This window comes from Pristiophorus japonicus, chromosome 14 (genome assembly GCF_044704955.1).
Source record: "Pristiophorus japonicus isolate sPriJap1 chromosome 14, sPriJap1.hap1, whole genome shotgun sequence".
Lineage (NCBI taxonomy): Eukaryota > Metazoa > Chordata > Chondrichthyes > Pristiophoridae > Pristiophorus > Pristiophorus japonicus.
This window is the reverse complement of record NC_091990.1, coordinates 61,518,265-61,662,443: the sequence shown is the minus strand read 5'-3', so window position 1 is coordinate 61,662,443 and position 144,179 is coordinate 61,518,265. Positions and strand designations below refer to the sequence as shown.

The 144,179-nt window shown below is 52.5% G+C and overlaps 1 long non-coding RNA gene across 1 annotated transcript; it reads right to left on the bottom strand.

Annotated features, from left to right (window-relative positions):
- Positions 1–35,197: 35,197 nt before the first annotated feature.
- On the bottom strand, positions 35,198–138,074 carry LOC139279926 (uncharacterized). The gene is made up of 2 exons (XR_011596552.1): positions 137,906–138,074; positions 35,198–35,952 (listed from the first exon to the last, which is right to left on the bottom strand). It is a non-coding gene; the product is annotated as an uncharacterized lncRNA (long non-coding RNA).
- Between the last annotated feature and the right edge of the window lie 6,105 nt (positions 138,075–144,179).

Below are 144,179 nucleotides of genomic sequence, written 5' to 3'. Positions count from 1 at the left end.
TATGTAACCTGTGTGCCAGTTGACAGCTCTGGCTGTCTGTCCTTTCATTTCATTTCAAATCCTTCCATGGTTTCAACCCTCCCAGTCTCTGTAATCTGCTCCAGCCCCAAGGGCCTCCGAGAACACAGCATTCCCCCAACGTTGGCCCCTGGTGCTTCCCACATCTGCTCCACCCTGCCATTGGTGGCCATGCCATCAGCCTCCCAGGCCTGAAGCTCTGAAATCCCTCCCCAAACCTCTCTGCCTCTTCACCCTGTTTAAGACGCTCCTTAAAACCGACCTCTTTGACCAAGCTGTTGGGCACCTGTCCTGATCGCTGCTTCTTCAGCTCTGTGCCAATATTTGTCTGATTACTCTCCTGCAATGTGCTCTGGGATGTTTTACTACGTCAAAGGCGCTTTATAAATGCAGATTGTTGCTGATTGAATGAAATACCCAAAATGGTGAGAGTTCGCTGTCTTGAAGGTCAATTATGCAGCACTCGAGTTGTCATTACTGACAACGTTTGTTATTGTATTCAATTTGCATTGACAGGCTAAACAATCACACTGGCATTGTGATGGAAAGCACCCTGAATATAAATGCACTGCGTACAGAACGAGTCACTGATTATAGAGTTTTTAATTGCCCTGTCAGAATCTCGCACAGGTTTCAGTCAACAGTAATCGTCTGGATGCTCAGCATTGGCTCAACAGAAAGAAACAATGCATGACATGTGTGAGCAACAGTTCTGAGAGACTTGTGAATTAACAAGGCAAATTCATTACCAAGGATGAGAAAGTACATTAATTCAGGCTGCAGTATGGGAGCACCGCTGCGTCTGAACAGGAACTGAATTTCTGAACCCACAGCTGATTTGCAGCCCCACAGTCCTCTTTGATTAAAAGAGCTGAATTTGAAATCAGCTCCTTTCTGAGACGCTGGCCTGTCCATTGCTGACAGACCATGAAGAGGTGGGACTGGGAGCCAGAGCTTCTTGCAGCATGGAATAATAATTACTAACCAGAGTTCTTCACTCACTGTGCTGCACAAGATTGCGTGTACTTGTTGACAAAGTTGCTGTTTTATATTGTTCTGCTTTCTGCCTTCCTCTCCTAAAGATGCTAACAATTGCTCGGGTACTGTAGCACAGGTTACATCAGCCCTCCCTACCCAAGTAAATGATCCCACGGCACTATTCGAAGTTAAGGAGTGATTTGGCCACAGTGGACTGGAAACAGCTACTTGTGGCTAAATCAGTGTCGGCACAGTGGGAGGCATTCAAGGAGGAGATTCGGAATGCTCAGGCCAAACATGTGCCCTTAAAGAAAAAGGCTGGGAAAAATAATTCTAGAGCCCGCTGGATGTCTAGGGACTTACAGGGGAGGATTAACAAAAAAAGAGACGCTTATGTCATATATCAATGGCGAAATACTACAGAATCTTTAGAAGAATATAGAAAATTAAGTGGAAAAATTAAAAAGGATATTAGGAATGCTAAGAGAGACCATGAGAAATTCTTGGCCAGTAAAATTAAGGAAAACCCTAAGATGTTCTATAAATATATTAAGAGTAAGAGGGTAACTAAAGAAAGGGTAGGGCCTATTAGAGACTATGAGGGTAATCTTTGTGTGGAGACGGAAGATGTTGGTAGAGTTCTTAACGAATACTTTACATCTGTTTTCACAAAGGAAAGGGGTAATGCAGATACTGCTATCGAGGAGTATGATATTCTGGATGAAATAAATATAGTGAGAGAGGAAGTATTAAGGGGTTTAGCAGCTTTGAAAATAGATAAGTCCCCAGGCCTGGATGAAATGCATCCCAGGCGAAGTAAAAGAGGAAATAGCAGAGGCCTTGACCATCATTCTCCAGTCCTCTTTGGATCTGGGCATGGTGTCGGAGGATTGGAGGTGTTAGATCTCTTAATTTCCAATGAAATACGAACTCCGATTGTAGTTTTAATGTAACTTTATTCTGGCAGCAGCAACAAGCTCTTGGCTTTAAGCCAGGCCTTTGTCCTTCTGAGACCACATGGCCAAAATGGCTGTTTTTATACCTGGTTCAACTTACAGAAAAGAACTCGCCTTCTTTGACCTTATTGGCTCAATTGATAGTCTGTTAACCTTTAATTGGCTCACTACCTAAGATCCTAAAATGTCAAGTTGATTGATGACTTAATGCAATGTGGTCTGTGTTTTCTCAAAACTGCAGCCAGGCTGCAGAGCTTGAATTCTCTATCAGGAGAACTGCGAATGTAGTACCCTTGTTTAAGAAGGGAGAAAGGGATAGGCCGAGTAATTACAGGCCTGTCAGCCTAACTTCAGTGGTGGGAAAATTATTGGAAAAAATCCTGAAAGACAGGATAAATCTACATTTGTAAAGGCAAGGATTAATTAGGGACAGTCAGCACGGATTTGTTAAGGGAAGATTGTGTTTGACTAACCTGATTGAATTTTTTGAGGAGGTAACCAAGAGGGGTCGATGAGGGTAGTGCATACGATGTGGTATATATGGGGCTAGACTTTCCACTTCACATCGCCCATCTAAGGCCCATCTATGGCCCAAAACAGACCTCTATCGCCCATTTTAAGCAAAAAGTGGAGACTAGGCCCAAAATATCGCCGGAAAAATAGGCCCCCAAGTTTTCACTTTGATCGCTGAGATGATCGCCCAAATGATCACCCACACAAGGCCCATCCCAAGTTTCAGCACTTAGATGCACTTCGCTGGGCCGATGCAAGGCCCAAAAGAGTGCTCAAAAATAGTTGCTTTTTTAGGGCCTTAGAGAGGGAAATGGGCACTACGGACACCATTTTTAGCCTCTGAGGAAGGGTGGAGAATTGTTCCGAGTTATTTAGAGAGTAAAATTGATGCAAATTGTACTCAGAAATTTGGGACAGGGAATATAAATAGGTATTATCACCTTATTTATGCATATATTGGAATTATCTATTAAATAGCTTTTACAAAATGAAGTTATTTAATGATATTCCGTGGGGAAACAGAATAAACAAACAAATCTGCATGAAGAACTGTACGTTGTAAAACTTATGTAAGTAAGGGAGAAGGTTCAAAAGTTGTATAACATTTTTTTTTAATTAACAAACAAAGAACTAATGAACAACACCCTCCCTCCAACCCCCAACCCCCCGCACCAACCCACCCTTCCCTCAAAATCCCCAAAACGTTACAAGAAGAAGAAATGAACATTTACAGAAAAAGTGGCCATTTCAGTGATGATAACAAGTGACCATTTCATTCATGACAACAAGTGACCATTTCAGTCACGCTAACAAGTGACCATTTCAGTGATGATAACAAGTAACCATTTCAGTCATAACAACAAGTGACCATCTCAGTGATGACAACAAGTGACCATCTCAGTGATGGCAACAAGTGACCATTTCAGAAAGAATGGAAAGGGAACAGTTAAGTAATGATAACAAGTGAACAAGTTAACATTTAACTTTATGCTGGGTTGCGTAAAATTTAGTTATGTTTAAATGTAACCCAATAACAGTGCAGATTCTAGTTACTATTTAGATCATTAAATAATACATAAATATAAATTTCAACTACTCTCTCAGCTGCCAGTAGGCTATTCCACCGTTTGCAGCACTGGTCCGGTGTGCGCGTTTCATTGGAGGCCGATGTGACTACGTCGCCAATTTCGGACCAGTTCCTGTGATATGCACGGGGTGAAGGTTTCTCCTGCCCACCCAGTGTCAGATCCTCCCACCTGGAGCTGACAGCATTTACGAGGGCCTCATTTGCCTCTTCGCTGAAGGGTTTGGCCCTTCTCTTTCCTGCACCTCCCTCCATTCTTTAAATTTATCTGTAATTTGGATAAGACTTTCTGACCTGCTTCCTTTCTCCTCTCTCTCTCTCTCTCTCTCTCTCCCAGACCCACCCAGAGCTTCTGAGCATGTGTGAAGACCCTTGACCTCTCAAAATGTGGGAAGAAGCATCAACCTGAAAAAAAAAATCAACCTGCACATGGGCAGTAATGCTTTGCTAGGGAAGCTTTTTTTTTCATTCACTTCTGTTTTCTTTGGGCGATCAGGAGATCGCCGAGAAATCACATCGCCCATTTGACATCGCTGGGCTAAGGCCGAGTGGAAAATCGCAAAAAAAAAAATGGGCCTTGAGCTGGCGATCAGCACGGGCAATAGATCCCGCATCACTGGAACAAGGCCCATTTTTTTCGGCCTTAGCCTGAAAGTGGAAAGTCTAGCCCATGGACTTTAGCAAGGCTTTTGATAAGGTCCCACATGGTAAACTGGTCATGAAGGTTAAAGCACATTAGATACAGGGCAAAATGGCAAGTTGGATCCAAAATTGGCTTGGAGTAGGAAGCAAAGGATAATGATTGATGGAAGTTTTTGTGACTGGAAGGATGTTTCCAGTGGGGTTCTGCAGGGCTCAGTACTGGGTCCCTTGCTTTTTGTGGTTATGTATCAATGATTTAGATTTGAATATAGGGAGTATGATTAAGAAGTTTGCAGACAACACTAAAATTGGTTGTGTGGTTGATAATGAAGAGAAAAGTCATGGGCTGCAGGAGGATATAAATCTGCTGGTCAGGTGGGCAGAGCAGTGGCAAATGGAATTTAATTCAGAGAAGTGTGAGGTGATGCACTTTGGGAGGGCTAATAAGGAAAGGGTATACACATTAAGCGGTAGGCCACTTAATAGATGAACAAAGGGACCTTGGAGTGCTTGTTCACAGATCCATGAAAGTAGCCGGCCAGGTGGATAAGGTGGTTAATTTAAGAAGGCATACGGAATGCTTGCCTTTATTGGCCGAGGCATAGAATATAAGAGCAGAGAGATTATGCTTAAATGGTATAATACTTTGGTTAGGCCACAGCTGGAGTACTGCGTGCAGTTCTGGTCACCGTATTATACGAAGGACGTGATTGCACTAGAGAGGGTGCAGAGGAGATTTACTAGGATGCTGCTGAAATGGAGAATCTTAGTTATGAGGACAGATTGGTTAGGCTGGGTTTGTTCTCCTTGGAACAAAGGAGGTTGAGAGGAGACCTCATTGAGGTGTACAAAATATTGAGGGGCCTGGACACAGTAGATAGTAAGGGCCTATTTCCATTGGTGGATGTGTCAATTACGAGGGGGCATAGTTTTAAGGTGGTTGGTGGAAGGTTTAGAGGGGATTTGAGGGGGGGCTTCTTTACGCAGAGGGTTGTGCGGATCTGGAACTCGCTGCCTGGAAGAGTGGTGGATGCAGAAACCCTCACCACTTTTAAGAGATTGTTGGATGGGCGCTTAAAGTGCAGTAACCTGCAGGGTTACGGACTTAGAGCTGGTAATTGGGATAAGACTGGAAGACTTTTTGTTGGCTGATGCAGTATTAATGGTAAGTACTGCAGGGAATAGAATACAGCCAGGGTGATCTCCTGGACTAGTTTAGATCGCCTGAATGGGTTGGAGAGGAATTTTCCCAGATTATTTCACCCTAAATTGGCCTGGGTTTTTATCTGGTTTTTGCCTCTCCCAGGAGATCACATGGCTTTGGTTGGGGTGGAGTGTAGAATGTTTCAGTATAAGGGGTGCCGCAGTTGTTTGAGGTGGACTGGTTGGGCTAGGTGCTCTTTGCCTTTCCGTCATTGTTCATAGGTTTATATGTAATCTTTAGGGCTGCTGACCGAGGGCCATGTGGCTTTTTGTCGGCCGGCGTGGACACGGTGGGCCAAAATGGCCTTCTTCTGCGCTGTAAATTTCTATGTTTCTATGTTTCTATGTTTCTAAGAGCAGGCGCGTTCTCCTGGTATCCTGGCCAATATTTATCCCTCAACCATCACCTGAAACAGATAATCTGGGCAGGTATTTGACTGATGTGGATAATTGCTGTGTGGAAATTGGTTGCTGTGTTTCCTACATTACACCTGTAACGACCTCAAACAGACATTACAGTTGTAAAGTTCTTCAGTCTGTCCTGAGCCCTTGAAAGATGCTATATAAATGCAGGTCTGTCTGGCTGTCAAGTGACTATAAGAACAGAAGAAATAGGAGCAGGAGTAGGCCATACGGCCCCTCGAGCCTGCTCCGCCATTCAATAAGATCATGGCTGATCTGATCATGGACTCAGCTCCCCTTCCCTGCCCGCTCCCCATAACCCTTTATTCCCTTATCGTTCAAAAATCTGTTTGTCTCCACCTTAAATATATTCAATGACCCAGCCTCCACAGCTCTCTGGGATAGAGAATTCCACAGATTTAAAACACTCTGAGAGATGAAATTTCTTCTCATCTCAGTTCTAAATGGGTGACCCCTTATTCTTAAACAATACCCCCAGTTCCAGATTCCCCCACAAGTGGAAACATCCTCTCTGCATTTACCTTTTTGAGCCTCTCAGTATCTTATATGTTCCCAATAAGATCACCTCTCATTCTTCTAAACTCCAATGAGTATAGGCCCAACCTGCTCAACCTTTCTTCATAAGTCAATCCATTCATCTCAGGAAACAACCTAGTGAACCTTTGCTGAACAGCCTCCAATGCAAGTATATCCTTCACGAAATAAGGAGATCAAAACTGTACGCAGTACTCTAGGTGTGGCCTCACCAATACCCTGTACAGTCGAGGAGGCGGGAGCTCGGAGCAGCGCGAGTCCGGGGTCGGCGAGAGGCCTATAAAGGCCAGCAGGAGTCGAGCAGTTCGAGCAGTCAGTCGAGGAGGCGGGAGCTCGGAGCAGCGCGAGTCCGGGGTCGGCGAGAGGCGTACCGGTGCAGCTACAGGGAGAAGGCAAAGATACAAAGGTGACGTCACAGCCTAGGGGGTAAGTGATTGGCTGGTGATTGGTGAGTAGTTTTTCTTTTTCTTCTTATATTGGTCAGTAACTTTTAACATTGTTATTACCAGTTTAAGTGTATCTAAGGGTTAAGACATGGCAGGAGAGCTCGGTCGGGTGTTATGCTCCTCCTGTACCATGTGGGAACTCAGGGAGGCTTCCGGTGTCCCTGACGACTACGTGTGCGGGAAGTGTGTCCACCTCCAGCTCCTGACGGCCCGCGTTGCGGAGTTGGAGCTGAGGGTGGATTCACTCTGGAGCATCCACGATGCTGAGAATGACGTGAGTATCACGTGTAGTGAGTTGGTCTTACCGCAGGGAAAGGGTCCACAGCCAGATAGGGAATGGAAGACCAGCAGGAAGAGTAGAGCAAGGAAGGTAGTGCAGGGGTCCCCTGTGGTCATCCCCCTGCAAAACAGATACACCGCTTTGGGTACTGTTGAGGGGAATGACTCATCAGGGGAGGGCAGCAGCAGCCAAGTTCATGGCACCGTGGCTGGCTCTGCTGCACAGGAGGGCAAGAAAAAGAGTGGGAGAGCAATAGTGATAGGGGATTCAATTGTGAGGGGAATAGATAGGCGTTTCTGCGGCCGCAACCGAGACTCCAGGATGGTATGTTGCCTCCCTGGTGCAAGGGTCAAGGATGTCTCGGAGCGGGTGCAGGACATTCTGAAATGGGAGGGAGAACAGCCAGTTGTCGTGGTGCACATTGGTACCAACGACATAGGCAAAAAAAGGGATGAGGTCCTACGAAACGAATTTAAGGAGCTAGGAGCTAAATTAAAAAGTAGGACCTCAAAAGTAGTAATCTCGGGATTGCTACCAGTGCCACGTGATAGTCAGAGTAGGAATCGCAGGATAGCGCAGATGAATACGTGGCTTGAGCAGTGGTGCAGCAGGGAGGGATTCAAATTCCTGGGGCATTGGGACCGGTTCTGGGGGAGGTGGGACCAGTACAAACCGGACGGTCTGCACCTGGGCAGGACTGGAACCAATGTCCTAGGGGGAGTGTTTGCTAGTGCTGTTGGGGAGGATTTAAACTAATATGGCAGGGGGATGGGAACCAATGCAGGGAGACAGAGGGAAACAAAAAGGAGACAAAAGCAAAAGACAGAAAGGAGATGAGGAAAAGTGGAGGGCAGAGAAACCCAAGGCAAAAAACAAAAAGGGCCACTGTACAGCAAAATTCTAAAAGGACAAAGGGTGTTAATAAAACAAGCCTGAAGGCTTTGTGTCTTAATGCAAGGAGTATCCGCAATAAGGTGGATGAATTAATTGTGCAAATAGATGTTAACAAATATGATGTGATTGGGATTACGGAGACGTGGCTCCAGGATGATCAGGGCTGGGAACTCAACATTCAGGGGTATTCAACATTCAGGAAGGATAGAATAAAAGGAAAAGGAGGTGGGGTAGCATTGCTGGTTAAAGAGGAGATTAATGCAATAGTTAGGAAAGACATTAGCTTGGATGATGTGGAATCTATATGGGTAGAGCTGCAGAACACCAAAGGGCAAAAAACGTTAGTAGGAGTTGTGTACAGACCTCCAAACAGTAATAGGGATGTTGGGGAGGGCATTAAACAGGAAATTAGGGGTGCATGCAATAAAGGTGTAGCAGTTATAATGGGTGACTTTAATATGCACATAGATTGGGCTAGCCAAACTGGAAGCAATACGGTGGAGGAGGATTTCCTGGAGTGCATAAGGGATGGTTTTCTAGACCAATATGTTGAGGAACCAACTAGGGGGGAGGCCATCTTAGACTGGGTGTTGTGTAATGAGAGAGGATTAATTAGCAATCTCATTGTGCGAGGCCCCTTGGGGAAGAGTGACCATAATATGGTGGAATTCTGCATTAGGATGGAGAATGAAACAGTAATTTCAGAGACCATGGTCCAGAACTTAAAGAAGGGTAACTTTGAAGGTATGAGGCGTGAATTGGCTAGGATAGATTGGCGAATGATACTTAGGGGGTTGACTGTGGATGGGCAATGGCAGACATTTAGAGACCGCATGGATGAAGTACAACAATTGTACATTCCTGTCTGGCGTAAAAATAAAAAGGGGAAGGTGGCTCAACCGTGGCTATCTAGGGAAATCAGGGATAGTATTAAAGCCAAGGAAGTGGCATACAAATTGGCCAGAAATAGCAGCGAACCTGGGGACTGGGAGAAATTTAGAACTCAGCAGAGGAGGACAAAGGGTTTGATTAGGACAGGGAAAATGGAGTACGAGAAGAAGCTTGCAGGGAACATTAAGGCGGATTGCAAAAGTTTCTATAGGTATGTAAAGAGAAAAAGGTTGGTGAAGACAAACGTAGGTCCACTGCAGTCAGAATCAGGGGAAGTCATAACGGGGAACAAAGAAATGGCGGACCAATTGAACAAGTACTTTGGTTCGGTATTCACTAAGGAGGATACAAACAACCTTCCGGATATAAAAGGGGTCAGAGGGTCTAGTAAGGAGGGGGAACTGAGGGAAATCTTTATTAGTCGGGAAATTGTGTTGGGGAAATTGATGGGATTGAAGGCCGATAAATCCCCAGGGCCTGATGGATTGCATCCTAGAGTACTTAAGGAGGTGGCCTTGGAAATAGCGGATGCATTGACAGTCATTTTCCAACATTCCATTGACTCTGGATCAGTTCCTATGGAGTGGAGGGTAGCCAATGTAACCCCACTTTTTAAAAAAGGAGGGAGAGAGAAAACAGGGAATTATAGACCGGTCAGCCTGACCTCAGTAGTGGGTAAAATGATGGAATCAATTATTAAGGATGTCATAGCAGTGCATCTGGAAAATGGTGACATGATAGGTCCAAGTCAGCATGGATTTGTGAAAGGGAAATCATGCTTGACAAATCTTCTGGAATTTTTTGAGGATGTTTCCAGTAGAGTGGACAAGGGAGAACCAGTTGATGTGGTATATTTGGACTTTCAGAAGGCTTTCGACAAGGTCCCACACAAGAGATTAATGTGCAAAGTTAAAGCACATGGGATTGGGGGTAGTGTGCTGATGTGGATTGAGAACTGGTTGTCAGACAGGAAGCAAAGAGTAGGAGTAAACGGGTACTTTTCAGAATGGCAGGCAGTGACTAGTGGAGTGCCGCAAGGTTCTGTGCTGGGGCCCCAGCTGTTTACATTGTACATTAATGATTTAGACGAGGGGATTAAATGCAGTATCTCCAAATTTGCAGATGATACTAAGTTGGGTGGCAGTGTGAGCTGCGAGGAGGATGCTATTAGGCTGCAGAGTGACTTGGATAGGTTAGGTGAGTGGGCAAATGCATGGCAGATGAAGTATAATGTGGATAAATGTGAGGTTATCCACTTTGGTGGTAAAAACAGAGAGACAGACTATTATCTGAATGGTGACAGATTAGGAAAAGGGAAGGTGCAACGAGACCTGGGTGTCATGGTACATCAGTCATTGAAGGTTGGCATGCAGGTACAGCAGGCGGTTAAGAAAGCAAATGGCATGTTGGCCTTCATAGCGAGGGGATTTGAATACAGGGGCAGGGAGGTGTTGCTGCAGTTGTACAGGGCCTTGGTGAGGCCACACCTGGAGTATTGTGTACAGTTTTGGTCTCCTAACTTGAGGAAGGACATTCTTGCTATTGAGGGAGTGCAGCGAAGGTTCACCAGACTGATTCCCGGGATGGCGGGACTGACCTATCAAGAAAGATTGGATCAACTGGGCTTGTATTCACTGGAGTTCAGAAGAATGAGAGGGGATCTCATAGAAACGTTTAAAATTCTGACGGGTTTAGACAGGTTAGATGCAGAAAGAATGTTCCCAATGTTGGGGAAGTCCAGAACCAGGGGTCACAGTCTGAGGATAAGGGGTAAGCCATTTAGGACCGAGATGAGGAGAAACTTCTTCACCCAGAGAGTGGTGAACCTGTGGAATTCTCTACCACAGAAAGTAGTTGAGGCCAATTCACTAAATATATTCAAAAGGGAGTTAGATGAAGTCCTTACTACTCGGTTGGATCAAGGGTTATGGCGAGAAAGCAGGAAGGGGGTACTGAAGTTTCATGTTCAGCCATGAACTCATTGAATGGCGGTGCAGGCTAGAAGGGCTGAATGGCCTACTCCTGCACCTATTTTCTATGTTTCTATGTTTCTATGTAGCAGGACTTCTCTGCTTTTATACTCTATCCCCCTTGCAATAAAGGCCAACATTGCATTTGCCTTCCGGATTACTTGCTGTACCTGCATACTAACTTTTTGTGTTTCATGCACAAGGAGCCCCAGGTTCCTCTGTACTGCAGCATTTTGTAATCTCTCTCCATTTAAATAATAATTTGCTTTTTTATTTTTCCTGCCAAAATGGATAACCTCAAATTTCTCACATTATACTCCATCTGCCAATTGTTTGCCCACTCACTTAGCTGTCTATATCCCTTTGCAGATTTTGTGTGGCCTCCTCACAACTTGCTTTCCCACCCATCTTTGTATCATCAGCAAACTTGACTACATTACACTCGGTCCCTTCATCCAAGTCATTCATATAGATTGTAAATAGTTGAGACCCAGCACCGATCCCTGTGGCACCCCACTAATTACTGTTTCCCAACCAGAAAGTGACCTATTTATCCCGACTCTCTGTTTTCTGTTAGTTAGCCAATCCTCTATCCATGCTAATATATTACCCCCAACTGTGTGAGCTCTTATCTTGTGCAGTAACCTTTTACATGGCACCTTATAGAATGCCTTCTTGAAATCCAAATACACCACACCCACTGGTTCCCCCTTATCCTCAAAGAACTCCAGCAATTTTGTCAAACATGATTTCCCTTTCATAAAACCAAGCTGACTGCTCGACTGTATTATGCTTTTCCAAATGTCCCGCTACTGCTTCCTTAATAATGGATTCCAGTCGTTTCCCAACGACAGATGCTAGGCTAACTGGTCGAAAGTTTCCTGCTTTCTGTCTCCTTCCTTTTTTAAATAGGGGCATTACATTTGCGGTTTTCCAATCCACTGAGACATAGAAACATAGAAACATAGAAAATAGGTGCAGGAGCAGGCCATTCGGCCCTTCTAGCCTGCACCGCCATTCAATGAGTTCATGGCTGAACATGCAACTTCAGTACCCCATTCCTGCTTTCTTGCCATACCCCTTGATCCCCTTAGTAGTAAGGACTACATCTAACTCCTTTTTGAATATATTTAGTGAATTGGCCTCAACAACTTTGTGTGGTAGAGAATTCCACAGGTTCACCACTCTCTGGGTGAAGAAGTTCCTCCTCATCTCGGTCCTAAATGGCCCACCCCTTATCCTTAGACTGTGACCCCTGGTTCTGGACTACCCCAATATTGGGAACATTCTTCCTGCATCAAACCTGTCTAAACCCATCAGAATTTTAAACGTCCCCTCTCATTCTTCTGAACTCCAGTGAATACAAGCCCAGTTGATCCAGTCTTTCTTGATAGGTCAGTCCCGCCATCCCGGGAATCAGTCTGGTGAACCTTCACTGCACTCCCTCAATAGCAAGAATGTCCTTCCTCAGGTTAGGAGACCAAAACTGTACACAATACTCCAGGTGTGGCCTCACCAATGCCCTGTACAACTGTAGCAACACCTTCCTGCCCCTGTACTCATATCCCCTCGCTATGAAGGCCAACATGCCATTTGCTTTCTTAACCGCCTGCTGTACCTGCATGCCAACCTTCAATGACTGATGTACCATGACACCCAGGTCTCGTTGCACCTCCCCTTTTCCTAATCTGTTACCATTCAGATAATAGTCTGTCTCTCTGTTTTTACCACCAAAGTGGATAACCTCACATTTATCCACATTATACTTCATCTGCCATGCATTTGCCCACTCACCTAACCTATCCAAGTCGCTCTGCAGCCTCATAGCATCCTCCTCGCAGCTCACACTGCCACCGAACTTAGTGTCATCCACAAATTTGGAGATACTACATTTAATCCCCTCGTCTAAATCATTAATGTACAGTGTAAACAGCTGGGGCCCCAGCACAGAACCTTGCGGTACTCCACTGACCGCCTGCCATTCTGAAAAGTCCCCATTTACTCCTACTCTTTGCTTTCTGTCTGACAACCAGTTCTCAACCCATGTCAGCACACTACCCCGAATCCCATGTGCTTTAACTTTGCACATTAATCTCTTGTGTGGGACCTTGTCGAAAGCTTTCTGAAAGTCTAAATATACCACATCAATTGGTTCTCCCTTGTCCACTCTACTGGAAACATCCTCAAACAATTCGAGAAGATTTGTCAAGCATGATTTCCCTTTCACAAATTCATGCTGACTTGGACCAATCATGTCACCTCTTTCCAAATGCGCTGCTATGACATCCTTAATCATTGATTCCATCATCTTACCCACTACCGATGTCAGGCTGACCGGTCTATAATTCCCTGTTTTCTCTCTCCCTCCTTTTTTAAAAAGTGGGGTTACATTGGCTACTCTCCACTCGATAGGAACTGATCCAGAGTCAATGGAATGTTGGAAAATGACTGTCAATGCATCCGCTATTTCCAAGGCCACCTCCTTAAGTACTCTGGGATGGAGTCCATCAGGCCCTTGGGATTTATCGGCCTTCAATCCCATCAATTTCCCCAACACAATTTTCCGACTAATAAGGATTTCCCTCAGTTCCTCCTCCTTACTAGACCCTGTGATCCCTCTTATATCCGGAAGGTTGTTAGTGTCCTCCTCAGTGAATACTGAACCGAAGTACTTGTTTAATTGGTCTGCCATTTCTTTGTTCCCCGTTATGACTTCCCCTGATTCTGACTGCAGGGGACCTACGTTTGTTTTTACTAACCTTTTTCTCTTTACATATCTATAGAAACTTTTGCAATCCGTCTTAATGTTCCCTGAAAGCTTCTTCTCGTACTCCATTTTCCCTGCCCTAATCAAACCTTTTGTCCTCCTCTGCTGAGTTCTGAATTTCTCCCAGTCTCCAGGTTCACTGATATTTCTGGCCAATTTGTATGCCACTTCCTTGGCTTTAATACTATCCTTGATTTCCCTTGATAGCCACGGTTGAGCCACCTTCCCTTTTTTATTTTTACAACAGACAGGAATGTACAATTGTTGTAGTTCATGCATGCGGCCTCTAAATGTCTGCCATTGCCCATCCACAGTCAACCCCTTAAGTATCATTCGCCAATCAATCCTAGCCAATTCACGCCTCATACCTTCAAAGTTACTCTTCTTTAAGTTCTGGACCTTGGTCTCTGAATTAACTGTTTCATTCTCCATCCTAATGCAGAATTTCACCATATTATGGTCACTCTTCCCCAAGGGGCCTCGCACAACGGGATTGCTAATTAATCCTCTCTCTTTACACAACACCCAGTCTAAGATGGCCTCCCCCCTAGTTGGTTCCTCGACATATTGGTCTAGAAAACCATCCCTTATGCACTCCAGAAAATCCTCCTCCGCCGTATTGCTTCCAGTTTGGTTAGCCCAATCTATGTGCATATTAAAGTCACCCATTATAACTGCTGCACCCTTATTGCATGCACCCTAATTTCCTGTTTGATGCCCTCCCCAACATCACTACTACTGTTTGGAGGTCTGTACACAACTCCCAATAACGTTTTTTGCCCTTTGGTGTTCTGCAGCTCTACCCATATAGATTCCACATCATCCAAGCTAATTTCCGTTCTAACTATTGCATTAATCTCCTCTTTAACCAGCAATGCTACCCCACGTTTTTTCCTTTTATTCTATCCTTCCTGAATGTTGAATACCCCTGGATGTTGAGTTCCCAGCCCTGATCATCCTGGAGCCACGTCTCTGTAATCCCAATCACATCATATTTGTTAACATCTATTTGCACAGTTAATTCATCCACCTTATTGCGGATACTCCTTGCATTAAGACACAAAGCCTTCAGGCTTGTTTTTTTAACACCCTTTGTCCTTTTAGAATTTTGCTGTACAGTGGCCCTTTTTCTTTTTTGTCTTGGGTTTCTCTGCCCTCTACTTTTCCTCATCTCCTTTCTGTCTTTTGTTTTTGTCTCCTTTTTGTTTCCCTCTCTCTCCCTGCATTGGTTCCCATCCCCCTGCCATATTAGTTTAACTCCTCCCCAACAGCACTAGCAAACACTCCCCCGAGGACATTGGTTCCGGTCCTGCCCAGGTGCAGACCGTCCAGTTTGTACTGGTCCCACCTCCCCCAGAACCGATTCCAATGCCCCAGGAAATTGAATCCCTCCCTGCTGCACCACTGTTCAAGCCACGTATTCATCTGCCCAATCCTGCGATTCTTACTCTGACTAGCACGTGGCACTGGTAGTAATCCTGAGATTACTACTTTTGAGGTCCTACTTTTTAATTTAGCTCCTTGCTCCTTAAATTCGTTTCGTAGGACCTCATCCCTTTTTTTTACCTATGTCGTTGGTACCAATGTGCACCACGACAACTGGCTGTTCTTCCCTTTTTAGAATGTCCTGCACCCACTCCGAGACATCCTTGACCCTTGCACCAGGGAGGCAACATACCATCCTGGAGTCTCGGTTGCGGCCGCAGAAACGCCTATCTATTCCCCTTACAATTGAATCCCCTATCACTATCGCTCTCCCACTCTTTTTCCCGCCCTCCTGTGCAACAGAGCCAGCCACGGTGCCATGAACCTGGCCGCTGCTGCCCTCCCCCGATGAATCATCCCCCACAACAGCACTCAAAGCAGTGTATCTGTTTTGCAGGGGGATGACCACAGGGGACCCCTGCACCACCCCCCTTGCACTACTCTTGCTGCTGGTCTTCCATTCCCTATCTGGCTGTGGACCCTTCACCTGCAGTAAGACCAACTCGCTACACGTGCTACTCACGTCATTCTCAGCATCGTGGATGCTCCAGAGTGAATCCACCCTCAGCTCCAACTCCGCAACGCGGTCCGTCAGGAGCTGGAGGCGGACACACTTCCCGCACACGTAGTCGTCAGGGACACTGGAGTCGTCCCTGATTTCCCACATGGTCCAGGAGGAGCATAACATGTGACCGAGCTGTCCTGCCATGACTTAACCCTTAGATAGGCAACAACAATGCTAAAGGTTACTCACTGTTATAGAAGAGAAAAAATATAAACTACTCACCAATCACCAGCCAATCACCCACCCCCTTGGCTGTGACGTCACCCTTCTGTTTCTTTCTACTTCTTTTTTGCCTTCTCCCTGTAGCTGCACAAGCCACGCCTCACCAGCCCCGGACTCGCTCTGCTCCAACTGCCGTCGCCTCACTCTCCCGCTGGGCCTTTTATAGGCCTCACCAACCCCGGACTCGCGCTGCTCCAACTACAACTTCTGGACCGCTCCAGAATCCAGGGAATTTTGGTAAATTACAACCAATGCATCGACTATCTTTGCAGCCACTTCTCTTAAGACCCTAGGATGCAGGCCATCAGATCCAGGAGACTTGTCCACCTTTAGTCCCATTATTTTATTGAGTACTTTTTCTTTCGTGATAGTTATTGTTTAAAGTTTCCCCCTCCCTATAGCCCCTTGATTATCCACTATTGGGATGTTTTTAGTGTCTTCTAAAGTGAAGACCGACACAAAATATTTGTTCAAAGTCTCTGCCATTTCCCTGTTCCCCATTATTAATTCCCCAGTCTCATCCTCCAAGGGACCAACGTTTACTTCAGCTATTCTCTTCCTTTTTATATACGTGTAGAAGCTCTTACTATCTGTTTTTATATTTCTTGCTAGTTTACTCTCATAATCCATCAGAGCAGAGGGAGGAGCGGCGAGGTTTGGAGTTCGGTGAGCAGTGAGGGCTGGAGGTCGGCGAGGAGCGGTGGTTGGGGCCGGCGAGGCCCAGAAGTGGGAAGTGGCGAGGAACGGAGGTCCAGGCCCAGGAGCGGTGCAGCATGGACCAGCAGCGAGGTCATGAGGCTCACACTGCACCCTATGACACCCAGGGAGAGAGGCCCTGTGGGAAGGAGGAAGGAGGAGAGAAGGAGTATGTTTGTGTTTGTGTATGTGCTAGACCCACGCAGCGGAGCCTGGTCTCCAGTCGTCTAGGACCCCCTTGCCACTGGACCAAGACCTTGCCCTTGCTCCAGATATTGTGAGGTCACACCTGGAATACTGCGTGCAGTTTTAGTTTCCATATTTACGAAAGGATATACTTGCTTTGGCGGCAGTTCAGAGAAGGTTCATTAGGTTGATTCCGGGGATGAGGAGGTTGACTTATGAGGAAAAGTTGAGTAGGTTGGGCCTCTACTCATTGGAATTCAGAAGAATGAGAGATGATCTTATTGAAATTTATAAGATTATGAGGGGGCTTGACAAGGTGGATGCAGAGAGGATGTTTCCACTGACGGGGGAGACTAGAACTAGAGGGCATGATCTTAGAATAAGGGGCCACCCATTTAAAACTGAGATGAGGAGAAATTTCTTCTCTCAGAGGGTTGTTATTCTGTGGAATTCACTGCCTCAGAGAGCTGTAGAAGTTGGGACATTGAATAAATTTAAGACAGAAATAGACAGTTTCTTAAACGATAAGGGACTAAGGGGTTATGGAGAGCGGGCAGGGAAGTGGACCTGAATCCATGATCAGATCAGCCATGATCTCATTATCGAGGGGCCGTATGGCCTACTCCTGTTCCTATTTCTTATGTTCTTATGTTTTTATGTTCTCTGCCAAGCCCGTGTGAAACGGCCACCTCACGTTAAAAGAATTCACGCACAGGCATCTTCCTTCCTCTAGAATGAAGTTTGGGACCTGGAACGTCAAGTCCCTAATGGACAACTCCAACAGCAACAGCCCGGAATGCCGCACCACTATCGTTGCCCGGGAGCTCAGACGCTTCGATGTAGACATCATCGCCCTAAGCGAGACATGACGAGCAGGGGAAGGCCAACTCAAAGAACAAAGTGGTGGTTACACCTTCTTCTGGAAAGGCAAACCAGAAGTAGAATGCTGCTTCCATGGGATAGGCTTCGCCGTATAAAACAAACAAGTTGGCCGTCTCAGAGACTCGCCTTGTGGGATAAATGAACGCCTCATGACCCTTTGGTTCACCTGATCATGGAGCCTGTGTGCTACTGTCTTCAGCGCGTACGCCCCAACACTGGAAGCTACCGAAGTGACCAAAGAGGAATTCTACTCCAGCCTCGAACAATCCCTGTCCCGGTTCCCAATGGGCGACAAGATGATCCTCCTGAGTGACTTTAACGACAGATTTGGAAAGGACAGAGACCTCTGGGGGGGTGTGATCGGCAGCAGGGGGCGGAGAGGTACAGGGAAAACCAATTCCAATGACACCCTCCTGCTGAAAAATGTTTAGAACATGGCGTCGTCATAACTAATACCCTGTTCCGTCAGAAGGACAAGTATAAGGCTTCATTGCAGCACCCTGGCATCTGTTAGACTACGTCATCGTCCGAGCGAGGGACCACAAGGACATGTGCATCACCTGCGCCATGACAGGAGCCGACAACTGCTGGACAGACCTCCGCCTAATCCGCTCCGTCATCACCATCAACGTAGCTCTAAAACAGCGATAGCAACAGAAACAATGCCACAGGAAAATCAACGCTAGAGCACTCAAAGACCCTGCTAAGAAAGCCCTATTCAGCCGGTGCCTCACTGCCATCCTGATGACTCCCAGTGACCCAGAGACGCAGAGTGGCCACAGTGTCTGGTCTGCCCTCAAGGTCTCCGTAATTAGCATCTGTGAAGAGACACTCGGTCACTCAACCAGGATACACCAAGATTTGTTCAACGAGAATGACCAGGAGATCCAGGAGCCGCAAGCGCAAGGAATTCTTGGACTGGAAGCAGCAACACAACTCACGGGCAAGAAAGCTGGTCTACAGATGTCTGAAGGCCGAGGTCCAACAGGAAACCCACAACCTAAAGAACAGATGGTGGGTGGAGAAAGCACAGGAGATCCAGCAACCAGACGACAACCATGACGTGCGAGGATTCTTCAGCGCAGTCAAGACCACCTATGGCCCAAGCACCAAAGGCACTACTCCACTGCTGGCCAAGAATGGTGAGGTGCTCATCAAGGACAGAGAGGCAGTCAGTGCCCATTGAAAAGAGCACTTTGAAGATCTCCTTAACCGAGACTCTGTCTTCGACGTGAGTGTCCTTGACTCCATCCCGCAGCTTGCCACCCATCACTATCACAGCACAACCCCAGCCCGGCACGAGGTAGAAAAGGCCATCCAACAACTGAAGAACAACAAGGCCTCAGGAGCAGATGGAATCCCGGCTGAAGCACTAAAGCATAGCGGAGAAACACTATTGGCGTGAATACACAATCTCATTTCTATCATCTGGAAGGAGGAGTTCATGCCAGGGGATCTCAGAGATGCCGTAATCGTGACCATCTTCAAGAAAGGTGACAAGTCCGATTGCGGTAATTACAGAGGAATCTCCCTGCTGTCGGCCACAGGGAAAGTCATCACAAGAATCCTCCTCAATTGCCTTCTCCCTGTGGCTGAAGAGCTCCTCTCACAGTCGCAATGTGTATTCCGCCCACTAAGGGGCACAATGAACATGATCTTCACCATGCGGTAAATCCAAGAGCAGGGAACAGCACCAACCCTTGTACATGGCCTTCTTTGACCTCACTAGGCCTTCGACACTGTCAACCATGAGGGACTATGGAGCGTCCTCCTCAAATTCGGCTGCCCTCAAAAGTTTGTCACTGTTGTGTTCCTAACACAGATGAGACTGCACACAGGGAGGTTAAAGTAACAGCGACCTCAGTCTTTATTAAGACACTCCAGAGTGAGTAACAGGCCTTAGGGGCCGGCTTATATACAGTGCTCCCAAGGGATGCTGGGATCCCTTGGGATTTCAGGGGATGCACTCTCTGGTGGCGGAACATGAGAGTGCATGCTTTACAGATACACAACATCACTCCCCCTCAAAGTGAAAACTATTTACAAGGTGAGGCGGTCGGGAGCCTTTCTTTCCCTGGTGGACCGCCTCGGTACAAATGTCTGTTCTGGTGTGTTGGCTGTGCCCTCGCTGTGCTGGCGTGTTGTTGGCCCTGCAGGGCTGCTGGGTGAGCCTGGCCTTGCTGGGCGAGCCTGGCCTTGCTGGGCTGTTGGACCTGATGGGTTCGATTTCCTGGTCCGGGGTGGTGTCGTTGATCCTTTGGGTGTGTATTGTGGGCTCAAAAAAGGTCGTGTCTGCTGTGGGTTGTTCAGGTCAGTCTGTGAACCGCAGCCTCGTTTGGTCCAGGTGCTTTCTGAAAATGTGTCCATTGTTTAGTTTGACTACAAACACCCTACTCCCTTCTTTAACTATCACCGTGCCCGCTATCCACTTGGGACCATGTCCATAGTTTAGCACATACACAGGGTCATTCAGATCAATTTCCCGTGACACAGTGGCGCGACCATCGTTTACATTTTGTTGCTGCCGCCTGCTCTCTACCTGATCATGCAAGTTGGGGTGAACCAACGAGCATCTGGTTTTAAGTGTCCTTTTCATGAGTAGCTCAGCCGGGGGCACCCCTGTGAGCGATTGGGGTCTTGTGCGGTAGCTGAGCAGTACTCGGGACAGGTGAGTTTGGAGTGAGCCTTCTGTGACTCGCTTGAGGCTCTGTTTGATTGTTTGTACTGCCCGCTCTGCCTGCCCATTGGAGGCTGGTTCAAACGGGGCCGAGGTGACATGTTTGATCCCATTGCGGGTCATGAATTCTTTAAATTCGGCACTGGTGAAACATGGCCTGTTGTCACTGACCAGTATGTCAGGCAGGCCGTGTGGCAACCATGGCCCTCAGGCTTTCAATGGTGGCGGTGGTGGTGCTTCCCGACATTATTTCACATTCAATCCATTTTGAAAAAGCATCTACCACCATCAGGAACTTTTTACCGAGAAACGGGCCCGCAGAGTCGACATGGATCCTCGGCCATGGTCTGGAGGGCCAGGATCACAAACTTAATGGTGCCTCTCTGGGCACGTTGCTCAACTGAGCACACACGCTGCATTGCTGTACACAGGACTCTAAGTCAGAGTCGATACCGGGCCACCACACGTGGGATCTGGCTATCGCTTGCATCATTACTATACTCGGGTGTGTGCTGTGGAGATCTGAGATGAATGACTCCCTGCCCTTTTTGGGTAGCACTAAGCGGTGACCCCAAACAGGCAGTCTGCCTGAATGCACAGCTCTGGAACAGCTTGATTAGCTCTTGCATTTCAATAGGGATGCTGGCCCAGCTCCCATGCAGTAAACAGTTTTTTACTCGGGACAGCAGAGGATCAAAAGGTGACGTCACAGCCAATGTGGTAAGTGATTGGCTGCTGATTGGTGAGTAGTTTTTCTTTTTCTTTATTAGTCAGTAACTTTTAACATTGTTTTCGGCAATTTAAGTGTATCTAAGGGTTAAGTCATGGCAGGACAGCTCGGTCACGTGATATGCTCCTCCTGTACCATGTGGGAACACGGGGACAACACCAGTGTCCCTGACGACTACATGTGCGGGAAGTGTGTCCACCTCCGGCTACTGACGGTCCGCGTTGCGGAGTTGGAGCTGAAGGTGGATTCACTCTGGAGCATCCACGATGCTGAGAATGACGTGAGTATCACGTGTAGCGAGTTGGTCTTACCGCAGGAGAAGGGTCCACAGCCAGCGAGGGAATGGAAGATCAGCAGGAAGAGTAGTGCAAGGAAGGTAGTGCAGGGGTCCCCTGTGGTCATCCCACTGCAAAACAGATACACTGCTTTGAGTGCTGTTGAGGGGGATGACTCATCAGGAGCGGGCAGCAGCAGCCAAGTTCATGGCACCGTGGCTGGCTCTGTTGCACAGGAGGGCAGGAAAAAGAGTGGGCGAGCGATAGTGATAGGGGATTCAATTGTAAGGGGAATAGATAGGCGTTTCTGCGGCCGCAACCGAGACTCCAGGATGGTATGTTGCCTCCCTGGTGCAAGGGTCAAGGATGTCTCGGAGCGGGTGCAGGACATTCTAAAAAGGGAGGGAGAACAGCCAGTTGTCGTGGTGCACGTTGGTACCAATGACATAGGTAAAAAAAGGGATGAGTTCCTATGAAATGAATTTAAGGAGCTAGGAGCTAAATTAAAAAGTAGGACCTCAAAAGTAGTAATCTCGGGATTGCTACCAGTGCCACGTGCTAGTCAGAGTAGGAATCGCAGGATAGCTCAGATGAATACATGGCTTGAGCAATGGTGCAGCAGGGAGGGATTCAAATTCCTGGGGCATTGGAACCGGTTCTGGGGGAGGTGGGACCGGTACAATCCGGACGGTCTGCACCTGGGCAGAATCGGAACCAATGTCCTCGGGGGAGTGTTTGCTAGTGCTGTTGGGGAGGAGTTAAACTAATATGGCAGGGGGATGGGAACCAATGCAGGGAGATAGAGGGAAACAAAAAGGAGGCAAAAACAAAAGACAGAAAGGAGATGAGGAAAAGTGGAGGGCAGAGAAACCCAAGGCAAAGAACAAAAAGGGCCATTGTACAGCAAAATTCTAAAAGGACAGAGGGTGTTAAAAAAACAAGCCTGAAGGCTTTGTGTCTTAATGCAAGGAGTATCCGCAATAAGGTGGATGAATTAACTGTGCAAATAGATGTTAACAAATATGATGTGATTGGGATTATGGAGACGTGGCTCCAGGATGATCAGGGCTGGGAACTCAACATCCAGGGGTATTCAACATTCAGGAAGGATAGAATAAAAGGAAAAGGAGGTGGGGTAGCATTGCTGGTTAAGGAGGAGATTAAGGCAATAGTTAGGAAGGACATTAGCTTGGATGATGTGGAATCTATATGGGTAGAGCTGCAGAACACCAAAGGGCAAAAAACGTTAGTGGGAATTGTGTACAGACCTCCAAACAGTAGTAGTGATGTTGGGGAGGGCATCAAACAGGAAATTAGGGGTGCGTGCAATAAAGGTGCAGCAGTTATAATGGGTGACTTTAATATGCACATAGATTGGGCTAACCAAACTGGAAGCAATACGGTGGAGGACGATTTTCTGGAGTGCATAAGGGATGGTTTTTTAGACCAATATGTCGAGGAACCAACTAGGGGGGAGGCCATCTTAGACTGGGTGTTATGTAATGAGAGAGGATTAATTAGCAATCTCGTTGTGCAAGGCCCCTTGGGGAAGAGTGACCATAATATGGTGGAATTCTGCATTGGGATGGAGAATGAAACAGTTAATTCAGAGACCATGGTCCAGAACTTAAAGAAGGCTAACTTTGAAGGTATGAGGCGTGAATTGGCTGGGATGGATTGGCGAATGATACTTAAGGGGTTGACTGTGGATGGGCAATGGCAGACATTTAGAGACCGCATGGATGAACTACAACATATTGTACATTCCTGTCTGGCATAAAAATAAAAAAGGGAAGGTGGCTCAACCGTGGCTATCAAGGGAAATCAGGGATAGTGTTAAAGCCAAGGAAGTGGCATACAAATTGGCCAGAAATAGCAGCGAACCTGGGGACTGGGAGAAATTTAGAACTCAGCAGAGGAGGACAAAGGGTTTGATTAGGGTTGGGAAAATGGAGTATGAGAAGAAGCTTGCAGGGAACATTAAGACGGATTGCAAAAGTTTCTATAGATATGTAAAGAGAAAAAGGTTAGTAAAGACAAATGTAGGTCCCCTGCAGTCAGAATCAGGGGAAGTCATAACGGGGAACAAAGAAATGGCGGACCAATTGAACAAGTACTTTGGTTCGGTATTCACGAAGGAGGACACGAACAACCTTCCGGTTATAAAAGGGGTCGGGGGGTCCAATAAGGAGGAGGAACTGAGGGAAATCCTTATTAGATGGGAAATTGTGTTGGTGAAATTGATGGGATTGAAGGCCGATAAATCCCCAGGGCCTGATGGACTGCATCCCAGAGTACTTAAGGAGGTGGCCTTGGAAATAGTGGATGCGTTGACAGTCATTTTCCAACATTCCATTGACTCTGGATCAGTTCCTATGGAGTGGAGGGTAGCCAATGTAACCCCACTTTTTAAAAAAGGAGGGAGAGAGAAAACAGGGAATTATAGACCGGTCAGCCTGACATCGGTAGTGGGTAAAATGATAGAATCAATTATTAAGGATGTCATAGCAGTGCATTTGGAAAGAGGTGACATGATAGGTCCAAGTCAGCATGGATTTGTGAAAGGGAGATCATGCTTGACAAATCTTCTGGAATTTTTTGAGGATGTTTCCAGTAAAGTGGATAAGGGAGAACCAGTTGATGTGGTATATTTGGACTTTCAGAATGCGTTCGACAAGGTCCCACACAAGAGATTGATGTGCAAAGTTAGAACACATGGGATTGGGGGTAGTGTACTGACATGGATTGAGAACTGGTTGTCAGACAGGAAGCAAAGAGTAGGAGTAAATGGGTACTTTTCAGAATGGCAGGCAGTGACTAATGGGGTACCGCAAGGTTCTGTGCTGGGGCCCCAGCTGTTTACACTGTACATTAATGATTTAGATGAGGGGATTAAATGTAGTATCTCCAAATTTGCGGATGACACTAAGTTGGGTGGCAGTGTGAGCTGCGAGGAGGATGCTGTGAGGCTGCAGAGCGACTTGGATAGGTTAGGTGAGTGGGCAAATGCATGGCAGATGAAGTATAATGTGGATAAATGTCAGGTTATCCACTTTGGTGGTAAAAACAGAGAGACAGACTATTATCTGAATGGTGACAGATTAGTAAAAGGGAGGTGCAAAGAGACCTGGGTGTCATGGTACATCAGTCATTGAAGGTTGGCATGCAGGTGCAGCAGGCGGTTAAGAAAGCAAATGGCATGTTGGCCTTCATAGCAAGGGGATTTGAGTACAGGGGCAGGGAGGTGTTGCTACAGTTGTACAGGGCATTGGTGAGGCCACACCTGGAGTATTGTGTACAGTTTTGGTCTCCTAACCTGAGGAAGGACATTCTTGCTATTGAGGGAATGCAGCGAAGGTTCACCAGACTGATTCCTGGGATGGCGGGACTGACCTATCAAGAAAGACTGGATCAACTGGGCTTGTATTCACTGGAGTTCAGAAGAATGAGAGGGGACCTCATAGAAACATTTAAAATTCTGACGGGGTTGGACAGGTTTGATGCAGGAAGAATGTTCCCAATGTTGGGGAAGTCCAGAACCAGAGGTCACAGTCTAAGGATAAGGGGTAAGCCATTTAGGACCGAGATGCGGAGAAACTTCTTCACCCAGAGAGTGGTGAACCTGTGGAATTCTCTACCACAGAAAGTTGTTGAGGCCAATTCACCAAATATATTCAAAAAGGAGTTAGATGAGGTCCTTACTACTAGGGGGATCAAGGGGTATGGCGAGAAAGCAGGAATGGGGTACTGCAGTTGAATGTTCAGCCATGAACTCATTGAATGGCGGTGCAGGCTAGAAGGGCCGAATGGCCTACTCCTGCACCTATTTTCTATGTTTCTATGTTTCTATGATCTTGGCTGGTCCAAGTCCTAATCTGGCGGGCCGTGACAGGTGATTTACCATTTTCAAACGATTCCATGACCATCAACAAGTCTGCAGGCTGTGCCACCATCAACAAATTTTCAGGCTGCGCCATTTCCACCCCCGTGGTGGGCAATGGTAGCCGACTGAGAGCATCCGCACAGTTTTCGGTGCCTGGCCTGTGGCGGATGGTATATTTATACGCTGATAGCGCGAGTGCCCACCTTTGTATGTGGGCTGAGGCATTAGTATTTATCCCCTTGCTTTCAGCGAACAGGGATATGAGGGGCTTGTGATCGGTTTCTAGCTCAAATTTGAGGCCGAACAGGTAATAATGTATTTTCTTTACCCCGAACACACACGCTAATGCCTCTTTCTCAATCATGCTGTAGGCCCTCTCAGCCTTCGACAAGCTCCCGGAAGCATAGGCGACAGGTTGCAACTTCCCCGCAACGTTAGCTTGTTGTAATACACACCTGACTCCATACGACGACGCATCACATGCTAGCACAAGTCTTTTACACGGGTTATACAATACAAGCAGCTTGTTGGAGCATTAAATGTTTCTGGCTTTCTCAAAAGCAATTACTTGGTTTTTTTCCCATACCCAGTTCTCACCTTTACGCAATAACACATGTAGGGGCTCTAAGAGGTTATTTAACCCCGATAGGAAGTTACCAAAATAGTTGAGGAGTCCCAGGAATGACCGCAGCTCCGTGAGTTTGTGTGACCTGGGCGCGTTCCTGATAGCCTCTGTCTTGGTGTCTGTGGGCCGAATGCCATCCGCCGCGATCTTTCTCCCCAAACTCTCCACTTCTGTTGCCATGAAGATGCATTTCGACCTCTTCAGCTGCAGCCCTACGCGATCCAGTCGCTGGAGGACCTCCTCCAGGTTTTGTACGTGCTCAACGGTGTCCCGACCTGTGACCAATATGTCGTCCTGAAAAACCACCGTGCGTGGTACCGACTTGAGTAGGGTCTCCATGTTTCTCTGGAAGATCGCTGCAGCCGACCGAATTCCAAACAGGCATCTGCTGTAGATGAACAGTCCCTTGTGCGTGTTGATGCAGGTGAGGCTCTTCGAAGACTCCTCCAGCTCCTGCATCATGTAGGCCGAAGTCAGATCAAGCTTGGTGAACGTCTTGCCTCCTGCCAGCGTCGCAAATAGGTCGTCTGCCTTAGGTAACGAGTATTGGTCCTGTAGTGAGAAACGATTAATAGTTACTTTACAATCGCCGCAAATCCTGACCGTGCCATCACTTTTGAGTACTGGAACAATCGGCTGGCCCACTCGCTGAATTCCACTGAGGAGATGATGCCCTCGCGTTGAAGCCTGTTCAGCTCGATTTCCACTCTCTCCCTCATAATGTGAGGTACCGCTCGCGTCTTGTGATGAATGGGTCGTGCCACTGGGACCAAGTGGATCCGCACCTTCGCCCTGGAAAAGTTTCCAATGCCTCGCTCAAAAAGGGAAGGAAATTTGTTAAGAACCTGGTTACATGAGGCCTCATCGACATGTGATAGTGCTCGGATGTCATCCCAGTTCCAGCGAATTTTGCCCAGCCAACTCCTTCCAAGCAGTGTGGGGCCATCGCCCGGGATAATCCAGAGTGGCAGTCGTGCACTGTGACCTCGTAGGTGACCTTGACCATGGCGCTGCCCGGGACATTGATAAGCTCTTTGGTGTCCGTTCTCAGTTTCGTGTGGATGGGGCTCAGGGCTGGTCTGAGTGCCTTGTTGCACCACAATCTCTCAAACATCTTTTTACTCATGAAGGATTGGCTAGCGCCAGTGTCCAGTTCCATGGCTATGGGTAAACCATTCATTTTTACGTTTAGCATTATAGGTGGACATTTCGTCAAAAATGTGTGCACCCCGTGTACTTCAGCGTCTGCCTCCTCTCTCTGAGGCTCGAAATTGCTTTGATCTACCATGGACCGATCGTCCTCTGCCACGTGGTGATTAGCAAGTTTTGCAGAGCTTGCAGCTCGTCTGCAAGCTCGTTGGAGGTGCCCCATTGTTCCACAGCTCTTCAAACATATCCTTTGAAGCAGCATGAATCGGCTGAATGGAAGCCTCCACAACGCCAACAAGGTGTGAATTGCCTTGCACTCAACCTTTGCTGTGGACTCTGAATCATCTGGGTCACCTGAGGCCTGCTGGCAGTTGCAGACTCATGGTTTCTGCCCTGTACATTTCTGCTCGCAAACACAGTTCCAGTTAATTTATGAACATTGCTAGCAATTGTGTGCTGAGAGATTTGTTTGGTGTTATCACTGGTGGACATAAATGCCTGTGCTATCGCAATGGCCTTGCTGAGGGTCGGTGTCTCTATCGTCAAAAATTTTCATACGATGGTCTCGTGGCCAATGCCCAGTACAAAAAAGTCTCTGAGCATTTGCTCCAGGTAGCCATCAAACTCACATTGTCCTGCAAGTCGCCTTAGCTCGGTGACGTAGCTCGCCACTTCCTGACCTTCAGATCGCTGGCACGTGTAGAACTGATACCTCACCATCAGCACGCTCTCCCTCAGGTTAAGGTGCTCCCGAACCAGTGTACACAGCTCCTCATACGACTTATCTGTGGGTTTCACCGGAGCCAGAAGATTTTTCATGAGGCTGTAGGTCGGTGCCCCGCAGACCGTGAGGAGGACCGCTCTCCTTTTTGCAGCGCTTCCTTCTCCGTCCAGCTCGTTGGCTACAAAGTACTGGTCTAACCGTTCGACATAGGCTTCCCAGTCCTCACCCTCCGAGAACTTCTCCAGAATGCCCACAGTTTGCTGCATCTTTGCGATGGATTCGTGTACTCGTCGCCAGTTATTGTGTTCCTAACACAGATGAGACTACACACAGGGAGGTTAAAGTAACAGTGACCTCAGTCTTTATTAAGACATTCCAGAGTGAGGAACAGGCCTTAGGGTCCGGCTTATATACAGTGCTCCCAAGGGATGCTGGGATTCCTTGGGACTTCAGGGGATGCGCTCCCTGGTGGCTGAACATGGGAGTGCATGATTTACATATACACAACCGTCACCATCCTCTGCCTGCTCCATGATGACATGTAAGCCATGATCCTGACCAATGGATCCACCACTGACCTAATTCACATCCCGACTACAAGTGATGTCCTAGCCTCCTGCAGAGTCAACCTGGACCTCTCCGCCTCCCCACCCCCGCTCCCCACCACCCCCTCGACGATCTCCTCTGACGTTGACGTCGTTCCAGCTACTCCACCCGATCCCCGACCCTCGACGCCTGGTGAGCTAGATGAGCCTCCGACCAGGCGATTGGGCTTCCAGCGGAGACCAGGCCTCTCCAGCGGCAGCAGCTGTGCCTCTCCTATACAATGGCGGTTGGCCTTTCCTCCTCCTTCAGAGACGACTGGGCCTCTACTTCCCCACTGGTGACCTGGCCTCTTCTGACTGGTGAGCATCATGGCTGCGACCTTCGACCCGGAACTCCAGCGGACAACTGACCCTCCCAATGTCTGCATCCAAGCAAGCCTCTGACCACCCACCATCAAGGGCGCTACTCGGAGCCGAGCTTGCGGCCAACACCTCGCCGTAGGCTATTAGGCTCGAGTCAAAGGCAGTGCCAGGTCTCCAGTCGTCTCGGACCCCCTTGCCATTGGACCAAAACCTTGCTCAGCTAAGCCCGTTAAAAGAACTCACGCACAGGCATCTTCCACTCCGTTAACATGAAGTTCAGGACCTGGAACGTCAGGATCCTCATGGACAACTCCAACAGTGACAGGTCAGAACGCTGCAATGCCATAGTTGCCCGGGAACTTAGACACTTTGACATCAACATTGCCGCCCTAAGCAAGACCCGGTAGGCAGGGGAAGGAACAAAGTGGAGCTTCTTCTGGAAAGGGAAACCAGAGGAAGAACGCTGCCTTCATGTAATCGGCTTCTTCATCAAAAACGAGCTGGTCGACCGTCTCAAAGACTCTCCCTGTGGGATTAACGAATGCCTCATGACTCTTCGACTCACCCTATCCCAGAACCAGTGCACCACAGTCATCAGTGCGTACGCCCCAACACTCAATGCAACAGATGAGACCAAAGAGGGTTTTTACTCTAACCTCGAAAAATCCCTGTCCTGCATCCCCGCGGAAGACAAACTGATCTTCCTTGGTAACTTCAATGCCAGGGTCGGCAAAGACATAGCCCTCTGGGGAGGCGTGATTGGCAGAGAGGGGGTAGGGAAAGCCAACTCCAGCGGTACCCTATTCCTGACAAAATGTCTAGAACATGAACTTTTCATCACCAACACCTTGTTCCGCCAGAGAGACAAATACAAGGCATCGTGGCAACATCCTCGCTCCAAGCACTAGCACCTGCTCAACTATGTCACCATTCGAGCCAGGGATCGCAAGGATGTGCGCATCACCCGTGCCATGACAGGAGCTGACAACTACTGGATGGACCACCGCCTAATCCGATCCATCATCGACATCAACATAGCCCCAAAGCGGAGGGGGCAGCAGAAGCAGTTCCGCACCTAAAGACCCAACTCAGAGAGCCCTTTACAGTCAGCACCTCACAGCTAACCTGATGACCTCGAGGCGCAGAATGCCCACAGTGCTTGGTCTGCCCTCCAGGCCTCCATAACCAGTGCCTGCAAAGAGACGCTCGGTCACTCAACCAGGAAACACCAGAAGTGGTTTGATGAGAATGATCAGGAGATCTAAGAGCGAATAGATCGCAAGCGCAGAGCATTTCTGAGCCTTAAACAACAACCCAACATGGGAGCAACAAAGCAGCATTACAGACGGCTCAAGGCTAAGGTCCAACAAAAAACGCGAGACCTAAAGAACAGGTAGTGGATGGAGAAAGCACAGGAGATACAGCAGCTGGCCGACTGCCATGATGGCGAGGATACTTCACCGCAGTCAAGACCACCTACGGTCCAAACACCCAAAGCCCCACCCCACTGCTGGCCAAGAACAGGGAAACACTCATCAAAGACACTGAGGCAGTCAGGGCCTGCTGGAAGGAGCACTTCGAAGATCTCCTCAATCGAGACTCTGACTTTGACACGAGTGTCCTCAACTCCATCCCGCAGCATGCTACCCACCACCACCTCAGTAAAACCCTAACTCCATAAGACAGCTTAAGAATAACAAGGCTACGGGAGCGGATGGAATCCCTGCTGAGGCGCTAAAGTATGGTGGAGAGGCGCTGTTGGCGCGGATACATGACCTCATCTCTCTCATCTGGAGGGAGGAGAGCATGCTGGGAGATCTCAGAGATGCAGTGATCGTGACCATCTTTAAAAAAGGGGACAAGTCCGACTGCGGCAACTACAGAGGAATCTCCCTGCTATCAGCCACTGGGAAAGTTGTCGCTAGCGTCCTCCTCAACCGTCTTCTCCCTGTGGCCGAGGAGCTCCTCCCGGAGTCACAGTGCGGATTTCATTCCCTACGGGGCACAACGGATATGATTTTTGCAGCGCGACAGCTGCAGGAAAAATGCAGGGAACAGGGCTAGCCCTTATACATGGGTTCTTCGACCTTACAAAGACCTTTGACAGTGTCAACCGTGAGGGTCTATGGAGCGTCCTCCTCCGTTTCGGTTGCCTCCAAAAGTTTGTCGCCATCCTCTGCCTGCTCCATGACAACATGCAGGCTGTGATCCTTACCAACGGATCCATTACAGACCCAATCCACATCCGGACCGGGGTCAAACAGGGCTGCGTCATCGCTCCAAACCTCTTCTCAATCTTCCTCGCTGCCATTATCAACCTCACAATCAACAAGCTCCCCGCTGGAGCGGAACAAAACTACAGAACCAGTGGGAAGCTGTTCAACCTTTGCCATCTCCAGGCCAGGTCCAAGACCATCCCAACCTCTGTCATCGAGCTACAGTACACGGACGACGCCTACGTCTGCGCACATACAGAGGCTGAACTCCAGAACATAGTCGATGTATTTACTGAGGCGTACGAAAGCATGGGCCTTACGCTAAACATCCGTAAGACAAAGGTCCTCCACCAGCTTGTCCTCACCGCACAGCACTGCCCCCCAGTCATCAAGATCCACGGCGTGGCCCTGGACAACGTGGACCATTTCCCATACCTTGGGAGCCTCTTATTAACAAAAGCAGACATTGATGATGAGATTCAACACTGCCTCCAGTGCGCCAGTGCAACCTTCGGCCGCCTGAAGAAAAGAGTGTTCGAAGACCAGGTCCTCAAATCTACCACCAAGCTCATGGTCTACAGGGCTGTAGTAATATCCGCCCTCCTGTATGGCTCAGAGACATGGACCATGTACAGTAGACACCTCAAGTCGCTGGAGAAATACCACCAACGATGTCTCCACAAGATCCTACAAATCCCCTGGGAGGACAGACGCACCAACGTCAGCGTACTCGACCAGACCACATCCCCAGCATTGAAGCACTGACCACACTTGATCAGCTCTGCTGGGCAGGCCACATTGTTCGCATGCCAGACACAAGACTCCTAAAGCATGCGTTCTACTCCGAACTCCTTCACGGCAAACGAGCCAACATTGGGCAGAGGAAACATTACAAGGACACCCTCAAAGCCTCGATGATAAAGTGCAATATCCCCACTGACACCTGGGAGTCCCTGGCCAAAGACAGCCCTACATGGAGGAAATGCATCAGGGAAGGCGCTGAGCACCTCGAGACTCATCGCCGGGAGCATGCAGAAATCAAGCGCAGGCAGCAGAAGGAGCGTGCGGAAAATCTGTCCCACCTGTGACAGGGACTCAATGACTATCTGTCCCACCTGTGACAGGGACTGTGGCTCTCGTATTGGACTGTTCAGCCATCTAAGGACTCATTTTAAGAGTTGAAGCAAGTTTTCCTCGATTCCGAGGGACTGCCTATGATGATGATTTCACGTTCTGACCTGGGTCAAGCAAGGCTGTGTCATCGCACCAGCGCTCTTCCCGATCTTCCTCGCTGCAATGCTCCAACTCACTCTCAACAGACTGGAGTGGAACTAAAGTATAGAATCAATGGGAACCTGTTCAACCTTTGTCACCTCCAGGCTAGATCCAAGGTTGTCCCATCCTCCATCATTGAATACAGTACTACTGCTGCTGTGCACATGCGGAGGCCGAACTCCAAGCCATCGTCAACACTTTCACCGAAGCATATGAGAGCATGGGCCTTACAATAAACATCCGTAAGACAAAGGTTCTCTACCAACCTGACCCTACCACACAGCACTGTCCCCCAGTTATCAAAATCCACGGTGCGGCCTTGGACAGCATGAACCATTTCCCATACCTCGGGAGCCTACTATCAGCAAGGGCAGACATCGATGACGAGGTCCAACACCGCCTCCAGTGCGCCAGTGCAGCCTTCGGTCACCTGAGGAAGAGAGTATTTGAAGACCAGGACCTCAAATCTGGCACCAAGCTTATGGTTTACAGAGCAGTAGTGATACCCGCCCTTCTATATGGCTCAGAGACATGGACTATATGCAGCAGGCACCTCAAAGCACTGGAGAAGTACCACCAATGTTGCCTCTGTAAGATCCTGCAAATCCATTGGCAGGATAGATGCAGCAATGTCAGTGTCCTTGCTCAGGCCAACATCCCCAGCATCGAAGCACTGACCACACTCGACCAGCTCCGTTGGGTGGGCCACATCGTCCGTATGCCCGATACGAGACTCCCAAAACAAGCGCTCTACTTGGAGCTCTGACACGGCAAGCGAGCCCCAGGTGGGCAGAGGAAATGTTTCAAGGACAACCTCAAAGCCTCCTTGATAAAATGCAACATCCCCACTGATACCTGGGAATCCCTGGCCCAAGACCACTCAAAGTGGAGGAAAAGCATCCGGGAAGGCACTGAACACCTTGTGTCTCATCACCGGGAACAAGTTGAAGCCAAGCGCAGGCAGTGGAAGAAGCGTGCGGCAAACCAGGCACTCCAACTTCCTGTTCCTTCAACCACTTGTGACAGAGATTGTAGGTCCCACATCGGATGTAAATATCATCATCATACTCCTTCCCTCGAAATCGAGGAAGACTTGCTTCCACTCTAAAAGTGAGTTCTCAGGTGACTGAACAGTTCAATGTGTCTCTGTCACAGGTGGGACAGACAGTCGTTGAGGGAAGGGGTGGGTGGGACTGGTTTGCCGCACGCTCCTTCTGCTGCCTGCGCTTGATTTCTGCATGCTCTCGGCGATGAGACTCTAGGTGCTCAGCGCCCTCCCGGATGTACTTCCTCCACTTAGGGTGGTCTTTGGCCAGGGACTTCCAGGTGTCGGTGGGGTTGTTGCATTTTATCAGAGAGGCTTTGAGGGTGTCCTTGAAATGTTTCTTCTGCCCGCCTTTGGCTCGTTTGCCGAGGAGTTCCGAGTAGACGCTTGCTTTGGGAGCCTCGTGTCTGCCATGTGAACTATGTGGCCTGCCCAGCGGAGCTGATCAAGTGTGGTCAGTGCTTCAATGCTCGGGGTGTTGGCCTGGTTGAGGACACTAACGTTGGTGGTCAAGGTCTCATCAGTCACCTGAGAACTCATCTTTAGTGTGGAAGCAAGTCACCCTCGACTCTGAGGGACTGCCGAAGAAGAAGAATTCTTTATAAATGGGTTTGCGTTTCTCCTCTCTGACATCATCCAGGCACACCCAACAGCAGAGCTTGCTGGATAGTGATGAGGAGAGTGAGTGGTGCTGGCTCATTTTTCCTCTCTAGTCCCAGAGCACTTGCATTAGTTGCAGTTCCACATGCTGCCCTGGTTGCAGTCAGCTAACTGAGCACAAACACAGGATCAAGCCTGAGACCTGATGTGTGACTTGGTATTGCAGCAGTCCCTGCTTTCCTCCATTCGACGATCGCGGACCTTCAATAAGCTCCCTATATGATCTGAGAGGGCATCACGTGGTATGAGTGACTGGAAAGTAGCAGGTATCAATGATCACTTGCTGATTTCCCGCATGGTCAATGGTGCAATGCATATTTAATACACGAGGGGACAACCATACAAAATAACAGGATCTGTGGCCTTGTGAATTGCATAAACTGGAAACCCTGAAATACACCAATCAATGTCCTTAATCATTCTTGGAATACAGGTGTGGTGGCAAGGCTGGCATTTATTGCCAGTCCCGAGCAGTCCCAGGTACTTGTTTGATACATCTGAGTTCCTTACTAGGCTACCTCAGAGGGCAGTTAAGAGTCAACCACAGTGGTGTGGGTCTGCAGTCACAAATAGCCCAGACCGGGTAAGGATGGCAGGTTCCCTTCTCTAAAGGACATTGGTGAACCAGTTGGAAATAAAAACGGAAAATGCTGAAAGCGACTCAGCGGGTCAGGCAGAATCTGTGGAGCGAGAAACAGGGTTAAGGTTTCGGGTTGATGACCTTTCATCAGAAGGTTAACACTGATTCTTTCTTTACAGATGTTTCTGACCTGCTACGTATTTTCAGCATTTTCTGTTTTTATTTCAGACTTCAAGCATCCAAGTATGTTGCTTTGTTTTAGTGAACCAGTTGGGTTTTTACAGCAATCCGATAGCCTCATGGTCACTTTTACTGATAACGGCTTTTCATTTCCAGATTTATTAACATTCAAATTCTCAAATTGCTATCGTGGGAATCGCACTCACCTTTCTGGAATAAGCTGGAAATAACAACCATGTGGTTGGACAAACTATTTGTATGTGCAGCCAAGACCCATTCCTACATCACCAAACAACAAAATACTTACATATGACCTAACATATGTCCCCAGTTTTGTTATGTACGAATACCCATATTTACAGAGGGTTCAGAGGACACACCGGGATAGATTTTCTGGACAGTGTTAATTTATTACCAGCGCTAAGCCATTTATATCTCACCACTCACCACTGGTGTTACAAGAACATTGATTGACAAGTCTAGGTGCTGGTTTGCTGGTGACGGTGGAGGTGTTTGATTCCATGTTCCTATCACTCTATGCTCAGGAAAATGGGGATGTACGGCCACCATTTTGTCTCATATACCATACCTAATATGTCCTTACTATACAATATAAATGCACATAAGGCCCATGCTTGAGAGAAGGTCACTCTGTGACAAGTAACCTTTATTCGCCAGCACTGACGTGGAGCTTCCCCTTTTATACCTGAAAGTCCAGGTTAGGAGTGTCTCCCACAAGTTCACCACCTAGTGGTCAGTGTTTTCACGGTGCACAACTTAGGTCAGTTTATACATGGATTACAATGACAGCAGAATACATGACATCACCTCCCCCCCCCGGCCAAAGTCTGATTGGGATCACAGGTTAAGTCTCTCTGGTGGTTTATGTTCCCTTGTAGAGCGCCTGAGTTGGGGCTCCGGTTGTTGGGCGCTGGCCTGAGTGTCTGCTGTTTGTGGTGCCTCAGGCCCAGAGTGACTGGGCTCTCCTCTACTTGGTTCCGGTGTTCGGTCACCTGTGGTGGAGTGAACTCTACATCGTGTTCTTCCTCTGCTTCTTCTATGGGATTGTTGAATCTCCTTTTTGTTTGATCCATGTGTTTGCGGCAGATTTGGCCATTGGTAAGTTTAACTTCCAGAATTCTCTTCCCCTCTTTTGCAATCAGTGCCTGTGAGCCATTTGAGCCCTGCAGCGTAGTTGAGGACAAAGACAGGGTCATTGACATCAATACATCTCGCCCTCGCATTCCCGTCGTGGTAGTCACATTGTGATCGGCGCCTGCTCTCAGCAATTTCTTTCATGGTGGGGTGTATGAGGGATAACCTGGTTTTGAGCGTCCTTTTCATTAGCAGCTCTGCGGGTGGAACCCCTGTGAGCGAGTGTGGTCGGGATCTATTGGACAACAGGAGGTGTGAGAAGCAGCTTTGTAGGGAAACCCCTTGAATTCCCCGACCCACACACACAAATATCCCCGACCCACACATACACTTCCCCGACACACACACACACTTCCATGACCCACACACACAAACTTCCCCGACCCACACACAAGCAAACTGCCCAGACCCACACGCACAAACTTCACCGACCCACACAGACACACACTTCCCCGACCCACACACACACACACTTCCCCGACCTACACACATACTTCCCCGATCCACACACAAACATCCCCGACACACATGCACAAACTTCCCCGAACCACACACACAAACTTCCCCGACCCACACACAGACACTTCCCCGACTCTCACACACACAAATTTCCCCGACCCACACAAACAAACTTCGCTGACCCACACAGACAAACTTCCCCGATCCACACAAACAAACTTCGCTGATCCACACACGCAAACTTCCCCGACCCACACAAACAAACTTCGCAGACCCACGCACACAAACTTCCCCGATCCACACAAACAAACTTCGCTGACCCACACACACAAACTTCCCCCACCCACACATACAAACTTCCCCGACCCACACACACATCCCCGACCCACACACACACACTTCCCCGACCCACACACACCAACTTCCAAGACGCACACACACACTTCCCCGACCCACACACGCACACTTCCCCCACCCAGACAACCACTTCCCCGACCCACACACACACTTCCCCGAACCACACACACATCCCCGACACATACACAAACTTTCCAGAGCCACACACAAACTTCCCCGACCAATGCACAAACTTCCCCGACCCACGCACAAACTCCCCTGACGCACACACACAAACTTCCCCGACCCACAGACACTCACTCACTTCCCCGACACACACATACAAACTTCCCCGACCCACACACACTTCCCCGACCCACACACACACTTCCCCGACCCACACACAACCACTTCCCCGACCCACACACACACTTCCCCGACCCACACAACCACTTCCCCGACCCACACACACACTTCCCCGACCCACACACACACTTCCCCGACCCACACACACACTTCCCCGACACATACACAAATTTTCCCGAGCCACACACAAACTTCCCCGACCAACGCATAAACTTCCCCGACCCACGCACAAACTCCCCTGACGCACACACACAAACTTCCCCGACCCACAGACACTCACTCACTTCCCCGACACACACACTTCCCGACCCACACACACGAAGTTGCCGACCCACACACACAAACACTTCCCCGACCGACACATAAACTTCCCGACACACACACACACACTTCCCCGACCCACACACACACACTTCCCCGACCCACACACACACTTCCCCACACACACACAGTAACTTCCCGACCCACACACACGAAGTTGCCGACCCACACACACAAACACTTCCCCGACCGACACATAAACTTCCCGACACACACACACAATCTTCCCCGACCCACACAAAAAATCCCTGACCCACACACACACACTTCCCCGACCGACACACACACTTCCCCGACCGACACAATAACTTTCCCGACCCACACACAAAGTTCCCCGACCCACACACACAAACTTCCCCGACCCACACAAAAAATTCACCAACCCACACACACACACACTTCCCCGACCCACATACACACTTCCCCGACCCACACACACACACTTCCCCGACCCACACACAAACTTCCCCGACCCACACACACTAACTTCCCTGAACCCCACACACACAAACTTCCCCAACCCACACACACACTTCGGTGACCCACACACACAAACTTCCCTGAGCCACACACACACTTCCCTGACCCACACAACCACTTCCGCGATGCACACAACCACTTCCCCGACCCACACACACACTTCCCTGACCCACACAACCACTTCCGCGATGCACACAACCACTTCCCCGACCCACACACACACTTCCCCGACCCACACACACATCCCCGACACATTCACAAACTTTCCCGAGCCACACATAAAGTTCCCCGACCAACGCACAAACTTCCCCGACCCACAAACACAAACTTTACTGAGCCACACACAAACTTCCCCGACCAACACACACAAACTTCTCCGACACCCACACACACACACTTCCGCAACCCACACACACACACTTCCTCGACCCACACACACACACTTCCCTGAACCCACACACAAACACTTACCCGACCAACACACAAATTTCCCGGCCCAACACACATAAACTCCCACGACCCAGACACACACAAACTTCCCCGATCCACACACATACAAACTTCCCCGACCCACACACAAACTTCCACGACCCACACACACAAACATTTCCGACCCACACACACACCTCCCCGACTCACACACACACATACACATTTCCCCGAAACCCACACACACACTTCCCCGAACCCCACACACACACTTCCCCGACCCACACTCAAACTTCCCCGACCCACACACACAAATTTCCCGAACCCCACACACACACACTTCCCCGAACCCCACACACACAAACTTCGACCCACACACATAAACTTCCCCGACCCACACACACAAACTTCCCAGACTCACACACACACACTTCCCCGACCCACACACACACACTTCCCGACCCACACACACACACACGTCGTCCGACCCACACACACACACTTCCCCGACCCACACACACACACAATCCCGACCCACACACACACACTACCCCGACCCACACACACACACTACCCCGACCCACACACACAATCTACCCCGACCCACACACCAACTTCCCCAACCCACACTCCAACTTCCCCGACCCACACACACACACACTTTCACGACCCACACACACAAACTTCCCCGACCCACACACACACACAATTACCCGACCCACACACAAAGTTCCCCGACCCGCACACATAAACTCCCCCGACCCAGACACACACAAACTTCCCCGACCCACACACACACAAACTTCCCCGACCCACACACACAAACTTCCCCGACCCACACACACACACACTTCCCCGACCCACACACACACTTCGGTGACCCACACACACAAACTTCCCTGAGCCACATATACAAACTTCCCCGACCCACACACACACTTCCCTGACCCATACACACACTTCCCCGACACACACAACCACTTCCGCGATGCTAACAACCACTTCCCCGACCCACACAACCACTTCCCCGACCCACACAACCACTTCCCCGACCCACACACACACTTCCCTGACCCACACACACACTTCCCTGACCCACACACACATCCCCGACACATTCACAAACTTTCCCGAGCCACACACAAACTTCCCCGACCAACGCACTAACTTCACTGACCCACAAACACAAACTTCCCCGACCCACACACACAAACTTCCCCGACCCACACACACAAACTTCCCCGACCCACACACAAACTTCCCAGACTCACACACACAAACTTCCCCGACCCACACACACAAACTTCCCCGACCCACACACACAAACTTCCCAGACTCACACACACTCACTTCCCCGACACACACAAACTTCCCCGACCCACACGTACAAACTTCCCCGAACCACACAAACAAACTTCCACGACCCACAAACACAAACTTCCCCGACCCACACACACACACTTCCCCTAAGCCACACACACACACACTTCCCCTAAGCCACACACACACACTTCCCCGACCCACACACACACAAACTTGCCCGACCCACACACACACACTTCCCCGACCCACACACACACACACACACTTTCACGACCCACACACACAAACTTCCCCGACCCACACACACACACAATTACCCGACCCACACACAAACTTCCCCGACCCCCACACACACAATCTTCCCCGACCCACACACACACAAAATTCCCGACACACACACACAAACTTCCCTGACACACACACACAAACTTCCCCGACCCACACAAACAAACTTCCACGACCCACAAACACAAACTTTCCCGACCCACACACATACTTCCCTGACCCACAAACACAAACTTCCCCGACCCACACACACACTTCCCCGACCCAGACACACACACTTCCCTGACCCATACACACACATCCCCGACCCACACACACACACTTAGCCGACACATACACAAACTTCCCTGATGCACACACACACTTCCCCGACCCACACACACACACACTTCCCCGACACACACACACACACACACTTCCCCGACCCACACACAAACTTCCAAGACCCACACACACAAACTTCCAAGACCCACACACACACAAACTTCCCCGACCCACACACACACACTTCCCCAAGCCACACACACACACTTCCCCGACCCACACACACAAACTTGCCCGACCCACACACACACACTTCCCCGACCCACACACACACACACACTTTCACGACCCACACACACAAACTTCCCCGACCCACACACAAAGTTCCCCGACCCGCACACATAAACTCCCCCGACCCAGACACACACAAACTTCCCCGACCCACACACACACAAACTTCCCCGACCCACACACACTTCCCCGACCCACACACACACACATCCCCGACCCACACACAAACTTCCCCGACCCACACACAAACTTCCCCGACCCACACACAAACTTCCCCGACCCACACACACACAATCTTCTCCGACCCACACACACACAATCTTCCCCGACCCACACACACACAAAATTCCCGACACACACACACAAACTTCCCTGACACACACATACAAACTTCCCGACCCACATACACACTCACTTCCCCCTCCCACACACACAAACTTCCCCGACCCACACAAACAAACTTCCACGACCCACAAACACAAACTTTCCCGACCCACACACATACTTCCCTGACCCACAAACACAAATTTCCCCGACCCACACACACACTTCCCCGACCCAGACACACACACTTCCCCGACCCATACACACACATCCCCGACCCACACACACACACTTACCCGACACATACACAAACTTCCCTGATGCACACACACACTTAACCGACCCACACACACACACTTCCCCGACACACACACACACACACTTCCCCGACCCACACACAAACTTCCTAGACCCACACACAAACTTCCCCGACCCACACGTACAAACTTTCCTGACCCATACAGGCAATCTTCCCCGACCCACACAGGCAATCTTCCCGGACGCCCACACACACACTTCCCCGACCCACACACAAACTTCCCAGACTCACACACACAAACTTCCCCGACCCACACATACAAACTTCCCCGACCCATACATACAAACTTCCCCGACCCACACACACACCCTTCCCCGACCCACACACATACATAATTCCCTGACCCACACACACACAAACTTCCCAGACCCATACAAATAATTCCCCTACCCACAAACACAAACTCCCCCGACCCACACACACACAAACTTCCCAGACCCACACACATACAAACTTCCCCGACCCACACACACACTTTCACGACCCACACCCACAAACTTCCCCGACCCACACACACAGTTCCCCGACCCGCACACATAAACTCCCCCGCCCCAGACACACACAAACTTCCCCGACCCACACACACAAACTTCCCCGACCCACACACACACACTTCCCCGACCCACACACACACTTCCCCGACCCACACACACACACATCCCCGATCCACACACAAACTTCCCCGACCCACACACACACAAACTTCCCCGACCCACACACACACAAACTTCCCTGACACACACATACAAACTTCCCGACCCACACACACACTCACTTCCCCCTCCCACACACACAAACTTCCCCGACCCACACAAACAAACTTCCACGACCCACAAACACAAACTTTCCCGACCCACACACATACTTCCCTGACCCACACACACAAACTTGCCCGACCCACACACACACTTCCCTGACCCACACACACAAATTTGCCCGACCCACACACACAAACTTGCCCGACCCACACACATACTTCCCTGACCCACACACACAAACTTGCCCGACCCACACACATACTTCCCTGACCCACACACACAAACTTCCCCGACCCACACACACACACACTTTCACGACCTACACACACAATTGCCCGACCCACACACAAAGTTCCCCGACCCGCACACATAAACTACCCCGCCCCAGACACACACAAACTTCCCCGACCCACACACACACAAACTTCCCCGACCCACACACACACACATCCCTGATCCACACACAAACTTCCCCGACCCACACACACACAATCTTCCCCGACCCACACACACACAAACTTCCCTGACACACACATACAAACTTCCCGACCCACACACACACTCACTTCCCCCTCCCACACACACAAACTTCCCCGACCCACACAAACAAACTTCCACGACCCACAAACACAAACTTTCCCTGACCCACACACACACTTCACCGACCCACACACACACACTTCCCCGACCCACACACACAAACTTCCCCGACCCACACACACACAATTCCCCGACCCACACACACACACTTCCCCGACCCACACACACACACTTCCCCGACCCACACACACACACACTTCCCCGAGCCACACACACACAAACTTCCCCGACCCACACACAAACTTGCCCGACCCACACACACACACTTCCCCGACCAACACACACACAAACTTCCCCGACCCACACACACAAACTTGCCCGACCCACACACACAAACTTCCCCGACCCACACACACACACAATTGCCCGACCCACACACACACTTCCCCGACCCACACACACACACATCCCCGATCCACACACAAACTTCCCCGACCCACACACACACAAACTTCCCTGACACACACATACAAACTTCCCGACCCACACACACACTCACTTCCCCCTCCCACACACACAAACTTCCCCGACCCACACACACAAACTTCCACGACCCACACGTACAAACTTTCCTGACCCATACACGCAATCTTCCCCGACCCACACAGGCAATCTTCCCGGACGCCCACACACACACTTCCCCGACCCAGACACACAAACTTCCCCGATCCACACACTCAAACTTCCCCGACCCACACACAAACTTCCCAGACTCACACACAGAAACTTCCCCGACCCACACATACAAACTTCCCCGACCCATACATACAAACTTCCCCGACCCACACACACACCCTTCCCCGACCCACACACATACATAATTCCCTGACCCACACACACACAAACTTCCCAGACCCATACAAATAATTCCCCTACCCACAAACACAAACTCCCCCGACCCACACACACACAAACTTCCCCGACCCACACACATACAAACTTCCCCGACCCACACACACACTTTCACGACCCACACACACAAACTTCCCCGACCCACACACACACACAATTGCCCGACCCACACACAAAGTTCCCCGACCCGCACACATAAACTCCCCCGCCCCAGACACACACAAACTTCCCCGACCCACACACACAAACTTCCCCGACCCACACACACACACTTCCCCGACCCACACACACACTTCCCCGACCCACACACACACACATCCACGATCCACACACAAACTTCCCCGACCCACACACACACAAACTTCCCCGACCCACACACACACAAACTTCCCTGACACACACATACAAACTTCCCGACCCACACACACACTCACTTCCCCCTCCCACACACACAAACTTCCCCGACCCACACAACCAAACTTCCACGACCCACAAACACAAACTTTCCCGACCCACACACATACTTCCCTGACCCACACACACAAACTTGCCCGACCCACACACATACTTCCCTGACCCACACACACAAACTTGCCCGACCCACACACACAAACTTGCCCGACCCACACACATACTTCCCTGACCCACACACACAAACTTGCCCGACCCACACACATACTTCCCTGACCCACACACACAAACTTCCCCGACCCACACACACACACACTTTCACGACCCACACACACAATTGCCTGACCCACACACAAAGTTTCCCGACCCGCACACATAAACTACCCCGCCCCAGACACACACAAACTTCCCCGACCCACACACACACAAACTTCCCCGACCCACACACACACACATCCCCGATCCACACACAAACTTCCCCGACCCACACACACACAATCTTCCCCGACCCACACACACACAAACTTCCCTGACACACACATACAAACTTCCCGACCCACACACACACTCACTTCCCCCTCCCACACACACAAACTTCCCCGACCCACACAAACAAACTTCCACGACCCACAAACACAAACTTTCCCTGACCCACACACACACTTCACCGACCCACACACACACACTTCCCCGACCCACACACACAAACTTCCCCGACCCACACACACACAATTCCCCGACCCACACACACACACTTCCCCGACCCACACACAAACTTCCCCGACCCACACACACACACACTTCCCCGAGCCATACACACACAAACTTCCCCGACCCACACACAAACTTGCCCGACCCACACACACACACTTCCAAGACCAACACACAGACAAACTTCCCCGACCCACACACACAAACTTGCCCGACCCACACACACAAACTTCCCCGACCCACACACACACAAACTTCCCCGACCCACACACACACAATTCCCCGACCCACACACACACACTTCCCCGACCCACACACAAACTTCCCCGACCCACACACACACTCACTTCCCCCTCCCACACACACAAACTTCCCCGACCCACACAAACAAACTTCCACGACCCACAAACACAAACTTTCCCTGACCCACACACACACTTCACCGACCCACACACACACACTTCCCCGACCCACACACACAAACTTCCCCGACCCACACACACACAATTCCCCGACCCACACACACACACTTCCCCGACCCACACACAAACTTCCCCGACCCACACACACACACACTTCCCCGAGCCATACACACACAAACTTCCCCGACCCACACACAAACTTGCCCGACCCACACACACACACTTCCCCGACCAACACACAGACAAACTTCCCCGACCCACACACACAAACTTGCCCGACCCACACACACAAACTTCCCCGACCCACACACACACACAATTGCCCGACCCACACACACACTTCCCCGACATCCACACACAAACTTCCCCGACCCACACACACACAAACTTCCCCGACCCACACACACACAAACTTCCCTGACACACACATACAAACTTCCCGACCCACACACACAAACTTCCCCGACCCACACAAACAAACTTCCACGACCCACAAACACAAACTTTCCCGACCCACACACATACTTCCCTGACCCACACACACAAACTTGCCCGACCCACACACACAAACTTGCCCGACCCACACACATACTTCCCTGACCCACACACACAAACTTGCCCGACCCACACACACAAACTTGCCCGACCTACACACATACTTCCCTGACCCACACACACAAACTTGCATGACCCACACACATACTTCCCTGACCCACACACACAAACTTCCCCGACCCACACACACACAAACTTCCCCGACCCACACACACACACTTCCCCGCCCCACACACAAACTTGCCCGACCCACACACACACACTTCCCCGACCCACACACACACACACTTTCACGACCCACACACACAAACTTCCCCGACCAACACACACACACAATTGCCCGACCCACACACAAAGTTCCCCGACCCGCACACATAAACTCCCCCGACCCACACACACACAAACTTCCCCGACCCACAGACACAAACTTCCCCGACCCACACACACAAACTTCCCCTACCCACACACACAAACTTCCCCGACCCACACACACAAACTTCCCCGACCCACACACACACACTTCCCCGAGCCACACACACACAAACTTCCCCGACCCACACACACAAACTTGCCCGACCCACACACACAAACTTCCCCGACCCACACACACACACTTCCCCGACCCACACACACAAACTTGCCCGACCCACACACACAAACTTCCCCGACCCACACACACTTTCACGACCCACACACACAAACTTCCCCGACCAACACACACACACAATTGCCCGACCCACACACAAAGTTCCCCGACCCGCACACATAAACTCCCCCGCCCCAGACACACACAAACTTCCCCGACCCACACACACACAAACTTCCCCGACCCCCACACACACACACTTCCCCGACCCACACACACACACACTTCCCCGACCCACACACACAAACTTGCCCGACCCACACACACACACTTCCCAGACCCACACACACACACTTCCCAGACCCACACACACACACACTTACGGACCCACACACAAAGTTCCACGACCAACACACATAAACTCCCCCGACCCAGACACGCACAAACTTCCCCGACCCACAGACACAAACTTCCCTGACGCACACACACAAACTACCCCGACCCACACTCACTCACTTCCCCGACACACACACACACAAACTTCCCTGACACACACATACAAACTTCCCGACCCACACACACACTCACTTCCCCCTCCCACACACACAAACTTCCCCGACCCACACAAACAAACTTCCACGACCCACAAACACAAACTTTCCCGACCCACACACATACTTCCCTGACCCACACACACACTTCACCGACCCACACACACACACTTCCCCGACCCACACATACACACTTCCCCGACCCACACGCAAACTTCCCGACACACACACACACAAACTTGCCCGACCTACACACACACACCTCTCCCTCCCACACACACACACTTCCCCGACCCACACACACACACTTCCCCGACCCCCACACACACAAACTTCCCCGACCCCCACACACACACACTTCCCCGACCCACACACACACACACACTTCCCCGACCCACACACACACAAACTTGCCCGACCCACACACACCCACACTTCCCCGACCCACACACACAAACTTCCCCGATCAACACACACACACAATTGCCCGACCCACACACACACACTTCCCCGACCCACACACAAACTTCCCCGACCCACACACACACAATCTTCCCTGACACACACACACACACTTCCCCGACCCACACACAAACTTCCCCGACCCACACACACACAAACTTCCCTGACACACACATACAAACTTCCCGACCCACACACACACTCACTTCCCCCTCCCACACACACAAACTTCCACGACCCACAAACACAAACTTTCCCGACCCACACACATACTTCCCTGACCCACACACACACACTTCCCCCTCCCACACACACAAACTTCCCCGACCCACACACACAAACTTCCCTGACGCACACACACAAACTACCCCGACCCACACTCACTCACTTCCCCGACACACACATACAAACTTCCCCGACCCACACACACCAACTTTCTCGACCCACACACACTCACTCATTTCCCCGACACACACATACAAACTTCCCCGACCCACACACACAAACATCCCCGACCCACACGCAAACTTCCCGACACACACACACACACAAACTTGCCCGACCTACACACACACACCTCTCCCTCCCACACACACACACTTCCCCGACCCACACACACACACTTCCCCGACCCACACGCAAACTTCCCGACACACACACACACAAACTTGCCCGACCTACACACACACACCTCTCCCTCCCACACACACACACTTCCCCGACCCACACACACACACTTCCCCGACCCACACACACACAAACTTCCCCGACCCCCACACACACACACTTCCCCGACCCACACACACACACACACTTCCCCGACCCACACACACACAAACTTGCCCGACCCACACACACCCACACTTCCCCGACCCACACACACACACTTTCACGACCCACACACACAAACTTCCCCGACCAACACACACACACAATTGCCCGACCCACACACACACACTTCCCCGACCCACACACAAACTTCCCCGACCCACACACACACAATCTTCCCCGACCCACACACACACAATCTTCCCTGACACACATATACAAACTTCCCGACCCACACACACACTCACTTCCCCCTCCCACACACACAAACTTCCCCGACCCACACACACAAACTTCCCCGACCCACACACACAAACTTCCCCGACCCACAAACACACACTTCCCCGACCCACACACACACACTTCCCCGACCCACACTCACTCACTTCCCCGACACACACATACAAACTTCCCCGACCCACACACACAAACATCCCCGATCAACACACACACACTCACTTCTCTGACCCACACACTCAAACTTCCCCGACCCACACACAAACTTCCCAGACCCACACACACTCGCTTCCCCGACACGCACATACAAACTTCCCTGACCCACACACACAAACATCCCCGATCAACACACACACACTCACTTCTCTGACCCACACACAAATTTCCCCGACCCACACATGCAAACTTCCCCGACCCACACACACACCCTTCCCCGACCCACACACACACATAATTCCCTGACCCACCCACACACAAACTTCCCGACACACACACACACAAACTACCCCGACCCACACACACAAACTTCCCCGACCCACACACACAAACTTCCCCGAAACACACACACATCCTTCCCCGACGCACACACCCTTCCCCGACCCACATACATACATAATTCCCCGACCCACACACACACAAACTTCCCGGACCCCCACACACAAACTTCCCAGACCCATATAAATAATTCCCCTACCCACAAACACAAACTTCCCCGACCCACACAGGCAATCTTCCCCGACCCACACACACAAACTTCCCCGACCCACACACACAAACTTCCCCGACCCACACACACAAACTTCCCCGACCCACAAACACACACTTCCCCGACCCACACACACACACTTCCCCGACCCACACACACACACTTCCCCGACCCACACACACACACACTTTCACGACCCACACACACACACTTCCCCGACCCACACACACACACTTCCCCGACCCACACACACACACACTTTCACGACCCACACAAACTTCCCCGACCAACACACACACATAATTTCCCGACCCACACACAAAGTTCCCCGACCCGCACACATAAACTCCCCCGACCCAGACACACAAACCTCCACCTCCCACACACACACACTTCCCCAACCCACACATACACAATTCCCCGACCCACACACAAACTTCCCGACACACACACAAACAAACTTGCCCGACTCACACACACACACTTCCCCCTCCCACGCACACACACTTCCCCGACCCACACACCCACTTCCCAGACCCACACACTTCCCCGACCCACACACAATCTTCCCCGACCCACACACACACAAACTTCCCTGACACACATATACAAACTTCACGACCCACACACACACTCACTTCCCCCTCCCACACACACAAACTTCCCCGACCCACTCAAACAAACTTCCACGACCCACAAACACAAACTTTCCCGACCCAGACACATACTTCCCTGACCCACACACACACACTTCCCCGACCCACACACACACACTTCCCCGACCCACACACAAAATTCCCGACACACACACACACAAATTTGCCCGACCCACACACACACACTTCCCCCTCCCACACACACAAACTTCCCTGACCCACACACCCACTTCCCAGACCCACACACACACACACTTACCCGACCCACACACAAAGTTCCCCGACCAACACACATAAACTCCCCCGACCCAGACACACACAAACTTCCCCGACCACACACACACAAACTTCCCCGACCCACACACAAACTTCCCCGACCCACACACACACAAACTTCCCTGACGCACACACACAAACTACCCCGACCCACACTCACTCACTTCCCCGACACACACATACAAACTTCCCCGACCCACACACACCAACTTTCTCGACCCACACACACATACAAACGTCCCCGACACACACATACAAACTTCCCTGACCCACACATACAAACTTCCCCGCCTCACACACACAAACTTCCCCGACTCACACACACAAACTTCCCCGACCCACACACACACACTTCCCCAAGCCACACACACACAAACTTCAGCCCACCACACACACAAACTTGCCCTACCCACACACACACACTTCCCCAACCCACACACACACACACTTTCACGACCCACACACACACATACTTCCCCGACCCACACACACACAATTACCCGACCCACACACACACTTCCCCGACCCACACACACGCACTTCCCCGAGCCACACACAAACTTCCCCGACCCACACACAATCTTCCCCGACCCACACACACAAACTTCCCTGACGCACACACACAAACTTCCCTGACCCACACATACAAACTTCCCTGACCCACACACACACACTTCCCCGACCCACACACACACACTTCCCCGTCCCACACACAAACTTCCTGACACACACACACACAAACTACCCCGACACACACACACTCACAAACTTCCCCGACCCACACACACAAACTTCCCCGACCCACACACACAAACTTCCCTGACCCACACACACAAACTTCCCCGACCCACACACAAACTTCCCAGACTCACACACAAACTTCCCAGACCCACACACACTCGCTTCCCCGACACGCACATACAAACTTCCCTGACCCACACACACAAACTACCCTGACCCACACACACAAACTTCCCCGACCCACACACACAAACTTCCCCGACCCACACACACAAATTTCCCCGACCCACCCACACACAAACTTCCCTGACCCACACACACACACTTCCCCGACCCACACACACACACACTTCCCCGACCCACACACAAACTTCCCGACACACACACACACAAACTACCCCGACCCACACACACTCACTAACATCCCCGACACACACACACACCCTTCCCCGACCCACACACACATAATTCCCCGACCCACACACACACAAACTTCCCTGACCCACACACACACAAACTTCCCAGACCCATACAAATAATTCCCCTACCCACAAACACAAACTTCCCAGACCCACACACACAAACTTCCCCGACCCACACACAAACTTCCCAGACTCACACACACAAACTTCCCCGACCCACACACACAAACTTCCCCGACCCACACACAAACTTCCCAGACTCACACACACTCACTTCCCCGACACACACAAACAAACTTCCCTGACCCACACGTACTAACTTCCCCGATCCACACATACAAACTTCCCCGACCCACACACACACCCTTCCGCAACCCACACACACACATAATTCCCCGACCCACACACACACAAACTTCCCTGACCCACACACACACAAACTTCCCGGTCGGTCCCCCACACACAAACTTCCCCGACCCATACAAATAATTCCCCTACCCACAAACACAAACTTCCCCGACCCACACAGGCAATCTTCCCGGACGCCCACACACACACTGACCCGACCCACACACACACTCACTTCCCCGACCCGCACACACACACTTCCCCGACCCACAAACACACACTTCCCCATCACACACAAACTTCTCCGATCTACACACACAAACTTCCCCGACCCACACACAAACTTCCCCGACCCACACACACAAACTTCCCCGACCCACACACACAAACTTCCCCGACCCACACACACACACACACTTCCCCGAGCCACACACACACAAACTTCCCCGACACACACACACAAACTTCCCCGACCAACACACACAAACTTCCCCGACCAACACACACACACAATTGCCCGACCCACACACAAAGTTCCCCGACCCGCACACATAAACTACCCCGCCCCAGACACACACAAACTTCCCCGACCCACACACACACAAACTTCCCCGACCCACACACACACACATCCCCGATCCACACACGAACTTCCCCGACCCACACACACACAATCTTCCCCGACCCACACACACACACACAAACTTCCCTGACACACACATACAAACTTCCCGACCCACACACACACTCACTTCCCCCTCCCACACACACAAACTTCCCCGACCCACACAAACAAACTTCCACGACCCACAAACACAAACTTTCCCGACCCACACACATACTTCCCTGACCCACACACACACTTCACCGACCCACACACACACACTTCCCCGACCCACACACACAAACTTCCCCGACCCACACACACACACTTCCCCGACCCACACACAAACTTGCCCGACCCACACACACACACTTCCCCGACCAACACACACACAAACTTCCCTGACCCACACACACACACTTCCCCGACCCACACACACTTTCCCGACCCACACACAAACTTCCCGACACACACACTCACTAACTTCCCCGACACACACATACAAACTTCCCCGACCCACACACACACCCTTCCCCGACCCACATAAACACATAATTCCCCGACCCACACACACACACAAACTTCCCTGACCCACACACACACAAACTTCCCAGACCCATACAAATAATTCCCCTACCCACAAACACAAACTCCCCCGACCCACACTCATACAAACTTCCCCGACCCACACACATACAAACTTCCCCGACCGACACACAAACTTCCCAGACCCACACACACAAACTTCCCCGACCCACACACAAACTTCCCAGACTCACACACACAGACTTCCCCGACCCACACACACAAACTTCCCCGACCCACACACACAAACTTCCCCGACCCACACACAAACTTCCCAGACTCACACACACAAACTTCCCCGACCCACACACAAACTTCCCAGACTCACACACACTCACTTCCCCGACACACACAAACAAACTTCCCTGACCCACACGTACTAACTTCCCCGATCCACACATACAAACTTCCCCGACCCACACACACACCCTTCCGCAACACACACACACACATAATTCCCCGACCCACACACACACAAACTTCCCTGACCCACACACACACAAACTTCCCGGTCGGTCCCCCACACACAAACTTCCCCGACCCATACAAATAATTCCCCTACCCACAAACACAAACTTCCCCGACCGACACAGGCAATTTTCCCGGACGCCCACACACACACTGACCCGACCCACACACACACTCACTTCCCCGACCCGCACACACACACTTCCCCGACCCACAAACACACACTTCCCCATCACACACAAACTTCTCCGATCTACACACACAAACTTCCCCGACCCACACACAAACTTCCCAGACCCACACACACAAACTTCCCCGACCCACACACACAAACTTCCCCGACCCACACACACACACACACTTCCCCGAGCCACACACACACAAACTTCCCCGACACACACACACAAACTTCCCCAACCAACACACACACACAATTGCCCGACCCACACACAAAGTTCCCCGACCCGCACACATAAACTCCCCCGCCCCAGACACACACAAACTTCCCCGACCCACACACACACAAACTTCTCCGACCCACACACACAAACTTCCCCGACCCACACACACACACACTTCCCCGACCCACACACACACAAACTTCCCTGACACACACACACACAAACTTCCCGACCCACACACACACTCACTTCCCCCTCCCACACACACAAACTTCCCCGACCCACACAAACAAACTTCCACGACCCACAAACACAAACTTTCCCGACCCACACACATACTTCCCTGACCCACACACACACACTTCCCCGACCCACACATACACACTTCCCCGACCCACACACAAACTTCCCGACACACACACACACAAACTTGCCCGACCCACACACACACACTTCCCCCTCCCACACACACAAACTTCCCCGACCCACACACCCACTTCCCAGACCCACACACACACACACTTACCCGACCCACACACAAAGTTCCCCGACCAACACACATAAACTCCCCCGACCCAGACACACACAAACTTCCCCGACCACACACACACAAACTTCCCCGACTCACACACAAACTTCCCCGACCCACACACACAAACTTCCCTGACGCACACACACAAACTACCCCGACCCACACTCACTCACTTCCCCGACCCACACACAAACTTCCCAGACCCACACACACTCGCTTCCCCGACACACACATACAAACTTCCCCGACCCACACATGCAAACTTCCCCGACCCACACACACACCCTTCCCCGACCCACACACACACATAATTCCCTGACCCACCCACACAGAAACTTCGCAGACTCACACACACAAACTTCCCCGACCCACACATACTCGCTTCCCCGACACACACATACAAACTTCCCCGACCCACACATACAACCTTCCCCGACCCACACACACACATAATTCCCTGACCAACACACACACAAACTTCCCTGACCCACACACACACAAACTTCCCGGACCCCCACACACAAACTTCCCAGACCCATACAAATAATTCCCCTACCCACAAACACAAACTTCCCCGACCCACACACACACTTCCGCGATCCACACACACACTTCCCCGACACACACACACACACTTCCCCGATCCACACACAAACTTCCCCGACCCACACACACACAATCTTCCCCGACCCACACACACACAAACTTCCCGACACACACACAGACAAACTTCCCGACCCACACACACACAAACTTCCCCGACCCACACAAACAAACTTCCACGACCCACAAACAGAAACTTTCCCGACCCACACACACACTTCCCCGACCGACACACACTTCCCCGACCCACACACAAACTTCCCGACACACACACACATAAACTCCCCCGACCCACACACACAAACTTCCCCGACCCACACACACACAAACTTCCCCGACCCACACACACAAACTACCCCGACCCACACTCACTCACTTCCCCGACACACACATACAAACTTCCCCGACACACACATACAAACTTCCCTGACCCACACATACAAACTTCCCCGACCCACACTCACACACTTCCCCGACCCACACACACACTTCCCCGACACACACACACACTTCCCCAACCCACACACACACACACACACACACACTTCCCCGATCCACACACAAACTTCCCCGACCCACACACACACAATCTTCCCCGACCCACACACACACAAACTTCCCGACACACAAACACACACAAACTTCCCTGACACACACATACATACTTACCGACCCACACACACACTCACTTCCCCCTCCCACACACACAAACTTCCCCGACCCACACACACACACTTCCCCAACCCACACACCCACTTCCCAGACCCACACACTTCCCCGACCCACACACAAACTTCCCGACACACACACGCACAAACTTGCCCGACCCACACACACACACTTCCCCCTCCCACACACACAAACTTCCCCGACCCACACACCCACTTCCCAGACCCACACACTTAGCCGACCCACACACAAACTTCCCCGACCAACACACATAAACTCCCCCGACCCAGACACACACAAACTTCCCCGACCCACACACACAAACTTCCCTGACGCACACACACAAACTACCCCGACCCACACTCACTCACTTCCCCGACACACACATACAAACTTCCCCGACCCACACACAAACTTCCCCGACCCACACACTCAAACTTCCCCGATCAACACACACTCGCTTCCCCGACACATACATACAAACTTCCCCGACCCACACATACAAACTTCCCCGAAACACACACACATCCTTCCCCGACGCACACACACACATCCCCGACCCACAAACACACACTTCCCCATCCCACACACAAACTTCTCCGATCCACACACACAAACTTCCCCGACCCACACACAAACTTCCCAGACTCACACACAAACTTCCCAGACTCACACATACAAACTCCTCCGACCCACACACACTTCCCCGACTCACACTCAAACTTCCCTGACCCACACACATACACTTCCCCGACTCACACACAAACTTCCCCGACCCACACACACACACTTCCCCGACCCACACACACACACTTCCCCGAGCCACACACACACAAACTTCCCCGACACACACACACAAACTTGCCCGACCCACACACACACACTTCGCCGACTCACACACAAACTTCCCCGACCCACACACACACACTTCCCCGACCCACACACACACACTTCCCCGACTCACGCACAAACTTCCCCGACTCACACACAAACTTCCCCGACCCACACACACACACTTCGCCGACTCACACACAAACTTCCCCGACCCACACACACACACTTCCCCGACCCACACACACACACTTCCCCGAGCCACACACACACAAACTTCCCCGACACACACACACAAACTTGCCCGACCCACACACACACACTTCCCCGACCCACACACACACACACTTGCACGACCCACACACACAAACTTCCCCGACCAACACACACACACAATTGCCCGACCCACACACAAAGTTCCCCGACCCGCACACATAAACTCCCCCGCCCCAGACACACACAAACTTCCCCGACCCACACACACACAAACTTCCCCGACCCACACACACACAATCCTCCCCGACCCACACACACACAAACTTCCCTGACACACACATACAAACTTCCCGACCCACACACACACTCACTTCCTCCTCCCACACACACAAACTTCCCCGACCCACACAAACAAACTTCCACGACCCACAAACACAAACTTTCCCGACCCACACACATACTTCCCTGACCCACACACACCCACTTACCAGACCCACACACACACACTTCCCCGAGCCACACACAAACTTCCCCGACCAACACACAAACTCCCCCGACCCACACACACAAACTTCCCTGACGCACACACACAAACTACCCCGACCCACACATACAAACTTCCCTGACCCACACATACAAACTTCCCCGACCCACACACACAAACTTCCCCGACCCACACACAAACTTCCCAGACTCAAACACAAACTTCCCCGACCCACACACACACCCTTCCCCGACCCACACACACACATAATTCCCTGACCCACCCACACACAAACTTCCCTGACCCACACACACACACTTCCCCAACCCACACACACACTTCCCGACACACACACACACAAACTACCCCGACCCACACACACAAACTTCCCTGACCCACACACACACACTTCCCCAACCCACACACACACTTCCCGACACACACACACACACCCTTCCCCGACCCACACACACACAAACTTCCCTGACCCACCCACACACACTTCCCCGACCCACACACACACACTTCCCCGTCCCACACACAAACTTCCCGACACACACACACACAAACTACCCCGACCCACACACACTCACTAACTTCCCCGACCCACACATACAAACTTCCCCGACCCACACACACAAACTTCCCCGACCCACACACACAAACTTCCCCGACCCACACACACAAACTTCCCTGACCCACACAAACAAACTTCCCCGACCCACACACTCAAAATTCCCCGACCCACACACAAACTTCCCAGACCCACACACACTCGCTTCCCCGACACACACATACAAACTTCCCCGACCCACACATGCAAACTTCCCCGACCCACACATGCAAACTTCCCCGATCCACACACACACCCTTCCCCGACCCACACACACACATAATTCCCTGACCCACCCACACACAAACTTCCCTGACCCACACACACACACTTCCCCGACCCACACACACACACTTCCCCGACCCACACACAAACTTCCCGACACACACACACACAAACTACCCCGACCCACACACACTCACTAACTTCCCCGACACACACATACAAACTTCCCCGACCCACACACACAAACTTCCCCGACCCACACACACAAACTTCCCCGACCCACACACACAAACTTCCCCGAAACACACGCACATCCTTCCCTGACGCACACACACACCCTTCCCCGACCCACATACACACATAATTCCCCTGACCCACACACACACAAACTTCCCGGACCCCCACAAACAAACTTCCCAGACCCATACAAATAATTCCCCTACCCACAAACACAAACTCCCCCGACCCACACTCATACAAACTTCCCCGACCCACACACACAAGCTTCACCGACCCACACACAAACTTCCCAGACTCACACACACTCACTTCCCCGACACACACAAACAAACTTCCCTGACCCACACGTACTAACTTCCCCGATCCACACATAAAAACTTCCCCGACCCACACACACACCCTTCCGCAACCCACACACACACATAATTCCCCGACCCACACACACACAAACTTCCCTGACCCACAAACACACAAACTTCCCGGTCGGTCCCCCACACACAAACTGCCCCGACCCATACAAATAATTCCCCTACCCACAAACACAAACTTCCCCGACCCACACAGGCAATCTTCCCGGACGCCCACACACACACTTACCCGACCCACACACACACACTTCCCCGACCCGCACACACACACTTCCCCGACCCACAAACACACACTTCCCCATCACACACAAACTTCTCCGATCTACACACACAAACTTCCCCGACCCACACACAAACTTCCCAGACCCACACACACAAACTTCCCCGACCCACACACAAACTTCCCAGACTCATACACACAAACTCCTCCGACCCACACACACTTCCCCGACTCACACTCAAACTTCCCCTTCCCACACACACACACTTCCCCGACCCACACACAAAGTTCCCCGACCCACACACACACAAACTTCCCCGACCCACACACACAAACTTCCCCGACACACACACACAAACTTCCCCGACCAACACACACACACACTTTCATGACCCACACACAAACATCCCGACACACACACACAAACTCCCCCGCCCCAGACACACACAAACTTCCCCGACCCACACACACACAAACTTCCCCGACCCACACACAAACTTCCCCGACCCACACACAAACTTCCCCGACCCACACACACAAACTTCCCCGACCCACACACACACACTTCCCCGACCAACACACACACAAACCTCCCCGACCCACACACACACAAACTACCCCGACCCACACACACTCACTAACTTCCCCGACACACACATACAAACTTCCCCGACCCACACACACAAACTTCCCCGACCCACACACAAACTTCCCAGACTCACACACACAAACTTCCCCGATACACACGCACTTCCTTCCCCGACGCACACACACACCCTTCCCCGACCCACATACACACATAATTCCCAGACCCACACACACACAAACTTCCCTGACCCACACACACACTTCCCCGAGCCACACACACACAAACTTCCCCGACACACACACACAAACTTCCCCGACCAACACACACACACAATTGCCCGACCCACACACAAAGTTCCCCGACCCGCACACATAAACTCCCCCGCCCCAGACACACACAAACTTCCCCGACCCACACACACACAAACTTCTACGACCCACACACACACACTTCCCCGACCCACACACACACTTCCCCGACCCACACACACACACATCCCCGATCCACACACATACTTCCCCGACCCACACACACAATCTTCCCCGACCCACACACACACACACAAACTTCCCTGACACACACATACAAACTTCCCGACCCACACACACACTCACTTCCCCCTCCCACACACACAAACTTCCCCGACCCACACAAACAAACTTCCACGACCCACAAACACAAACTTTCCCGACTCACACACAAACTTCCCCGACCCACACACACACCCTTCCCCGACCCACACACACACATAATTCCCTGACCCACCCACACACAAACTTCCCTGACCCACACACACACACTTCCCCGACCCACACACACACACTTCCCCGTCCCACACACAAACTTCCCGACACACACCCACACACAAACTACCCCGACCCACACACACTCACTAACTTCCCCGACCCACACATACAAACTTCCCTGACCCACACACACAAACTTCCCCGACCCACACACACAAACTTCCCTGACCCACACAAACAAACTTCCCCGACCCACACACTCAAAATTCCCCGACCCACACACAAACTTCCCAGACCCACACACACTCGCTTCCCCGACACGCACATACAAATTTCCCCGACCCACACATGCAAACTTCCCCGACCCACACACACACCCTTCCCCGACCCACACACACACATAATTCCCTGACCCACCCACACACAAACTTCCCTGACCCACACACACACACTTCCCCGACCCACACACACACACTTCCCCGACCCACACACAAACTTCCCGACACACACACACACAAACTACCCCGACCCACACACACAAACTTCCCAGACCCATACAAATAATTCCCCTACCCACAAACACAAACTCCCCCGACCCACACTCACAAACTTCCCCGACCCACACATACAAACTTCCCCGACCCACACACACAAACTTCCCAGACCCACACACAAACTTCCCAGACTCACGCACACAAACTTCCCCGACCCACACACACAAACTTCCCCGACCCACACACAAACTTCCCAGACTCACGCACACAAACTTCCCCGACCCACACACACAAACTTCCCAGACCCACACACACAAACTTCCCCGACCCACACACAAACTTCCCAGACTCACGCACACAAACTTCCCCGACCCACACACACAAACTTCCCCGATCAACACACACACACTCACTTCCCTGACACACACATACAACTTTCCCCATCCCACACATACAAACTTCCCCATCCCACACACACAAACTTCTCCGATCCACACACACAAACTCCTCCGACCCACACACACTTCCCCGACTCACACTTAAACTTCCCCGACCCACACACATACACTTCCCCGACTCACACACAAATTTCCCCGACCCACACACACACACTTCCCCGACCCACACACACACACTTCCCCGAGCCACACACACACAAACTTCCCCGACACACACACACAAACTTGCCCGACCCACACACACACACTTCCCCGACTCACGCACAAACTTCCCCGACTCACACACAAACTTCCCCGACCCACACACACACACTTCCCCGACTCACACACACACACTTCCCCGACCCACACACACACACTTCCCCGAGCCACACACACACAAACTTCCCCGACACACACACACAAACTTGCCCGACCCACACACACACACACTTCCCCGACCCACACACACACACACTTTCACGACCCACACACACAAACTTCCCCGACCAACACACACACACAATTGCCCGACCCACACACAAAGTTCCCCGACCCGCACACATAAACTCCCCCGCCCCAGACACACACAAACTTCCCCGACCCACACACACACAAACTTCCCCGACCCACACACACACAATCTTCCCCGACCCACACACACACAAACTTCCCTGACACACACATACAAACTTCCCGACCCACACACACACTCACTTCCCCCTCCCACACACAAACTTCCCCGACCCACACAAACAAACTTCCACGACCCACAAACACAAACTTTCCCGACCCACACACATACTTCCCTGACCCACACACACCCACTTCCCAGACCCACACACACACACTTCCCCGAGCCACACACACACACTTCCCCGAACCACACACACACACTTCCCCGACCCACACACACACACTTCCCCGAGCCACACACACACAAACTTCCCCGACACACACACACACAAACTTCCCCGACTCACACACAAACTTCCCCGACCCACATACACACACTTCCCCGACTCACACACAAACTTCCGCGACCCACACACACACACTACCCCGAGCCACACACAAACTTCCCCGACCAACACACAAACTCCCCCGACCCACACACACAAACTTCCCTGACGCACACACACAAACTACCCCGACCCACACATACAAACTTCCCTGACCCACACACACAAACTTCCCCGACCCACACACACAAACTTCCCCGACCCACACACACAAACTTCCCCGACCCACACACACAAACTTCCCAGACTCAAACACACAAACTTCCCCGACCCACACACACAAACTTCCCAGACTCAAACACAAACTTCCCCGACCCACACACACACCCTTCCCCGACCGACACACACACATAATTCCCTGACCCACCCACACACAAACTTCCCTGACCCACACACACAAACTACCCCGACCCACACACACTCACTAACTTCCCCGACCCACACATACAAACTTCCCCGACCCACACACACAAACTTCCCCGACCCACACACACAAACTTCCCTGACCCACACAAACAAACTTCCCCGACCCACACACACACACAATTGCCCGACCCACACACAAAGTTCCCCGACCCGCACACATAAACTCCCCCGCCCCAGACACACACAAACTTCCCCGACCCACACACACACAAACTTCCCCGACCCACACACACACAATCTTCCCCGACCCACACACACACAAACTTCCCTGACACACACATACAAACTTCCCGACCCACACACACACTCACTTCCCCCTCCCACACACAAACTTCCCCGACCCACACAAACAAACTTCCACGACCCACAAACACAAACTTTCCCGACCCACACACATACTTCCCTGACCCACACACACCCACTTACCAGACCCACACACACACACTTCCCCGAGCCACACACAAACTTCCCCGAACCACACACACACACTTCCCCGAGCCACACACACACAAACTTCCCCGACACACACACACAAACTTCCCCGACTCACACACAAACTTCCCCGACCCACACACACACACTTCCCCGACTCACACACAAACTTCCGCGACCCACACACACACACTTCCCCGAGCCACACACAAACTTCCCCGACCAACACACAAACTCCCCCGACCCACACACACAAACTTCCCTGACGCACACACACAAACTACCCCGACCCACACATACAAACTTCCCTGACCCACACACACAAACTTCCCCGACCCACACACACAAACTTCCCCGACCCACACACAAACTTCCCAGACTCAAACACAAACTTCCCCGACCCACACACACACATAATTCCCTGACCCACCCACACACAAACTTCCCTGACCCACACACACAAACTACCCCGACCCACACACACTCACTAACTTCCCCGACCCACACATACAAACTTCCCCGACCCACACACACAAACTTCCCCGACCCACACACACAAACTTCCCTGACCCACACACACAAACTTCCCCGACCCACACACTCAAAATTCCCCGACCCACACACAAACTTCCCAGACTCACACACAAACTTCCCAGACCCACACACACTCGCTTCCCCGACACGCACATACAAATTTCCCCGACCCACACATGCAAACTTCCCCGACCCACACACACACCCTTCCCCGACCCACACACACACATAATTCCCTGACCCACCCACACACAAACTTCCCTGACCCACACACACACACTTCCCCGACCCACACACACACACTTCCCCGACCCACACACAAACTTCCCGACACACACACACACAAACTACCCCGACCCACACACACTCACTAACTTCCCCGACACACACATACAAACTTCCCCGACCCACACACACAAACTTCCCCGACCCACACACACAAACTTACCCGACCCACACACACAAACTGCCCAGACTCACACACACAAACTTCCCCGAAACACACGCACATCCTTCCCCGACGCACACAAACAGCCTTCCCCGACCGACATACACACATAATTCCCCGACCCACACACACACAAACTTCCCTGACCCACACACACACAAACTTCCCGGACCCCCACAAACAAACTTCCCAGACCCATACAAATAATTCCCCTACCCACAAACACAAACTCCCCCGACCCACACTCATACAAACTTCCCCGACCCACACACACAAGCTTCACCGACCCACACACAAACTTCCCAGACTCACACACACTCACTTCCCCGACACACACAAACAAACTTCCCTGACCCACACGTACTAACTTCCCCGATCCACACATAAAAACTTCCCCGACCCACACACACACCCTTCCGCAACCCACACACACACATAATTCCCCGACCCACTCACACACAAACTTCCCTGACCCACAAACACACAAACTTCCCGGTCGGTCCCCCACACACAAACTTCCCCGACCCATACTAATAATTCCCCTACCCACAAACACAAACTTCCCCGACCCACACAGGCAATCTTCCCGGACGCCCACACACACACGTACCCGACCCACACACACACACACACTTCCCCGATCCGCACACACACACTTCCCCGACCCACAAACACACACTTCCCCATCACACACAAACTTCTCCGATCTACACACACAAACTTCCCCGACCCACACACAAACTTCCCAGACCCACACACACAAACTTCCCCGACCCACACACAAACTTCCCAGATTCACACACACAAACTCCTCCGACCCACACACACTTCCCCGACTCACACTCAAACTTCCCCTTCCCACACACACACACTTCCCCGACCCACACACAAAGTTCCCCGACCCACACACACACAAACTTCCCCGACCCACACACACAAACTTCCCCGACCCACACACACAAACTTCCCCGACCAACACACACACACACTTTCATGACCCACACACAAACTTCCCGAAACACACACACACACAAACTCCCCCGCCCCAGACACACACAAACTTTCCCGACCCACACACACACAAACTCCCCGGCCCCAGACACACACAAACTTCCACGACCCACACACAAACTTCGCCGACCCACACACACACACTTCCCCGACCCACACACAAACTTCCCCGACCCACACACAAACTTCGCCGACCCACACACACAAACTTCCCCGACCCACACACAAACTTCCCCGACCCACACACAAACTTCCCCGACCCACACACACAAACTTCCCCGATTCACACACACACACTTCCCCGACCAACACACACACAAACTTCCCCGACCCACACACACACAAACCTCCCCGACCCACACACAAACTTCCTGACACACACACACTCACTAACTTCCCCGACACACACATACAAACTTCCCCGACCCACACACAAACTTCCCGACACACACACACTCACTAACTTCCCCGACACACACATACTAACTTCCCCGACACACACACACAAACTACCCCGACCCACACACACTCATTAACTTCCCCGACACACACATACAAACTTCCCCGACCCACACACACAAACTTCCCCGACCCACACACACATAATTCCCCGACCCACACACACACAAACTTCCCTGACCCACACACACACACTTCCCCGAGCCACACACACACAAACTTCCCCGACACACACACACAAACTTCCCCGACCAACACACACACACAATTGCCCGACCCACACACAAAGTTCCCCGACCCGCACACATAAACTCCCCCGCCCCAGACACACACAAACTTCCCCGACCCACACACACACAAACTTCTCCGACCCACACACACACACTTCCCCGACCCACACACACACTTCCCCGACCCACACACACACACATCCCCGATCCACACACATACTTCCCCGACCCACACACACAATCTTCCCCGACCCACACACACAAACTTCCCTGACACACACATACAAACTTCCCGACCCACACACACACTCACTTCCCCCTCCCACACACACAAACTTCCCCGACCCACACAAACAAACTTCCACGACCCACAAACACAAACTTTCCCGACTCACACACAAACTTCCCCGACCCACACACACACCCTTCCCCGACCCACACACACACCCTTCCCCGACCCACACACACACATAATTCCCTGACCCACCCACACACAAACTTCCCTGACCCACACACACACACTTCCCCGACCCATACACACACACTTCCCCGACCCACACACAAACTTCCCGACACACACACACACACAAACTACCCCGACCCACACACACAAACTTCCCAGACCCATACAAATAATTCCCCTACCCACAAACACAAACTCCCCCGACCCACACTCATACAAACTTCCCCGACCCACACACATACAAACTTCCCCGACCCACACACACAAACTTCCCAGACCCACACACACAAACTTCCCCGACCCACACACAAACTTCCCAGACTCACGCGCACAAACTTCCCCGACCCACACACACAAACTTCCCCGATCAACACACACACACTCACTTCCCTGACACACACATACAAACTTCCCCATCCCAAACATACAAACTTCCCCGACCCACACATTCAAACTTCCCCGACCCACACACAAACTTCACAGACTCACACACAAACTTCCCAGACCCACACACACTCGCTTCCCCGACACACACATACAAACTTCCCCGACCCGCACACATACCCTTCCCCGACCCATACACACACATAATTCCCTGACCCACCCACAAACTTCCCTGACCCACACACACAAACTTCCCCGACCCACACACAAACTTCCCAGACTCACACACACAAACTTCCCCGATCCACACACACTCGCTTCCCCGACACATACATACAAACTTCCCCGACCCACACATACAAACTTCCCCGAAACACACACACATCCTTCCCCGACGCACACACACACTTCCCCATCCCACACACAAACTTCTCCGATCCACACACACAAACTCCTCCGACCCACACACACTTCCCCGACTCACACTCAAACTTCCCCGACCCACACACATACACTTCCCCGACTCACACACAAATTTCCCCGACCCACACACACACACTTCCCCGACCCACACACACACACTTCCCCGAGCCACACACACACACTTCCCCGAGCCACACACACACACTTCCCGACACACACACACACACAAACTTCCCCGACACACACACACAAACTTCCCCGACCCACACACACACACTTCCCCGACTCACACACAAACTTCCGCGACCCACACACACACACTTCCCCGACCCACACACACACACTTCCCCGAGCCACACACACACACTTCCCCGAGCCACACACACACACTTCCCGACACACACACACTCACTAACTTCCCCGACACACACATACTAACTTCCCCGACACACACACACAAGCTACCCCGACCCACACACACTCATTAACTTCCCCGACACACACATACAAACTTCCCCGACCCACACACACAAACTTCCCCGACCCACACACACAAACTTCCCCGACCCACACACAAACTTCCCAGACTCACACACACAAACTTCCCCGATGCACACACACACCCTTCCCCGACCCACATACACACATAATTCCCCGACCCACACACACACAAACTTCCCTGACCCACACACACACACTTCCCCGAGCCACACACACACAAACTTCCCCGACACACACACACAAACTTCCCCGACCAACACACACACACAATTGCCCGACCCACACACAAAGTTCCCCGACCCGCACACATAAACTCCCCCGCCCCAGACACACACAAACTTCCCCGACCCACACACACACAAACTTCTCCGACCCACACACACACACTTCCCCGACCCACACACACACTTCCCCGACCCACACACACACACATCCCCGATCCACACACATACTTCCCCGACCCACACACACAATCTTCCCCGACCCACACACACAAACTTCCCTGACACACACATACAAACTTCCCGACCCACACACACACTCACTTCCCCCTCCCACACACACAAACTTCCCCGACCCACACAAACAAACTTCCACGACCCACAAACACAAACTTTCCCGACTCACACACATAATTCCCTGACCCACCCACACACAAACTTCCCTGACCCACACACACACACTTCCCCGACCCATACACACACACTTCCCCGACCCACACACAAACTTCCCGACACACACACACACACAAACTACCCCGACCCACACACACAAACTTCCCAGACCCATACAAATAATTCCCCTACCCACAAACACAAACTCCCCCGACCCACACTCATACAAACTTCCCCGACCCACACACATACAAACTTCCCCGACCCACACACACAAACTTCCCAGACCCACACACACAAACTTCCCCGACCCACACACAAACTTCCCAGACTCACGCGCACAAACTTCCCCGACCCACACACACAAACTTCCCCGATCAACACACACACACTCACTTCCCTGACACACACATACAAACTTCCCCATCCCAAACATACAAACTTCCCCGACCCACACATTCAAACTTCCCCGACCCACACACAAACTTCACAGACTCACACACAAACTTCCCAGACCCACACACACTCGCTTCCCCGACACACACATACAAACTTCCCCGACCCGCACACATACCCTTCCCCGACCCATACACACACATAATTCCCTGACCCACCCACAAACTTCCCTGACCCACACACACAAACTTCCCCGACCCACACACAAACTTCCCAGACTCACACACACAAACTTCCCCGATCCACACACACTCGCTTCCCCGACACATACATACAAACTTCCCCGACCCACACATACAAACTTCCCCGAAACACACACACATCCTTCCCCGACGCACACACACACTTCCCCATCCCACACACAAACTTCTCCGATCCACACACACAAACTCCTCCGACCCACACACACTTCCCCGACTCACACTCAAACTTCCCCGACCCACACACATACACTTCCCCGACTCACACACAAATTTCCCCGACCCACACACACACACTTCCCCGACCCACACACACACACTTCCCCGAGCCACACACACACAAACTTCCCCGACACACACACACAAACTTCCCCGACCCACACACATACACTTCCCCGACTCACACACAAATTTCCCCGACCCACACACACACACTTCCCCGACCCACACACACACACTTCCCCGAGCCACACACACACAAACTTCCCCGACACACACACACAAACTTCCCCGACCCACACACACACACTTCCCCGACTCACACACAAACTTCCGCGACCCACACACACACACTTCCCCGACCCACACACACACACTTCCCCGAGCCACACACACAAACTTCCCCGACCAACACACACACACAATTGCCCGACCCACACACAAAGTTCCCCGACCCGCACACATAAACTCCCCCGCCCCAGACACACACAAACTTCCCCGACCCACACACACACAAACTTCCCCGACCCACACACACACAATCTTCCCCGACCCACACACACACAATCTTCCCTGACACACACATACAAACTTCCCGACCCACACACACACTCACTTCCCCCTCCCACACACACAAACTTCCCCGACCCACACAAACAAACTTCCACGACCCACAAACACAAACTTTCCCGACCCACACACATACTTCCCTGACCCACACACACCCACTTACCAGACCCACACACACACACTTCCCCGAGCCACACACAAACTTCTCCGACCAACACACAAACTCCCCCGACCCACACACACAAACTTCCCTGACGCACACACACAAACTACCCCGACCCACACATACAAACTTCCCTGACCCACACATACAAACTTCCCCGACCCACACACACAAACTTCCCCGACCCACACAAAAACTTCCCAGACTCAAACACAAACTTCCCCGACCCACACACACACCCTTCCCCGACCCACACACACACATAATTCCCTGACCCACCCACACACAAACTTCCCTGACCCACACACACACACTTCCCCGACCCACACACACACACTTCCCCATCCCACACACACACTTCCCCGACCCACACACACAAACTTCCCTGACCCACACACACAAACTTCCCCGACCCACACACTCAAAATTCCCTGACCCACACACAAACTTCCCAGACTCACACACAAACTTCCCAGACCCACACACACAAATTTCCCCGACCCACACATGCAAACTTCCCCGACCCACACACACACCCTTCCCTGACCCACACACACACCCTTCCCTGACCCACACACACACACTTCCCCGACCCACACACACACACACTTCCCGACACACACACACACACTTCCCGACACACACACACACAAACTACCCCGACCCACACACACACAAACTACCCCGACCCACACACACTCACTAACTTCCCCGACACACACATACAAACTTCCCCGACCCACACACACAAACTTCCCCGACCCACACACAAACTTCCCAGACTCACACACACAAACTTCCCCGAAACACACGCACATCCTTCCCCGACGCACACACACACCCTTCCCCGACTCACATACACACATAATTCCCCGACCCACACACACACAAACTTCCCTGACCCACACACACACAAACTTCCCGGACCCCCACACACAAACTTCCCAGACCCATACAAATAATTCCCCTACCCACAAACACAAACTCCCCCGACCCACACTCATACAAACTTCCCCGACCCACACACACAAACTTCCCAGACCCACACACACAAACTTCCCCGACCCACACACACAAACTTCCCAGACTCACACATACAAACTTCCCCGACCCACACACACAAACTTCCCCGACCCACACACAAACTTCCCAGACTCACACACACAAACTTCCCCGAAACACACGCACATCCTTCCCCGACGCACACACACACCCTTCCCCGACTCACATACACACATAATTCCCCGACCCACACACACACAAACTTCCCTGACCCACACACACACAAACTTCCCGGACCCCCACACACAAACTTCCCAGACCCATACAAATAATTCCCCTACCCACAAACACAAACTCCCCCGACCCACACTCATACAAACTTCCCCGACCCACACACACAAACTTCCCAGACCCACACACACAAACTTCCCCGACCCACACACAAACTTCCCAGACTCACACACACAAACTTCCCCGACCCACACACACAAACTTCCCAGACCCACACACACAAGCTTCACCGACCGACACACAAACTTCCCAGACTCTCACACACTCACTTCCCCGACACACACAAACAAACTTCCCTGACCCACACGTACTAACTTCCCCGATCCACACATACAAACTTCCCCGACCCACACACACACCCTTCCGCAACCCACACACACACATAATTCCCCGACCCACGCACACACAAACTTCCCTGACCCACAAACACACAAACTTCCCGGTCGGTCCCCCACACACAAACTGCCCCGACCCATACAAATAATTCCCCTACCCACAAACACAAACTTCCCCGACCCACACAGGCAATCTTCCCGGACGCCCACACACACACTTACCCGACCCACACACACACACTTCCCCGACCCGCACACACACACTTCCCCGACCCACAAACACACACTTCCCCATCACACACAAACTTCTCCGATCTACACACACAAACTTCCCCGACCCACACACAAACTTCCCAGACCCACACACACAAACTTCCCCGACCCACACACAAACTTCCCAGACTCACACACACAAACTCCTCCGACCCACACACACTTCCCCGACTCACACTCAAACTTCCCGACACACACACACACACAAACTACCCCGACCCACACACACAAACTTCCCAGACCCATACAAATAATTCCCCTACCCACAAACACAAACTCCCCCGACCCACACTCATACAAACTTCCCCGACCCACACACATACAAACTATCCCGACCCACACACACAAACTTCCCAGACCCACACACACAAACTTCCCCGACCCACACACAAACTTCCCAGACTCACACACAAACTTCCCAGACCCGCACACACAAATTTCCCCGACCCACACATGCAAACTTCCCCGACCCACACACACACCCTTCCCTGACCCACACACACACACTTCCCCGACCCACACACACACACTTCCCCGACCCACACACACACACTTCCCGACACACACACACACAAACTACCCCGACCCACACACACACAAACTACCCCGACCCACACACACTCACTAACTTCCCCGACACACACATACAAACTTCCCCGACCCACACACACAAACTTCCCCGACCCACACACACAAACTTCCCAGACTCACACACACAAACTTCCCCGAAACACACGCACATCCTTCCCCGACGCACACACACACCCTTCCCCGACTCACATACACACATAATTCCCTGACCCACACACACACAAACTTCCCGGACCCCCACACACAAACTTCCCAGACCCATACAAATAATTCCCCTACCCACAAACACAAACTCCCCCGACCCACACTCATACAAACTTCCCCGACCCACACACACAAACTTCCCAGACCCACACACACAAACTTCCCCGACCCACACACAAACTTCCCAGACTCACACACACAAACTTCCCCGACCCACACACAAGCTTCACCGACCGACACACAAACTTCCCAGACTCTCACACACTCACTTCCCCGACACACACAAACAAACTTCCCTGACCCACACGTACTAACTTCCCCGATCCACACATACAAACTTCCCCGACCCACACACACACCCTTCCGCAACCCACACACACACATAATTCCCCGACCCACACACACACAAACTTCCCTGACCCACAAACACACAAACTTCCCGGTCGGTCCCCCACACACAAACTGCCCCGACCCATACAAATAATTCCCCTACCCACAAACACAAACTTCCCCGACCCACACAGGCAATCTTCCCGGACGCCCAAACACACACTTACCCGACCCACACACACACACTTCCCCGACCCGCACACACACACTTCCCCGACCCACAAACACACACTTCCCCATCACACATAAACTTCTCCGATCTACACACACAAACTTCCCCGACCCACACACAAACTTCCCAGACCCACACACACAAACTTCCCCGACCCACACACAAACTTCCCAGACTCACACACACAAACTCCTCCGACCCACACACACTTCCCCGACTCACACTCAAACTTCCCGACACACACACACACACAAACTACCCCGACCCACACACACAAACTTCCCAGACCCATACAAATAATTCCCCTACCCACAAACACAAACTCCCCCGACCCACACTCATACAAACTTCCCCGACCCACACACATACAAACTTCCCCGACCCACACACACAAACTTCCCAGACCCACACACACAAACTTCCCCGACCCACACACAAACTTCCCAGACTCACGCGCACAAACTTCCCCGACCCACACACACAAACTTCCCCGATCAACACACACACACTCACTTCCCTGACACACACATACAAACTTCCCCATCCCACACATACAAACTTCCCCGACCCACACATTCAAACTTCCCCGACCCACACACAAACTTAACAGACTCACACACAAACTTCCCAGACCCACACACACTCGCTTCCCCGACACACACATACAAACTTCCCCGACCCGCACACATACCCTTCCCCGACCCATACACACACATAATTCCCTGACCCACCCACAAACTTCCCTGACCCACACACACAAACTTCCCCGACCCACACACAAACTTCCCAGACTCACACACACAAACTTCCCCGATCCACACACACTCGCTTCCCCGACACATACATACAAACTTCCCCGACCCACACATACAAACTTCCCCGAAACACACACACATCCTTCCCCGACGCACACACACACTTCCCCATCCCACACACAAACTTCTCCGATCCACACACACAAACTCCTCCGACCCACACACACTTCCCCGACTCACACTCAAACTTCCCCGACCCACACACATACACTTCCCCGACTCACACACAAATTTCCCCGACCCACACACACACACTTCCCCGCACCAAACACACACACACTTCCCCGAGCCACACACACACAAACTTCCCCGACACACACACACAAACTTCCCCGACCCACACACACACACTTCCCCGACTCACACACAAACTTCCGCGACCCACACACACACACTTCCCCGACCCACACACACACACTTCCCCGAGCCACACACACAAACTTCCCCGACCAACACACACACACAATTGCCCGACCCACACACAAAGTTCCCGACCCGCACACATAAACTCCCCCGCCCCAGACACACACAAACTTCCCCGACCCACACACACACAAACTTCCCCGACCCACACACACACAATCTTCCCCGACCCCCACACACACAAACTTCCCTGACACACACATACAAACTTCCCGACCCACACAAACAAACTTCCACGACCCACAAACACAAACTTTCCCGACCCACACACATACTTCCCTGACCCACACACACCCACTTACCAGACCCACACACACACACTTCCCCGAGCCACACACAAACTTCTCCGACCAACACACAAACTCCCCCGACCCACACACACAAACTTCCCTGACGCACACACACAAACTACCCCGACCCACACATACAAACTTCCCTGACCCACACATACAAACTTCCCCGACCCACACACACAAACTTCCCCGACCCACACAAAAACTTCCCAGACTCAAACACAAACTTCCCCGACCCACACACACACCCTTCCCCGACCCACACACACACATAATTCCCTGACCCACCCACACACAAACTTCCCTGACCCACACACACACACTTCCCCGACCCACACACACACACTTCCCCATCCCACACACACACTTCCCCGACCCACACACACACAAACTTCCCTGACCCACACACAAACTTCCCAGACTCACACACAAACTTCCCAGACCCACACACACAAATTTCCCCGACCCACACATGCAAACTTCCCCGACCCACACACACACCCTTCCCTGACCCACACACACACACTTCCCCGACCCACACACACACACTTCCCCGACCCACACACACACACTTCCCGACACACACACACACAAACTACCCCGACCCACACACACACAAACTACCCCCTCCCACACACACAAACTTCCCCGACCCACACAAACAAACTTCCACGACCCACAAACACAAACTTTCCCGACTCACACACAAACTTCCCCGACCCACACACACACATAATTCCCTGACCCACCCTCACACAAACTTCCCTGACCCACACACACACACTTCCCCGGCCCACACACACACACTTCCCCGACCCACACACACACACTTCCCCGACCCACACACACACAAACTACCCCGACCCACACACACTCACTAACTTCCCCGACACACACATACAAACTTCCCCGACCCACACGCACATCCTTCCCCGACGCACACACACACCCTTCTCCGACCCACATACACACATAATTCCCCGACCCACACACACACAAACTTCCCTGACCCACACACACACAAACTTCCCGGACCCCCACACACAAACCTCCCAGACCCATACAAATAATTCCCCTACCCACAAACACAAACTCCCCCGACCCACACTCATACAAACTTCCCCGACCCACACAGATACAAACTTCCCCGACCCACACTCATACAAACTTCCCCGACCCACACACACAAACTTCCCAGACTCACACACACAAACTTCCCCGACCCACACACAAACTTCCCAGACTCACACACACAAACTTCCCCGACCCACACACAAACTTCTCAGACTCACACACACAAACTTCCCCGACCCACACACACAAACTTCCCAGACTCACACACACAAGCTTCACCGACCCACACACAAACTTCCCAGACTCACACACACTCACTTCCCCGACACACACAAACAAACTTCCCTGACCCACACGTACTAACTTCCCCGATCCACACATACAAACTTCCCCGACCAACACACACACACAATTGCCCGACCCACACACAAAGTTCCCCGACCCGCACACATAAACTTCCCCGACCCACACACACACAAACTTCTCCGACCCACACACACACACTTCCCCGACCCACACACACACACTTCCCCGACCCACACACACACATCCCCGATCCACACACATACTTCCCCGACCCACACACATACTTCCCCGACCCACACACACACACTTCCCCGACCCACACATACACACTTCCCCGAACCACACAAACAAACTTCCCCGACCCACACAAACAAACTTCCACGACCCACAAACACAAACTTTCCCGACCCACACACATACTTCCCTGACCCACACACACACACTTCCCCGACCCACACATACACACTTCCCCGAACCACACACAAACTTCCCCGACACACACACACACAAACTTGCCCGACCCACACACACACTTCCCCCTCCCACACACACAAACATCCCCGACCCACACACCCATTTCCCAGACCCACACACACACACACTTACCCGACCCACACACAAACTCCCCCGACCCAGACACACACAAACTTCCCCGACCACACACACACAAACTTCCCCGACCCACACACAAACTTCCCTGACGCACACACACAAACTACCCCGACCCACACTCACTCACTTCCCCGACCCACACACAAACTTACCAGACTCACACACAAACTTCCCTGACCCACACACACAAACTTCCCCGACCCACACACACACAAACTTCCCCGACCCACACACACACAATCTTCCCCGACCCACACACACACAAACTTCCCTGACACACACATACAAACTTCCCGACCCACACACACACTCACTTCCCCCTCCCACACACACAAACTTCCCCGACCCACACAAACAAACTTCCACGAACCACAAACACAAACTTTCCCGACCCACACACATACTTCCCTGACCCACACACACCCACTTACCAGACCCACACACACACACTTCCCCGAGCCACACACAAACTTCCCCGACCAACACACAAACTCCCCCGACCCACACACACAAACTTCCCTGACCCACACACACACACTTCCCCGACCCACACACAAACTTCCCCGACCCACACACACACACTTCCCCGACCCACACACACACACTTCCCCGAGCCACACACAAACTTCCCCGAACCACACACAAACTTCCCAGACTCACACACAAACTTCCCCGACCCACACACACACCCTTTCCCGACCCACACACACACATAATTCCCTGACCCACCCACACACAAACTTCCCTGACCCACACACACACACTTCCCCGACTCACACACACACATTTCCCCGTCCCACACACAAACTTCCCGACACACACACACACAAACTTCCCCGACCCACACACACAAACTTCCCCGACCCACACACTCAAAATTCCCCGACCCACACACAAACTTCCCAGACTCACACACAAACTTCCCAGACCCACACACACTCGCTTCCCCGACACGCACATACAAATTACCCCGACCCACACACACACCCTTCCCCGACCCACACACACACCCTTCCCCGACCCACACACACACACTTCCCCGACCCACAAACAAACTTCCCGACACACACACACACAAACTTCCCCGACCCACACACTCAAAATTCCCCGACCCACACACAAACTTCCCAGACTCACACACAAACTTCCCAGACCCACACACACTCGCTTCCCCGACACGCACATACAAATAACCCCGACCCACACATGCAAACTTCCCCGACCCACACACACACCCTTCCCCGACCCACACACACACACTTCCCCGACCCACACACAAACTTCCCGACACACACACACACAAACTACCCCGACCCACACACACTCACTAACTTCCCCGACACACACATACAAACTTCCCCGACTCACACACAAACCTCCCCAACCCACACACACAAACTTCCCCGACCCACACACACAAACGTCCCCGACCCACACACACAAACTTCCCAGACTCACACACACAAACTTCCCCGACGCACACACACACCCTTCCCCGACCCACATACACACATAATTCCCCGACCCACACAAACACAAACTTCCCTGACCCACACACACACAAACTTCCCAGACCCACACACACAAACTTCCCCGACCCACACACAAACTTCCCAGACTCACACACACAAACTTCCCCGACCCACACACACAAACTTCCCCGACCCACACACACAAGCTTCACCGACCCACACACAAACTTCCCAGACTCACACACACTCACTTCCCCGACACACACAAACAAACTTCCCTGACCCACACGTACTAACTTCCCCGATCCACACATACAAACTTCCCCGACCCACACACACACCCTTCCGCAACCCACACACACACACATAATTCCCCGACCCACACACACACAAACTTCCCTGACCCACAAACACACAAACTTCCCGGTCGGTCCCCCACACACAAACTTCCCCGACCCATACAAATAATTCCCCTACCCACAAACACAAACTTCCCCGACCCACACAGGCAATCTTCCCGGACGCCCACACACAAACTTCCCCGACCCACACACACACAAACTTCCCCGACCCACACACACAAACTTCCCCGACCCACACACACACACTTCCCCGACCAACACACACAAACTTCCCCGACCCACACAAACTTCCCCGACCCACACACACACACTTCCCCGACCAACACACACAAACTTCCCCAACCCGCACACATAAACTCCCCCGCCCCAGACACACACAAACTTCCCCGACACACACACACACAAACTGCTCCGACCCACACACACACACTTCCCCGACCCACACACACACTTCCCCGACCCACACACACACACATCCCCGATCCACACACATACTTCCCCGACCCACACACACAATCTTCCCCGACCCACACACACACAAACTTCCCTGACACACACATACAAACTTCCCGACCCACACACACACTCACTTCCCCCTCCCACACACACAAACTTCCACGACCCACAAACACAAACTTTCCCGACCCACACACATACTTCCCTGACCCACACACACACACTTCCCCGACCCACACATACACACTTCCCCGACCCACACACAAACTTCCCGACACACACACACACAAACTTGCCCGACCCACACACACACACTTCCCCCTCCCACACACACAAACATCCCCGACCCACACACCCACTTACCAGACCCACACACACACACACTTCCCCGACCCACACACAAACTTCCCGACACACACACACACAAACTTGCCCGACCCACACACACACACTTCCCCCTCCCACACACACAAACATCCCCGACCCACACACCCACTTCCCAGACCCACACACACACACACTTACCCGACCCACACACAAAGTTCCCCGACCAACACACATAAACTCCCCCGACCCAGACACACACAAACTTCCCTGACGCACACACACACAAACTTCCCCGACCCACACTCACTCACTTCCCCGACCCACACACAAACTTCCCAGACCCACACACACTCGCTTCCCCGACACACACATACAAACTTCCCCGACCCACACATGCAAACTTCCCCGACCCACACATGCAAACTTCCCCGACCCTCACATACAAACTTCCCCGACCCACACACAAACTTCCCCGACACACACATACAAACTTCCCCGACACACACATACAAACTTCCCCGACACACACACACATAATTCCCTGACCCACACACACAAAACTCCCTGACCCACACACACACAAACTTCCTGGATCCCCACATACAAACTTCCCAGACCCATACAAATAATTCCCCTACCCACAAACACAAACTTACCCGACCCACACACACACTTCCCCGACCCACACACACAAACTTACCCGACCCACACACACACTTCCCCGACCCACACACACACACTTCCCCGACCCACACACAAACTTCCCAGACTCACACACACAAACTTCCCCGACCCACACACACAAACTTCCCCGACCCACACACACAAGCTTCACCGACCCACACACAAACTTCCCAGACTCACACACACTCACTTCCCCGACACACACAAACAAACTTCCCTGACCCACACGTACTAACTTCCCCGATCCACACATACAAACTTCCCCGACCCACACACACACCCTTCCGCAACCCACACACACACACATAATTCCCCGACCCACACACACACAAACTTCCCTGACCCACAAACACACAAACTTCCCGGTCGGTCCCCCACACACAAACTTCCCCGACCCATACAAATAATTCCCCTACCCACAAACACAAACTTCCCCGACCCACACAGGCAATCTTCCCGGACGCCCACACACAAACTTCCCCGACCCACACACACACAAACTTCCCCGACCCACACAAACTTCCCCGACCCACACACACAAACTTCCCCGACCCACACACACACACTTCCCCGACCAACACACACAAACTTCCCCGACCCACACAAACTTCCCCGACCCACACACACAAACTTCCCCGACCCACACACACACACTTCCCCGACCAACACACACAAACTTCCCCAACCCGCACACATAAACTCCCCCGCCCCAGACACACACAAACTTCCCCGACACACACACACACAAACTGCTCCGACCCACACACACACACTTCCCCGACCCACACACACACTTCCCCGACCCACACACACACACATCCCCGATCCACACACATACTTCCCCGACCCACACACACAATCTTCCCCGACCCACACACACACAAACTTCCCTGACACACACATACAAACTTCCCGACCCACACACACACTCACTTCCCCCTCCCACACACACAAACTTCCACGACCCACAAACACAAACTTTCCCGACCCACACACATACTTCCCTGACCCACACACACACACTTCCCCGACCCACACATACACACTTCCCCGACCCACACACAAACTTCCCGACACACACACACACAAACTTGCCCGACCCACACACACACACTTCCCCCTCCCACACACACAAACATCCCCGACCCACACACCCACTTACCAGACCCACACACACACACACTTCCCCGACCCACACACAAACTTCCCGACACACACACACACAAACTTGCCCGACCCACACACACACACTTCCCCCTCCCACACACACAAACATCCCCGACCCACACACCCACTTCCCAGACCCACACACACACACACTTACCCGACCCACACACAAAGTTCCCCGACCAACACACATAAACTCCCCCGAACCAGACACACACAAACTTCCCTGACGCACACACACACAAACTTCCCCGACCCACACTCACTCACTTCCCCGACCCACACACAAACTTCCCAGACCCACACACACTCGCTTCCCCGACACACACATACAAACTTCCCCGACCCACACATGCAAACTTCCCCGACCCACACATGCAAACTTCCCAGACACACACATGCAAACTTCCCCGACCCTCACATACAAACTTCCCCGACCCACACACAAACTTCCCCGACACACACATACAAACTTCCCCGACACACACATACAAACTTCCCCGACACACACATACAAACTTCCCCGACACACACACACATAATTCCCTGACCCACACACACACAAAACTCCCTGACCCACACACACACAAACTTCCTGGATCCCCACATACAAACTTCCCAGACCCATACAAATAATTCCCCTACCCACAAACACAAACTTACCCGACCCACACACACACTTCCCCGACCCACACACACACACTTCCCCGACCCACACACACACTTCCCCGACACACACACACACACACACACACTTCCCCGATCCACACACAATCTTCCCCGACCCATACACACAAACTTCCCGACACACACACAGACAAACTTCCCGACCCACACACACACAAACTTCCCCGACCAACACACACACGCACTTCCCCCTCCCACACACACAAACTTCCCGACCCCCACACACACAAACTTCCACGACCCACAAACACAAACTTCCCCGACCCACACACACACTTCCCCGACCCACACGCACATCCTTCCCCGACCCACACACACACAATCTTCCCCGACCCACACACACACAAACTTCCCTGACACACACATACAAACTTCCCGACCCACACACACAAACTTTCCCGACCCACACACATACTTCCCTGACCCACACACACTCACTTACCAGACCCACACACAAACTTCCCGACACACACACACACAAACTTCCCCGACCCACACATACAAACTTCCCCGACCCACACACACAAACTTCCCCGACCCACACACACAAACTTCCCCGACCCCCACACACAAACTTCCCGACCCACACACACAAACTTCCCGACCCACACACACACAAACTTCCACGACCCACAAACACAAACTTCCCCGACCCACACACACACTTCCCCGACCCACACGCACATCCTTCCCCGACCCACACGCACATCCTTCCCCGACCCACATACACACAATCTTCCCCGACCCACACACACACAAACTTCCCTGACACACACATACAAACTTCCCGACCCACACACACAAACTTTCCCGACCCACACACATACTTCCCTGACCCACACACTCACTTACCAGACCCACACACAAACTTCCCGACACACACACACACAAACTACCCCGACCCACACACACTCACTAACTTCCCCGACCCACACATACAAACTTCCCCGACCCACACACACAAACATCCCCGACCCACACACACAAACTTCCCCGACCCACACACACAAACTTCCCCGACCCACACACACAAACTTCCCTGACCCACACACACACACTTCCCCGTCCCACACACAAACTTCCCGACACACACACACACAAACTACCCCGACCCACACACACTCACTAACTTCCCCGACCCACACACACAAACTTCCCCGACCCACACACACAAACTTCCCCGACCCACACACACAAACTTCCCTGACCCACACACACAAACTTCCCCGACCCACACACTCAAAATTCCCCGACCCACACACAAACTTCCCAGACTCACACACAAACTTCCCAGACCCACACACACTCGCTTCCCCGACACGCTCATACAAATTTCCCCGACCCACACACACACCCTTCCCCGACCCACACACAAACTTCCCAGACTCACACACACAAACTTCCCCGAAACACACGCACATCCTTCCCCGACGCACACACACACCCTTCCCCGACCCACATACACACATAATTCCCCGACCCACACACACACAAACTTCCCTGACCCACACACACACAAACTTCCCGGACCCCCACACACAAACCTCCCAGACCCATACAAATAATTCCCCTACCCACAAACACAAACTCCCCCGACCCACACTCATACAAACTTCCCCGACCCACACACATACAAACTTCGCCGACCCACACACACAAACTTCCCAGACCCACACACACAAACTTCCCCGACCCACACACAAACTTCCCAGACTCACACACACAAACTTCCCCGACCCACACACACAAACTTCCCCAACCCACACACACAAACTTCCCAGACTCACACACACAAACTTCCCCGACCCACACACACAAGCTTCACCGACCCACACACAAACTTCCCAGACTCACACACACTCACTTCCCCGACACACACAAACAAACTTCCCTGACCCACACGTACTAACTTCCCCGATCCACACATACAAACTTCCCCGACCCACACACACGCCCTTCCGCAACCCACACACACACATAATTCCCCGACCCACACACACACAAACTTCCCTGACCCACAAACACACAAACTTCCCGGTCGGTCCCCCACACACAAACTTCCCCGACCCATACAAATAATTCCCCTACCCACAAACACAAACTTCCCCGTCCCACACAGGCAATCTTCCCGGACGCCCACACACACACTTACCCGACCCACACACACACACACACTTCCCAGACCCACACACACAAACTTCCCCGACCCACACACAAACTTCCCAGACTCACACACACAAACTCCTCCGACCCACACACAAACTTCCCAGACTCACACACACAAACTCCTCCGACCCACACACAAACTTCCCAGACTCACACACACAAACTCCTCCGACCCACACACACTTCCCCGACTCACACACAAACTTCCCCGACCCACACACACACAAACTCCTCCGACCCACACACACTTCCCCGACTCACACACAAACTTCCCCGACCCACACACACACAAACTCCTCCGACCTACACACACTTCCCCGACTCACACACACACTTCCCCGACCCACACAAACTTCCCCGACCCACACACACAAACTTCCCCGACCCACACACACACACTTCCCCGACCAACACACACACACTTCCCCGAGCCACACACACACAAACTTCCCCGACCCACACACACAAACTTCCCCGACCCACACACACAAACTTCCCCGACCCACACACACACAAACTTCCCCGACCCACACACACAAACTTCCCCGACCCACACACACACACTTCCCCGACCAACACACACACTTCCCCGAGCCACACACACACAAACTTCCCCGACCCACACACACAAACTTCCCCGACCCACACACACAAACTTCCCCGACCCACACACACAAACTTCCCCGACCCACACACACACACACTTCCCCGAGCCACACACACACTTCCCCGAGCCACACACACACAAACTTCCCCGACACACACACACAAACTTCCCCGACCAACACACACACACAATTGCCCGACCCACACACAAAGTTCCCCGACCCGCACACATAAACTCCCCCGCCCCAGACACACACAAACTTCCCCGACCCACACACACACAAACTTCTCCGACCCACACACACACAAACTTCCCCGACCCACACACAAACTTCCCCGACCCACACACACAAACTTCCCCGACCCACACACACACACTTCCCCGACCAACACACACACTTCCCCGAGCCACACACACACAAACTTCCCCGACCCACACACACAAACTTCCCCGACCCACACACACAAACTTCCCCGACCCACACACACAAACTTCCCCGACCCACACACACACACACTTCCCCGAGCCACACACACACAAACTTCCCCGACACACACACACAAACTTCCCCGACCAACACACACACACAATTGCCCGACCCACACACAAAGTTCCCCGACCCGCACACATAAACTCCCCCGCCCCAGACACACACAAACTTCCCCGACCCACACACACACAAACTTCTCCGACCCACACACACACAAACTTCCCCGACCCACACACACACTTCCCCGACCCACACACACACACATCCCCGATCCACACACATACTTCCCCGACCCACACACACAATCATCCCCGACCCACACACACACAAACTTCCCTGACACACACATACAAACTTCCCGACCCACACACACACTCACTTCCCCCTCCCACACACACAACCTTCCCCGACCCACACAAACAAACTTCCACGACCCACAAACACAAACTTTCCCGACTCACACACAAACTTCCCCGACCCACACACACACATAATTCCCTGACCCACCCACACACAAACTTCCCTGACACACACACACACACTTCCCCGACCCACACACACACACTTCCCGACACACACACACACAAACTACCCCGACCCACACACACTCACTAACTTCCCCGACCCACACATACAAACTTCCCCGACCCACACACACAAACTTCCCCGACCCACACACACAAACTTCCCCGACCCACACACACAAACTTCCCCGACCCACATACAAACTTCCCAGACCCACACACTCAAAATTCCCCGACCCCCACACAAACTTCCCAGACTCACACACAAACTTCCCAGACCCACACACACTCGCTTCCCCGACACGCACATACAAATTTCCCCGACCCACACATGCAAACTTCCCCGACCCACACACACACCCTTCCCCGACCCACACACACACCCTTCCCCGACCCACACACACACATAATTCCCTGACCCACCCACACACAAACTTCCCTGACCCACACACACACACTTCCCCGACCCACACACACACACTGCCCCGACCCACACACAAACTTCCCGACACACACACACACAAACTACCCCGACCCACACACACTCACTAACTTCCCCGACACACACATACAAACTTCCCCGACCCACACGTACTAACTTCCCCGATCCACACATACAAACTTCCCCGACCAACACACACACACAATTGCCCGACCCACACACAAAGTTCCCCGACCCGCACACATAAACTCCCCCGCCCCAGACACACACAAACTTCTCCGACCCACACACACACACTTCCCCGACCCACACACACACACTTCCCCGACCCACACACACACACACTTCCCCGAACCACACACAAACTTCCCGACACACACACACACAAACTTGCCCGACCCACACACACACAAACTTGCCCGACCCACACACACACTTCCCCCTCCCACACACACAAACTTCCCAGACCCACACACCCACTTCCCAGACCCACACACACACACACTTACCCGACCCACACACAAAGTTCCCCGACCAACACACATAATCTCCCCCGACCCAGACACACACAAACTTCCCCGACCCACACTCACTCACTTCCCCGAACCACACACAAACTTACCAGACTCACACACAAACTTCCCTGACCCACACACACAAACTTCCCCGACCCACACACACACAAACTTCCCCGACCCACACACACACAATCTTCCCCGACCCACACACACACAATCTTCCCCGACCCACACACACACAAACTTCCCTGACACACACATACAAACTTCCCGACCCACACACACACTCACTTCCCCCTCCCACACACACAAACTTCCCCGACCCACACAAACAACCTTCCACGAACCACAAACACAAACTTTCCCGACCCACACACATACTTCCCTGACCCACACACACCCACTTACCAGACCCACACACACACACTTCCCCGAGCCACACACACACACTTCCCCGACCAACACACAAACTCCCCCGACCCACACACACAAACTTCCCTGACGCACACACACAAACTACCCCGACCCACACATACAAATTTCCCCGACGCACACATGCAAACTTCCCCGACCCACACACACACCCTTCCCCGACCCACACACACACACCCTTCCCCGACCCACACACACACACACACTTCCCCGACCCACACACACACACTTCCCCGACACACACACACACAAACTACCCCGACCCACACACACTCACTAACTTCCCCGACACACACATACAAACTTCCCCGACCCACACACACAAACTTCCCCGACCCACACACACACAAACTTCCCCAACCCACACACACAAACTTCTCAGACTCACACACACAAACTTCCCCGAAACACATGCACATCCTTCCCCGACGCACACACACACCCTTCCCCGACCCACATACACACATAATTCCCCGACCCACACAAACACAAACTTCCCTGACCCACACACACACAAACTTCCCCGACCCCCACACACAAACTTCCCCGACCCACACACACAAACTTCCCCGACCCACACACACAAACTTCCCCGACCCACACACACAAACTTCCCCGACTCACACACACAAACTTCCCCGACCCACACACACAAACTTCCCCGACCCACACACACAAACTTCCCCGACCCACACACACAAACTTCCCCGACCCACACACACAAGCTTCACCGACCAACACACACACACAATTGCCCGACCCACACACAAAGTTCCCCGACCCGCACACATAAACTCCCCCGCCCCAGACACACACAAACTTCCCCGACCCACACACACACAAACTTCTCCGACCCACACACACACACTTCCCCGACCCACACACACACTTCCCCGACCCACACACACACACATCCCCGATCCACACACATACTTCCCCGACCCACACACACAATCTTCCCCGACCCACACACACACAAACTTCCCTGACACACACATACAAACTTCCCGACCCACACACACACTCCCCCCTCCCACACACACAAACGTCCCCGACCCACACAAACAAACTTCCACGACCCACAAACACAAACTTTCCCGACCCACACACATACTTCCCTGACCCACACACACACACTTCCCCGACCCACACATACACACTTCCCCGAACCACACACAAACTTCACGACACACACACACACAAACTTGCCCGACCCACACACACACTTCCCCCTCCCACACACACAAACTTCCCCGACCCACACACCCACTTCCCAGACCCACACACACACACACTTACCCGACCCACACACAAAGTTCCCCGACCAACACACATAAACTCCCCCGACCCAGACACACACAAACTTTCCCGACCACACACACACAATCTTCCCCGACCCACACACACACAAACTTCCCTGACACACACACACACAAACTACCCCGACCCACACTCACTCACTTCCCCGACCCACACACAAACTTACCAGACTCACACAAACAAACTTCCACGAACCACAAACACAAACTTTCCCGACCCACACACATACTTCCCTGACCCACACACACCCACTTACCAGACCCACACACACACACTTCCCCGAGCCACACACACACACTTCCCCGACCAACACACAAACTTCCCTGACGCACACACACAAACTACCCCGACCCACACATACAAACTTCCCTGACCCACACATACAAACTTCCCCGACCCACACACACAAACTTCCCCGACCCACACACACAAACTTCCCCGACCCACACACACAAACTTCCCCGACCCACACACACAAACTTCCCCGACCCACACACACACCCTTCCCCGACCCACACACACACATAATTCCCTGACCCACCCACACACAAACTTCCCTGACCCACACACACACACTTCCCCGTCCCACACACAAACTTCCCGACACACACACACACAAACTACCCCGACCCACACACACTCACTAACTTCCCCGACCCACACACACAAACTTCCCCGACCCACACAAACAAACTTCCCCGACCCACACACTCAAAATTCCCCGACCCACACACAAACTTCCCAGACTCACACACAAACTTCCCAGACCCACACACACTCGCTTCCCCGACACGCACATACAAATTTCCCCGACCCACACATGCAAACTTCCCCGACCCACACACACACCCTTCCCCGACCCACACACACACACTTCCCGACACACACACACACAAACTACCCCGACCCACACACACTCACTAACTTCCCCGACACACACATACAAACTTCCCCGACCCACACACACAAACTTCCCCGACCCACACACACAAACTTCCCCAACCCACACACACAAACTTCCCAGACTCACACACACAAACTTCCCCGAAACACATGCACATCCTTCCCCGACGCACACACACACCCTTCCCCGACCCACATACACACATAATTCCCCGACCCACACAAACACAAACTTCCCTGACCCACACACACACAAACTTCCCGGACCCCCACACACAAACTTCCCCGACCCACACACACAAACTTCCCCGACCCACACACACAAACTTCCCCGACCCACACACACAAACTTCCCCGACCCACACACAAACTTCCCAGACTCACACACACAAACATCCCCGACCCACACACACAAACTTCCCCGACCCACACACAAACTTCCCAGACTCACACACACAAACTTCCCCGACCCACACACACAAGCTTCACCGACCCACACACACTCAGTTCCCCGACACACACAAACAAACTCCCCTGACCCACACGTACTAACTTCCCCGATCCACACATACAAACTTCCCCGACCCACACACACACCCTTCCGCAACCCACACACACACATAATTCCCCGACCCACACACACACAAACATCCCTGACCCACAAACACACAAACTTCCCGGTCGGTCCCCCACACACAAACTTCCCCGACCCATACAAATAATTCCCCGACCCACAAACACAAACTTCCCCGACCCACACAGGCAATCTTCCCGGACGCCCACACACACACTTACCCGACCCACAAACACACACTTCCCCATCACACACAAACTTCTCCGATCTACACACACAAACTTCCCCGACCCACACACACAAACTTCCCCGACCCACACACAAACTTCCCAGACTCACACACACAAACTCCTCCGGCCCACACACTAACTTCCCAGACTCACACACACAAACTTCCCCGACCCACACACAAACTTCCCAGACTCACACACACAAACTCCTCCGACCCACACACACTTCCCCGACTCACACTCAAACTTCCCCGACCCACACACACACACAATTGCCCGTCCCACACACAAAGTTCCCCAACCCGCACACATAAACTCCCCCGCCCCAGACACACACAAACTTCCCCGACCCACACACACACAAACTTCTCCGACCCACACACACACACTTCCCCGACCCACACACACACTTCCCCGACCCACACACACACACATCCCCGATCCACACACATACTTCCCCGACCCACACACACAATCTTCCCCGACCCACACACACACACATCCCCGATCCACACACATACTTCCCCGACCCACACACACAATCTTCCCCGACCCACACACACACAAACTTCCCTAACACACACATACAAACTTCCCGACCCACACACACACACACACTCACTTCCCCCTCCCACACACACAAACTTCCACGACCCACAAACACAAACTTTCCCGACCCACACACATACTTCCCTGACCCACACATACACACTTCCCCGACCCACACACACACACTTCCCCCTCCCACACACACACAAACTTCCCCGACCCACACACCCACTTCCCAGACCCACACACACACTTACCCGACCCACACACAAAGTTCCCCGACCAACACACATAAACTCCCCCGACCCAGACACACACAAACATCCCCGACCACACACACACAAACTTCCCCGACCCACACACAAACTTCCCCGACCCACACTCACTCACTTCCCCGACCCACACACAAACTTACCAGACTCACACACAAACTTCCCAGACCCACACACACTCGCTTCCCCGACACACACATACAAACTTCCCCGACCCACACATACAAACTTCCCCGACCCACACATGCAAACTTCCCCGACCCACACATGCAAACTTCCCCGACCCACACACACACATAATTCCCTGACCCACCCACACACATAATTCCCCGACCCACACACACAAACCTCCCAGACCCATACAAATAATTCCCCTACCCACAAACACAAACTTACCCGACCCACACACACACTTCCCCGAACCATACACACACACTTCCCCGACCTACACACACACTTCCCCGACACACACACACTTCCCCGATCCACACACAATCTTCCCTGACCCATACACACAAACTTCCCGACACACACACAGGCAAACTTCCCGACCCACACACACACAAACTTCCCCGACCAACACACACACGCACTTCCCCCTCCCACACACACAAACTTCCCGACCCACACACACACACAAACTTCCACGACCCACAAACACAAACTTCTCCGACCCACACACAAACTTCCCAGACACACACATACAAACTTCCCCGACCCACACATACAAACTTCCCCGACCCACACACAAACTTCCCAGACTCACACACACAAACTTCCCCGACCCACACATACTCGCTTCCCCGACACACACATACAAACTTCCCCGACCCACACATACAAACTTCCCCGACCCACACACACACCCTTCCCCGACCCACACACACACATAATTCCCTGACCCACACACACACAAACTTCCCTGACCCACACACACACAAACTTCCCGGACACCCATACACAAACTTCCCAGACCCATACAAATAATTCCCCTACCCACAAACACAAACTTCCCCGACCCACACACACACTTCCCCGACCCACACACACACACTTCCGCGATCCGCACACACACTTCCCCGACCCACACACACACACTTCCCCGATCCACACACAAACTTCCCCGACCCACACACACACAATCTTCCCCGACCCACACACACACAAACTTCCCAACACACACACACACAAACTTCCCGACCCACACACACACAAACTTCCCGACCCACACACACACTCACTTCACCCTCCCACACACACAAACTTCCCACACGCACACACACAAACATCCCCGATCAACACACACACACTCACTTCCCTGACACACACATACAAACTTCCCCATCCCACACATACAAACTTCCCCGACCCACACACACAAACTTCCCCGACCCACACACACAAACTTCTCCGACCCACACACAAACTTCCCAGACTCACACACAAACTTCCCAGACTCACACACACACACTTCCCCGACTCACACTCAAACTTCCGCTTCCCACACACACACACTTCCCCGACCCACACACACAAACTTCCCCGACCCACACACACAAACTTCCCCGACCCACACACACACACACTTCCCCGACCCACACACACACACTTCCCCGACCCACACACACACACTTCCCCGACCCACACACACACACTTCCCCGAGCCACACACACACAAACTTCCCCGACACACACACACAAACTTGCCCAACCCACACACACACACTTCCCCGACCCACACACACACACAATTGCCCGACCCACACACAAAGTTCCCCGACCCGCACACATAAACTACCCCGCCCCAGACACACACAAACTTCCCCGACCCACACACACACAAACTTCCCCGACCCACACACACACTTCCCCGACCCACACACACACACATCCCCGATCCACACACATACTTCCCCGACCCACACACACACAATCTTCCCCGACCCACACACACACAAACTTCCCTGACACACACATACAAACTTCCCGACCCACACACACACTCACTTCCCCCTCCCACACACACAAACTTCCCCGACCCACACAAACAAACTTCCACGACCCACAAACACAAACTTTCCCGACCCACACACATACTTCCCTGACCCACACACACACACTTCCCCGACCCACACATACACACTTCCCCGACCCACACACAAACTTCCCGACACACACACACACAAACTTGTCCGACCCACACACACACACTTCCCCCTCCCACACACACAAACTTCCACGACCCACACACCCACTTACTAGACCCACACACACACGCACTTACCCGACCCACACACAAAGTTCCCCGACCAACATACATAAACTCCCCCGACCCAGACACACACAAACTTCCCCGACCACACACACACAAACTTCCCCGACCCACACTCACTCACTTCCCCGACACACACATACAAACTTCCCCGACCCATTACACCAACTTTCTCGACCCACACACACTCACTCACTTCCCCGACACACACATACAAACTTCCCCGACACACACATACAAACTTCCCTGACCCACACATACAAACTTCCCCGACCCACACACACAAACTTCCCCGACCCACACACACAAACTTCCCCGACCCACACACACAAACTTCCCCGACCCACACACACAAACTTCCCAGACTCACACACAAACTTCCCCGATCCACACACACTGGCTTCCCCGACACACACATACAAACCTCCCCGACCCACACACGCAAACTTCCCCGAAACACACACACATCCTTCCCCGACGCGCACACACACCCTTCCCCGACCCACACACACACATAATTCCCCGACCCACACACACACAAACTTCCCGGATCCCCACACACAAACCTCCCAGACCCATACAAATAATTCCCCTACCCACAAACACAAACTTACCCGACCCACACACACACTTCCCCGACCTACACACACACACTTCCCCGACCTACACACACACTTCCCCGACACACACACACACACTTCCCCGATCCACACACAATCTTCCCTGACCCATACACACAAACTTCCCGACACACACACAGACAAACTTTCCGACCCACACACACACAAACTTCCCGACCAACATACACACGCACTTCCCCCTCCCACACACACAAACTTCCCGACCCACACACACACAAACTTCCACGACCCACACACACACAAACTTCCCCGACCCACACACAAACTTCCCGACACACACACACACAAACTACCCCGACCCACATACACTCACTAACTTCCCCGACACACACATACAAACTTCTCCGACCCACACACAAACTTCCCAGACACACACATACAAACTTCCCCGACCCACACATACAAACTTCCCCGACCCACACACAAACTTCCCAGACTCACACACACAAACTTCCCCGACCCACACATACTCGCTTCCCCGACACACACATACAAACTTCCCCGACACACACATACAAACTTCCCCGACACACACATACAAACTTCCCCGACCCACACAGACAAACTTCCCCGACCCACACACACACCCTTCCCCGACCCACACACACACAAACTTCCCGGACCCCCACACACAAACTTCCCAGACCCATACAAATAATTCCCCTACCCACAAACACACTTCCCCGACCCACACACTCAAACTTCCGCTTCCCACACACACACACTTCCCCGAGCCACACACACACAAACTTCATCGACACACACACACAAACTTGCCCAACCCACACACACACACTTCCCCGACCCACACACACACACAATTGCCCGACCCACACACAAAGTTCCCCGACCCGCACACATAAACTACCAAGCCCCAGACACACACAAACTTCCCCGACCCACACACACACAAACTTCCCCGACCCACACACACACAAACTTCCCCGACCCACACACACACACATCCCCGATCCACACACATACTTCCCCGACCCACACACACACAATCTTCCCCGACCCACACACACACACAAACTTCCCTGACACACACATACAAACTTCCCGACCCACACACACAAACTTCCACGACCCACAAACACAAACTTTCCCGACCCACACACATACTTCCCTGACCCACACACACACACTTCCCCGACCCACACATACACACTTCCCCGACCCACACAGAAACTTCCCGACACACACACACACAAACTTGCCCGACCCACACACACACACTTCCCCCTCCCACACACACAAACTTCCACGACCCACACACCCACTTACCAGACCCACACACACACGCACTTACCCGACCCACACACAAAGTTCCCCGACCAACATACATAAACTCCCCCGACCCTGACACACACAAACTTCCCCGACCACACACACACAAACTTCCCCGACCCACACACAAACTTCCCCGACCCACACACACTCACTTCCCCGACACACACATACAAACTTCCCCGACCCATTACACCAACTTTCTCGACCCACACACACTCACTCACTTCCCCGACACACACATACAAACTTCCCCGACACACACATACAAACTTCCCTGACCCACACATACAAACTTCCCCGACCCACACACACAAACTTCCCCGACCCACATACACAAACTTCCCCGACCCACATACACAAACTTCCCAGACTCACACACAAACTTCCCCGATCCACACACACTGGCTTCCCCGACACACACATACAAACCTCCCCGACCCACACACGCAAACTTCCCCGAAACACACACACATCCTTCCCCGACGCACACACACACCCTTCCCCGACCCACACACACACATAATTCCCCGACCCACACACACACAAACTTCCCTGACCCACACACACACAAACTTCCCGGACCCCCACACACAAACCTCCCAGACCCATACAAATAATTCCCCTACCCACAAACACAAACTTACCCGACCCACACACACACTTCCCCGACCCACACACACACACTTCCCCGACCTACACACACACACTTCTCCGACACACACACACACACTTCCCCGATCCACACACACACTTCCCCGACCCACACACACACAAACTTCCCGGACCCCCACGCACAAACTTCCCAGACCCATACAAATAATTCCCCTACCCACAAACACAAACTTTCCCGACCCACACACACACACTTCCCCCTTCCACACACAAACTTCCCCGACCCACACTCCCACTTCCCAGACCAACACACACACACACTTACCCGACCCACACACAAAGTTCCCCGACCAACACACATAAACTCCCCCGACCCAGACACATACAAACTTCCCCGACCCACACACACACAAACTTCCCCGACCCACACACACACACAAACTTCCCCGACCCACACACAAACTTCCCCGACCCACTCACACAAACTTCCCTGACGCACACACACAAACTACCCCGACCCACACTCACTCACTTCCCCGACACACACATACAAACTTCCCCAATCCACACACAAACTTCCCGACACACACACACACAAACTTGCCCGACCCACACACACACACCTCCCCCTCCCACACACACAAACTTCCCCGACCCACACACCCACTTCCCAGACCCACACACTTACCCGACCCACACACAAACTTCCCCGACCAACACACATAAACTCCCCCGACCCAGACACACACAAACTTCCCCGACCCACACATACAAACTTCCCCGACCCACACATGCAAACTTCCCTGACCCACACACACACACTTCCCCGACCCAGACACACACAAACTTCCCCGACCCACACATACAAACTTCCCCGACCCACACATGCAAACTTCCCTGACCCACACACACACACTTCCCCGACCCACACACACACACTTGCCCGACACACACATACAAACTTCCCCGACCCACACACACAAACTTCCCCGACCCACACACACAAACTTCCCAGACTCACACACACAAACTTCCCCGATCCACACACACTCGCTTCCCCGACACATACACACAAACTTCCCCGACCCACACATACAAACTTCCCCGAAACACACACACATCCTTCCCCGACGCACACACACACCCTTCCCCGACCCACACACACACATAATTCCCCGACCCACACACACACAAACTTCCCGGACCCCCACACACACAAACTTTCCAGACCCATACAAATAATTCCCCTACCCAAAAACACAAACTTACCCGACCCACACACACACACTTCCCCGACACACACACAATCTTCCCTGACCCATACACACAAACTTCCCGACAAACACACACACAAACTTCCCGAGCAACACACACACGCACTTGCCCCTCCCACACACACAAACTTCCCGACCCACACACACACAAACTTCCACGACTCAAAAACACAAATTTCCCCGACCCAAACACACACTTCCCCGACCCACACTCACTAACTTCCCCGATACACACATACAAACTTCTCCGACCCACACACAAACTTCCCAGACACACACATACAAACTTCTCCGACCCTCACATACAAACTTCCCCGACCCACACACACTCGCTTCCCCGACACACACAAACAAACTTCCCCGACACACACAAACAAACTTCCCTGACCCACACATACAAACTTCCCCGACCCACACACACAAACTTCCCCGACCCACACACACACTTCCCCGACCCACACACACACTTCCCCGACCCACACACACACTTCCCCGACCCACACACACACACTTCCCCGACCCACAAACACACTTCCACAACCCACACACACGCACACACACACACACTTCCCCGGTCCACACACAATCTTCCCCGACCCATACACACACAAACTTCGCGACACACACACACACAAACTTCCCGACACACACACACACACAAACTTCCCTGACACACACATACAAACATACCGACCCACACACACACTCACTTCCCCCTCCCACACACACAAACTTCCCCGACCCACACACACACACACTTCCCCAACCCACACATACACAATTCCCCGACACACACACAAACTTCCGGACACACACACACACAAACTTGCCCGACTCACACACACACTTCCCCCTCCCACACACACAAACTTCCCGACCCACACACACACAAACTTCCACGACCCACAAACACACCCTTCCCCGACCCACACACACACATAATTCCCTGACCCACACACAAACTTCCCCGACCCACACACAAAAACTTCCCTGACGCACACACACAAACTACCCCGACCCACATTCACTCACTTCCCCGACACACACATACAAACTTCCCCGACCCACACACACACACTTCCCCGACCCACACACACACATAATTCCCTGACCCACACACACACAAACTTCCCTGACCCACACACACACAAACTTCCCGGACCCACACACACACTTCCCAGACCCATACAAATAATTCCCCTACCCACAAACACAAACTTCCCCGACCCACACACACACTTCTCCGACCCACACACACACACACTTCCGCGACCCACACACACACTTCACCGACCCACACACACACACACTTCCCCGATCCACACACAAACATCCCCGACCCACACACACACAATCTACCCCGACCCACACACACACAAACTTCCCGACACACACACAGACAAACATCCCGGACCCCCACACACAAACTTCCCAGCCCCATACAAATAATTCCCCTACCCACAAACACAAACTTACCCGACCCACACACACACTTCCCCGACCCACACACACACACTTCCCCGACCTACACACATACTTCCCCGACACACACACACACACACTTCCCCGATCTACACACAATCTTCCCTGACTCATAGACACAAACTTCCCGACACACACATACAAACTTCCCACACACACACACACACCCTTCACCGACCCACACACACATAATTCCCTGACCCACACACACACAATCTTCCCTGACCCACACACACAAACTTCCCCGACCCACAAACAAACTTCCCAGACTCACACACACAAACTTCCCCGACCCACACACACAAACTTCCCCGATCAACACACACACACTCACTTCCCTGACACACACATACAAACTTCCCCGACCAACACACACAAACTTCCCCGATCCACACACTCAAACTTCCCCGACCCACACACAAACTTCCCAGACCCACACACACTCGCTTCCCCGACACACACATACAAACTTCCCCGACCCACACATGCAAACTTCACCGACCCACACACACACCCTTCCCCGACCCACACACACACATAATTCCCTGACCCACCCACAAACTTCCCTGACCCACACAAATAATTCCCCTACCCACAAACACAAACTTCCCCGACCCACACACACACTTCCCCGACCCACACACATACACTTCCGCGACCCACACACACACTTCCCCGATCCACACACAAACTTCCCTGACCCACACACACACACTTCCCCGACCCATACACACAAACTTCCCGACACACACACAGACAAACTTCCCGACCCACACACACACAAACTTCCCGACCAACACACACACGCACTTCCCCCTCCCACACACACAAACTTCCACGACCCACACACTCACAAACTTCCACGACCCACAAACTTCCCCGACCCACACACACACTTCCCCGACCCACACACACACTTCCCCGACCCACACACACACTTCACGACACACACACACACAAACTACCCCGACCCACACATACAAACTTCCCCGACCCACACACAAATTTCCCAGACTCACACACACAAACTTCCCCGACCCACACATACTCGCTTCCCCGACACACACATACAAACTTCCCCGACCCACACATACAAACTTTCCCGACCCACACACACACCCTTCCCCGACCCACACACACACCCTTCCCCGACCCACACACACACCCTTCCCCGACCCACACACACACATAATTCCCTGACCCACACACACCCTTCCCCGACCCACACACACCCTTCCCCGATCCACACACACACTTCCCCGACCCACACACACACAATCTACCCCGACCCACACACACACAAACTTCCTGACACACACACAGACAAACATCCCGGACCCCCACACACAAACTTCCCAGACCCATACAAATAATTCCCCTACTCACAAACACAAACTTACCCGACCCACACACAAAGTTCCCCGACCAACACACATAAACTCCCCCGACCCAGGCACACACAAACTTCCCCGACCCACACACAAACATCCCCGACCCACACACACACAATCTACCCCGACCCACACACACACAAACTTCCCGACACACACACAGACAAACATCCCGGACCCCCACACACAAACTTCCCAGACCCATACAAATAATTCCCCTACCCACAAACACAAACTTACCCGACCCACACACACACTTCCCCGACCCACACACACACTTCCCCGACACACACACACACACACACTTCCCCGATCTACACACAATCTTCCCTGACTCATACACACAAACTTCCCGACACACACACAGACAAACTTCCCGACCAACACACACACGCACTTCCCCCTCCCACACACATAAACTTCCCGACCCACACACAGACAAACTTCCACGACCCACACACAATCTTCCCGACACACACACACACAAACTACCCCGACCCACACATACAAACTTCCCCGACCCACACACAAACTTCCCCGACCCACACATACTCGCTTCCCCGACACACACATACAAACTTCTCCGACACACACATACAAACTTCCCCGACACACACATACAAACTTCCCCGACACACACATACAAACTTCCCCGACCCACACACACACATAATTCCCTGACCCACACACACACAAACTTCCCGGACCCCCACACACAAACTTCCCAGACCCATACAAATAATTCCCCTACCCACAAACACAAACTTCCCCGACCCACACACAAACTTCCCAGACCCATACAAATAATTCCCCTACCCACAAACACAAACTTCCCCGACCCACACACACACTTCCCCGACCCACACACACACTTCCCCGACCCACACACATACACTTCCGCGACCCACGCACACACTTCCCCGACCCACACACACACTTCCCCGACCCACACACACACACTTCCTCGACCCAGGCACACACAAACTTCCCCGACCCACACACACACAAACTTCCCCGACCCACACACACACAAACTTCCCTGACGCACACACACAAACTACCCCGACGCACACTCACTCACTTCCCCGACACACACATACAAACTACCCCGACCCACACACACCAACTTTCTCGACCCACACATACAAACTTCCCCGACCCACACACACAAACTTCCCCGACCCACACACTCAAACTTCCCAGACTCACACACACAAACTTCCCCGACCCACACACACAAACTTCCCCGACCCACACACACAAACTTCCCCGATCAACACACACACACTCACTTCCCTGACACACACATACAAACTTCCCCGTCCCAAACATACAAACTTCCCCGTCCCACACACACAAACTTCCCCGACCCACACAGACTCGCTTCCCCGACACACACATACAAACTTCCCCGACCCACACATGCAATCTTCCCCGACCCACACACACACCCTTCCCCGACCCACACACACACATAATTCCCCGACCCACACACACACATAATTCCCGACGAACACACACACAAAATTCCCGACCCACACACACACACTTCCCCGACCCACACACACACACTTCCCCGACCCTCACACACACACTTCCCCGACCCACACACAAACTTCCCGACACACACACACACAAACTACCCCGACCCACACACACTCACTAACTTCCCCGACACACACATACAAACTTCTCCGACCCACACACAAACTTCCCAGACACACACATACAAACTTCCCCGACCCTCACATACAAACTTCCCCGACCCACACACAAACTTCCCCGACACACACATACAAACTTCCCCGACACACACACACATAATTCCCTGACCCACACACACACAAAACTCCCTGACCCACACACACACAAACTTCCTGGATCCCCACATACAAACTTCCCAGACCCATACAAATAATTCCCCTACCCACAAACACAAACTTCCCCGACCCACACACCCACTTCCCAGACCCACACACTTACCCGACCCACACACAAAGTTCCCCGACCAACACACATAAACTCCCCCGACCCAGGCACACACAAACTTCCCCGACCCACACACACACAAACTTCCCCGACCCACACACACACAAACTTCCCTGACGCACACACACAAACTTCCCCGACCCACACACACCAACTTTCTCGACCCACACATACAAACTTCCCCGACCCACACACACAAACTTCCCCGACCCACACACTCAAACTTCCCCGACCCACACACACAAACTTCCCCGACACACACATACAAACTTCCCCGACCCACACATGCAATCTTCCCCGACCCACACACACACATAATTCCCCGATCCACACACACACATAATTCCCGACGAACACACACACATAATTCCCCCTCCCACACACACAAACTTCCCGACCCACACACACACACTTCCCCGACCCACACACACACACTTCCCCGACCCTCACACACACACTTCCCCGATCCTCACACACACACTTCCCCGACCCACACACAAACTTCCCGACACACACACACACACAAACTACCCCGACCCACACACACTCACTAACTTCCCCGACACACACATACAAACTTCTCCGACCCACACACAAACTTCCCAGACACACACATACAAACTTCCCCGACCCTCACATACAAACTTCCCCAACCCACACACAAACTTCCCCGACACACACATACAAACTTCCCCGACACACACATACAAACTTCCCCGACACACACACACATAATTCCCTGACCCACACACACACAAAACTCCCTGACCCACACACACACAAACTTCCTGGATCCCCACATACAAACTTCCCAGACCCATACAAATAATTCCCCTACCCACAAACACAAACTTACCCGACCCACACACACACTTCCCCGACCCACACACACACACACTTCCCCGACCCACACACACACTTCCCCGACACACACACACACACACACTTCCCCGATCCACACACAATCTTCCCTGACCCATACACACAAACTTCCCGACACACACACAGACAAACTTCCCGACCCACACACACACAAACTTCCCGACCAACACACACACGCACTTCCCCCTCCCACACACACAAACTTCCCGACCCACACACACACAAACTTCCACGACCCACAAACACAAACTTCCCAGACCCACACACACACTTCCCCGACCCACACACACACACTTCCCCGACCCACACTCACTAACTTCCCCGACACACACATACAAACTTCTCCGACCCACACACAAACTTCCCAGACACACACATACGAACTTCCCCGACCCACACACAAACTTCCCAGACTCACACATACAAACTTCTCCGACCCACACACAAACTTCCCAGACACACACATACGAACTTCCCCGACCCACACACAAATTTCCCAGACTCACACACAAACTTCCCAGACACACACATACAAACTTCCCCGACCCTCACATACAAACTTCCCCGACCCACACACAAACTTCCCAGACTCACACACAAACTTCCCAGACACACACATACAAACTTCCCCGACCCTCACATACAAACTTCCCCGACCCACACACAAACTTCCCTGACCCACACATACACCCTTCCCCGACCCACACACACATCATTCCCTGACCCACACACACACAAACTTCCCTGACCCACACACAAACTTCCCGGAGCCCCACACACAAACTTCCCAGACCCATACAAATAATTCCCCTACCCACAAACAAAAACTTACCCGACCCACACACACACTTCCCCGACCCACACACACACACTTCCGCGACCCACAAACACACTTCCCCGACCCACACACACACACTTCCCCGACCCACACACACACAATCTTCCCCGACCCACACACACACAAACTTCCCGACACACACACAGACAAACTTCCCGACCCACACACACACTCACGTCACCCTCCCACACACACAAACTTTCCCGACCCACACACACACTTCCCAGACCAACACACACACACACTTACCCGACCCATACACAAAGTTCCCCGACCAACACACATAAACTCCCCCGACCCACACACACACAATCTTCCCCGACACACACATACAAACTTCCCCGACCCACACACACCAACTTTCTCAACCCACACACACTCACTCACTTCCCCGACACACACATACAAACTTCCCCGACACACACATACAAACTTCCCTGACCCACACATACAAACTTCCCCGACCCACACACACAAACTTCCCCGACCCACACACACACTTCCCCGACCCACACACACACTTCCCGACACACACACACACAAACTTGCCCGACCCACACACACACACTTCCCCCTTCCACACACAAACTTCCCCGATCCACACTCCCACTTCCCAGACCAACACACACACACACTTACCCGACCCACACACAAACTTCCCCGACCCACACAAAAACTTCACCGACCCACACACACACTTCCCCGACCCACACACACACTTCCCCGACCCACACACACACTTCCCCGACCCACACACACACACTTCCCCGACCCACAAACACACACTTCCCCGACCCACAAACACACACTTCCCCGACCCACACACACACAATCTTCCCCGACCCACACACACACAAACTTCCCGAAACACACACACACAAACTTCCCGAAACACACACACACTCACTTCCCCCTCCCACACACACAAACCTCCCAGACCCACACACACACACTTCCCCACTTCCCCGACCCACACACCAACTTCCCGACACACACATACACAAACTTGCCCAGCCCACACACACACACTTCCCCCTCCCACACACACAAACTTCCCCGACCCACACACCCACTTCCCAGACCCACACACTTACCCGACCCACACACAAAGTTCCCCGACCAACACACATAAACTCCCCCGACCCAGACACACACAAACTTCCCCGACCCACACACACACAAACTTCCCCGACCCACAAAAAAACTTCCCCGACCCACACACACAAACTTCCCTGACGCACACACACAAACTACCCCGACGCACACTCACTCACTTCCCCGACACACACATACAAACTTCCCCGACCCACACATACAAACTTCCCCGACCCACACACACAAACTTCCCCGACTCACACACAAACTTCCCAGACCCACACAGACTCGCTTCCCCGACACACACATACAAACTTCCCCGACCCACACATGCAATCTTTCCCGACCCACACACACACAAACTTCCACGACACACAAACACAAAATTCCCCGACCCACACACACACTTCCCCGACCCACACACACACACTTCCCCGACCCACACACACACACTTCCCCGACCCACACACAAACTTCCCGACCCACACACACACAAACTACCCCGACCCACACACACTCATTAACTTCCCAGACACACACATACAAACTTCCCCGACCCTCACATACAAACTTCCCCGACCCACACACAAACTTCCCCGACACACGCACACATAATTCCCTGACCCACACATACACAAACTTCCCTGACCCACACACACACAAACTTCCCGGACCCCCACACACAAACTTCCCAGACCCATACAAATAATTCCCCTACCCACAAACACAAACTTACCCGACCCACACACACACTTCCCCGACCCACACACACACACACTTCCCCGACCCACACACAAACTTCCCCGACCCACACACACAAACTTCCCCGACCCACACACACAAACTTCCCAGACTCACACACACAAACTTCCCCGACCCACACACACAAACTTCCCCGACCCACACACACAAACTTCCCCGATCAACACACACACACTCACTTCCCTGACACACACATACAAACTTCCCCGTCCCACACATACAAACTTCCCCGTCCCACACATACAAACTTCCCCGTCCCACACATACAAACTTCCCCGACCCACACACAAACTTCCCCGACCCACACACACACTTCCCCGACCCACACACACACACACACACACTTCCCCGACCCACACACACAAACTTCCCCGACCCACACACACAAACTTCCCCGATCAACACACACACACTCACTTCCCTGACACACACATACAAACTTCCCCGTCCCACACATACAAACTTCCCCGTCCCACACACACAAACTTCCCCGATCAACACACACAAACTCGCTTCCCCGACCCACACACACACTTCCCCGACCCACACACACACACACACACACTTCCCCGACCCACACACACACACTTCCCCGACCCACACACACACTTCCCCGACCCACACACAAACTTCCCGACACACACACAAACTTCCCCGACCCACACACACTCACTAACTTCCCCGACACACACATACAAACTTCCCCGACCCTCACATACAAACTTCCCCGACCCACACACAAACTTCCCCGACACACACATACAAACTTCCCCGACACACACACACATAATTCCCTGACCCACACACACACAAACTTCCCTGACCCACACACACACACAAACTTCCTGGACCCCCACACACAAACTTCCCGGACCCATACAAATAATTCCCCTACCCACAAACACAAACTTACCCGACCCACACACACACTTCCCCGTCCCACACACTTCCCCGACCCACACACACACACTTCCCCGACCCACACACACACTTCCCCGACCCACACACACACACACACTTCCCCGATCCACACACAAACTTCCACGACCCACAAACACAAACTTCCCCGACCCATACACACACTTCCCCGACCCACCCACACATACTTCCCCAACCCACACACACACTTCCCGACCCACACACACAAACTACCCCGACCCACACACACTCACTAACTTCCCCGACACACACATACAAACTTCTCCGACCCACACACAAACTTCCCAGACACACACATACAAACTTCCCCGACCCACACATACAAACTTCCCCGACCCACACATACAAACTTCCCTGACCCACACACACCCACCCTTCCCCGACCCACACACACACACACATAATTCCCTGACCCACACACACACAAACTTCGCTGACCCACACACACACAAACTTCCCAGACCCCCACACACAAACTTCCCAGACCCATACAGATAATTCCCCTACCCACAAACACAAACTTGCCCGACCCACACACACACACTTCCCCCTTCCACACACACAAACTTCCCCGACCCACACTCCCACTTCCCAGACCAACACACACACACACTTACCCGACCCATACACAAAGTTCCCCGACCAACACACATAAACTCCCCCGACCCGGACACACACAAACTACCCCGACCCACACTCACTCACTTCCCCGACACACACATACAAACTTCCCCGACCCACACACACTAACTTTCTCAACCCACACACACTCACTCACTTCCCCGACACACACGTACAAACTTCCCCGACACACACGTACAAACTTCCCTGACCCACACATACAAACTTCCCCGACCCACACACACAAACTTCCCCGACCCACACACACACTTCCCCGACCCACACACACACACTTCCCCGACCCACACACACACACTTCCCCGACCCACACACACACAATCTTCCCCGACCCACACACACACAAACTTCCCGACCCACACACACACAAACTTCCCGACCCACACACACACAAACTTCACCCTCCCACACACACAAACTTCCCCGACCCACACAAACAAACTTCCACGACCCATAAACACAAACTTTCCCGACCCACACACACACTTCCCCGACCGACACATACTTCTCCGACCCACACATACAAACTTCCCCGACCCACACACTCAAACTTCCCCGACCCACACACAAACTTCCCAGACCCACACAGAAACGCTTCCCCGACACACACATACAAACTTCCCCGACCCACACATGCAATCTTCCCCGACCCACACACACACCCTTCCCCGACCCACACACACACGTAATTCCCCGACCCACACACACACACAAACTTCCCGACCAACACACACACAAACTTCCACGACTCACAAACACAAAATTCCCCGACCCACACACACACTTCCCCGACCCACACACACACACACACACACACTTCCCCGACCCACACACACACACTTCCCCGACCCACACACACACACTTCCCCGACCCACACACAAACTTCCCGACACACACACAAACTACCCCGACCCACACAAACTCACTAACTTCCCCGACACACACATACAAACTTCTCCGACCCACACACAAACTTCCCAGACACACACATACAAACTTCCCCGACCCTCACACATACATAATTCCCTGACCCACACACACACAAACTTCCCTGACCCACACACACACAAACTTCCTGGACCCCCACACACAAACTTCCCAGACCCATACAAATAATTCCCCTACCCACAAACACAAACTTACCCGACCCACACACACACTTCCCCGACCCACACACTTCCCCTACCCACAAACACAAACTTACCCGACCCACACACACACTTCCCCGACCCACACACTTCCCCGGCCCACACACACACACTTCCCCGGCCCACACACACACTTCCCCGACACACACACACACTTCCCCGACACACACACACACACACTTCCCCGATCCACACACAATCTTCCCTGACCCATACACACAAACTTCCCGACACACACACAGACAAACTTCCCGACCCACACACACACAAACTTCCCGACCAACACACACACGCACTTCCCCCTCCCACACACACACACTTCCCCGACCCACACACACACTTCCCCGACCCACACACACACTTCCCCGACCCACACACACACACACTTCCCCGATCCACACACAATCTTCCCCAACCCACACACACACACTTCCCGACACACACACACAAACTACCCCGACCCACACACACTCACTAACTTCCCCGACACACACATACAAACTTCTCCGACCCACACACAAACTTCCCAGACACACACATACAAACTTCCCCGACCCACACATACAAACTTCCCCGACCCACACATACAAACTTCCCAGACTCACACATACAAACTTCCCCGACCCACACATACAAACTTCCCAGACTCACACACACAAACTTCCCCGACCCACACATACTCGCTTCCCTGACACACACATACAAACTTCCCCGACCCACACATACAAACTTCCCTGACCCACACACACACCCTTCCCCGACCCACACACACACAAACTTCGCTGACCCACACACACACAAACTTCCCAGACCCCCACACACAAACTTCCCAGACCCATACAGATAATTCCCCTACCCACAAACACAAACTTCCCCGACCCACACACACACAAACTTCCCGACCCACACACACACCCTTCCCCGACCCACACACACATACTTCCCCGACCCACACACACACACTTCCGCGACCCACACACACACACTTCCCCGACCCACACACACACACTTCCCCGACCCACACACACACAAACTTCCCGACACACACACACACAAACTTCCCGACCCACACACACACAAACTTCCCGACCCACACACACACAAACTTCCCGACCCACACACACACTCACTTCACCCTCCCACACACACAAACTTCCCCGACCCACACAAATAAACTTCCACGACGCATAAACACAAATTTTCCCGACCCACACACACACTTCCCCGACCGACACACACTTCCCCGACCCACACACAAACTTCCCGACACACACACACACAAACTTGCCCGACCCACACACACACTTCCCCCTTCCACACACACAAACTTCCCCGACCCACACTCCCACTTCCCAGACCAACACACACACACACTTATCCGACCCATACACAAAGTTCCCCGAGCAACACACATAAACTCCCCCGACCCAGACACACACAAACTACCCCGACCCACACTCACTCACTTCCCCGACACACACATACAAACTTCCCCGACCCACACACACCAACTTTCTCAACCCACACACACTCACTCACTTCCCCGACACACACACACACACAATCTTCCCCGACCCACACACACACAAACTTCCCGACACACACACACACAAACTTCCCGAAACACACACAAACTTCCCTGACACACACATACAAACTTACCGACCCACACACACACTCACTTCCCCCTCCCACACACACAAACTTCCCAGACCCACACACACACACTTCCCCGACCCACACATGCACACTTCCCCGACCCACACACAAACTTCCCGACACACACATACACAAACTTGCACGACACACACAAACACACTTCCCCTCCCACACACACAAACTTCCCCGACCCACACATCCACTTCCCAGATCCACACACTTACCCGACCAACACACATAAACTCCCCCGACCCAGACACACACAAACTTCCCCGACCCACACACACACAAACTTCCCTGACCCACAAAAAAACTTCCCCGACCCACACACCCAAACTTCCCTGACGCACACACACAAACTACCCCGACGCACACTCACTCACTTCCCCGACACACACATACAAACTTCCCCGTCCCACACATACAAACTTCCCCGTCCCACACATACAAACCTCCCCGACCCACACATACAAACTTCCCCGACCCACACACACAAACTTCCCCGACCCACACACAAACTTCCCAGACTCACACACAAACTTCCCAGACCCACACAGACTCGCTTCCCCGACACACACATACAAACTTCCCCGACCCACACATGCAGTCTTCCCCGACCCACACACACACCCTTCCCCGACCCACACACACACATAATTCCCCGACCCACACACACACAAACTTCCCGACCAACACACACACACACATCCCCCTCCCACACACACAAACTTCCCGACCCACACACACACAAACTTCCACGACTCACAAACACAAAATTCCCCGACCCACACACACACTTCCCCGACACACACAAACTTCTCCGACCCACACACAAACTTCCCAGACACACACATACAAACTTCCCCGACCCTCACATTCAAACTTCCCCGACCCACACACAAACTTCCCCGACACACACATACAAACTTCCCCGACACACACATACAAACTTCCCCGACACACACATACAAACTTCCCCGACACACACATACAAACTTCCCCGACACACACACACATAATTCCCTGACCCACACACACACAAACTTCCCTGACCCACACACACACAAACCTCCCGGATCCCCACACACAAACTTCCCAGACCCATACAAATAATTCCCCTACCCACAAACACAAATTTACCCGACCCACACACACACTTCCCCGACCCACACTCACTAACTTCCCCGACACACACATACAAACTTCTCCGACCCACACACAAACTTCCCAGACACAAACATACAAACTTCCCCGACCCACACATACAAACTTCCCCGACCCACACACAAACTTCCCAGACTCACACACACAAACTTCCCCGACACACATATACTCGCTTCCCTGACACACACATACAAACTTCCCCGACCCACACATACAAACTTCCCTGACCCACACAAACACCCTTCCCCGACCCCTACACACACATAATTCCCTGACCCACACACACACAAACTTCGCTGACCCACACACACACAAACTTCCCAGACCCCCACACACAAACTTCCCAGACCCATACAATAATTCCCCTACCCACAAACACAAACTTCCCCGACCCACACACACACTTCCCCGACCCACACACACACACTTCCCCGACCCACACACACACACTTCCCCGACCCTCACACACACTTCCCCGACCCACACACACACACTTCCCCGACCCACACACACACACACAATCTTCCCCGACCCACACACACACACACAATCTTCCCGACACAACACACACAAACTTCCCAACCCACACACACACACAAACTTCCCGACCCACACACACACTCACTTCACCCTCCCACACACACAAACTTCCCCGACCCACACAAACAAACTTCCACGACCCAGAAACACAAACTTTCCCGACCCACACACACACTTCCCCGACCGACACACACACTTCCCCGACCCACACACACACTTCCCCGACCCACACACACACTTCCCGACACACACACACACAAACTTGCCCGACCCACACACACACACTTCCCCCTTCCACACACACAAACTTCCCCGACCCACACTCCCACTTCCCAGACCAACACACACACACACTTACCCGACCCATACACAAAGTTCCCCGACCAACACACATAAACTCCCTCGACCCAGACACACACAAACTACCCCGACCCACACTCACTCACTTCCCCGACACACACATACAAACTTCCCTGACCCACACATACAAACTTCCCCGACCCACACACACAAACTTCCCCGACCCACACACACAAACTTCCCCGACCCACACACACACACTTCCCCGACCCACACACACACACTTCCCCGACCCACACACACACACTTCCCCGACCCACACACACACTTCCCCGACCCACACACACACACTTCCCCGACCCACACACACACACTTCCCCGACCCACACACACACACTTCCCCGACCCACACACACACACTTCCCTGACCCACACACACAATCTTCCCCGACCCACACACACACAAACTTCCCGACACACACACACACAAACTACCCCGACACACACATACAAACTTCCCCGACCCACACACACCAACTTTCTCGACCCACACACACTCACTCACTGCCCCGATCAACAGGCACACACTTACTTCCCTGACACACACATACAAACTTCCCCGTGCCACACATACAAACTTCCCCGACCCACACATACAAACTTCCCCGACCAACACACACAAACTTCCCCGACCCACACACTCAAACTTCCCAGACTCACACACAAACTTCCCAGACCCACACACACTCGCTTCCCCGACACATACATACAAACTTCCCCGAAACACACACACATCCTTCCCCGACGCACACACACACCCTTCCCCGACGCACACACACACACCCTTCCCTGACCCACACACACACATAATTCCCCGACCCACACACACACAAACATCCCGGACCCCCACACACAAACTTCCCAGACCCATACAAATAATTCCCCTACCCAAAAACACAAACATACCCGACCCACACACACACACTTCCCTGACACACACACACACACTTCCCCGATCCACACACAATCTTCCCTGACCCATACACACAAACTTCCCGACACACACACAGACAAACTTCCCGACCCACACACACACAAACTTCCCGACCAACACACACACGCACTTCCCCCTCCCACACACACAAACTTCCCGACCCACACACAAATTTCCACGACCCACAAAAAAACTTCCCCGACCCACACACACAAACCTCCCCGACCCACACACACACAATCTTCCCCGACCCACACACACACAATCTTCCCCGACCCACACACACACTCACTTCCCTGACACACACATACAAACTTCCCCGACCCACACATATAAACTTCCCCGACCAACACACTCAAACTTCCCAGACCCACACACACTCGCTTCCCCGACACACACATACAAACTTCCCCGACCCACACACACACCCTTCCCCGACCCACACACAAACTTCCCAGACTCACACACACAAACTTCCCCGATCCACACACACTCGCTTCCCCGACACATACATACAAACTACCCCGAAACACACACACATCCTTACCCGACGCACACACACACACCCTTCCCCGACCCACACACACACATAATTCCCCGACCCACACACACACATAATTCCCTGACCCACACACACACAAACTTCCCGGACCCCCACACACACACAAACTTCCCAGACCCATACAAATAATTCCCCTACCCAAAAACACAAACATACCCGACCCACACACACACACTTCCCTGACCCACACACAAACTTCCCCGACCCACACACACAAACTTCCCCGACCCACACACAAACTTCCCCGACCCACACACAAACTTCCCCGACCCACACACACAAACTTCCCTGACGCACACACACAAACTACCCCGACCCACACACACAAACTACCCCGACCCACACTCACTCACTTCCCCGACCCACACATACAAACTTCCCCGACCCACACACACACAAACTTCCCAGACCCACACACACACTTCCCCGACCCACACACACACTTCCGCGACCCACACACACACTTACCGACCCACACACACACACTTCCCCGACCCACACACACACACACTTCCCTGATCCACACACACACAAACTTCCCGACACACACACAGACAAACTTCCCGACCCACACACACACAAACTTCACCCTCCCACACACACAAACTTCCCCGACCCACACAAACAAACTTCCACGACCCACAAACACAAACTTTCCCGACCCACACACACACTTCCCCGACCGACATACACACTTCCCTACACACACACACACAAACTTGCCCGACCCATACACACACACAAACTTCCCCGACCCACACTCCCACTTCCCAGACCAACACACACACACACTTACCCGACCCACACACAAAGTTCCCCGACCAACACACATAAACTCCCCCGACCCAGACACACACAAACTTCCCCGACCCACACACAAAGTTCCCCGACCCACACACACATACTTCCCTGACGCACACACACAAACTACCCCGGCCCACACTCACTCACTTCCCCGACACACACATACAAACTTCCCCGACACACACATACAAACTTCCCCGACCCGCACATACAAACTTCCACGACCCACACACACAAACTTCCCCGACCCACACATACAAACTTCCCCGACCCACACACACCCTTCCCCGACCCACACACACACATAATTCCCCGACCCACACATACAAACTTCCCTGACGCACACACACACAAACTTCCCCGACCCACACACACAAACGACTACGATCCACACACACTCACTCACTTCCCCGACAAAACACATACAAATTTCCCCGACACACACATAAACTTCCCTGACCCACACACACAAACTTCCCCGACCCACACACACAAACTTCCCAGACTCACACACCCAAACTTCCCCGACCCACACACACAAACGTCCCCGACCAACACACACACACTCACTTCCTCGACACACACAAACAAACTTCCCCGACCCACACGTACTAACTTTCCCGACCCACACACACACTTCTCCGACCCACACACACACACTTACCCGACCCATACACAAACTTCCCTGACGCACACACACATTTCCCCGACCCACATACAGACACACACACACTTCCCCGACCCACACACACACACACACACACACTTCCCCGACCCACACACAAACTTCCCCGACCCACACAGGCAATCTTCCCGGACGCCCACACACACACTTCCCCGACCCACACACACACACATTTCCCGACCCACACACACATACTTCCCCGACCCACAAACACAAACTTCCCCATCCCACACACAAACTTCTCTGATCCACACACACAAACGTCCCCGACCCACACACAAACTTCCCAGACCCACACACACAAACTCCTCCGACCCACACACACTTCTCCGACCCACACTCAAACTTCCCCGGCCCACGCACACAAACTTCCCTGACACACACATACAAACTTCCCGACCCACACACACACTCACTTCCCCCTCCCACACACACACTTCCCCGACCCACACACACACACTTCCCCGACCCACACACACACACTTCCCCGACCCACACACACACACTTCCCCGACCCACACACACACACTTCCACGACCCACACACACACACACTTCCACGACCCACACACACACACACTTCCACGACCCACACACACACACTTCCCCGACCCACACACACACACAAACTTGCCCGACACACACACACACACTTCCCCCGACCCACACACACACACACACTTCCCCGACCCACACACACACACACACTTCCCCGACCCACACACACACACTTCCCCGACCCACACACACACACTTGCCCGACCCACACACAAACTTCCCGACACACACACAGACAAACTTCCCTGACACACACATACAAACTTCCCGACCCACACACACACTCACTTCCCCCTCCCACACACACAAACTTCCCCGACCCACACACACAAACTTCCACGACCCACAAACACAAACTTTCCCGACACACACACATACTTCCCCGACCCACACACACACACTTCTCCGACCCACACACACACACTTCCCCGACCCACACACACACACTTCCCGACACACATACACACAAACTTGCCCGACCCACACACACACACTTCCCCCTCCCACACACACAAACTTCCCCGACCCACACACCCACTTCCCAGACCCACACACACACACACACACTTACCCGACCCACACACAAAGTTCCCCGACCAACACACATAAACTCCTCCGACCCAGACACACACAAACTTCCCCGACCCACACACACACAAACTTCCCCGACCCACACACAAACTTCCACGACCCACACACCCAACTTCCCTGACGCACACACACAAACTACCCCGACCCACACTCACTCACTTCCCCGACACACACATACAAACTTCCCCGAACCACACACATCAACTTTCTCGACCCACACACACTCACTCACTTCCCCGACACACACATACAAACTTCCCCGACACACACATACAAACTTCCCTGACCCACACACACAAACTTCCCCGACCCACACGCACAAACTTCCCCGACCCACACACACAAACTTCCCCGACCCACACACACACACAATTACCCGACCCACACACAAAGTTCCCCAACCCACACACATAAACTCCCCTGACCCAGACACACACAAACTTCCCCGACCCGCACACACACAAACTTCCCCGACCCACACACACTCACTCACTTCCCCGACACACACATACAAACTTCCCCGACCCACATACAAACTTCCCGACACACACACACACAAACTTGCCCGACCCACACACACACACACACACTTCCCCCTCCCACACACACAAACTTCCCCGACCCACACACACACAAACTTCCCCGACCCACACAAACACTTCCCCGACCCACACACACACAATCTTCCCCGACCCACACACACACAATCTTCCCCGACCCACACAAACTTCCCGACACACACACACACAAACTTCCCTGACACACACATACAAACTTCCCGACCCACACACACACTCACTTCCCCCTCCCACACACACAAACTTCCCCGACCCACACAAACAAACTTCCACGACCCACAAACACAAACTTTCCCGACACACACACATACTTCCCCGACCCACACACACACACTTCTCCGACCCACACACACTTCCCTGACACACACACACACACTTCCCCGATCCACACACAATCTTCCCTGACCCATACACACAAACTTCCCGACACACACACAGACAAACTTCCCGACCCACACACACACAAACTTCCCGACCAACACACACACGCACTTCCCCCTCCCACACACACAAACTTCCCGACCCACACACAAATTTCCACAACCCACAAAAAAACTTCCCCGACCCACACACACAAACTTCCCCGACCCACACACACACAATCTTCCCCGACCCACACACACACAATCTTCCCCGACCCACACACACACTCACTTCCCTGACACACACATACAAACTTCCCCGACCCACACATATAAACTTCCCCGACCAACACACACAAACTTCCCCGACCCACACACACAAACTTCCCCGACCCACACACTCAAACTTCCCAGACCCACACACACTCGCTTCCCCGACACACACATACAAACTTCCCCGACCCACACACACACCCTTCCCCGACCCACACACAAACTTCCCAGACTCACACACACAAACTTCCCCGATCCACACACACTCGCTTCCCCGACACATACATACAAACTACCCCGAAACACACACACATCCTTACCCGACGCACACACACACACCCTTCCCCGACCCACACACACACATAATTCCCCGACCCACACACACACATAATTCCCTGACCCACACACACACAAACTTCCCGGACCCCCACACACAAACTTCCCAGACCCATACAAATAATTCCCCTACCCAAAAACACAAACATACCCGACCCACACACACACACTTCCCTGACCCACACACAAACTTCCCCGACCCACACACACAAACTTCCCCGACCCACACACAAACTTCCCCGACCCACACACAAACTTCCCCGACCCACACACACAAACTTCCCTGACGCACACACACAAACTACCCCGACCCACACTCACTCACTTCCCCGACCCACACATACAAACTTCCCCGACCCACACACACACAAACTTCCCGGACCCCCACACACAAACTTCCCAGACCCACACACACACTTCCCCGACCCACACACACACTTCCGCGACCCACACACACACTTACCGACCCACACACACACACTTCCCCGACCCACACACACACACACTTCCCTGATCCACACACACACAAACTTCCCGACACACACACAGACAAACTTCCCGACCCACACACACACAAACTTCACCCTCCCACACACACAAACTTTCCCGACCCACACACACACTTCCCCGACCGACATACACACTTCCCTACACACACACACACAAACTTGCCCGACCCATACACACACACTTCCCCCTTCCACACACACAAACTTCCCCGACCCACACTCCCACTTCCCAGACCAACACACACACACACTTACCCGACCCACACACAAAGTTCCCCGACCAACACACATAAACTCCCCCGACCCAGACACACACAAACTTCCCCGACCCACACACAAAGTTCCCCGACCCACACACACATACTTCCCTGACGCACACACACAAACTACCCCGGCCCACACTCACTCACTTCCCCGACACACACATACAAACTTCCCCGACACACACATACAAACTTCCACGACCCACACACACAAACTTCCCCGACCCACACATACAAACTTCCCCGACCCACACACACCCTTCCCCGACCCACACACACACATAATTCCCCGACCCACACATACAAACTTCCCTGACGCACACACACACAAACTTCCCCGACCCACACACACAAACTTCCCCGACCCACACAGACAAACTTCCCTGACGCACACATAAACTTCCCTGACCCACACACACAAACTTCCCCGACCCACACACACAAACGACTACGATCCACACACACTCACTCACTTCCCCGACAAAACACATACAAATTTCCCCGACACACACATAAACTTCCCTGACCCACACACACAAACTTCCCAGACTCACACACCCAAACTTCCCCGACCCACACACACAAACGTCCCCGACCAACACACACACACTCACTTCCCCGACACACACTAACAAACTTCCCCGACCCACACGTACTAACTTTCCCGACCCACACACACACTTCTCCGACCCACACACACACACTTACCCGACCCATACACAAACTTCCCTGACGCACACACACATTTCCCCGACCCACATACAGACACACACACACTTCCCCGACCCACACACACACACACACACACACTTCCCCGACCCACACACAAACCTCCCCGACCCATACACGCAATCTTCCCCGACCCACACAGGCAATCTTCCCGGACGCCCACACACACACTTCCCCGACCCACACACACACACATTTCCCGACCCACACACACATACTTCCCCGACCCACAAACACAAACTTCCCCATCCCACACACAAACTTCTCTGATCCACACACACAAACGTCCCCGACCCACACACAAACTTCCCAGACCCACACACACAAACTCCTCCGACCCACACACACTTCTCCGACCCACACTCAAACTTCCCCGGCCCACGCACACAAACTTCCCTGACACACACATACAAACTTCCCGACCCACACACACACTCACTTCCCCCTCCCACACACACACTTCCCCGACCCACACACACACACTTCCCCGACCCACACACACACACTTCCCCGACCCACACACACACACTTCCCCGACCCACACACACACACTTCCCCGACCCACACACACACACTTCCCCGACCCACACACACACACTTCCCCGACCCACACACACACACACTTCCACGACCCACACACACACACACTTCCACGACCCACACACACACACACTTCCACGACCCACACACACACACACTTCCACGACCCACACACACACACTTCCCCGACCCACACACACACACTTCCCCGACCCACACACACACACTTCCCCGACCCACACACACACACACTTCCACGACCCACACACACACACACTTCCACGACCCACACACACACACACTTCCACGACCCACACACACACACTTCCCCGACCCACACACACACACAAACTTGCCCGACACACACACACACACTTCCCCCGACCCACACACACACACACACACTTCCCCGACCCACACACACACACACACTTCCCCGACCCACACACACACACTTCCCCGACCCACACACACACACTTGCCCGACCCACACACAAACTTCCCGACACACACACAGACAAACTTCCCTGACACACACATACAAACTTCCCGACCCACACACACACTCACTTCCCCCTCCCACACACACAAACTTCCCCGACCCACACACACAAACTTCCACGACCCACAAACACAAACTTTCCCGACACACACACATACTTCCCCGACCCACACACACACACTTCTCCGACCCACACACACACACTTCCCCGACCCACACACACACACTTCCCGACACACATACACACAAACTTGCCCGACCCACACACACACACTTCCCCCTCCCACACACACAAACTTCCCCGACCCACACACCCACTTCCCAGACCCACACACACTCACTCACTTCCCCGACACACACATACAAACTTCCCCGACCCACATACAAACTTCCCGACACACACACACAGACAAACTTCCCTGACACACACATACAAACTTCCCGACCCACACACACACTCACTTCCCCCTCCCACACACACAAACTTCCCCGACCCACACAAACAAACTTCCACGACCCACAAAAAAAACTTTCCCGACCCACACACATACTTCCCTGACCCACACACACACACTTCCCCGACCCACACACACACACCCCGACACACACACACACACCCCGACCCACACACACACACTTCCCCGACCCACACACACACACTTCCCCGACCCACACACACACTTCCCCGACCCACACACACACACTTCCCCGACCCACACACACACACACACTTCCCCGACCCACACACACACACTTCCCCGACCCACACACACAAACTTGCCCGACCCACACACAAACTTCCCGACACACACACAAACTTCCCTGACACACACATACAAACTTCCCGACCCACACACACACTCACTTCCCCCTCCCACACACACAAACTTCCCCGACCCACACACACAAACTTCCACGACCCACAAACACAAACTTTCCCGACACACACACATACTTCCCCGACCCACACACACACACTTCTCCGACCCACACACACACACTTCCCCGACCCACACACAAACTTCCCGACACACACACACACAAACTTGCCCGACCCACACACACACACTTCCCCCTCCCACACACACAAACATCCCCGACCCACACACCCACTTCCCAGACCCACACACACACACACTTACCCGACCCACACACAAAGTTCCCCGACCAACACACATAAACTCCTCCGACCCAGACACACACAAACTTCCCCGACCCACACACACACAAACTTCCCCGACCCACACACACACAAACTTCCCTGACGCACACACACAAACTACCCCGACCCACACTCACTCACTTCCCCGACACACACATACAAACTTCCCCGAACCACACACACCAACTTTCTCGACCCACACACACTCACTCACTTCCCCGACACACACATACAAACTTCCCCGACACACACATACAAACTTCCCTGACCCACACATACAAACTTCCCCGACCCACACACACAAACTTCCCCGACCCACACACACAAACTTCCCCGACCCACACACACACACAATTACCCGACCCACACACACACACAATTACCCGACCCACACACAAAGTTCCCCAACCCACACACATAAACTCCCCTGACCCAGACACACACAAACTTCCCCGACCCGCACACACACAAACTTCCCCGACCCACACACAAAGTTCCCCGACCCACACACACAAACTCCCCTGACCCAGACACACACAAACTTCCCCGACCCACACGCACACAAACTACAGACCCACACACACTCACTCACTTCCCCGACACACACATACAAACTTCCCCGACCCACATACAAACTTCCCGACACACACACACACAAACTTGCCCGACCCACACACACACACACACTTCCCCCTCCCACACACACAAACTTCCCCGACCCACACACCCACTTCCCAGACCCACACACACACACAAACTTCCCCGACCCACACACACACACACTTCCCCGACCCACACAAACACTTCCCCGACCCACACACACACAATCTTCCCCGACCCACACACACACAAACTTCCCGACACACACACACACACAAACTTCCCTGACACACACATACAAACTTCCCGACCCACACACACACTCACTTCCCCCTCCCACACACACAAACTTCCACGACCCACACAAACAAACTTCCACGACCCACAAACACAAACTTTCCCGACACACACACATACTTCCCCGACCCACACACACACACTTCTCCGACCCACACACACACACTTCCCCGACCCACACACAAACTTCCCGACACACACACACACACACTTACCCGACCCACACACAAAGTTCCCCGACCAACACACATAAACTCCCCCGACCCAGACACACACAAACTTCCCCGACCCACACACACAACTTCCCTGACGCACACACACACACTTACCCGACCCACACACAAAGTTCCCCGACCAACACACATAAACTCCCCCGACCCAGACACACATACAAACTTCCCCGACCCACACACACCAACTTTCTCGACCCACACACACTCACTCACTTCCCCGACACACACATACAAACTTCCCCGACACACACATACAAACTTCCCCGACACACACATACAAACTTCCCCGACCCACACACACAAACTTCCCCGACCCACACACTCAAACTTCCCCGACCCACACAAACTTCCCCGACCCACACACACACAGAATTACCCGACCCACACACACATACAAACTTCCCCGACCCACATACACTCACTCACTTCCCCGACACACACATACGAACTTCCACGACACACACATGCAAACTTCCCGGAACCACACGCACAAACTTCCCCGACCCACACACACACTCACTTCCCCGACACACACACACACTCACTTCCCCGACACACACATACAAACTTCCCGGACCCACACATACAAACTTCCCCGACCCACACACACACCCTTCCCCGACCCACACACACACATAATTCTCTGACCCACACACAAACAAACTTCCCCGACCCACACACATAAACTTCCACGACCCACACACACAAACTTCCCTGACGCACACACACACTACCCCGACCAACACACACACACACTCACTTCCCCGACACACACATACAAACTTCCACGACCCACACATACACCGTTCCCCGACCCACACACACACATAATTCCCCGACCCACACACACAAAAACCTCCCTGATCCACACACACAAACTTCCCGCACCAACACACACAAACTTCCCCGACCCATACAAATAATTCCCCTACCCACAAACACAAACTTCCCCTACCCACACACACACTTCCCCGATCCACACACAAACTTCCCCAACCCACACACACACAAACTTTCCCGACCCACACACACACAAACTTCCCGACACACACACACAAACTTCCCGACCCACACACACACAAACTTCCCCGACCCACACACACACTTCCCCGACCCACACACACACTTCCCCGACCCACACACACACTTCCCCGACCCACACACAGACAAACTTCCCGACCCACACACACACAAACTTCCACGACCCACAAACACAAACTTCCCCGACCCACACACTTACTTCCCCGACCCACACACACACACTTCCCCGACCCACACACACACTTCCCCGACCCACACACACACTTCCCCGACCCACACACAGACAAACTTCCCGACCCACACACACACAAACTACCTCGACCCACACACACTCACTCGCTTCCCCGACACACATATACAAACTTCCCCGACCCACACACACACACTTCCCCGACCCACACACACACACTTCCCCGACCCACACACAAACTTCCCCGACCCACACACACAAACTTCCCAGACTCACACACACAAACTTCCCCGACCCACACACACTCGCTTCCCCGACACACACACACTCGCTTCCCCGACCCACACACACACCCTTCCCCGACCCACACACACACCCTTCCCCGACCCACACACACACATAATTCCCGGACCCCCACACACAAACTTCCGAGACCCATACAAATAATTCCCCTACCCACAAACACAAACTTCCCCGACCCACACACACACTTCCCCGACCACACACACACACACACTTCCCCGACCCACACACACACACTTCCCCGATCCACACACAAACTTCCCCGACCCACACACACACACAATCTTCCCCGACCCACACACACACAAACTTCCCGACACACACACAGACAAACTTCCCGACCTACACACACACAATCTTCCCGACCCACACACACTCACTTCCCCCTCCCACACACACAAACTTCCCCGACCCACACACACACACATCCCCGACCCACACACAAACTTCCCTGACCCACACACACAGAAACTTCCCCGACCCACACACACACACAATTACCCGACCCACACACAAAGTTCCCAGACCCACACACATAAACTCCCCTGACCCAGACACACACAAACTTCCCCGACCCACACACACACAAACTACAGACCCACACACACTCACTCACTTCCCCGACACACACATACAAACTTCCCCGACCCACATACACTCACTCACTTCCCCGACACCCACATACAAACTTCCCCGACACACACATACAAACTTCCCTGACACACACATACAAACTTCCCGGAACCACACGCACAAACTTCCCCGACCCACACACACACTTCCCCGATCCACACACACACTTCCCCAACCCACACACACACAAACTTTCCCGACCCACACACACACAAACTTCCCGACACACACACACACAAACTTCCCGACCCACACACACACAAACTTCCCCGACCCACACACACACTTCCCCAACCAACACACAAACAAACTTCCCGACCCACACACACACAAACTTCCACGACCCACAAACACAAACTTCCCCGACCCACACACACACACTTCCCCGACCCACACACACACACTTCCCCGACCCACACACAAACTACCCCGACCCACACACACTCACTAACTTCCCCGACACACACATACAAACTTCCCCGACACACACATACAAACTTCCCCGACACACACATACAAACTTCCCCGACCCACACACACAAACTTCCCCGACCCACACACACACATAATTCCCCGACCCACACACACACAAACTTCCCTGACCCACACACACACAAACTTCCCGGACCCCCACACACAAACTTCCGAGACCCATACAAATAATTCCCCTACCCACAAACACAAACTTCCCCGACCCACACACACACACTTCCCCGATCCACACACAAACTTCCCCGACCCACACACACACCCTTCCCCGACCCACACACACACATAATTCCCCGACCCACACACACACAAACTTCCCTGACCCACACACACACAAACTTCCCGGACCCCCACACACAAACTTCCGAGACCCATACAAATAATTCCCCTACCCACAAACACAAACTTCCCCGACCCACACACACACACTTCCCCGATCCACACACAAACTTCCCCGACCCACACACACACACAATCTTCCCCGACCCACACACACACAAACTTCCCGACACACACACAGACAAACTTCCCGACCTACACACACAGAATCTTCCCGACCCACACACACTCACTTCCCCGACCCACACACACAAACTTCCCCGACCCACACACACAAACTTCCCAGACTCACACACACAAACTTCCCCGATCCACACACACAAACTTCCCCGACCCACACACACACCCTTCCCCGACCCACACACACACCCTTCCCCGACCCACACACACACATAATTCCCCGACCCACACACACACAAACTTCCCTGACCCACACACACACAAACTTCCCGGACCCCCACACACAAACTTCCGAGACCCATACAAATAATTCCCCTACCCACAAACACAAACTTCCCCGACCCACACACACACACTTCCCCGATCCACACACAAACTTCCCCGACCCACACACACACACAATCTTCCCCGACCCACACACACACAAACTTCCCGACACACACACAGACAAACTTCCCGACCTACACACACACAATCTTCCCGACCCACACACACTCACTTCCCCCTCCCACACACACACAAACTTCCCCGACCCACACACACACACAATCTTCCCCGACCCACACACACACACAAACTTCCCGACACACACACACACAAACTTCCCGACCTACACACACACAATCTTCCCGACCCACACACACTCACTTCCCCCTCCCACACACACAAACTTCCCCGACCCACACACACACACATCCCCGACCCACACACAAACTTCCCCGACCCACACACACAGAAACTTCCCCGACCCACACACACACACAATTACCCGACCCACACACAAAGTTCCCAGACCCACACACATAAACTCCCCTGACCCAGACACACACAAACTTCCCCGACCCACACACACACAAACTACAGACCCACACACACTCACTCACTTCCCCGACACACACATACAAACTTCCCCGACCCACATACACTCACTCACTTCCCCGACACCCACATACAAACTTCCCCGACACACACATACAAACTTCCCTGACACACACATACAAACTTCCCGGAACCACGCGCACAAACTTCCCCGACCCACACACACACTTCCCCGATCCACACACACACTTCCCCAACCCACACACACACAAACTTTCCCGACCCACACACACACAAACTTCCCGACACACACACACACAAACTTCCAGACCCACACACACACAAACTTCCCCGACCCACACACACACTTCCCCAACCAACACACAAACAAACTTCCCGACCCACACACACACAAACTTCCACGACCCACAAACACAAACTTCCCCGACCCACACACTTACTTCCCCGACCCACACACACACACTTCCCCGACCCACACACAATCTTCCCCGACCCACACACAAACTACCCCGACCCACACACACTCACTAACTTCCCCGACACACACATACAAACTTCCCCGACACACACATACAAACTTCCCCGACACACACATACAAACTTCCCCGACCCACACACACAAACTTCCCCGACCCACACACACACATAATTCCCCGACCCACACACACACAAACTTCCCTGACCCACACACACACAAACTTCCCGGACCCCCACACACAAACTTCCGAGACCCATACAAATAATTCCCCTACCCACAAACACAAACTTCCCCGACCCACACACACACACTTCCCCGATCCACACACAAACTTCCCCGACCCACACACACACATAATTCCCCGACCCACACACACACAAACTTCCCTGACCCACACACACAAACTTCCCGGACCCCCACACACAAACTTCCGAGACCCATACAAATAATTCCCCTACCCACAAACACAAACTTCCCCGACCCACACACACACACTTCCCCGATCCACACACAAACTTCCCCGACCCACACACACACACAATCTTCCCCGACCCACACACACACAAACTTCCCGACACACACACAGACAAACTTCCCGACCTACACACACACAATCTTCCCGACCCACACACACTCACTTCCCCGACCCACACACACAAACTTCCCCGACCCACACACACAAACTTCCCAGACTCACACACACACCCTTCCCCGACCCACACACACACCCTTCCCCGACCCACACACACACATAATTCCCCGACCCACACACACACAAACTTCCCTGACCCACACACACACAAACTTCCCGGACCCCCACACACAAACTTCCGAGACCCATACAAATAATTCCCCTACCCACAAACACAAACTTCCCCGACCCACACACACACACTTCCCCGATCCACACACAAACTTCCCCGACCCACACACACACACAATCTTCCCCGACCCACACACACACAAACTTCCCGACACACACACAGACAAACTTCCCGACCTACACACACACAATCTTCCCGACCCACACACACTCACTTCCCCCTCCCACACACACACAAACTTCCCCGACCCACACACACACACAATCTTCCCCGACCCACACACACACACAAACTTCCCGACACACACACACACAAACTTCCCGACCTACACACACACAATCATCCCGACCCACACACACTCACTTCCCCCTCCCACACACACAAACTTCCCCGACCCACACACACACACATCCCCGACCCACACACAAACTTCCCCGACCCACACACACAGAAACTTCCCCGACCCACACACACACACAATTACCCGACCCACACACAAAGTTCCCCAACCCACACACATAAACTCCCCTGACCCAGACACACACAAACTTCCCCGACCCACACACACACAAACTACAGACCCACACACACTCACTCACTTCCCCGACACACACATACAAACTTCCCCGACACACATATACAAACTTCCCTGACACACACATACAAACTTCCCGGAACCACACGCACAAACTTCCCCGACCCACACACACACTCACTTCCCCGACACACACATACAAACTTCCCCGACCCACACATACAAACTTCCCCGACCCACACACACTCACACACTTCCCCGCCACACACATACAAACTTCCCCGACCCACACACATAAACTTCCACGACCCACACACACAAACTTCCCTGACGCACACACACACTACCCCGATCAACACACACACACTCACTCACTACCCCGACACACAGATACAAACTTCCCCGACCCACACACACACCCTTCCCCGACCCACACACACACATAATTCCCCGACCCACACACACACAAACTTCCCGCACCACCACACACAAACTTCCCCGACCCATACAAATAATTCCCCTACCCACAAACACAAACTTCCCCGACCCACACACACACAAACTTCCCGACCCACACACAAACTTCCCCGACCCACACACACACTTCCCCAACCCACACACACACACTTCCCCGACCGACACACACACACTTCCCCGACCGACACACACACAAACTTCACGACCCACACACACACAAACTTCCACGACCCACAAACACAAACTTCCCCGACCCACACACATACTTCCCCGACCCACACACACACACTTCCCCGACCCACACACACTTACTCACTTCCCCGACACACACATACAAACTTCCCCGACACACACATACAAACTTCCCCGACCCACACACACAAACTTCCCCGACCCACACACACAAACTTCCCCTACCCACACACAAACTTCCCAGACTCACACACACAAACTTCCCCGACCCACACACGCTCGCTTCCCCGACACACACATACAAACTTCCCCGACCCACACACACACACTTCCCCGACCCACACACACACACTTCCCCGACCCACACAGACACTTCCCCGATCCACACACACACACAATTACCCGACCCACACACAAAGTTCCCAGACCCACACACATAAACTCCCCTGACCCAGACACACACAAACTTCCCCGACCCACACACACACAAACTACAGACCCACACACACTCACTCACTTCCCCGACACACACATACAAACTTCCCCGACCCACATACACTCACTCACTTCCCCGACACCCACATACAAACTTCCCCGACACCCACATACAAACTTCCCTGACACACACATACAAACTTCCCGGAACCACACGCACAAACTTCCCCGACCCACACACACACTTCCCCGATCCACACACACACAAACTTTCCCGACCCACACACACACAAACTTCCCGACACACATACAAACTTCCCCGACCCACACACACAAACTTCCCCGACCCACACACACAAACTTCCCCGACCCACACACACAAACTTCCCCGACCCACACACACACCCTTCCCCGACCCACACACACACCCTTCCCCGACCCACACACACACATAATTCCCCGACCCACACACACACAAACTTCCCTGACCCACACACACACAAACTTCCCGGACCCCCACACACAAACTTCCGAGACCCATACAAATAATTCCCCTACCCACAAACACAAACTTCCCCGACCCACACACACACACTTCCCCGATCCACACACAAACTTCCCCGACCCACACACACACACAATCTTCCCCGACCCACACACACACAAACTTCCCGACACACACACAGACAAACTTCCCGACCTACACACACACAATCTTCCCGACCCACACACACACAATCTTCCCGACCCACACACACTCACTTCCCCCTCCCACACACACAAACTTCCCCGACCCACACACACACACAATCTTCCCCGACCCACACACACACAAACTTCCCGACACACACACACACAAACTTCCCGACCTACACACACACAATCTTCCCGACCCACACACACACAATCTTCCCGACCCACACACACTCACTTCCCCCTCCCACACACACAAACTTCCCCGACCCACACACACACACATCCCCGACCCACACACACACACATCCCCGACCCACACACACAGAAACTTCCCTGACCCACACACACACACAATTACCCGACCCACACACAAAGTTCCCCAACCCACACACATAAACTCCCCTGACCCAGACACACACAAACTTCCCCGACCCACACACACACAAACTACAGACCCACACACACTCACTCACTTCCCCGACACACACATACAAACTTCCCCGACACACACATACAAACTTCCCCGACCCACACACACTCCCCCGCCACACACATACAAACTTCCCCGACCCACACACATAAACTTCCACGACCCACACACACACAAACTTCCCGCACCACCACACACAAACTTCCCCGACCCATACAAATAATTCCCCTACCCACAAACACAAACTTCCCCTACCCACACACACACTTCCCCGATCCACACACACACACAATTACCCGACCCACACACAAAGTTCCCAGACCCACACACATAAACTCCCCTGACCCAGACACACACAAACTTCCCCGACCCACACACACACAAACTACAGACCCACACACACTCACTCACTTCCCCGACACACACATACAAACTTCCCCGACCCACATACACTCACTCACTTCCCCGACACCCACATACAAACTTCCCCGACACCCACATACAAACTTCCCTGACACACACATACAAACTTCCCGGAACCACACGCACAAACTTCCCCGACCCACACACACACTTCCCCGATCCACACACACACTTCCCCAACCCACACACACACAAACTTTCCCGACCCACACACACACAAACTTCCCGACACACACACACACAAACTTCCCGACACACACACACACAAACTTCCACGACCCACAAACACAAACTTCCCCGACCCACACACTTACTTCCCCGACCCACACACACACACTTCCCCGACCCACACACAATCTTCCCCGACCCACACACAAACTACCCCGACCCACACACACTCACTAACTTCCCCGACACACACATACAAACTTCCCCGACACACACATACAAACTTCCCCGACCCACACACACAAACTTCCCCGACCCACACACACAAACTTCCCCGACCCACACACACAAACTTCCCAGACTCACACACACAAACTTCCCCGACCCACACACACACATAATTCCCCGACCCACACACACACAAACTTCCCTGACCCATACACACACAAACTTCCCGGACCCCCACACACAAACTTCCGAGACCCATACAAATAATTGCCCTACCCACAAACACAAACTTCCCCGACCCACACACACACACTTCCCCGATCCACACACAAACTTCCCCGACCCACACACACACACAATCTTCCCCGACCCACACACACACAAACTTCCCGACACACACACAGACAAACTTCCCGACCCACACACACACAATCTTCCCGACCCACACACACTCACTTCCCCCTCCCACACACACAAACTTCCCCGACCCACACACACACACAATCTTCCCCGACCCACACACACACAAACTTCCCGACACACACACACACAAACTTCCCGACCTACACACACACACAATTACCCGACCCACACACAAAGTTCCCCAACCCACACACAAAGTTCCCCAACCCACACACATAAACTCCCCTGACCCAGACACACACAAACTTCCCCGACCCACACACACACAAACTTCCCCGACCCACACACAAAGTTCCCAGACCCACACACACAAACTCCCCTGACCCAGACACACACAAACTTCCCCGACCCACACACACTCACTCACTTCCCCGACACACACATACAAACTTCCCCGACCCACATACACTCACTCACTTCCCCGACCCACACACACACTCACTTCCCCGACCCACACACACACTCACTTCCCCGACACACACATACAAACTTCCCCGACCCACACATATAAACTTCCCTGACCCACACACACTCACACACTTCCCCGCCACACACATACAAACTTCCCCGACCCACACACATAAACTTCCACGACCCACACACATAAACTTCCACGACCCACACACACAAACTTCCCTGACGCACACACACACTACCCCGACCAACACACACACACTCACTACCCCGACACACACATACAAACTTCCCCGACCCACACACACACCCTTCCCCGAACCACACACACACATAATTCCCCGACCCACACACACACAAACTTCCCTGACCCACACACACAAACTTCCCGCACCACCACACACAAACTTCCCCGACCCATACAAATAATTCCCCTACCCACAAACACAAACTTCCCCGACCCACACACACACAAACTTCCCGACCCACACACAGACAAACTTCCCCGACCCACACACACACTTCCCCGACCCACACACACACACTTCCCCGACCCACACACACACACTTCCCCGACCCACACACACACACTTCCCCGACCGACAAACACACACTTCCCCGACCAACACACACACACTTCCCCGACCAACACACAAACTTCCCGACACACACACAGACAAACTTCACGACCCACACACACACAAACTTCCACGACCCACAAACACAAACTTCCCCGACCCACACACATACATACTTCCCCGACCCACACACACAAACTTCCCCGACCCACACACACAAACTTCCCCGACCCACACACACAAACTTCCCAGACTCACACACACAAACTTCCCCGACCCACACACACGCTCGCTTCCCCGACACACACATACAAACTTCCCCGACCCACACACACACCCTTCCCCGACCCACACACACACATAATTCCCCGACCCACACACACACAAACTTCCCTGACCCACACACACACAAACTTCCCGGACCACCACACACAAACTTCCTAGACCCATACAAATAATACCCCTACCCACAAACACAAACTTCCCCGACCCACACACACACTTCCCCGACCCACACACACACACACACTTCCCCGACCCACACACACACTTCCCCGACCCACACACACACTTCCCCGACCCACACACACACACTTCCCCGATCCACACACAAACTTCCCCGACCCACACACAAACTTCCCCGACCCACACACACACACAATCTTCCCCGACCCACACACACACACAATCTTCCCGACACACACACACACAAACTTCCCGACCCACACACACACAAACTTCCCGACCCACACACACTCACTTCCCCCTCCCACACACACACTCACTTCCCCGACCCACACACACAAACTTCCCCGACAAACACACACAAACTTGCCCGACCCTCACACACACACTTCCCCCTCCCACACACACAAACTTCCTCGACCCACACACCCACTTCCCCGACCCACACACAAACATCCCCGACCCACACACACAAACTTTTCCGACCCACACACACAAACTTCCCTGACGCACACACACAAACTACCCCGACCCACACACACACTTCCCCGACCCACACACACAAACTTCCCTGACGCACACACACACTACCCCGACCAACACACACACACTCACTACCCCGACACACACATACAAACTTCCCCGACCCACACACACACCCTTCCCCGACCCACACACACACATAATTCCCCGACCCACACACACACAAACTTCCCTGACCCACACACACAAACTTCCCGCACCACCACACACAAACTTCCCCGACCCATACAAATAATTCCCCTACCCACAAACACAAACTTCCCCGACCCACACACACACAAACTTCCCGACCCACACACAGACAAACTTCCCCGACCCACACACACACTTCCCCGACCCACACACACACACTTCCCCGACCCACACACACACACTTCCCCGACCCACACACACACACTTCCCCGACCGACACACAAACTTCCCGACACACACACAGACAAACTTCACGACCCACACACACACAAACTTCCACGACCCACAAACACAAACTTCCCCGACCCACACACATACTTCCCCGACCCACACACACACACTTCCCCGACACACACACACACACTTCCCCGACCCACACACACACACTTCCCCGACCCACACACACACACTTCCCCGACCCACACACACACACTTCCCAGACTCACACACACAAACTTCCCAGACCCACACACGCTCGCTTCCCCGACCCACACACGCTCGCTTCCCCGACACACACATACAAACTTCCCCGACCCACACACACACCCTTCCCCGACCCACACACACACCCTTCCCCGACCCACACACACACATAATTCCCCGACCCACACACACACAAACTTCCCTGACCCACACACACAAACTTCCCGCACCACCACACACAAACTTCCTAGACCCATACAAATAATACCCCTACCCACAAACACAAACTTCCCCGACCCACACACACACTTCCCCGACCCACACACACACACACTTCCCCGACCCACACACACACACTTCCCCGATCCACACACAAACTTCCCCGACCCACACACAAACTTCCCCGACCCACACACACACACAATCTTCCCCGACCCACACACACACACAATCTTCCCGACACACACACACACAAACTTCCCGACCCACACACACACAAACTTCCCGACCCACACACACTCACTTCCCCCTCCCACACACACTCACTTCCCCGACCCACACACACAAACTTCCCCGACAAACACACACACAAACTTGCCCGACCCACACACACACACTTCCCCCTCCCACACACACAAACTTCCTCGACCCACACACCCACTTCCCCGACCCACACACAAACATCCCCGACCCACACACACAAACTTTTCCAACCCACACACACAAACTTCCCTGACGCACACACACAAACTTCCCCGACCCACACACAAACTTCCCCGACCCACACACACAAACTTTTCCGACCCACACACACAAACTTCCCTGATGCACACACACAAACTACCCCGACCCACACACATTCACTCACTTCCCGGACACACACATACAAACTTCCCCGACCCACACACAAATTTCCTCGACCCACACAAACTCACTCACTTCCCCGACACACACATACAAACTTCCCCGACACACACATACAAACTTCCCCGACACACACATACAAACTTCCCCGACACACACATACAAACTTCCCCGACACACACATACAAACTTCCCCGTCCCACACATACAAACTTCCCCGTCCCACACATACAAGCTTCCCCGTCCCACACATACAAACTTCCCCGACCCACACACACAAACTTCCCCGACCCACACACACACCCTTCCCTGACCCACACACACACAAACAACCCTGACGCACACACACACAACCTTCCCCGACCCCCACACACAAACTTCCCCGACCCACACACACAAACTTCCCCGACCCACACACAAACTTCCCCGACCCACACACACACACACACACATCCCCGACCCACACACAAACTTCCCCGACCCACACACACAGAAACTTCCCCGACCCACAAACACACACTTCCCCGACCCACACACACACACTTCCCCGAGCCACACACACACACTTCCCCGACCCACACACACACACTTCCCCGACCCACACACACACACAATTACCCGACCCACACACAAAGTTCCCCAACCCACACACATAAACTCCCCTGACCCAGACACACACAAACACAAACTTCCCCGACCCACACACAAAGTTCCCCGACCCACACACATAAACTCCCCTGACCCAGACACACACAAACTTCCCCGAACCACACATACACAAACTACAGACCCACACACACTCACTCACTTCCCCGACACACACATACAAACTTCCCCGACCCACAAACACTCACTCATTTCCCCGACACACACATACAAACTTCCACGACACACACATACAAACTTCCCGGAACCACACGCACAAACTTCCCCGACCCACACACACACTCACTTCCCCGACACACACATACAAACTTCCCCGACACACACACACACCCTTCCCCGACCCACACACACACATAATTCTCTGACCCACACACAAACAAACTTCCCCGACCCACACAGAAACTTCCCCGACCCACACACAGAAACTTCCCCGACCCACACACAAAAACTTCCCTGACGCACACACACAAACTACCCCGACCCACACACACTCACTCACTTCCCCGACACACACATATAAACTTCCCGACCCATACACAAACTTCCTCGACCCACACACACTCACACACTTCCCCGCCACACACATACAAACTTCCCCGACCCACACACATAAACTTCCACGACCCACACACACAAACTTCCCTGACGCACACACACACTACCCCGACCAACACACACACACTCACTTCCCCGACACACACATACAAACTTCCCCGACCCACACACACACCCTTCCCCGACCCACACACACACATAATTCCCCGACCCACACACACACAAACTTCCCTGACCCACACACACACAAACTTCCCGCACCACCACACACAAACTTCCCCGACCCATACAAATAATTCCCCTACCCACAAACACAAACTTCCCCGACCCACACACACACAAACTTTCCCGACTCACACACACACAAACTTCCCGACCCACACACACACAAACTTCCCCGACCCACACACATACACTTCCCCGACCAACACACACACACTTCCCCGACCAACACACAAACTTCCCGACCCACACACACACAAATTTCCACGACCCACAAACACAAACTTCCCCGACCCACACACATACTTCCCCGACCCACACACACACTTCCCCGACCCACACACAATCTTCCCCGACCCACACACAAACTACCCCGACCCACACACAAACTACCCCGACCCACACACACTCACTCACTTCCCCGACACACACATATAAACTTCCCGACCCATACACAAACTTCCTCGACCCACACACACTCACACACTTCCCCGCCACACACATACAAACTTCCCCGACCCACACACATAAACTTCCACGACCCACACACACAAACTTCCCTGACGCACACACACACTACCCCGACCAACACACACACACTCACTTCCCCGACACACACATACAAACTTCCCCGACCCACACACACACCCTTCCCCGACCCACACACACACATAATTCCCCGACCCACACACACACAAACTTCCCTGACCCACACACACACAAACTTCCCGCACCACCACACACAAACTTCCCCGACCCATACAAATAATTCCCCTACCCACAAACACAAACTTCCCCGACCCACACACACACAAACTTTCCCGACTCACACACACACAAACTTCCCGACCCACACACACACAAACTTCCCCGACCCACACACATACACTTCCCCGACCAACACACACACACTTCCCCGACCAACACACAAACTTCCCGACCCACACACACACAAATTTCCACGACCCACAAACACAAACTTCCCCGACCCACACACAATCTTCCCCGACCCACACACAAACTACCCCGACCCACACACACTCACTCACTTCCCCGACACACACATATAAACTTCCCCGACCCACACACACAAACCTCCCCGACCCACACACACAAACCTCCCCTACCCACACACAAACTTCCCCGACCCACACACACACCCTTCCCCGACCCACACACACACCCTTCCCCGACCCACACACACACATAATTCCCCGACCCACACACACACACACAATCTTCCCCGACCCACACACACACAAACTTCCCGACCCACACTCACTCACTTCCCCGACACACACACACAAACTTCCCTGACCCACACACACACAAACTTCCCGGACCCCCACACACAAACTTCCTAGACCCATACAAATAATTCCCCTACCCACAAACACACACTTCCCCGACCCACACACACACTTCCCCGACCCACACACACACACACTTCCCCGACCCACACACACACACTTCCCCGACCCACACACACACTTCCCCGATCCACACACAAACTTCCCCGACCCACACACACACACACAATCTTCCCCGACCCACACACACACAAACTTCCCGACCCACACTCACTCACTTCCCCGACACACACACACAAACTTCCCCGACACACACATACAAACTTCCTCGACCCACACACACTCACTCACTTCCCCGACACACACTCACTCACTTCCCCGACACACACACACACACACTTCCCCGACCCACACACAAACTTCCACGACCAACACGCACACACACACCCTTCCCCGACCCACACACACACCCTTCCCCGACCCACACACACACATAATTCCCCAACCCACAGACGCACAAACCTCCCTGACCCACACACACACAAACTTCCTGGACCCCCACACACAATCTTCCCCGACCCATACAAATAATTCCTCTACCCACAAACACAAACTTCCCCGACCCACACACACACACTTCCCCGACCCACACACACACACTTCCCTGACCCTCACACAGACAAACTTCCCGACACACACACAGACAAACTTCCCGACCCACACACACACAAACTTCCACGACCCACACACACACACTTCCCCGACCCACACACAAACTTCCCGACACACACACACAAAATTCCCCGACCCACACACACATAATTCCTCGACCCACACACACAAACTTCCCCGACCCACACACACAAAATTCCCCGACCCACACACACAAAATTCCCCGACCCACACACACAAACTTCCCCACTGTTACAACTAATGAAAAAAATGAAGAAATAAATAAAGAATTAAACTGACCTTGCTTTCTGGCCGATTGCGCCCGAGTTCCGTTGTTTACCCACCACTTTTTCTCGGCTGTAAGAACACCTGCCGGGAAGGCCGACGGTCATACTAAATATCACGACCAAGGCGCCAAGTTGCACACTGGATGACGTCACCACATGGGTGGCATTAGTCGGGGCAGTGTTATCTCTTGGCACCTCTGCCAAAGAGCCGAATGAATTTCTGAGCGGGCTTACGTCGAAGGTAGGCCTTTGCCACCTACTAGCCGCCTCCCGTGCGTGGTAACAGATGACGGTAGAAACTGAATTTTGACCCCTATGTCTTTTTATTTTTTAATCAAGGTAAGTTTTAAAGAAATCAGGAGATGAAAAAATATCAGCAATGAGCTACCAAATTATAAATATCAAGTGTGCAAGGAACAAAGGCTATTTCAAAATGGTGGTGAGTTTATACATTTAACCGCTGGACTGAGATATGGAGGACGCTGGTCAGCCGAGGAAGCCCATATCGTGCTGTCCAGTGTCCGTTGTTGGGTGAAGAATCCGGCAATGATTCGAGGTGGCCCTACCAATTCCGAAAGCTGTGGGGAATGTTGCCAATCAAACGGATAGAAGCCGAGACACTGTTCTGGTTGAGTTTGACTGGCAGCCTGAAGCCTAATAGATAAATATGAATGTAATAATAACACAGCCCTGTTTTCCTCTCTGATTCTATCGCAGTCTGTGTCTCTCTCAGCAGATGAATGGGCAACGCTACTGCATGCAGTGATGTTCAACAGTGTAGAAAATAGGTTGCCTGGTGTTTGATTTTAGTTGTTTAGTTTAAGCTTTGCTCAGCTAGATACACAGTGGAGCCCACTAAATCTGACCTAGATACCTCATTTGTGCAGTGCTATTCTAGTAGGTCACGTGGCCGATCTTCTGTGTGTGTGTCTTTATTAAACCGGTTTTGCTTCATTCGCCCATGGCTATCCAGGACCTGGCAACCACACAGGTCAGGCTGGGAGGGAAAGAGACCCCAAATTACACTCCCACAAGTGACACACAAATAGAATTTGCTGAAAGTTGAGGCCACTAAATAATTGCACGTTAATTGTTGTAATGCTCTCCGTCACGCATCATATCCGCCTAATTGCACAAGTCAATGCGTGATGTGGCTATGGTGTGCCGCCAGAATTCCTTGTGGCTCCCACAAATGCATCACCATACAGGCCAAGCACGACCATCATTATGTCAGTGCTACCTTCTCCACAATTTGCTGGAGGCGGGGGTGGGGGTTGGGGGGGGAGCAATTTGGCTCAGGTCAGTGTGCGTCTTATCTGGTCCTGGATTGCAAGACCACTTTTTGCACGAGGGTGTGCAGACATTTTTGAAGATGCCAAAGATGCCAGCTGTGGCTCAGCGGGTAGCACCCTTGCCTCTGACTCAGAAGGTCATGGGTTCAAGTTGAGCACAGAAATCCAGGCTGACACTCCAGTGCAGTACTGAGGGAGTGCTGCACTGTCAGAGGTGCTGTCTTTCAGTTGAGATGATAAACTGTCTGCTCTCTCTGGTGGATGGAGAAGATTTCGTGGCACTACTTTGAAGAAGAGCAGGGGAGTTATCCCTGGTGTCCTGGCCAATATTTATTCCTCAATCAACATCACTAAAACAGATCATCTGGTCATGATCACATTGCTGTTTGTGGGAGCTTGCTGTGCGCAAATTGACTGCTGGTAACAGTAACTGCATTTCAAAAGTGCTTCCTTGGCTGTAAAGCGCTTTGGGACGTCTGGTGATCATAGGTGCACCTAATTTGTACTCCTGCACCTAATTTCTATGTTTCTATAGGAAAGGGGTACTGATGTGAATGATCAGCCATGATCTTATTGAATGGCGGTGCAGTCTCGAAGGGCCGACTGGTCTGCTCCTGCACCTAATAACTATGTTTCTATAAAAGGTGCGATATAAATGCAAGTCTTTCTTTCTTTAACACAGAAGCCCATTTTCCCCCTTTTGAGTCATAATGTCATGACATACTGTCAAGATATCCAATTAATTTTCATCAGCAGCAAAGGAAATATCAGTACCAAGACTGCCTTCGGCCCCAGTCCCCACCTGCCCTGCCCACTGCCTGTCTTGGACATGACCAATCCTCTACCTGGTGCCTTTGCTGGGTTTCTTGTTCCCATGTTGAGAAAAATAAAGAGAAATCCAGTAACAAATTGCTGTGAGTTTGCGCATGTCTCCTGCAGACCACTTAAGCATTATCAGCAGATGCAAATACATTCTGCAGCATTCCACCAGGCCACAGTGTGTGAGCACTAACAATGGGAGAAAGTAATTGAAGGGGAACTGCATTGCACATACGGCAGCTTTTCAAAGGCAGCGCTCACAAAACAGTCTGCTCGGGGAAGTGGACACGCAATCCAATCACAGGTTCTTGAAATTCATTATTTTTCTCAAGGAGTCTCATTAACAGTGAAACAATGAGATTACAGTCGGAACACTTTAAGCACAATGACAGGGAGAGGCAATGACTGGGGAGTGAAGAATGGTCAGGAACAAAAGCCATGGAGAACTAATTTCCACTGGTTCCTGCATTAAGAAATGTTTTTTCCCTCACTTGGCAAATGCCATTGCCTCACTAATTGGCTGAGGGGTGAGGAAGAGACCAACGAGCCACACGAAGATCTCTTAGTTAAAGGGACCGTTGTACAGCTGTCCACACTGTAAATAAAACTCCATTGCTGTTTTGGGCTTTGCAATGAAGAAATCTGGTCTCAGGTCAAGGTGATATTGTAGCGATGCAGCAATGGGAAGCCTGAGGCCTAGCAGCTCCATCGCAGTCACCAATATCAGCATCTCAATCTCACACCTACACCTGACTGCACCAGTAATTGCAACATTTCCTGTTTGCTCTTGCTGGAAAGTGAAAGAGAGAAAGAGAATACAATGGAGGCAGGACAATCCCAGCATTCATAGCAACAATGAAAGCCCTCTATAGGGGCTGCAGTTGGAATTCTCACTGCCCCTCTGCCTGCTCCATTACACACGCCAGCAAGAGAAAGCATCTAGAACACTTACTGATCGCACAGCCAAGTGGGCTGCAGAAGAACAATTTAGAAGAATAGAGAGAAAGCAAGATAAGAAAAACAAGGAACGGAGAATAAGAGGAAGAATTTAATTGTATACCTGTGGCCCATGTGAAGCTCACCAAGACATCTCGAGGGTAATGTTTCAAGGTGCTGATGGCCATCTTGCCCACCACTGTGCAAAGTGGAAGATCGCAGCATTCTATCCTAGGCTCAATGACAGCACTCTCGCATCTGAGTCAGAAGGTCAGAGACTTGAGTGTATACTCTAGGCTGACACCTTAATGCAGTACCGAGGGAGTACTGCACTGCCGGAAATGCCGTCTGTCAGATGAGGCGTTAAACCGAGGCCTTTCTGCCCTCTCAGGTGGCTGTAAAAATGCAGAGCATTCTCCCAGTGACCTGGCCAATATTTATTCCTCAACCAACATCACTAAAAGAGATTTGCTTTGTGTGGTACTGTCAGGAGGTCAATTTAACGACCGGTTCTGTGTCCTGTGAGACCACATTAGTACAGGGTGGGCTGTGAGAATACTGTCATTACACACCCCTCGATGGCGACACCAAGATCGTCAACTCTGTCAGATCCATTCACTTTGGACGAGCTAAACACAGCCCTGTCGACAACCAAATCTGGAAAAGCTGCTGGTCCAGCTGGTGTTTCCCAAAGCGAAGAGATGGTTGACCTTCTTCCCTGAGGTACTGGCAACTGGTAAAGTTCCACCTATTTGGAGGAGACTAAAAGAAGAAGGGGAAGAATGCTTGTGATGCCTCCAGCTACCGCCCAAACTCTTTACTTTGCACTTGTTATAAAGTGCTGGAGAGGCTCCTGCTCCACACACTAGCCCCCATCATCGAGCCGACCATTCCTAAGGAAGAAGCAGGCTTCCAGAGCGGCTGTAACTGCAATGGCCAAGTGGTAATTTTAACAACGCACATCGAAGCAGGCTTTCAGCACCAGCTCAAGACTGCTGTGACACTCGTGGACCTGTCAGCAGCGTGTGACACACTATGGAAGCAGGGACTGCTTTTCAAGCTCTCCACCATTTTACCCTGCAGAACAATGATCCATCTTCTCAACTGCATGCTTAGCAACCGACGCTTCCACGTGTACTCTGGCACCCAGAAGAGCAGATATAGGACACTGAACAATGGACTCCCACAGGGTTCTGTCCTGGCTCCCATGTTATTCAATGCTTATACCAGTGATCTGCCCAAAACAGAGTCCTGCAAGTTCGTATACGCTGATGACATTGACTTGACCACGCAAAACACGAATCTGTCCATGACCGAGGAGATGCTGACCAGTGATTTACAGAGGATAGAGATCTACTTCCGCCGATGGCGACTCCGGCCAAACCCACAAAAGACCGTCACCTCAACATTCCACCTCAACACCCATCAAGCAAACCCAGCTTTGAAAGTCTCCTCTTTGACTCCTATTTAGGAGTCGCACTCGATCGCACCCTGTCGGGAAGAAACTAAAGAAGTCGGGTCAACTTTATTGAGAAACTGGCCAGATCCACACGGGGAGCAGACACTCAAACCCTCCGTATGACAGCACTCGCCCCGGTGTACTCTACAGCGGAGTACTGCTCTCACCTTCAGGATATTCCCACTTTTTAAGAATCGTCACTGTTGTTAGATCAGCAAATGTGGCAGCCAAATTGTGCATGCCAAGGTTCCAACAAATAAAACAAATAGCCAATAAACCATTTCTGGTAGTGTTGACTGTGAGAGAAATCTTGGCCAGGACACTAAGCGGAATCCCTGCTCTTCTTTGATAGTGTCACAACATCTGTTACATCCACCTGAACAAGCAGAGGAAGCTTCAATTTACCAACCGTCACCAGCCATTCTTCATAACTCAGTGCTCTGTTGTTGTGGAAGAGATTTGTGGTTCTTCATCACTCTCGAGGGTCGAATGTCCCTGTTGTGTCTCGGGTTGCCGACTCCGATTGGACATATTCCTGGAGGTTTCATCACATGACCTACCATCAGGGTGCAGAGGGGATTTACAAGGATGTTGCCAGGACTGGAGAATTTTAGCTATGAGGAAAGATTGGATAGGCTGGGGCTGTTTTCCTTGGAACAGAGGAGGCTGAGGGGAGATTTAATTGAGATGTATAAAATTATGAGGGGCCTACATAGAGTTGATAGGAAGGACCTGTTTCCTTTAGCAGAGAGGCCAATAAGCAATAGGCATAGATTTAAAGAAATGTAGAAGGTTTAGAGGGGATGTGAGGGGTAATTTCTTCACTCAGAGGGTGGTGGGGGTCTGAAACTCATTACTTGAAAGGGTGGTAGAGGCAGAAACCCTCATCACATTTAAAAAGTATTGGATGTGCACTTAAAGTGCCGTAACCTACAGGGTTACGGACCTAGAGCTGGAAGGTGGGATTAGGCTGGGTAGCTCTTACTCGGCCAGCGCGGACATCATGGGCCAAATGACCTCCTACAGTGTCATAATTTTCTATGATTCTATGATTCTATCTCTAACCGCCCTGCACAGGCAAACAGTCTTTCTTCCCATCTCCAATATTTGTTATCCCTTTCCCTCAACGACTATCTGTTACAGAGACTGTGGCTCTCCTATTGGAGAATTTAGATGAATGAGACGGGACCTCATAGAGATGTATAAAATTCTGACGGGACTGGACAGGTTAGATGCAGAAAGAATGTTCCCGATGTTGGGGAAGTCCAGAACCAGGGGTCACAGTCTAAGGATAAGGGGTTATGCTATTTAGGATCAAGATAAGGAGAAACTTTTTCACCCAGAGAATTATGAACCTGTGGAATTCTCTGCCACAGAAAATTGTTGAGTCCAGTTCGTTGGACATATTCAAAAGGGAGTTAGATGTGGCCCTTATAACTAAAGGGATCAGGGGGTATGGAGAGAAGGCTGGGGTGGAGTACTGAGGTTGAATGATCAGCCATGATCATATTGAATGGCGGTGCAGGATTGAAGGGCCAAATGGCCTGTTCCTGCACCTATTTTCTATGTTTCTATGTTTATTGGACTGTTCTGGCACCTAAGGACTCTTTTTTAGAGTGGAAGCAAGTCTTCCTCGATTCCGAGGGACTGCCTATGATGATGATTGTTTGATTAGTCAACAACTCTGTTGTGTATGTATAACATAAATATATACACTGTACACTCAATGTACAGTTACATAAGACCACTGGATGTACCTTCATACTGTATACACTATGCCT